General features: G+C 40.5%; 2 protein-coding genes across 2 annotated transcripts; one reads left to right on the forward strand and one right to left on the reverse strand.

The window, feature by feature from the left end:
• The first annotated feature begins 38979 nt into the window (after nucleotides 1–38979).
• DAPP1 (dual adaptor of phosphotyrosine and 3-phosphoinositides 1) lies at nucleotides 38980–96941 on the forward strand. The gene is made up of 9 exons (XM_065878116.1): nucleotides 38980–39080; nucleotides 58914–59036; nucleotides 61676–61809; nucleotides 74710–74840; nucleotides 89991–90038; nucleotides 91430–91492; nucleotides 92919–93004; nucleotides 95453–95540; nucleotides 96873–96941. Exons 1-9 carry the CDS (start codon nucleotides 38980–38982, stop codon nucleotides 96939–96941), a joined length of 843 nt encoding a protein of 280 aa, XP_065734188.1.
• Nucleotides 96942–102608: 5667 nt separating this feature from the next.
• Nucleotides 102609–113898, reverse strand: LAMTOR3 (late endosomal/lysosomal adaptor, MAPK and MTOR activator 3). Its single transcript, XM_065877764.1, has 7 exons — nucleotides 113759–113898; nucleotides 113395–113440; nucleotides 110768–110802; nucleotides 108193–108251; nucleotides 106531–106664; nucleotides 105329–105392; nucleotides 102609–103629 (listed from the first exon to the last, which is right to left on the reverse strand). The coding sequence occupies exons 2-7, from the start codon at nucleotides 113401–113403 to the stop codon at nucleotides 103556–103558; spliced, it is 375 nt and encodes a 124-aa protein (XP_065733836.1). The 5' UTR covers nucleotides 113404–113440; nucleotides 113759–113898; the 3' UTR covers nucleotides 102609–103555.
• Nucleotides 113899–118968: the final 5070 nt, after the last annotated feature.

The raw sequence follows: 118968 nt of genomic DNA on the forward strand, positions 1-118968 counted from the left end.
TCCTGATTTCCACTCTGAAAATGACCTGGTCTTGAGTCTAGTTACATCTAAAAACAGAGGTGGGAAGGTATCAGGAAACAATAAACTTGTTCTTGAGTCTCCAGGAAGATACTTCCTCCCGAAGAATCAGGGAAGAAATCTTGAGATGTAGGAAGGCAAGATGCCAGAAGAGGGAAAGGACAACAAAGCATAATTAAAGTGTCGTGACCTTAGCCTGTGGCTCGACATCAGGCTTATCAGTGAGTGCCTGGGTGGAATATTAATTTGGATTTCTATTCCTGCATTTACCTCCTTTAAAAAAGAAAAAAAAAAAATGTAGGACTTAGTGACTGACTGGGGAGTGAGAGGGAAAAGGAGATCAGGAGGATATTGGGTTCCTGACGTGGATGACCAATGGGTGATGGGCTCTTCACTGTGCTCAGGGTGGACACTTCTATAAGTTCAATGCTAGGATAAATGCAGAACATGTCTGTCCGCAAGGGTAAAAGCGTTATAAAGAACAGCAGTACTATGGCTTTATATATATATAACGCCTTGTAGTTCTCCAAGTATTTTCAAAAACACTATCTCTTCTGATACTCATAGCAACCCAATAAAATATGTAGGTTAGTTATCAATAGCCTTGTTTTAGAGATAAGAAAACTGAGGCCGCAACAGCTTAAATGATTTTCCAAAGGTCAAGGGGGAAATAGGGGGCAGGGTGGGGCTTGAACTTTAGTTGGCTGACTCTAAATCTTTAGGCCACTGAATTTAGTATTTAATTATTTTTCATAACTTTATGACTGTTAGGTTGCTGGTTTGAAATTAAAGTATAAAGTCTCTGAAGCAGAGGAATCATAGCATATGTTTAGTTCTGGAGTTTCTTGATCTTAGCACTACTGATCTTTTGAGCTGGAAGTTGTCCTATGCATTGTAGGGTGTTTAGTAGCATCCCTGGCCTCTATCCGCTAGACCACTGAAGGCCAATAGCCTTCTCCAAGTTGTGACAGGTAAACAGGCAATCAGTCATTGCCAAATATTCCCTGAAGGGCAAATCACCTCTGGTCAAAAATCAGTGATTTAGTCATTTCACAATCCTGGGCACTAAAGAGAAGCCCAGTAAATTCCTGGTGATTGATTGAAAGCTAATATGCATTCTGAAATGTTTTTAATAGAAAGCAATCGAACAGGGAAGTTAAAATGGAGTGTAGTCAAGGCCATTGCCTTTTCAGAGATTGGAATGGTGTCTAACAAATTAGGAAGGCTGTGATGGTGACTGTCCTTGTGCTGACTAGCAGACTTAGTTTAATAGGGATCAGTTTGGGAACAGAAGAGGGACATTGTTTCTCTCAAAGGTAGGTATGTGCACAGCCCTGCATCTCCCTGCACACAGAAAGAGTGACTCTTGAGTAGAGGACGCACTCATGTATATTTCATTTGTTTAGAAATCCCAGCCACCATGCAAGAGCTCATTAACGGGCTGTGAGTAGAAGGAACCTAGGACTTGAGCACCTTGGGAGTGGAGTCTATTTCTAACCCTGCTACTAATCGAGGAGTAAGACCTTTGGCAGGTCACTGCCCGGCTCTGAACTCAGAGTCCTCATTCATAAAACGGGGAGGTTGGAATGTATTATCTTGCAGGTACCTTCCAACTTGAACATTTATTTATGATTCTATGATGCAGGTCCTCAATCCTCTATTTGCAAACGTAGATATTGCATGTGTTCCTGAATTCAAATTCTTCCCATTCTTTTAAAAATAGTAAAGTGCATAAGCTAGTTTTTATAACGCTTCCAGTGAGGGCTGAGGCAACACTACCAAATTAAACACATTAGTATTTCTCCAGGAAAATGTATGACTGTTCACACTCAGTGAAATAAATTAAGGTAATTAACAGCCCTTCATCTGTTCAGGGAAGATTTTGTTGCCAAATGGGTTTGCCACAAACACAAACAAACAAAAACCCTTTTGGTATTCAGACCACTTTAAACTTCAGAATTGTGGATATGCTATCATGTATGTGTACTCAATTCTGATTATTGATATTTCATTAATAAGTCATGCTATAGGTAAGTAAAGTCTGCTAAATAAGTCTAGGTATACTTTTTTTTAACCCGTTGAGAGGTATAGTTTCATTAAAAAAATAGAAGTTCTTTTCTTAATATTTATTTTCTTGGTTCCCCAGTTTCAAAGTTAACACAATAGGCATTTTTTTCAGGCCTCGACTTTTATTCTACTATTTCAGTATGACGCAAAAAATTATTATCCCAGGTAATGTGTATGGGAAAAGTACGAATGAAAATGAAAATGAAATGAATTCCTTCTTTAGCTTAATGTAAAAGCATATAATAAATTTCATGAAAATAGTAACTGAATGAAAACTTATCAAAATAAATGTAACAAAATTAACAAATAAAATATTATTGTTTGTTTGTCTCATGTTATGTTAATTAGGGTCACGTTAACCTGCAGTTTGGCAAAATGAAAAGGGAACAAGATTCAGTAAATATCGTTCCCGGGGCAGTAATACCAGAAAGCTCGGGTCATTTCCGGCTGGGACGGACGTCAGGCTCTCAGGTCGGACATGAGTCTCACTCCTACGGGGTCTCCGTTTTCCAAATGACTATTAATAGTACTGCCAACCATGGCACCTTCCTTCACTCACGCAGCCCTTTCTGTCACATATTAATAACACTCCACAACAGAAAAAAACCTCTGAACTAAATATGTTTAAAAGTATTTACCAAATAGAGCATGCGTGCTCATGGTACTGAAGGGGAAAGTAAGGGAGGTCGTGAGTCAACAGTAAACGAATGTCATGCGATCTTTCCATCAGGAGCCAGGAGCAGAATACAATTGTCTCGCACTTTCTGTGAGCAGCCAAGTGTGAAGCTGAAGCTTTACATATTTCAAGCCGTAGAGAAATGAGAGAGAGAAAGTGTTAGGGAAGGGACAGAGGGAGGAAGGGAAGGAGGGAAGGAAGAGTTTATGAAATGGTGTCGGTTACAGAAAATTTCCGTGCAACGTCCACCGGTTCAGTTGCCCATTTCGTCTCATTCATGACTCTGCCGCTGATAAATGTCAGTCACGGTGCTAGGGGTGGGGACTGCAGTGATGAACGAGACGCTTGAAACTTAAAGCTTAGTGATATAAACAGACAGTAAACACGTTAAGAAAAATATAATTTCAGATAAATGCTGCACAGGAAAACAATCGTGTCATCAAATGACACGCCACTTGTACGGGATGCTTCCGATGGGATTGTCGGAGAAGGCCTTTCTAGGAGGTGAGAGTTAGACTGAATCCTGAAGGAGGAGAATACGTCGGCCCCAGGAGGCACTCCCAGGGCCAAAGCCAGAGACAGGAAAGGGCTCGGAAGAGAAAGGAGGCCCGAGGATGAAGCGGGAGAAGAGGCAGGCTCCAGGGCTGCAGGGCCAGTAAGTCAGGTTGAGGAGGCCGAGATTTAGGCAGGGACAATGAGAAGGTCCTGAAGGGCTTCATTTAGCAAAGGAGAGATGGGCTGGTTTAGAGTTTAAAATGAACATGTCAGCTGCTTTGTGGAAAAATGGATCGCAGAGGGGCAAAAGTCAGAGCACTGGTCTGAAGGCTGATGCAGACGAGGCTATTGCAATTTAAGAACATTTTATAGGGCTTCCCTGGTGGTGCAGTGGTTGAGAGTCCGCCTGCCGATACAGGGTACACGGGGTCGTGCCCCGGTCCGGGAGGATCCCCCATGTCACGGAGCGGCTGGGCCCGTGAGCCATGGTCGCTGAGCCTGCATGTCCGGAGCCTGTGCTCCGCAACGGGAGAGGCCACAACAGTAAGAGGCCCGCGTACCGCAAAAAAGAAAAAAAGAACGTTCTAATACACTAAGACTAAGGGCTAGTTAACGAGAGAATGAGATATTACCTTTTCATATCATTGTCCTCCAAGCCTATAATTTTTATAAGCTTTACGTGTATCTTTTTATATTGTCAAATTGCAACCTCTTTATGATTAAAATACAGATGCATTTCTTGGTGTGGATGCTTTTTTATAATCCAAATATAGACAAGACTTTCACAAAGACCATATTGTTAAAGACCTAAGCATTCACACTGTCATCAGATGAACAATTCCTCTTTAACTTGTTCACCTCCTGGAGGATATTAAAGACTTAAATTTTATTTCCTTTCAACCTTTATCTTCCTAGATTGAAAAATATCTGTCTCATATATATGCCCCTTTATTATTGTATCTATTTTCAGTCCTCCTGCCTCTCTTTTTTCTCCAAGTTGACTAGTGGATTTTCTTGAGGTGTGCAATTAGCACGGCATCTGAAAAGCCGAGCGTGAATCCTATGGTTTATTTTGTTTCTTTTAGAGCAAATTTTTACCTTGTTTTGGAATTTGTATTATACTTCAGTGGGTCAGCTCAGAACCATGAAAGGTGAGGAGGACATCTGGTGTGTGTGTGTGTGTGTGTGTGTGTGTGTGTGTGTGTGTGTGTGTGTGCTGGCTTTAATGATCCTATTGTTAAACTTCTTAATCAGGATTTCATACGTTGATGTCAACTTTAGTCATCCTGCTAAGACTCAGCTTTGGGTTCATACCCATAATGACTTGCTGTTGAGTTGTTTTTAGTGACAGCTTTGGTTTGCTACACACCTCATTGGCTTGCTTACCAGCACCAGTTAGATGTGGTTCCTTCCCTCTTTCATATCCAAACCAGAACACATTTGGGTATTCCTGAGACTGTATAGAGCGTGTCTTGTTTGTTATATGGACCTAACCTGCCTTGTTGTTTTCTCATATTAAGAAATGTAAATCTACTTTGCTTTCGTGGAGCTATTTTGGTAATGTTCAAGCAATTTTGGTTCTGTTTAGGGTGTGAATTCAAGGTTTACATCACTTGATTTGGGCTTTGCTAATTTTGTACCGGTATTACAACCATTTTGATTTATCTAAATAAAACATTGCTTCCCCTCCCCTCAACCAGAAGACTCTGCGTTCATGGTTGTCTGAGTAGCCTCAGTGTTCTCACTGGTGAAATGAGGTTAAAGGAGGGGTTTAATTAGCTATATGTTGGTGTGTAACCAATTTCCAAACCTAGCACCTTATACCAACAAGAACTATTTACTATCTCACAGTGTCTATAGGTCAGGGATTCAGGAGTTGCTTAGCTGGTTGGCTCTGGCTCGGGGTGTCTCACGCAGTTGCAATGTCTGCCAGGGCTGCCGTCACCTGAAAGCCTGAAGCTAAAAGATCTGCTTCCGAATGTTCACAAACTGAATCTGGCTCTTGGCAGGAGGCCTCAGTTCTTTCACAGGGCTGCTTGAGTGTCCTCCTGACATGGCAGTTGGCTTCCCCCGGAGGTAGGAATCCAAAAGTGAATGAGGCTGAAACCAAAATATCTTTTATGACTCAGCCTTGGAAGTCACATTCCATCATTTCTGCAACATCCTGTTGGTTACCGAGGTCAGCTCTCTTCAGTGTACACCCAGGCATGGTGTGTACAACCAGGAGGTGAGAGTCATCGTGGGCCATCTTGGAGACCCCTACCATAGGACGTAAGCTAGAACAGGGAGAGGCATACAGGGGAGGAAGAGGCCATGGAACCAGACACACGCCATGACAAGGAGACCAGCTGTTGTTCTTTTGGGGAAGTCCCCCTGGCTAGATGCAGAATCTGGAAGGTGTAGCAGCAGATGCCACTTCTAGAATGTAGAGAGCTGTGCAGTGTTACCACGTGTGGATCGGGCATCAAAACATGGCTTCGGTTTATGTCAGAGCAGGAGGTATTCTGATTCAGATGGGCACTAAGCAGCATCTGGAAAAATATTTATTATTCACTTATATCCTTAAATATTTACTGAAGAACTATGGGCACTGGGCACTAAGGATACAATGGAAAAATTGACTCCCTGACATCATGAAGCTTTGAATTCAGGAAGGACTGCGTGTAAGTGAAGAGGTCACTATAACGCAATGAGGTCTGTGATAGGAGAAGCACAGGATGGTGGGGATTTCATAAGAGGAACATTTGAAAAGGTCAAGAGAGATGAAAAGAAGAAGTGACATTGGAACCAAAGCTTGAAAAGGAGTTGGAGGTGAAAGACAGGAAAACAGAGAGTATTCTAGACTATGAGAATAGCACAGGGAGCAGAGGTGACCCTGGAGCAAGAAAGAACAAGTCCCCTAAAGCAGATAAAATGTGTCCGGAGCTACACATGTAACCCTGAGAAGCAAGAGTGAGGAGGGAGTGGCGATCCAGTGCAGGGTTTCAGGTGGGGTGACGGGGCAGAACCACAACCTTGGGATGGGGGGAAGCTCAAGGGGAGGGAAAGGAATGTCCAGCCCTGGAGGCACAGGGATTCTCTGAAGTCTTCCAGACAGGAGCTGTGAGACTGGAACCGACATGGGCGGGAGGTCATAACAACACAGGCAGCATCTAAGGTAGGAGGTCTCTAAACATCTAACCATCTAAGATGGGAGGTCTGATTGCTCATATCAGAAGCCATCACCTTCATGAAAGTGCTGGGATAGGGGGGACCAGGAGAGGCGGGGAGTGACCCTGAGAGGATGAGGCAGTAGATGTGCACAGGAGTCCTCAGACAATAGTGTCCAGAGGATAAAACAGAAGTGAAGATGATGCAAATAAGGGTCAGGAGCTAAACCCACAAACTCTGGACAAACATCCCTTCATGCAGAGCCCTAAACTTCTTGCCAGGAGAAGAGTAGCTTCTCAGAAACCCTCCCCAGACTAGACAAGATGAATAAGGGGAAACTAGTCTGCTTGAAATTAATGTCACAAGAACAAAGCAGAAATGTAGCTATCCCTGGAGCCTAACATTAGAGCAGACCTGCGGTAGTCAGACTGGGTCCTGTTGCCTCCATTAAATCAGAGATCTTCAGGATTAGATTGGGAGATTGCATGGGCTGAGCTTCCAAAAAGGGCTCATCAGTGGTCCTGATGGTGGAGAAAATAAGTAGGACCCAATATCCAACGGTTCTTGACCCATGGAAAATGTGAGGCTCTGCATTATTTCATACTGTGGTTCTTAAACTTTAGTCTGCATTAGAATAATGTGAAATCCTTGTGAAAGGCAGATTTCTAGGGCCCACCTCCAGGCACTCCAATTCAGCTGATCAGCAGTGGAGTGCAGAAATCTGTGTTTTAAGAAAACTTGCTGGGCAACATTGATGGACCTAGAGATTGTCACACTGAGTGAAGCAAGTCAGTCATTGAAAGACAAATATCACATGATATCGCTTACATGTGGAATCTAAAAAAAGGGTACAAATGAACTTATTAACAAAACAGAAATAGAGTCACGGATGTAGAAAAAAAACTTATGGTTGCCAGGTGATAAGGGGGGGAGAGATAAACTGGGAAATTGGGATTGATGTTATACACACTACTATATATAAAATAGACAACTAATAAGAACCTGCTGTATAGCACAGGGAACTCTACTCAATATTCTGTAATGGCCTATGTGGGAAAAGAATCTAAAAAAGAGTAGATATATGTATAACTGATTCACTTTTCTGTACACCTGAAAGTAACACAACATTGTAAATCAACTATATTCCAATAAAAATTAAAAAATGAAAAAAGACTTGCGGGTAATTCTGAGGCCAAGAAGGTGGCAGATCACACTTTGAAAACAATTATTTGGAGCTTAAAATTTAACCTAGTGGGTAAGAGTGTGGGCTCTGTGTAGATATCAATGCCCAGCTCTGTCACGTCCCACAGTCTCCCAGAAGGTCAATCTATGCCTCGGTTTTCTCAGCTGTAAAAGGAGGTGATGATACACACCTGACTGTGAGGTAGCAGAGGTTGGACAAGTTAGGAAATGTAAAGTACAGAGCCTGGCACACTTTGAATACTTAATGTTAGCAATTAACTGCAAACTCACGGAAATAGCTCTTGAAAAAACGTTACATGTGAAATTCCAAGCCTCATGGATTTTTTCAGGGCTAAAGATTTACGGTAGAAGAAAAAAGACTAAAATTTACATCAAAATCCATTTCTGTCTCAGCTGATCTGTCAAATACTTTATTTCTTTCTGCCTATCCTGAAACTCTTAAACTCAGTATAATTATTGGAAAATGTTAAAAATGGGAGGAAGTTAGAAACAATATTGGAAACACTGATTAAATGGTATAAAGATGATGATTGTCATTTGTGTGATGTGCTTCTTGCCTGTCCGCATTCAAAGGGTGGTGTGCGTGATGAGCTCTGATTGGGCCCCCTCTGTCCACCCTACCACCCATCGTGCTGGTCAGTGGGTGATACCACACACTCGCCAAACTCGCTCGGCACTGATACTTAGATACCAGATAAGATAACTCGGCCCTGACCTCTGATTTGCTACAAGGAAGACAAGATTGATGGCAACTTCCACCTCTGTAATTCTCAGCCATTCCCTCTGTAGGGATATAAGGCAAGTCATATTGTGCCCATTTTTATGAATGAGGAAGCTGGAGCCCAAAAAGTATATGTGGCTAATAAAAAAGAAAATCAGTATTCAAACCCAGGCCTTCAGATGCAGTCTAGTCTTTAAAATATATATATATATATATATATATATATATATATATATTTAATAAAATGTTCTTTATATATATAAGATATATACGTATCTTACTATGCTGTTCTTTTATATAATAAAAAGAATGAACATTAAAAATAACATTCTACCTACCATTAAAAATAACATTCTACCTAGGACTCAAAAGAGAGAGAGAGAGAGAAGGAAAGCGATACACTAACCGTGCCCATGAGGAACAGTAAGCTAGTGATATCACAGTCTAAATGTTTAGGTACCCTCACTTGAGCGGCCTCAAGTATGACACCTTTGTGTGACACATGTAAGAACTCTACATATAAAACCTGTACATATAAAATGATTTTGAGCTAGACAGATATGCAGAAATAAACGTCTTGGCAGTTGTTGAAATAAAAGTAATATGATACAAGGGATGTTATTTGATGGTTGTATGGAGATTCTGATAAAGGGTGTTTTCACACCTGCTTTTGAGAATATGTAGGAGAACCATACTCAGTACTAGTTATTGCGCACCTACTCTGTACTAGGAATTTTAAAGAGGTGATCTCAGGTAGTCTGAACACAGCCAGAAGAGCTGGGAGTTGGCGTCCACATTTAGCAGAAGAGTAGCTGAGACTCAGAGTAGTTTGTCCAGTGGGCCGGGGCTTGTAATGATGGAGAGAGTTGCTATTTGAAGTCTGGTCTGTCTGACTCCAGTCCACGGGGTCTTGCTCCTACACCAGCTGCTGCAAATTAACGGAACCTAAAGAATTCTCATTTCTTTCTCTTCCGATTCCTTGATGCTGAGTCTGCTAAAAACCCGTTCTCGTTAATTGACATTTCTCCCAAATCTGCTTCTCTTCCTGTGTTTTCTCTCTGTGACTCCCCCGGCATTCATCCCAATTAGTCAGGCTTGAAGCCTTTCTTTCATTCATCCCCCATCCAATCTGTGGACCAGTTCTGGCAGTTCTAATCCTGTCTTCATTTTCACACCACTCCCTTATCTCTGCCCGACAGAAACCACCTACAGTAATGCCTCACTACCTCTAGCCTACTAGATGGAAATAACCTCTAAAATGGTCCCTGATGACCCCTGCTTGTTGATATTTACACTTTTGAGTAAACTCCTCTCCTTGCGTGTGGCCTGGGCTTGGCAACCCGCTTTGTATGAATAGAATAAGGCACCATAAGTAGAATATGGCACATGTGGTGGGAAATCACTTCTGAGACGAGACTACAAAAAGACTGGTTTCCACCTTGCTTGCCCTTTTTTGCTCTCTGCCACACTGACTTTGGTGGACGCTGGCTGCCGTGCTATGAGCTGCCCCTTGGAAAGGCTCACGGTGGCAAGGAAGTGAGGGAGACCTCTGACCTATGGCATCGAGGAACTGAGGTTCCCAGTCCAAAAGCCTATGAAGAGTTGAATCCTGCCTATAACTACACCCAGATTTCTGACTTACAGAAACTATAAGAAAATGAATGTTTGCTGTTTGAAGCTGCTGAATTTTGGGGTAAGTTATCATGCAGCAATAGATAACTAGTATATTTCCTAATGGGTATGCCCAAACCCAGGAACAGCACTGTTCATTTTTCTGCTGCCAAATTAAACTTTTAGAAATACAATTCTGATTCCATCATTCCCGTGTTCAAAACTTTTCAATGAGTCCTCATTTGCCTGCAGAAAATATCTAAGCCTCTCAGCTTGGCAATGATGATGCTTTATCACCAAGTCCCAGAACACCAGTTAATAATTAATTAGGGATTAGTTGAGTGCAATAGTGTATAATTCAGATATCAGCTGAGGCTGCTCTGTCCCTTAAAGGCTAAATAAGATTGACTCAAACCACTGCTACACATTTTTGTGGAAGATCCAACATCCTTCCCAAGATTCCTACCAATTCCTGGTGGGTTTATGTTCTCACAGTCACCTCTGTCTTCATTTTGCTTCTGCTGAATTAACTCAGGGTATGGATTACCTCTCCATCCCACACCTGTTACGGTTCCACATCATGTCAACCCAGATATGGAACTCTGTCCCTTCCCTTGACACACACACACACACACACACACACACATACAACACACATAAATACTTCATACAACACTGTTGTGTGAAACAGACTTTACCAAATTTCAAGAATTTGTCTCACAGCTCAAATAACTTAAGTTGAATACTAGACATCACTATTAAAATATTTTTGGAAGGAAGGCAGAAAATAAAATATAAATTACTTTTGGTTTGTATTTGCACAAATACTGGAAAGAAGCACTAGAAAGTAAAAAGGCAATTACCTGGTGGGGATGGTAGGGGTGAGGGAGAGGGTGTCATGGAGTGAATGGGACAGGAGTTGAACCACAACATTTCACTGTGTCCTCAATGTTGTTTGGATTTATGAATTATGTAAATGGTTTTATTTTTCAGGCAATTAAAATTTAAAAATTAAATTAAATTAAGAAATCATTTAGATGCTCTCCACTGGGAATTTCTCAGCGGCTGGACTCTGAATGGCCCTCTCTCCTCCCATTTCTTCTCCTTTTACACTCCCTGCAGGGTTGAGTCCTTTATGGCTCTAACCTAGATTTTTCTTACTCTTAATTCAACCAAACACTCTTTTGTTCCTACTCTCCAGTTTAGCTCCAGGCCCGCTTTTCCACATTAAAAAACTCATAAAAGTGCTCATATGAGCAAAGTACAAAGGGAGACCTAGGGGTGGTACTTTTAAATGCAATTCCTGTCCCACCCTTCCATTAGGATACAGAGTAAGTGAGGGGAGTGGGAAGGAGTTATCATTGGGACTCTTGATATCACAGAGAAATTGGAAGAGAGGAAACCCTAATAGATGAGGCTTTTGAAAGGATATCAAGGGCAAATTGTGCTTAGTAAACAACTTTGCTTGGGACCAAGCTGACTGTATTCTCTAGCCTTCTCATGGCGTCTTTGTGGGGCATGTGTGTCCTGGATAAGTGAATAAAACTTAAATTGTCTCTGATGAAATAAGTTGTCTAAGTGACTTCCAGTTCTATAGTGTAACTTTAAAACATCAGGATTTTAAAAAATTGAGCAAAAAATTGAACTGGCACTTCATGAAAGAGGATATGTAAAGGGCCAATAAACATAGGAAAAGGTGCTAAATTTCATTGGTCATCAGGGAAATGCTGATTAAAACCATAACGAGACACTCTACACACTTATCAGAATGGCTAAAATGTAGTGTTGATAACATAAAGTGTTGACAAGGTTGTAGAGACTAGAGACTAGTGGAAGTGTAGATTGTAGAACCACTTTGGAAAACTGGCAGCATCTACTGAAGCTGAACTTCTGCATCACATGACTACCTTTGACCCAGCTATTTCATTCTTAGCTATATTCCAAACAGCTATGTGTACATATGTCCCCAAACCTGAAACTTCTCAAAATGTCCATCAGTAGTAGAATAGATACATTGTAGATAATTCACACAATAGAATATTATATGACAACAGGAATGAATAAACATAAATTAAGCACAAGAAGCCATACACAAAGGAGCACACACCCCACGATTCCATTTCCATGAAGTTGAAGAGCAGCAAAGCTAATCTAAGATTTGTGAAATCAAGATAGTGGTTGCTTTATGGTAGTAGATTGTGACTGGGAAGAGGAGTGAAAAGAGACTTCTGGAATCTTTGCTGTGGTAAGTTTCTTGATCTGGGTGCAGTTTTCACGCTGTGAAGATTTTATCAAACTATACCCTTACGATTTATGTATTTTATCCATACGTGTGTTACATAAACAGTAAGTTCTACCCCAATAAAGAGTTTTTTAAAGACCTTATGGGCAAGCTTACTTTTTGTATTATTTATCCATAGTTTTAGAACTACTCATTCCAACTGAAAATTCCACGGAGACAGAGATTTTTGTTTGTTTTGTGCATAAATATCTGTTGAATAAGTTAATGAAGGAATTAAGCTCAGGTATTGATACCAAGAGATAATCAATGACTGTCTTTAGGTATTAAGAATACATTCCATCTAAAAAATACAACAAACTAGTGAATATAACAACAACAAAAAAAAGAAGCAGACTCACAGATATAGAGGACAAACTAATAGTTACCAGTGGAAGGGGAGGGTCAGGAGAGGGGTGTGGGAGTTGGAGGCACACACTATTGGGTGAAAGATAGGCTACAAGGATGTATTGTACAACAGGGGGAATATAGTCAATATTTTGTAACAACTGTAAATGGAGTGTAACCTTTAAAAATTGTATAAAAATTTTTTAAAAATTAAGAACTTAAAAAACAGTACATAAATAAAAACAGAACAACTGGTTGTAAATAAAGGCTTTATCGTCCTGAAAAAAAAAAAAGGATTCTAGTCTAGATATTTGAAATTTTAGGTATTAAGAAATCACCTGGACACAGTGACGAACTTTTCATAATATGTGGAATATCTGGGGAGACAGAATAGCTTAACATTAAAAAGCATGTGGTTAGGGAACTAATTCAAATCCCAGCCCTGCCACTCACTAGCTGTGTGACTTGTGAACCTCTCCCAGCCTCAGTGTCTTCCTTAGATAAATGGAAACAATAACACTAACTACTCCATAGAGTTAACGGGAAGAGTAAGTCAGAGTATGTTTCTGAAACCAGCACATTGCCTGACTTATATTGGAAGTGTTCCGTAAATGTTTTGGTATTGCTTCCAGTCATAGATAATTTATGTACAATTTCTATGCCATGGTGAAGATATTTAAAAACTTTACCTTATGTTAAATTCAACTACACTTTTGTAAACAATTGAAACATTTAAGCCCTCAATTCCACTGATTATTTTTATTCTGCTCCTTAGCCAGCTGTGTGACCTCAGGAGGTCACTCCACCTTTCTGAACCTCATTTTCCTCAGACATCAAATAAGCAAACAGAAACGAGCAATCCCAGATTAAAGGCTCTGGCAGTGTTGACATTCTATGTATACATGTTTGGCTTCTATACCTTCCTAACTGTATCCCACCACATCCCCACACTTCTTCACACATTCCATGTGTTAATCAAAAACACAGCCCACAGTTCCAAGGTTCGCTCATTCCCTGCCACCTGCATGCCTTTGCTTTTATCTCAACAGGCCCATGCACATTCAGAATGCCTCTTCCTTCGGCAAGCTCTCCTCTATTTCATCCTGTTGGATACCATCACCCTCTCCTCTGACATCCTGGGATACTTAAAGTATATGTCTCCTGTGACAACACCATTCTCTACCTTATATTTTAATTATTTGTTTACAGTTTGTCTATTTCAGACTCTGAGTTCATTTGAGAGAAAGATATTTGCATTGCTTAAATGTACTCTGCCCATCAGAGAGGTTTATCAAGAATTTGTTGAACTACTTAATTCATTTAAGACTGTTAATACCATCAAGGCACAACTTACCTCACAAAAGAAATCTTTTAATATTAGAAATTTAATATTAGAATCTAATATTAAAACATCTGAATCAAGTGATCAAGAAGTCATCATTATTTTAGAGCACAATATGTTTCTGCATCAACGTTTGTCATGAGACATCTAAATCAGTTGCGTCTGGTAATTGCTATCCCATAGGCCTTTAATCTGGAGAGAAGGACTATAAATGTCTGTCTGAGAAAGCGTGTGTTCATCTCTGAGACTGAATGGCACTACCTTCCTAAGTAGGACAGCAGGGAGACAGCAGAAGAGCTGACTCTGTTTGTCTCACGTTGGTCTTTCTCTCTTCGGCCTCCTGGGTGTAACAGATGCAAAAGAAAGGCTTTGCACAGTTATAGCTAAGCCAGGAGAACCAACCCCAGGGAGGGTTCAGTTAAGCTTCATTAGTTGCTAAATATCTTTTGCAGGTTGTTGCTAAATTAAGTTCCGTAGATGAGTGACTTTCAGTCTTTTCATGCACAAAGCCGACTGTTCTTGCTCCTATGAGTACTCCCTAAGGAAGTCACAGCCGTGATGATCAATGTGGGCTTGAGAGCTAAACTCAAGACCAGAGGGCTTATCAGGGTAATAGGTTTTTTTTTTTTAAGTCAGAATATAACATAATGATGTAGAATGCTAGCAGGTATTAAAACACAGGTATCTTTCAAACAAGAACCTTTACAAAATGATTTACAGAGAAAAGACAGGTGTGTCTGTTGGTGACATCTGGCAATCAAAGACCAGGGGTAACTGAGAACCTCCTTCCCTGCTTCTCTCAGATTTCACTCTACCTGGAAAGATGTGTCACACTTCTTGTTCCAGGGAGAGTTTCTAAGATTCACAGCAGAACTGTATCTTGCCTTGAATCATAGTTACATTGTCAAGGAAGAAGAATGATACATACTCAGACATGTTTTGCTGAATTTGTTAAAAAGCATCTCAATTTTGAGTTCAGCACTTACTGGAAAGCAATATGAAAATATGTATTCAAAGTTTTAAAATGTGCCTGTACTTTTTTTTTTTTTTTTTTTTTGCGGTACGCGGGTCTCTCACTGTTGTGGCCTCTCCCGTTGCGGAGCACAGGCTCCGGAGCGCAGGCTCAGCGGCCATGGCTCACGGGCCCAGCCGCTCCGCGGCATGTGGGATCCTCCCGGACCGGGGCACGAACCCGTGTCCCCTGCATCGGCAGGCAGACTCTCAACCACTGCACCACCAGGGAAGCCCAATGTGCCTGTACTTTAACCAAGAAATTGCACTTCTGGAAATTTAACCTAAAGAAACCGTTCAAGATTTGCTCCAAATATGTACTTCTAAGAATATTTGCATGAGAACTGTTTGTAAGAGTGAAGAGTCAGAAATAACCTCAATGCCCAACAATAGAGGATTGGTTGCATCAATTATAGCCCAGCCATATGCTTGAGTATTATGCAACTCTTTAGAGGGATGTTATAGAAAAAGTATCATTGCAATTAAAAGATATTCACTATACATTCTTAACTTGAAAAATAATATGTAAGTTACACACTGTTAAAAAAAACTCAACAGCTAAAATGTATTCAATATTTACTATGTACTAGCATTTCGGTACATCTTCATATTTAACTCTAAAACAGTTCTATGAAGTAGATATCACTATTATCTTCATTTTACAAATGATGAGTGTTCTCAAGGTCTTATGACAGTGAACAGCAGAGCCACAGGAAAAAAGAGTGAGAGAGAAAACTCAGAAGGGAGAGATAGATGAGGATACGACATTGAAAATGATCTACTGCAAGATGTTAAAAGTTGATCTCTCTGGTTGTATGGGATTGTGTGAATTTTGTTGTTTTCTTCTTTTTGTGCATATATTCTGTGATTTTTTTCCTCTAAGGGGCCTGAGTTGATTTCATAATTAGAATTGCTTCGTCTCTCAAGTGTCTTTTCTTCTCCTTGGTCCTTTTCAGGATGGCCTCACGTTTACAGGAAGGAGCTCTGGCTCACGTGACCTCATGGTTGGGGGAATGGTGGGTAAGACAAGAATCCACACAGAGTCCTCTAGATCTTGCCACGCTCTGCTACGGAGTGGCTGGTCTCAGGTGCTCCTTGGACCAGTGAACACTGAGGTGCAATGAGTCTTGGCTGACTTTTTGGATAAAGTCTTCCATTGCCACATGGTCTTTGGCCACTGGCATCCTCATTCTCAGTGACCGCTTCTTCCCAACCCCAGGCTCTACAGATCAATGATGTTCTAAGAACAACTGTGCTCCTATAAGTCAGCACCTGGGCACATCTGCACCCCATGAATAATCTGTGTAAACTGAAGTATTACCTCTTTTTTAATTGTGTTGAGAACAGATAACATGAGATCTACCCTCTTAGCAAAATTCTGAGTGCACTTAAACACAATGTTGTACGGCAGATCCCTAAAATTTAACTCATCTTGCATTACTGAAACTTTATATCCATTTCCCCCGCTCCCTAAGCCCTGGCAACGATCACTCTATTTTCTGCTTCTATAAGTTTGACCATTTTAGATAAAAGGTTTTATCTCTTAAGCTCACTCCTGCTGGTACCCTTCTACCATCTCTCCAAATCTTGTTGGAAGTGGTCCCAAGGTTGGCTTCTCTTAGAGCCTTGTAGCTTTTCTCCAGCACACTCAAGGATGTAGGACTCCTCTGGGTTGTTCTTTCTCCGTCACCCTCTGAAAGCTCCTTTCTTCCCCCTCAGTCCATCCCCCTTAGAAGGAGGAAGGCTTTCCTCCCTTCTTCATTCTATCAGATCGGGACTTTCCTTAAAGCCATCTTTATGAACAAGTGCAGCAAGCCTGGTTCTTGATATGCTAAAGGTGAGTATAAAGGAATTTTATAATTTTCTTTCTCCAAAATGCCTAGCTTTCAAAATTATCATTACAAAATCATATTTTGGATGCGAGAAGAGGAATATTAATTCTTTCTTTCTCTTGATATTCTGATGCTACAATTCGAAACCTTCCTAAGTGAATCAGTCAGAGGTAGCAAATGGATTCCTTTGGAGGATATAGGGGAGCTCGGTTCAGGAAAATTCAAACACATAATATTTGTATTTCCCTAGTACATTGCTATAGAAAAGATTGAAACTTGACATAAAGATTGTGTAATTAGGGAACAGGTCAAATTATGAGGACTTTCAAAGTTATAGAAAAAAAATCTAAATTAGTGGAGGCTTAAGAAAAATGATCAGATATTTTGTCTTCCTATAAAGCTCTGGGAAAAATATTCTGAGAACATCCTCTGAGAGTGCTAGGTAGTGGTGTACTCTGAATGTGAGCTAGAACAGAAAGGCAAATTTGGAAATGGCCACACAAAAGTACTAGTGAAATAAGTAGGATACTTTGAAACAAAAGTCCGTGAAGCCAACTCAGAAGTAAGAGGAACTAAAAGAGATGACAGTGGAGAACCACATGTAACCACCTGTCACGAAAGCTGTCAAGAAGGAGGAGCCTGAGCTTTGAGGTCACACAGAACACAAATTAAATGCAGCTTTGCTAGTTACTGATGATTTGACAACTGGAAGTGACCAAACTTCTCCCTCACCCTCAGTTACCTCATCTGAAAGATGGAGAGGGTAATACCTAATTCAATGAGATATACAGAGAATAAAAATTAGATAATGAGTAAATAAGAGTAAATAGTGTATGTAAATTTCTCACAGCAGTGCGTGGCATAGAATAGATGTTCAGTAAACAGTGGCTAAACAAAACGCACCGTCACCATCACCACCACCATCATTAGAAAAGGTACCGTATGAAAAACTAGAAAAAGGCTCCCGGTCCAGGCCTAGAGGAAGCTGTTAGAGGTCATGACACAGATGATGAGTGAGAGCCACAAAAGAAAATGGGAGATAAACCAGACACTTAAGGAACTCTGAGGGAAGGTAAAAGGAGAATGGGGGTGCATGTGGGATCCTTATGGATATGCAAACAGGCGTGGTAGTAACATCAGACTCCATGCAGTTGAATTCAGAAAGGTCATTTTGCTTCCTCTGCTTTGAGCCACACAACTCTGAAGGAAGAGGGAAGAAGCCGGGAGGAAGAAGAGGAGAAAAAAATAGCGCCCGCTGTATTTAGATTTTCCCAGTTGCGGTAAGAGCCATGAATCCTATAAGCATCCTCCAGGCATAAAGCCCCTTCCGAGCACAGGATATGCTGCAGCCTGGGTGTTCTCATGCTGCTTCTGCACAGGGCCTGCTTTTCCCCTTCTTCTCTTCATTTCCCCATCTTCCTGCACAAGGCAGTTTTAACTATTGAAAAATCTTTACTAATTGCTATGGCTGGTGCTGTGCTAGGGACAAGGCTTCTGACACACGTGGGTGGGCACAATGGCTTACCACTCGGGATGGGTGTTTCAAGGAAAGGAGAGATGCCACAGTGAGGCTTCCTCTGGGAAAGCCTTCCGTCTGGCACAGGATCTAGGGGAGGTGTTTCAATACTTGCCCCCTGTTTAAGCCTGCGATTTGTTGTTGTTTCACTGTGGTTCTTCGAGTCTGTGGAGCCTGTTTCTAGCCTACAGCGTGGCAGGCCCGGCCCCCGTGATGAGTGTGTGGGTGGATGGCTGCCTCCCTCTTTGTCTCTCTGTGCTCTCCTCTCCAGGAGCCCCACACAACTACGCGACCGAAGAGCAGACGTGTCTGCAGGCTGCTTTGTGGTCTACTTCTCTGCCGGGCAGGACAACTCTGTGTGGGAACATTCTATCCTGGCGTGAGTAAAAGCTTGCTTACCTCTCCCAGCAGACCAGTGTATATGTCTGTTCCCACATCACATACAGTTTCACAGCTGGGTGGCTCTAATGATAACAGAGAATTATTTTTGATCTACATTAATATTATTCTTTGCCTACAATCTCTTCTTAGAAGGATATTGTTAGGAAAGGGGGGCTGAATTATCTCATCTTCATCTACGCATTTCTGTATGTACAGAGGTTCAGGAAAAAGCAATTTTGCACATTCAGAGAACTTGGAAATGAATGTTTGCATTATTTATACTATAAAAATGCTTTTCTCCCGTAATACAACTCCAGAAATCCTTTACTCAAATCATTTACTATGATATAAATATTGTGGCTAAAAGTACTAGCCTTTGGCTTATTCTGTCCTCCAAGTCTCAAAAGTATCTCTTCATTTAATTAATGCCTCAGTCTCAAATCACATTTATTAGCATACGAAAATACTGGCCAGGTTGAGATCCCCAAAGTCTTCTGAAACTCAAACACAGCATTAAAATCCAAAGTCAGCTTAATTGATTAGCGATCCTTATTTGTTAAGGGCCTGCTAGTTTTGTTCCATTCCACTCAGTTCAACAAATGGAATGTGCCTTGCCAGGCAGAGGGGAGACAAAGATGCCCTCAGACACCTGATGGTCTCCTGGGGACAGCTGGAGCACAAACACATCATTTCAACCCGATGCCTGAGTGCTCTGGCTAGTCCTCCCACTGGTTGCTATGGGAACACAGAGAGGGAACAATTTGGCAGTCTGCAGTTTGGAGAGATCTGGAGGAATTCTCCACCAGACCTAAGATGCGAAAGATGTGTAGAAATTGATCAGGCCAGGGGAGAGGATGGACACCTGCATTCCAGCAAAGGAATTTACCCCCTCATGTGACGTATGAGTGGGGAAATGACAGTAGATGAGGCCAGAGAATTTTTAGGTTACCCATAAAACATTGTTAGAGTCAAGCATTTTGACCTACAGAAATGACAATTTCATATGGTTCCACCACCTATCAGAGGGAGGCAGTCACAGACAACTTTGTATTAATTCCAGGTTGAAGAATTTGCACTTTATCTTGCTTGGGGTGGGAAAGTAATGAAGAATTGTAACTAGATGAGTTTCAAACTTTACTCTTTTTTGTTTCTACAGTGCCCCTTCTCTCCTGAGCAAGCACCTTGTTGCTTCACTTAGAATATTTCTGTGAGAAAAAGAGTCCCATGCCTAACGGCTGCTCAGCTGGCAAGGGCACCTCATCTCCCTAAGGAGCGCTCACATTAATGATAGGTCTTTCTTGCTGCTCGAAATTAAAAGAAAAAAATTGCTGACATCTCTATAATGCTTTATAGGTTATTTTATGTGCATCATTACACAGCTTTAAATATGTAACATGTATTTAAATTTACATTGTATTCAAATTTACATTGTATTCAAATTTACATTAAATTACATTGTAATTACATATTTAAATATGTAAATTATAATACAAAAAATTATTTAATTACAATATCTGTACATTTCCCAATTACCAAGAACTTTCCATAGGTGTATAATAACCACCTCCTATAACTGCAGTATCAAGTTTTCACTATTTTCCTTTCCTTCTTATTTCATCTGGAATGTGTCCTGTCCTTCCAGTTGGCTCTTCTGAACCTTTAAAAATCTCTGACTTAGGCACTTCCACTAGATCAATAACCCCATTCATGCAAATGTGATTCTGTGTGTTTCTTTTCCTCCTTCAATTTGCTCACACCTGACCAATTTGTATTCAAAGAATTCAGAGACCCTGCATTGTTCTTTCCTCCAGCCTTCTCCATCTTTTGGTCAGAGTATGCTGTAGGCCCTGAATGCTTCACTGCCTGTAGCTAGCAGAGGGCTATGTGAGTTTTCCATGTATTTCTGCCGTCTAAGCCCCTCTATTTCCTGAGCTCATGCCTCATCCTCAAGTCCACTCCTTCCTAAGGCTCTTCTTTATATAGTATAAAGCAGTTGTTTGGAGCTCCTTTTATCCATTCATCTGACAAATACTGTTTATTGAGCTTATATTATGTGCCAGGCACAGGTGCGTTATCTCTATGTATCCAATGATGAACAAAATAGACATCATCCCAGGTCTCAAGGAGCAATAAGGAAATAAATGTTGTTTCAATTGGGTTAAGTGCCAGGAAGGAAATAACCAAGGATCACTGAGGAGAATAAAAGGGGAGACCTACTTAGAATGGTCAAGAAAGACTTCTTAATGAAATGTCATTATAGCTGGGATCCGAACAATTTTTCTATGATACATTTCCCTGATTTTCTCTTTGGAGACTTTTACCCTTGTCCTTCATTCTTCTCCTAGGATTCTTTCATAGAGGTGCCTATCTCTGTTAGCAGATCTCCTAGATTAACACACCCTTGCCCACACCTTTTTGCAGAACTGGAAAAACTTGCTTTCCTTGTTGTCATCTCTTGCCTTAGAAATAAAAGAGTGCTATCCTCTGGTGGCCTACACATGGGTACACGAGCCACCAACCGTGCTCTACTATGTTGTCAAAATAAGATCCCCTCTATAGATCGCCCTACCACCCAGACAAACTTGGCCATTGGGAGAGAGATTTGGCACCAGGCACCACGTGACCAATTTTATCCTGTTTTCTGAAAACTTTTCTGATCCAGTCCTAAGATCTTTTTTCCACATTTTGATTTTGATTTCCGAATTTCTTCTGCTGCCTCATCCCCTCTGAATGGCACAGGAAGATTCCCTTTAACCATCCTCCACTTGTATAATACATCTTTAATGGCTTGAAGCTCCTTTATTCCCTGGACTCTTAGCTTTGGGCAGCAGAAGAGCACGGTGGTTAAGCACACAGCCATGCACTTGAACCCACACTTTACCACTTCTTCCTAAATGACATCTTTGGTGATATTATTAACTTCATCCTCCCCTTTCCACAGTTTACAGCACACTGTAATGTAAAACTTTTCCTGATAGTTTTACTGGTGCTCTTGGGTTAGCCAAAAAGTTCATTTGGGGTTTTCCAGAAGATGTTACAGAAAAACCCGAATGAACTTTTTGGCCAGCCCAATATTAACTTATCACACCAGATTTAACCAGAGCATAATACCATTTAAAACCCCTAATCAGTTCTGAAAGAGGATGAGAAGTTTTTTTTTTTTCCCCTAACTGTCAATGGCTCTTTTTATCATCCCCTTTCCTTGATAAAATAAAGTTAATAAATGTAAAACAAATCTAATTTCTTTGCTGTTCCAATGGGTGTGAGTTCCCCTCACACCCATTCACAAGATTTGTTCCAGCAATAAAATTCTATTCTTCCACACATCTCTTCTTCCTTCACAGAATTTGAAGTGCTACAACCATTCCTTTGGTTTTATCTCAATGGAATTAATAATCAAAGTACTCAGTGCCTTGCTGTGGCCAATGTATGTTGTCTGCTTTCCTAGTAAATCCAGAGAGTCATGCTTTCTACATAAAAATGAAATTCCAAACAATACTAAAACCGTTATACTTTAGTAGGATGCTAAGGATAAATAGTAATAGATTTCTTAATCTCCAAAGGTTGAACCATATTCTAAACTTGATGAGAGACAGTTAGAAATTCTGTATTTTAAAACATATGTCCTGGAAACGTTTCAGAAATGATTTTAAGCATCCAGCCTCTTCTGGTTCAAGATGTCCCCAAAAGCCCCTGAGCTCACCCTGCGCCTTTTGAAGGACTTCTCTGGCGGCTACTTTCCGCTCCATCATGTGACTCGCAACAGTAAAAACTGTGCCTTCCTTAAAGTCTCTCCCATTGAGATTCTATGAATGTTACTCATGCTGGGTAAGGAACCATCCACAAATTATTTAAGCTGTCATTGGTGTGAGAGTTGTTGTTGGAATATTTTTGGTCTTTAAGCAAATATATTTTTAAGCAACAATTCAGTTCTATTTTTGGTTTCTAAAGGATTTTTAGGAATCAAGGTGATCAAGAGACTGTTCTAGCAGTTGAAGCTTCCGACTTGATTTCAATGACTTCCGAGATGTATTTGCCAAGTGAGACCATGGTGGGAGACAAAAGAGATACATAACCTCAGTCCTAAAAATGCCTGCCTTCTGGCAGCAAAGATCAAACTAACTAGCATCTTTAAAACAGTGAGAGGCCAAGAAATGCAAATTGGGTGGTACTGATGAGAAGTGTAAGAGCAGTTCAGAGAAAAGACAGAAGTGTGGTTTGCAAAATCAGGGAAGGCCTCAGGGAAAGAAACAGTATTTTAGACTGAACTTTAGGAGTGCTTGGGATTAGGGTTGATAGGGTAGGCAGGAAGGCACTGTAGTCAAGAGAAATAGCATAGGCAAAAGCATGGACATCTTTCCTGGAATTCTCAATGGAGGAGAAAAATCTTCAGCCTCCAGCCTTTTCCTCCAAGATGCGTGGGTGCCTGGCCCTCACAGGACTCTGAAAGCACCCCAACACTGAAGCCCATGTGTGTCAAGTGAGAGAAGACGTTGACATCTATCTCCAGAATAGTTGTGAGCAGTCTCTTGATTTTTTTCCATTAGATTTTGAAAAAAATAAATGAGAAAATGTCAGATTCAAATAGATCCCCCAAGAAGGATAATTTTAATTGACTGTTTGGGACTGGAAGCCTGTCTGGGCACGTATAAGCACACAGATATCAGTTACCTTTGCTTACTGAGGAGGGGAACGTGTCTAAACAAAGCTTCTGCTAGCCAAACTGATTTAAAATGACACGGTCTTCCTCCGCAGCCTCAGGGATTAGCGAGTGCGGCAGGCCCAAGATCACCTTCTCTACAGATGGCTTCTGAGGACACCTGTACTTAATTTACTGTCACAGTCGATGGCTACATCTGAACCTGATATTCTGTCCCAAAAGAAACACGAAGTTATAATAGTACAACGCCATTGAGCTCAGGACCTGGAGAAAGTGACTCCAGGCTATCTGTCCCGGGTTCAATGACTTTTGGAACGATGCTGGGTCTCTCTGAGCTCCTGTGTAACTCTAAGTAAGTCAGGCAAGGGTACAACTTATTATACTTTCTTATTGCTGTGTTATTCCCTTTTCAATTTGTCAAGCATGTTTACTGAGCATTTATTTAGTCTGTGCAAGGCTCTCTGCAAATGTTTGAGGGAAAAAGGGAAACACAAAGGTGAACGAGGCAACTGATGTCTTCAAACAGTGTAAAATCTTCTCTGGTATCTCAGTAGGGCAGAGTAAGTCTGAGGCCATGAGACAGGTACAGAATATGCCAAGGGAAGCAGGGAGCCGAGTGATTAATTCTGAGGGAAAGTATCAGGGATGACTCCTCATAAGTATCTTTTGACTTGTATTTGGCAGAACAGACACTATTCTGACTGGGAAGAGAAACATTCTACCATACTGGAAGTGTGTTAACAGAAGTACCAGAATATGCAAATGCAAGGTGTGTTTGGAAAGGATCGGGAGCCCGGTGTGGTTGGAGGGGATATAATGTAAAATATGTTTTCCAAGGTAGGTTGAAGTTAGACGACGGGGAAGTCGAATGCCTGGCTAAAGAGATGTAACTTTTTTATATATACAAATAATAAAGAGTGACTCAAAGTTTTGAGGAGGATATAGCATGTAAACATAGTATGTAAATATTAGTATGTGAAGGATGGCAGAATACGCCACCCCAAAATAGGCCACTTGGGCATGTGGATTATTTTGAGCTGAAGGCAATTGAGAAAAAGCAGACACAAGAAAAGCTCCCCACTCTCCTCTTATTTGTCAGTCTAACTTACCGGGCCCCATTCAATAAACCTAAGATGGGTGGAAAGAAAATAACTTTTCCCTCCCCTACATATGCTATCAGGAATGGGAATGCTGGACGGGAGATTTAAAAAAAAGGCCAGTTAGGACTAGCATTCACCTTATTCCTAGAGTGAGATGATGGAGGCCTGATCTGGTCCAGAGAGGTTGAGAAGGGCTCAAAAAGAGGCTGATTCAGTACAAGGTACAGAGAAGAAGAGAGCATGGTCCCGAATCTAGCTGGAGTTGATGTTTGAATGCCATCTTCCACCACACTTTTCACAAACATCCCATCTCATGGGTGGGACCTCAACCCTATTCACAAGTAAAGAAACTTAAATTTACAGACCTTCTAGAACTTTCCAGACCACAACTAGCTATGAGTAGACTAAGGCTGGCCAAGGATCTGACTTCAAATCCAGTAACTGGGAAAATAAAAATAGCTGCAAATGAGGAGGAGGGAAATAACAAGAACCAGGTCATGAAGGGAGATACTGAGAGACACACTTGATCTTCAGCTGCCTGGTGACCATCAGGGTAGCGGTCACGCAGGGGTGATGAGAGATCCTCCCTCGTTCTCTCACAGCATTTGACAGAGGCGCTGGCTGCTAGAGCAGATATTTGGGAACATTTAGGGTGACGTTTTGTTTGTTTTCTGTTCCTCTGTTTGGAAAGTTAACAATTGGGGAAATATAAGTTTCAGTTCTGGTGAACCTTCCAAACTAAAGACAAGAAGAAGGAAAATATTCTGAGATCAAATTTCTTCTAGAAAACTTCAGCAGAGTGTAGAGGCAAACGTTATGGGAAATCTCGTAACAGAGCTACATAGGCCACGAGCATTTGTCTTTTAAGCAGGGAGACCAGGCCTTTGGCCTGATGGCATGGGGTGAGGTTCATTTATTTTAATTCCGTCTACTAAGACCCTTATCTACATAAGCAATTGCTTTTGGCCAATTAGAAAGGGTTATGCCTTCCTTGAATGCCATCTTGAAATATGCTCTTTCCCAAAGATTCTGAGGAGGGGGACTTGTGATCTTGGGGAGCTCCAAAGAGGTGGTCCCCCAAGAACACACCTCTGCTCTGAGAAGCCTGTAGGTCTTGCCTCAGGAACAAGACAGGCAGCAGCCCTTTGGCCAAAGAGCTCATGCAGGAATGGCGGAAGTAAAGCAGTTCAGTGGAATTCGTGCTGAAGAGTTTCAGATTCCTCTGAGAGTAGAGCTAATGCGCTCCTGTATTTCCAGAGCAATTAGTAAAGTTTTTATTGGTTGAAAACTTTTAAAAGATTCAGATTACTGGAATTAATACCTTTGAGTGATCTTGCCCAGCATCTAGATAATCAACTTGAACAACTTCGGTGATAACATTTGCTTTTACTCCTTCGAAAACGCTTGTAAAACACGATTTGGAAAATACATTCTTGAAGGACAAACACAGAAATATAAAGCAAATTTGGTACCCAGATGTGGGCATTTTGATATGTTTATTCATGGTTATAATTGAGCAGTGTGTTGATCCAATTGACAATTATGATCATTGTTACCTGCAAAGGAGTATTTACAGCGTAGGATTTCAGAGTAATTGTGTGTGTGTATACGTGAGTTTGTGCGTGTCTGAGGTTTGCCTCAACTTACAGAAGAAGACTTGCGTAAATTTGCCTCGTAGGAAACTGTCTTTGTCCAAAAAGAGTTCTTGATTCCTGTACTATATCATTACCTTACAGTTTGAGGACGATGAAAACGTCATCTGAAAGGAAACACGTGCTTAGGAAATTCGCTACGCCTCTTTTTGATTTTTTAGGTAGTTTCCACAAAGCTGACATGAGGTTTTTTTCTTTGTGACTGTTTCTCTTACAAAAGAAATGAAAATATATGACTGAGAAGATGTTTTTAACAAGAGTGAGTTTTACCGCTGTATATGATCCTAAAACCAAACATTCTCAAGACACGAACTTCACAAACAAGGGGAAACAAACAATAACATTCTTTGTAAAAATGCCATCTTGCCACTAATAAGAATGAGTTTTGGTGATTACAGCTAGCCGTGATGCAAATGCCCGTGACACAGGGGCAGTGTGACATTAGGCATGGAAAGTACAGACCCTTTCTCAGAGCCTTGGACACCCTCTCCGGTCAAGTCCTCTCTGCCCCAGGCCTCTTTCTGGCTCATTCCCAGCCCATGGCCTCTCATGTGGAACCTTGTTTAAGTCTGCCAGCTCCACCGGGTCCTACACTCGGTGGAAACTTATCATCTGCACATGCTACTTCCCATCCTCCATGCTGGACGATGCTGCTGACATGTAATACTCCAGACTTCCAGAGTCACTGCCAGGAATTCACTATGTTTCATGGCAGGCGTCCATGAACCACTCTACTCTATAGATGGTCAGGCTGAGTCCCAAGGAGTGAATGACTTGCCCTTTGAAAACAGAGCAGTGGCAGAGCCAGGTTCAGAAGGTAGGAGGGCCCCCCCCAAAAATGGGTCACCCCACATGCAAACTCAGGAAGTGAAAATGTGGCCTCAAGCTCTACGGCAGGGGAGAACTTTTAGTCCGGCTAAATATAGTGACCCGAACTGGAGGACAGCCAGTGCGCAGGGTGCCAGCCTCACGGGAGCATTCTAGGATCCTTAATTGCCACAGGTGGGCTGCATAGTTCTTTTAAAGCTTGCCTAAAAATAAACCTTCAGTGAGTCTAACTCCAAGGGTTGATTGTATTATCATTATAAAAATCAGGATGAAAAGAGGTAGTGGTGAGGAAGAGAAAGAAGTAGGTTGTTTGGAAATTGGAGGAGGTACCTTCCACGAGTTGCTGGGGAATGATGTTGAAAATTGATATTTTTTTTCGTCTTCTTTTTAAAAATGTCTTACAGACAACTATTGTATTTGCTGTTTACAGTATTCTCTCTGTTGTGTAGAAGCCTGAGAAATGTACCTGTCAATCTGTGATTCCTCACTGCCGGAGGTCTGAGGATGACCTCCGGAGATGTCTATTTGCAGCCTGGGGCACCAGCCCCAAGCAGGGAAAAGTGAGCCCACCGATAGGCCGGCAAGGTGCCTTCTCCACTCCCTGGGGAGCCCTAACCTCCTTGGGTGCAACAGGAGAACAGGGTGGGAATGAACAAGAGCTTTGGAGCCAGATAGACCCAGAGTTTGAAGCAGGGTTTCACTCTCACTGCCGTTTCTAGATGCAAGCCTTGGGTTTTTGTTTCTACCTCAGAAATAATAAAATACCCAACCTTCAAACAGAGGTCACGAGATCAGATGAGGGAATGGTACAGGGTGGCTTTCAAAGGGCCTGACACGTGATACCGTCAGCCCACTTTTAGGGGTCCTTGCTTAGCATCTAAATAATCATCTTGAACAATTTAGGTAATCGCAATTACTTTTAGTGCGACTAAAACACTTTCGTTAAACAAGGTTTGGTGCTGGGAATAGAGTACTGGGGACAGCATTAGTTTTACAGTGGCAGCGCTTGCATGGGATAACTTGCAGAGAATAACTTATTTTATGACTATCATAAATACAGAGGGAAGACCTCTTCTCTTTTTAAAACTTTAAATTTTTTTTATTTCTCTTTTTTTTTTTTTTTTTTCTGTACGCGGGCCTCTCACCGCTGTGGCCTCTCCTGTTGCGGAGCACAGGCTCCAGACACGCAGGCTCAGCGGCCATGGCTCACGGGCCCAGCCGCTCTGCGGCATGTGGGATCTTCCCGGACCGGGGCACGAACCCGTGTCCCCTGCATCGGCAGGCAGACTCTCAACCACTGCGCCACCAGGGAAGCCTCTAATGTATACTTATTTATTTGGGGTTTGCATGTTGGAAAGACAATGTACCATTTATGGATGTTGAAAGAGGATATGAGGACACAGGAAAGTGGACCTCATTCTATTCCCTGGTAGATTTACTTGAATGTCTCCAAGGCCCATCAGCTCGGCTGTCCTAGGTAAAGCCCCTTTACCAGTTTGTCCCCGTGCTGACTCAACCCACACCCTCCACCCGCCAGTGGCTCGGTCCAAGTCACTCCCCATTCTTGTGTCTGTCTCGAGGGTCCTGGAAGGGGAAGGGAGTCTCTCACAGACACTCGGGCCTCTACCTACTGCTCCAGCTGCCGCTCAATTCTTGGGCAGTCTCTGCTTCCAGTCTCTGAAGTTTAATGCTGCTGCAGACACGGGTCTCCAACCGCGCATGGAAAAAGTGGACACGTTCCAGACCTCCAAGCCCAGAGCAGCTGTTCTCTCTTCTACTGTCACCTGGAGCGCATTGCCATCCGCTTCATGGTCTCTGATACTCACCTCTTTTTCAGGTAAGAACATCTCCATCCACGTGGCCACCTCTTTTCTGGAGAGGAGGCCAGGGACAGAGAAGTTTGGGAGAAGAAAGGAGCCTCATGCAAGATGGTGGAGAACGTGATCAGACGGCAAAACTGATCCCCAAGTAATGCTCTGGGGAGGTGCTGAAGAAGACATTCAGCAGAGAGAGACTAGTATTCAACGTGAAGATTTTCTCTGAGCTGTGCTACAGTATGAGTCTCCATCTCTCCAAGCAAACCTTCAGTAAAGCTTGCTGTCTCCAGCTCTTTGGCAGGAGAACTGAAGTTCGAAGGACCACGTGTGGCCAGAGGTTGGGGGTGCAGTGAGGGGAAGCATCACCTGACCTAAGAAGGCAGCCGGCTGGCAAAGTGACCTAGATTTCAGTGGAAGCCAGAGCGGAGGAGAGCAGTAACTACGAAAGTGTAATCTTGGGGAGATCATCAGATTGGCCACAGGATACGGGATGGGGAAGGCTGGAACAAGTACTTTTTAAATTAAAGGAGTGGAAAAGAATAGATACATGTACATGTGTAACTGAATCACTTTTCTGTCCACCTGAAACTAGCACAACATTGTTAATCAATTGTACTCCAATATAAAATAAAAAGTTAAATAAGTAAATTAATTAATGAAAGGAATGAATGCTCCCAAAACGGATGTGGATCACCTAGGAAACAGTTACACTACTGAGTGTCATCGGGCCCTTCCCTTCCAGGACACGCAGTGCAAGAGGGTGAGAGAGATTAGGTTGAGCTGAGGTCAGGAAAAGCCACTGCTACCTGCCTGCATCGAGCCCTGAGGACCCCCTTCGTCACTCCCCGAAATCCAGCTTCTGCCCCTGTCTGTCAGGCATGTGTGTGTCTGAACACTAAGTCTGGATAAAGTTCAAATTCCCTTTCATGGGACTCCAGGGCACAAAAATTACCAGTGATATTGAATAATCCCTGACCCCTAAGAAGGCTTGGAACACACAGGGAGGATCCTCACGGGGAGCCACGACATCCTGACACCTGCAGAGAGCTGTCTCAGCTGAGCTGCAGCCGAGAGACACGGGCCCAAGAGAACTTGGGATCACTTAGCTGCCGCCGTGCAAGCAGGAAGAGATCCTGGCCTTTCCTGTTTTTAGAAGTTCTCCTTTCTCCCCAGCCCCAGCCCACTGCCAGCCAGCACACACAGATGTTTCAAGGGAATGACTGAGCCTACCTTGGTGAAGAATGTTGACAGGTGCAAACATGGACAGCGGGTTAGGTCACGCCGTGCCCAGCTCAGGCTTACAGCACTCATCCTTCACCCGCAAGCCCCCAAATCTGTCACCATACCACTCTTGGTCTGCAGGCTCTTCCCTAGTCTCCAAGAGTCCTCAGCCTTTGGAGGGTATAAGAATTACCTGGGGCGATGGTCAAGGATGCAGATTCCGGGCCCTGGGCACGGCTAGGGTTTTGAGGCTGTGGACACCCTGGGAGAAGCCAAGCTCCAGGGCTTGGTCTTGGTTATCCAGTGCGCTAACTCCAAGCTCCCTGCCCTCCAGGGTCTTCTGGAGCCACTTATTTTTCCTTCTACATGGCCTTTGGATCCTTAAATTCCCTTCAGCTTCATCCTTTCTACTTCTGGTACATTATTGTTTTAATAGTCACCTATTTCATCAATTTAGCCAAGGCCCCTCATTTTTAGTTTCCCTGATCCCTTCATTTTTCTTTTCTAAAACCCTCTTCTAGTTCCTCATAATTCTGCCCTTCCTCCTGCTTCCTTACTCCACTTAACCTTCTAGAAAAATTAATCACCTTTGTAATAGTCCCCTTAATATAGACCAAAAAGACCAAAATAAAACACAATTACATTTTAAGGGAAACTTCTCTTTATTATCATTAGAATGTTTAAAATACCAAAGACCTCACATTTATATAGTTAACCAGAGACCTATAGGCCAGAAAGGAGCAGTGACAAACAATCTACTTCAGAATTCTTGCTGTGGCCAAATCATATTCTCTGTCAATGAGCGCCACTCTCAATTTCTTGCTGCGTGCGAGCTTCCTCTAGTTGTGGCGGCAAGCAGGGGTTACCCTTCATTGCAGTGCGCGGGCTTCTCATTGCGGTGGCCTCTCTTTGTTGCAGAGCATGGGCTCCAGGCGCGCAGGCTTCAGTAGTTGCGGCACGTGGGCTCAGTAGTTGTGGCTCGCCGGCTCTAGGGCGCAGGTTCAGTAGTTGTGGCACATGGGCTTTAGTTGCTCCGCGGCATGTGGGATCTTCCCGGACCAGGGCTCGAACCCGTGTCCCCTGCATTGGCAGGCGGATTCGTAACCACTGTGCCACGAGGGAAGTCCCTGAAATGAAACTTCATTCAGTGGAAGGATTCTGCCCTAGCCGTTCAATAGTTAACAGTTAATAATAAAAGGCTTCTACTTTAGCAGTTTGATAGTCAACCACATGCTTTATTTCACATGAAAAATGAGATGCTTTGAAGATTTATATTTACTCACTGGGTGTGTGGGGGGGAAGTAAGTGCTTAAAATATATTGTAATTGCAGGAACAAAAATCATTTCTAGGTATACAGTTGAAGTTTTAGGTTCAAATCTCTTTTTACTCATTCAAATCCTTTTGGTAAGTGTCGGAAAGCTTTAAAGGCAAGGAGAGCAGAATAATGAACGGAACCATTTAAAGCCCGATGAGACAGGTAATGAATGATACTTGAATCATTTAATGGTTTGGTTTTTAGTATATCTTCTACAAATGAGGTGTTGGGTAGTAGTGCTTAAATTCAGCGTCTTTAATAAAGAGCTATGCATACTCTTATAGATAAGAGGAAAAAGCAGTGGATCTAATCTCCACTCTGGATAAAGGAGCCGCCGCAGAACCCCCTAACCGGTGCGGTATGACTGCCACCTAGTGGCGACATATCCTCACCACAGGAGTCCGGCCCAGTGGAGGTGAAGGAGAGGGGGGGCCCCGAAAGCTCCCCGATGGCAGGGCTGATCTGCAAGTTAAAGCACCCGGTAACTAGAATAAAGTTATATTTTCTAACATGTCAACTCTTACAGCTTCTATCTTAAGGTCTATTTTAAGAAATATACTTTTATTGATTCAGTTTCAAAAAGAGTTATATAAGGACATGAAACCTTGGTTTTCACTTGAGAGTTTATCTTTATTCCATGCAGGCTCCAAATGGACAAATAATATATATCATATATGTGTGTGTGTGTGTTTGCATATCATATATAAAATATAAATTTGTATGAATTTAATTCTAGCCCAGAAAGCATTTTGTGACTTAAAAACACTGAAGTTTGCTGGCTTTTGAATCACTGGAATCAGTAAGGAAAGAACCGTGAGCTAAGTCAGATTCACTCAGCTCCACCACTGACCAGCTGCCGGACCTCAGACAACCCATTTGCCCAACGTGTTAAACAGGGGAGTTGAAATAGAGATTCTCTCTAAGATGCTCTCCATGAAAAGTTCTAAGACCTCTCCTGTTGATTAATTTCCACCCTAAGGGGGACCAAACATTTTGAAATTATAGCTGAGCTACTCCATTCCCTCTGCACTCCCCATTGCCACTCCCACAGTATTATGGGTGATTTCAAGGCTGACCCATTTTCATAACCTGGTTCTGCCCTGGAGCCTCCAGAGAAGCTAGAATATCTCAGAAATATCTCAGCTGGCCAGCTGGTCAAATAATTTTTGCTCTTTGCTATTTGCCCCTATTAGTACAGCAATCTTTTCAAATGAACTCAGACCAAGACAAAAAGTATTAAAATAAGGCCCACAAGATCTAAAGGTGTGTAACCTGACATAGTTTCACTTTGTTGAGGTAGCAGCTAATTTTTGCAAGCTGGAAAACAAAAGCTGGTGTGTTTGAGGTTTCACTTCAGTGCGTGCTTTCACTATTCAGCAATCAGTGCAAAGACAGTTAAGCATGACCTTTCCATACAGACGGTGCCACCCTTCACCAGCTCAAAGAGCACCTGTCCCGTTAACCCTCGAAGGCAGATGTTTGCTTATTTTTGAGACCTAGTCTGTTAAAATGGCAGAGAGCGCTGAAGTCAGGACTTTGCAGAAGGGAACATAATATCACTTAATCTGCTTGCACTACTTGAGAACAAAGTCATACTGCCGTTCTAGGAAATTAGTAGGAGACACATAAAACAAAGCACTCTTCTTAAACCACATGTACACGTGCTTTCTTAAAATTATTACAAACACCGCTCTATTTGAAGGCATACTGATCACAGCGATAAGAGGTGTTCTGTTGAATGCAATGGTCCCCAGCTTCAACACAAAGCATAATGCGTACTGCTTGTGGGCAGGAGAGCTTCAGCAACCCTGCAGGATTGTTCCAGAAAGTCCGAATATCTCAAAGTTTAAAGGAATCTTAAAAGCGATTTCTTCCAAATACAAGAATCCTTGTATCAGTAGCTACAAAGGCAGGGTAAATGAGGGGGTGAGAGCAATCCAACCCCAAGGATAGCCAGTAAGAAATGAGAAACAATGATAAACCCCATGAGAAGTCAGCCTGCTTTTGTTATCACAAGACACCAGCAATTCCGAACGACCTCAGTGATAAGATGCTCCTTTGGGCAGGGGTAGGCCATCCCCACTCCCCAGACCCACCCTACCCCATCCCCTGCTTTCTACCCTATCTGGCCTCTGATTTAATGTTAGGTGACTAAGAGCACGCTCCTTTCTAATTTTAAAAAAAGAGGTTTTCTACTTCATATCTCCTAATTATCAAAGTGATATTTTATATCTTAGAAGATACACCAACAATATTAAGAAGGACTTAAGAAATTGTCGGGCTTCCCTGGTGGCGCAGTGGTTGAGAGTCTGCCTGCCGATGCAGGGGATACGGGTTCGTGCCCCGGTCTGGGAAGATCCCACATGCCGCGGAACGGCTGGGCCCGTGAGCCATGGCCGCTGAGCCTGCGCGTCCAGAGCCTGTGCTCTGCAACGGGAGAGGCCACAACAGTGAGAGGCCCGCGTACCGCAAAAAAAAAAGAAAAAAAAAATTAACCATGACAGATACATAGCTGTGAAGACGCTTAAAGTCACTGCCTCCGGAAGCTCACATTCTAGGCAGTGACCCAGACAGTAAACAAGTGTTTTAGTTATCTGTCACTGGGTAACAAATCACCCCAAACTCTGTGGCATAAAACAACAGCCATTTTATTATGTGCGTGTATTCCTTAGATCCCAAATTCCAACAGGGCATAGACGGGATGGCTTGTCTCTGCTCTTCAATGCCTGGGACTTAGTGGGACTCAGTCACTGGGAGTGACTCCACTGGCTGGAGGCTGGAATTATCTGGAGCCTTCTTCAGTCGTGTGTCTGGAACCTGGACTGAGAAGACTGGAGCTGGGTCTCCGGGGACTGTCAACAGAGCACACACAGGAAGCACTCCATGTGGCTTGGGCTTCTCCCGGCATGACAGCTGGGCTCCACAAGGGAACACTCTGGAACGAAGGCCTGGAGAATGGGTGTCCAAAGAGACCAGGCTGAAGCTCAAGGCTTCTTACAACGACCTCCCCTCAAAAATCATGCAGTGTGGGGCTTCCCTGGTGGCGCAGTGGTTGGGGGTGCGCCTGACGATGCAGGGGACACGGGTTCATGTTCCGGTCCGGGAAGATCCCACATGCCGCGGAGCGGCTGGGCCCGTGAGCCATGGCCGCTGAGCCTGCGCGTCCGGAGCCTGTGTGCCGCAGCGGGAGAGGCCACAGCAGTGAGAGGTCCCAGTACCAGAAAAAAAAAAAAAAAGTCATGCAGGTGTCAGCTACCCCAGGCCTAGCTGACACCACCACTTGGCTGCTCTGTATTTTTCAATGACTAAAATTTACCTTTATGAACTATTCCCTGAGCGTCTGAGAGCCCACACCTTGGGTCTGCTGATGCTATTTTTTCAGAATTTTAAATCACTGAGGAAACCATATTATCTGTAGGAATGCTTAGGAAAGTAAAATCCAACGTGTTTATATCCTTCCTTTCCCCTTCAGAGAAAATCCTTTCATTTGTTTCTGCTTTTCTGCTCTCCTGGGGGAGGAAGGGGTTAGAGTGAAGTTTATACCTGGAAGTTGGCGAGTTATAGCCGCATACAGACAGCTTTATCCAATAAAGAAGCTAGGACTGGTTATCTAGACGAGAGAAGAAAACGAAATAGGGTCCCAGTTAATTCAAGACAACCAATTGCCTTGGCCCTTGATACTGTAGTAAGCGATCACATAATTGTGGCAGAGAACACAGAAGTGGCAGCTTGAAATAAAACTCCAGCTGACATACTTTTAAAAGCAATATGGCAGCTGTGAGCTTGCCACAGAATTAGGAGGAGAGCTGGAAGACTTCCCTTTGGAAAGCCGGCCTGCAGCTGAAAAACAATGGTTAGTTCTTTCTTCCTCTGCTGTTCCTCTGTTCCAATTTAATATGAAATGATAATTTCTTCTTTTTCATGGGTGGGGAGAACAGCCAGTGGGAAACAGAGTAAGGGTCCCTCAACCCCAAGCTATGGTAACCTCAGTCCATGGTAATCCCAAGCCATGGTTTCCCTTTCCAGAATGTATCCTTTCTTTCCCACCAATATCAATGACGGAGAAGAGATCATGCTTATGTAACAGTTAACAGTTAACCAACCAAAGGAGCTAAAGGACCATTCCTTCTGTGCTGTGAAGAGCGTGAGTAGAGTTGCCATTGCCAGGTAAGCAGGTGGAAGCAATGCTGTGATATTTGAGCTTTCTGTAGAGACGAATAAATTAGGAAAAGATTTAAAAGGGTCTTCAACCCGGAGGAATGGATAAGGAAGATGAGGTACGTATATACAATGGAGTATTAGCCATAAAAAAGAACAAAATAATGCCATTTGCAGTGACATAGGTGGACCTAGAGTTTGTCATACTGAGTAAAGTAAGTCAGACAGAGAAAGACAAATAACATGTAATATCGTTTATATGTAGAATCTAAAAAAAGGATACAAATGAACCTATTTACAAAACAGAAATAGAGTCACAGATGTAGAAAACAAACTTATGGTTACCAAGGGGGAAAGAAGGAAAGGGATAAACTGGGAGATTGGGATTGACATATATACATTACTATACATAAAATAGATAACTAATAAGGACCTACTGTATAGCACAGGGAACTCTACTCAATACTCTGTAATGGCCTATATGGGAAAAGAATCTTAAAAAGAGTGGATATATGTATATATATAACTGATTCACTTTGCTGTACACCTGAAACTAGCACAACATTGTAAATCAACTATACTCCAATAAAAATTAATTTAAAAAAATTTTAAGAAGAAAAACTTTCTTGAACAATTATAAGAAAAAAAACCACATGGAACTATTTCTTTTGAAAAAGTTCTTCTTAGAGTAGTCGCAAATGTTAGAAATTCAAATCTGGGGAATTCCCTGGCAGTCCAGTGCTTAGGACTTGGTGCTTTCACTGCTGGGGCCCAGGTTCAATCCCTGGTCAGGGAACTAAGATCCTGAAAGCTGCGTGGTATGGCCAAAAAAAAAAAAAAGAAAAAGAAAAAGAAAAGAAAATTCAAATCTGGACAAAATAGCTCTCCCTGAATCCTCTTTATGAGAAAATTGATGATTTGAGTGTGATAGTCATCACGACGATGACTATCTTGATAACATTTATAACATTTCTTGAAAAAAAAAATTTTTCCAACAAAAACTAAGATGTTCCAAAATTGTTAAAACGCTCGATTGTCTGTGCCCATTTCTATGTGCAATACAGTGTGGAAAGAATTCAGTTCCATGAAGAAGGATCATTGAAAAGAGAATAATGAAATAAGTAAGAAGTGAACTATGTGCTTTAAGAAATATTCTTTGTGCTTGTTTGCAAAGTGTTTGAAAGCAAAAGTAGCAGTTTCTTTAATTAAAAGAAATTATGTAGCATGTGACCAATCTAATATAAAAAAATATTACCAAATATTTTATGACTGTCCAGCATTTTATCGAAACCATCTAGTAATTCTGCGGCAACTGGTTCCCCTATGATGCTGAAAGCATGCAGACTTAGTGGAGCAGAGGGATGGGAGGGGCCCTGGGGAACACAGAATAAGTGACAAAAAGAAAGAATGACATCAAAGGAAAGGACAACAGATGGAATAGCAAAATGTGAAAGGGAGGGGACAGGAAGATTGAAAAGGGGATGAGGGTCATACAGAGTGAAGTAAGTCAGAAAGAGAAAAACAAATACCGTATGCTGACACATATATATGGAATCTAAAAAAAAAAAAAAAGGTTCTGAAGAACCTAGGGGCAAGACAGGAATAAAGATGCAGATGTAGAGAATGGACTTGAGGACAGGGGGAGGGGGAAGGGTAAGCTGGGACGAAGTGAGATAGTGGCATGGACATATATACACTACCAAATGTCAAATAGATAGCTAGTGGGAAGCAGCCACATAGAACAGAGAGGTCAGCTCGGTGCTTTGTGACCGCCTAGAGGGGTGGGATAGGGAGGGTGGGAGGGAGACGCAAAGAGGGAGGAGATATGGAGATATATGTATGCATATGGCTGATTCACTTTGTTAAACAGCAGGAACTAACACAACATTGTAAAGCAGTTATAAAGATGTTTTAAAAAGTAAAAAATAAAAATATGTTTTAAAAAGAAAGAAAAGGGGATGAGGGTTGTCTTAGTAAATTCTGCTACTTTCCTAAAAAAAAAAGTTAAGCAAAAGAACAGCCCGAATTTGCTTAAAGAGGAACGGAATAGATACTAAAACCCTGAACAAAGAGTTGTAGAAAGGGAACAAGAACTCTGCCCGGTTCTCCCCCTATCTCTGCTGTGTTCACATTCAGCACCTCCCTGGCCAGGACTGGCCTCTGCTGCAAGTGGACTCTGTGCTTCTCTCCGAACAAACTGTAGCCAAGAGAATTTTAAATGTTGATTACCATAATCAGAGCTCAGTCTCCACTCAGGAATCTCTCCCTGGCAGTCAGAGTAAGCCAGGGTCTCACACATCACTGACAAACAGATCATAGGGAAGGACTGTAAGAAAAGCTGGAATAATGCCAGGTGCCGACCAGCCTCTCCTCTTGGAACAGCTCTGCTATCTTGGTTTCCTATAAAGCAGTCTCCTCAAACTTTAACTCACACAGGAGTCAACTTGGGGATCTTGTTTAAATGCAGATACTGGTTCAGAGGCGCTGGGATGAACCCAAATTCTGCATTCTAACAAGCTCCTGGGGACCCTGCTGGTCCTCAAGACGCACTGGGAGAAGTGAGTTATAGAGCACCCAGGTGAACCCTGAGTAAGTCAGGTGTGACAAGAGGGAGAGACAGAGAGAGAACAGGCGAGAGGGAGAAGCACACTCTCCTGCAGGTTACATACCCAGAGAACACAGGAAGCAACATATGTTCTTTGTTCATTCATTACGGTATTTTGTCCAATTCCCCAGCATTCAGAGTGATGACAGTTTCCCTTCTGGACTTTTCGGCAGCTCGCATTCTCTACACATGAGTCTGGACCCACAGCAATACCAGCTGTGAATAAGCCCAGGGAAGGAAGTGGAACTCGAAGACTCCAGGAGTTCTAACCTGCCCTGTTAGCTGGGCACCCGGCTGGGCCCCCTGCAGCTTTTCCTACCTTCTTCTCACCCAGTCTTTCTTCCACGGAGGAACGATAATTGTCTCTGAATCGTGCTCAACCTGAACGTCAAGGGTATGCTGGAAAGCTTAGGTGATTGAAGCAGAACTATTGAGAAAGTGCTAAAAACCAGACTTCCTGATGGAAGCTAGTGGCTTGAGTCTGATTTCTTTACCCCTTTGAAAGATGTTCCAGATCCAGAAGCTTCCTCGACGTTCCTCATGTTTGTGTGTGAGACGGAAGGTGTAGGTGATGGAGTGCATCCTGGACAAACCGGAGGCAAATAGCACTAAGGAAAAACTATGCTTTGGCCTCACGAAGAGAGTTGGAATTAAGAGTCACTCTCAGTTGGGGCAGTTTGATCTTTATTTCCTTTGCCAGAAACTGCGTGGGGCATGATGCAGTGTGGGTGTCCTCAGAGGTGCTACCTAGCTTTGCATGTTTCTTGACGGAGGCAGCACTCCTGCCAGCACCTAAGTGGGGAGTGTCGGTGGGAGGAGTAAGCGGGTTTCACTTCCTTGATGGTTGGAGACTCAGCTACAGCTGGCTTCTCTCTCAGCAGGGAGGAGAGGGCGTGAGGGGCAGCAGAACGTGTCTCTCTCTGCCTCTCACCCAGAGCACCTCGCAGGGGCTTAGCGGACGCGAGGGGTGCGAATGGGCAGAGCAGAATCTCCAGAAGGGAAAATGAGCATCCAGGATCCTTCAGATCTGTGGAGCAGGTCGGACGGAGAAGCTGAGCTGCTCCAGGACTTGGGGTAAGTGGGCAGGTCCCCTTTTCCAGGTGCTTATTGGGTGAACCTTAACTCCTCACCCCTACGCAAATGCTCATCTTGATGAATGATTCTCTTTAGCACTCTCTCTCTCTGACACCCCAATCTTCTATCCTTTCCACTTTACTCATCTGTGTCTGTGGGGGCCCAATTCCATTGTGAAAGTATGGATTACCTTTCCACATGTGAAAACAAGTAGGTGGAGAAAATGGGACAAAAAAATCAAATGCTGGACGTTCTTTGAGATTTTAGGGACAGAATTGGGCTGTCGTCGCGGTTGTTGCTGGGTTTCCTTGTTATTGATCTGGTCTATGAATAAATGTGCTATAAAAAGTTCTGAGCTCCAAGCTACTGACAGTAAGAGGGCTGCACTGCTGGTGAGATAAACAGAAAGCCTAGACCCTACAGTAAGGCAGAGGGACTTTTTCAAAAGAGAACGAACGAGGAAGTGTCTGCAGCAGTGTCCCATGTGTGTTTCTTTCTCCTGACACTGCATTTGTGAGCTCTTGTATGCATGTATGTCTTTTAGGGCAACTTTGAGCCTTTTAAGTACTAACAAGTCAGGAAGAATATAAACACTCTGCCCCAGACAGGTTACACATTTAGGTAGCAAGAGGCACTTCTTTAAGAAGGGACCAGATGAGACAACTCATCAGGATACTTAATAAAAGAAGCAAATGTTACACAAGAGAGGCGTAGGGGATTTCCTACAGAAACTGCTCCTTTCCCCTGAGGCACTGGGAATAGCCTGGTGAGGCTGATTTTGACACCTGTGATTCCTAAGAGGCAGACCTGCACCTGCTGTCTCACTAAATAGCTCTAATCTTCACAAACACTCAAGAGCTGTGATCATCTCCATCTCACAAAGGAAGAAAACAAGCACCAAAGGGATTGAATAACTTGCCTGCGGTCACACATCAGTTACAAATCAGGATTCCAATCTGCCAAGTCTATGTCCTTATCCAGAGAAAAGCTAAAGTTAGGGATGAAATCTCTCTGTGTCAAGATTGCAGAGATTGTATTTTGGAGTGTTGTAAGCGTTCTCAATAAGTCCTGTCTTTAGATTTTAAACTTGAGGTCTCAGAATTGAACTTTACCTTCGTAAGGTAAATCAAACGTAACAGCTAGACTTTTCATTAAAGTAAACTCCCCTTATGGGGAGTCAGAGCTCCAGGACACCTCTAGCCTTCTAGACCAAATCCCCAAACTGCAGAGGTAAAATGTTCCCTGAGCATCCAAAACGGGTGTCACAGAGTCCAGGCACTAAAGCTGGACCCTGGGCTCTCACTTAGATCCGTATGAAGTTATTAAACTATCATTCTTTATGTGTTTGGTTATGTGGATTCCCAGCCCACGATTGGTAGGAAGCCACAGAGGAGAAGAGAGACAAAGGAGATATTCAGCTCTGGTCCTTTCATTCAACAATCTTTGAGCCTAGGCTCTGTGCTTGAGTACCCTTGGCACTCGCTTGGATGACAAAGATGAGCTAAACACTGTCTCTTCTCCCCACCTTAGTGCCCGTAGCAGGAAGCAACCTTAGATAAAACCCACTAGGAAACAGAACTGTATCTTCCCTGCATGTGCAGAGATGGACATTCAATTCAACCCAGAAACACCCCAAAAAGGTGCTTTTATGTCCATACTTCACTATTTCAGAAAGTCTGGAAATGTCTTAAACATTGGAAGATGGTTTCTGTAACAGGCAAGTTACAGTGGTCTAGGGAAATTGCTCTATGGTTGCAGTTCTTAACCTTGGCTGTGCACTAGAATTACCCAAGGAGTTTTTTAAAATTCCTGCCCAGGGCACACACCAGACAAATGACATCAGTATCTTGGGGGTGAGCGTTTTCTTTTTAAACTTTCCAAGTGATTTCAGAGCAAGACCAAGGTTGAGAATCACTGCATAGAATAGAAATCCAACAGAAGCACTGAGTAAATGTGCCCTTATTTGTTGGAAATGTACCTGAATCTTAAAACCATTAATAACCGTTGACATTTCGTCTGTGGGTTTGGGAGCACTTTGTTTAACAATTTTATTGAGGTATATTTTATAGACCATAGAGCTCACTCATTTCCAGTGTACAATTCAGTAACCCGTAGTGCCTTTAAAGAGTGGTACAACCATCACCATAAATCAATTTTAGAACATTTTCATCTCCCCAATAAGAAACCTCAGAAGCATTTTTTAAAATATACTCAGTGGTGTGTTAGTTAATAAACCACCTGGGTGAGGGATAGCCCTGATTCAGGAGTCTGCCTGTTTCCCCGGTATAAATACTCCAATCACAGGCATTTTCAAGCTGCCAAGGGTTTAACAACAAGATTACAAAATTCCTGAGAATTTAATAATGGACTTGAGTTAGTATTTGTGCCTCTAGGACAATCCTGATATACCTCTCATAGGTCATAAGATCTGAGCAAACTTGAAAATGACCCGTTGCCTCTGGCAGAATTCTGAATAAAATGAAACTTCTTCTTTGAACATCTAGGCTACTGGTTAGGTATAATCTACCCCCAAACTTCTAATTAATTCAGTTTTTAAAACGCTCCTTAAAAACAAAATGATTTAAAGCAGTTGATAGATTAAAAGTGGCTGGTTTTAATGCCTTCATTTTGAAATCGTTTTTAATAGGTTATCTGAGTAGTTAGGTAGGTTCTTACCTTTGTATTTTTGATAGATACAGACAGACAAGGTGGTGGTTAAATTAAAGAGATGGCATCTTTGTTCTTCGGTCCCATTTTTCTTCAGGTTCTGGCGTCTGTAAGCTCTGCAAATTAAACCCTGCATTGCAGCAAATCCATCCCCTGCCTTTCTAGGACACACACGACTTGCTCAGAAGACATTCTTTCTAAAGTACCTAAATCAAGCAACTCAAATGCATTTCTGTGTCTCACATGCAGAGTATCAGTCTAAAGACACTTAGTTTCCTTCATCCTAAACATATTAAAGCTTCCAGAAGCAAAGGGGAAATAACACAATTTGCAATGGTTGCTCAGCTTCACGTACACGTTGGCCGAATGGGATGGGGGAGGGAGGGGCAAAGGCTGTGGAGAACGGTCGGTGAGAAGCAGGAGGTGTACTGGGAACAGAAGGCAGGCTGTGTGTGGCCTCCAAAATGAAGCGACGGGGCTGTGAAACAAATAGTGAATATTTGAGGCACCACCTAAGGAACAAACTAGGATAGAATTGCTAATCAGTTAATAATTGATGATTCCAGCAATTCTCTGATTATAACAAAGTTTCCTACAAAACCATGTAGTTTTGTATGTGACTACAAACTATATAACTACAGACACAAAAGGGATGCTGTGAAATAAAAATATTTTAGCATATCTTTAAATATTCAAATTATCTACTCAGACATATTCCTTCAAGCAAGAAATATAATAAATGTTCCCTTTTTTATATATTTTCCCGTCTCAAATTTTATAAGGAAGTGTCTGTGTTTGGCTGTGCTGTCAGAGTCAAGAAAGTAGATTTGAAGCTGTGGATAGTTAAGTAAATTAATTAAAAACTAATTTCTCTGCTGCTTCCCATGTAAGAGAAGGTTGGAGCAGATCAGGGATCAGCAAACTTTTTTTGTCAGAAGCCAGGTAATAAATATTTTAGGCTTTGCAGGCTTTATGATTTCTGCTTCAGCTACTCACATCTGTCATTGTCATGCAAAAACAGCCATAGATAACACAGAAACAGATGACCGTGACGGTCGGTGTTCAAACAAAATATTATTTAGGGACGCTGAAATTTGAATTTCATACAATTGTCATGAGTCATAAAATATTCTTCTTCTTTTTTTCCCCTAACCACTTAAAAACGTAAAACCATGCTCGGCTCACAGTCTACACCAAAACGTGTACCCTGGTAGGAACTGGCCCTCACATGGTGGTTTGCTGACGACCCAGGGAATAAGTAACAATCACCAAAGCGAGGTCTTATGAAGAGGCAGACATTTTGCGTACAGGAGCTCTGGCCTTCAAAATGTATCTACGTTCCAGCTTTACACGTGAGGAGACTCATTAGCAGAGAAATCAAGCTGCCTGGAGTCCCAGAGAATCTGGGTCCCAAGGCCATGCTTATTCCACCAAACCAGGTTGACCTCCTGTTGTGAGGGTCACTGGCCGGCACCAGGTCGTTCACAGAGTCTGGCCTTCACAATAACACCATCAATACAGTATGATTATACTCATCTTATAGATGCAGAAGGCGACTTCAGATCAGTCAAGTGAACTGTCCAGGTCACAGACCTCATAGGTGGTGCCCTGAGAGTGCCTAGGCGTGTACTCCAGAGCTGACTCTCTCTCCACCGATGGAAGAAGGTACACCTTCTAAGAACGGCAATTTAGTAAGGGTTGGATGCTCACCATGTGCCAGGCACTATTTTAAGCCTTTTGCTTGTATGACTTATTAAATTCACACATCACTGCCAGGGAGTTACTACCACTAGTGACATTTCTGCTCACAAATGAGAAAAATGAAGGACAGAGCTTTTATCACATGCTCAAGATGACACTTTCATAAACCTTCAAATCCAGGAGTTTGGCCCCAGAGCCCACATGCTTCTCCACTAACACAACTTCCTGCTTATTATACCAGCACTGTTAGTGCTAGTGAGAACTGAGAGAAAAAGTAGTTCTGTGATTGCTACCACCAACACATTTTTTTACTAAAAGACATTATTCTTTCACATTCTTAACAGACATGCATATACAAAGCCAGATCAATATCCTAATTCATCAGAACTTTTTTGAATTGTGTGTAGATTCCTTTCTTCGGGGCTAGGCAAATCGAATAGGCTAAGAAGAGCATAGTAAATTCAAGGCTTTAAAGGAAGCTGTTTACAGAGCTGATACCAAGTAGAGCAAAAAAGCTTGTTCCTCTTCTGGGCACAATTCCGTAATCTTGGACTCTAAAAATGGAAGGTGATTCTCTTGTGGCCGAGCGAGAGTATGTAACTAGTGTACAGTTTGATCTTGCTTGGACTCAAACGAATTTCCTCTTCAGTTGTTGTGTTTCTGTTCCTCTATGGGTAACGGTGACTTCCTTCTACTTACATGTGGAAATCTGGCCACACACCTTCTCCACATCGAGTGGGGTCACTTTGTTTCATTCATTCTCTTTTCCATTTATTCATAGACCTATCTGTTGAATGATGACATTATGCAAGGCAGTGTGGGAGTTACAGTAAGAAGAAGTGGTTGTCCCCTCAAGGAGTTTACAGTGCAGAGGACAGAGAATGCACGAGTGGGTGGAGTTAGAACGCAGGATAGAGGGACTGAGGGTCATTGCAGTGTCTACATAAAGAACACAGCAGATGGCAAGAAAGGAGGAGATCACTGGATGTGGAGAAGATGGCCTTGGAACCCGTAGGATTTTTGTCAGTTGAAGGCAGAGAAGAAGACATTTTCTAAAGAGAAAATGGCATGAATAAAGCAGTAAAAGTGGCAAAACATATGAATATTCAGAAAATAAAAAGTGTCCACATGGACTCAGACCCTCCCAGTCCCTGGGACCCAGCAGTAACTCATCGTTCAGTCTTGCTCTGGTCTTTACCTCTCAGAGTGCCCACCTTCAGCTACATTCTATGAGAAAGCTTCCACCTGGCTTTCCTCTTCTAGTTTCTAGTGTCATAACCATACACTTAGCCTGTTTTTTTGGTTTTTTTTTTTAAGCCTGGGTTAATTTCTTGCTCCCACCAACTCCTCTCAATGATCCCGTCAACTAGGATAAATTCCTAGTCTGAGCCCCCATGCTCTGGCTACTCCTCCCTGAGGTGGACCTGTCTGAACCCAACCACAGCTCACATAGCCAAGTCTTGGCTGTCACTCGGTCACCTACAGATTCCCTGTGGTCTTGCTTCCCCAACTACTAGTGCCTGCTCCTGTTATCTGTTGTTAGACTTTCTTTGCTCAAAAATATTTAAGTTTTGGGCTTCCCTGGTGGCGCAGTGGTTGAGAGTCCACCTGCCGATGCAGGGGACACGGGTTTGTGCCCCGGTCCGGGAAGATCCCACATGCCGCGGAGCGGCTGGGCCCGTGAGCCACGGTCGCTGAGCCTGCGCGTCCGGAGCCTGTGCTCGGCAACGGGAGAGGCCACAACAGTGAGAGGCCCGCGTACCGCAAAAAAAAACGTAAAATAAAAAAATAAAAAGCCTAAAGGCAACAACTTAATTTGTTTTGATAAAAGTATAGCTATGTAAGAGAATGTTGCTTTTTAGAGACACATGCTGAATTACTTAAGATTAAAGTGCTATGATACCTGTAACTTACTTTTAAAACATTCATCCCAAAATATATGAAGGAAATCTGGCAAAAAGTTAAAAATTATTCCACCTAAAATATGGGTATTATTTAAATGTGGGTATTATTTATACTCAGTTTTCTACTTTCTTGTATATTTGGAATTATTTATAATAAACACTTTAATAATAAAACGTATTAATTATTGAAAATTTGGTGAATAAAGAAAAGCACCAAAAATGTCAGCCCTGTACCACCACCCAAAATGACATATTGCTCAACTTCTCTCCAGTCTTTAAAAAATATTTTTCTGTAAACACATACACACACACACACACACACACACACACACACACGTGCACATAGATTGAATTGCGCTCGTACCATGCATATAATTTTGCTCTCACTTTCTGGTAGCATATATTTTCATCATCTGCTTCTTGTTCATTCTCAAAGCAGGTTCTGGGTCTGGTCTTTCCCAGGCTATCCTGTTTCCCTCTATTAAAATTTGAATATTTAGATTGATCCAAATTCCGGAAGGCCTTAAATAGATTGAGTTTGGACTTTGGTCAAACATCATTTGACAATATGTAATCATTGAATGTTTATAGGAACGTGGAACTACATGGTCATCGTGGGTTTTTTTTAAGGTAGAGTAATCTGGTAGTTGAGCATGATCAATAGTAATGAGTCCAGAGACAATAAAACTAATGAGTGAGAGAGTTTACAGATTGGTGTATAAGAAACTAGAGTGAGGACCTAGGAATAGTAAGGAAGGAACAGGGGTGGAAGCCAGTAATTCTACTGAGCTAAAGACATAAGTGATTCACAATCAAATAAGAATGAGTTCTGCTTTTGTAGAGTTTTTCAAAATGGCATCAAAGAAGTTTTGAAAATCTTAATGGCACAAAATTCTTCTAATTCATCCATGGTTTGCTTTCTCATTGTAAATATCTAAAGTTGCTCGTACGATTCTGACTCCCCACCAGTTGAGTCTGTACTTTGGGTTAATTCTCTACATAATCTTAGAATCATTTTCTAGATGTCAGTCCTAAAGCCCTAAGAGGTTTGGCCACCTGATCTAGGCTGAGCACAGTACACTCTTTTTAACAGCGATCTCCTTAGGGGCAGGGCAGTAGGTTACGCGTATTTGTCTATTCCATCCAAGCTCAGCACTTGACAAAGAGCAGATGTCTAAATATCTGAATTGTCCCAAGTTGGGTCAAAGCCAAGACCAGAACTCAAGGTCGTTGACTTCAGCCCACCACACCAACACTGGTGATGTACTTGTATTTATTACCCTCAGACTCACTCAGTCCTCTTAACAAAAGTTTTTACTGCTGGGACAAATTGACATTGGTTAGAGGCAGCATCTGAGCAATGGAATAGACAGGAGATAACTAATGAAACAAAGATCTTTTTTTTACATCCCCCAAAGTTTGGGACTTTTTCCTAGAGTTATAGCTTCCTGAAAGTGACTTTCTCTGTCTCCTGTCCCAACCCACAATGGTAGGTTGTCAATGGCAACTACAGTCCAAAGACAATTACCCTGAAGCAGCATTTTATGATGTATATAGGATGCAAGAGTAACCACAGTAAGTGCAGAGTCGAGCTTGATTCCACTCCGAGATGAGCCCTCCTGAGAGAGCCTCTGGTTTGGAATCTCTGCCCAGGCGTTCAAGTCCCCCTCAAGCTCTTATCCATGAAATAGTTTTTCTAGTCAGTCTCTGAGCTTTGGTTCCCAGTCCAAATCAAACATTCCCTGAGCCCCAACCACTGGAGGAGCAATGATGCTTTTTCGGTTTTACAGCCATTTGTGTACTGTGCAGGCTGACCTGGGGACTGGACAGGACCTCTGCTGGAATGAGACGCAATTTGCCTCCCAGCCCCCATCTCCCCATCCGTGACTCTGCCCTCTGGTCTCTCACGTCTCTGACAGCCCTGGGTGCATTGACCCATGTCATGCTCTGTGGGTCTGTATCTTTCTCCCACTTTGGTTTCTCTGCCTCTGTCTCTGGACCACTCTGATTGGGTCTCTATTTGTGTTCCCTAGGTCACTGTCCCTAGGTGCCTCTGGCTATCTACATGAGCCGCTGTGCCTTTCTCTTGTCTCTAGGTCTGTATATCTCTCTTTCTACAGATTTTGACTTATGTATCTCTCACTCTTTGTGCCCATCTGTGTCTCTGGATCTCTGAGTCTCTCTCTTTCTGTGTTTCCATCTCTCAGAACTTGCCTCATTCATCAGGCTCCTTCAAGAACAAGTTTATCCTGGTTTCCAACTCCCACAGAATTATCATACCCCTTCAGTCTTGTTTCCCTGTAGCTGAACCTTGTCTCATGCAGAAAAACACTTGGGGCCCCACCTTTAGTTCATTGTTTGACCAAATACATACTCTGCCTCTGTCATCACTCAGGTATGCTTCCTAAAGTCTGGGGCAGCTGGCCTCACCATTTAGCTCTGCTATTAGCATTTGTAAATGTGGACATTTAGAATGGTAATGTGGAAAGCCTCAGACAAGCTGGTTCCATCACAGAAACCTCCTGATTGGAAAGACTATGGTCTTTCTTCAGCCTCCCCTATGTATCACACTACGATACATAGAACTTTCAAACTTTTTGCAAAGCCTCTCCTTGGTTCTCTCCTTGGTCAGGGTCCATTTGCTATGATCAATGGAAAGGTAAGCCCACATCTGTGAACGGGGGACTTAACATGTTTATGTGGTCAACACCACGTTGTCACATAATACACGCCACGGCCTGACTATAATACAAATTGCCGCACTGATAGTTTTTGAGCTAAATAAGACATTTCCTTTTCCTTAATCCATGATTTCTGATGGTGTAAAGAGTCAAGGGCTTCATGTTTTCATGAAGTCAAAGTGTCTAGCACCAACACTGTGAACAAATGTACACAAAGGCGAGCAGCAGTCAGGCAAATCCCATGGGGTGACTCAAGTGCTGAGGACACACGAGCCCAAGTTAAAATTGCTTAGATTGACATTGCCTAATAGATTCATTTTTTATTCTATCATCATTGTGTTAGTAGGATTCTGAGGCCAAGCACAGACCTAGCAAGCAAGAAGACAGATCAATGAGCTATGTTACCCATGGCCTTAAGAAAAGCTCTGTTATCCATGGCATCATAGGTTATACATTTGCCATCTTTGGTCTAGAGAGTTCAGAAAGTGTGTCAGCATCATTCAAAAGTGAGAATAAGTTAAATGAAAAAAAAAGGGAAAATTCTCCAAAGAAGAGCACTTTCGTTGGCTGTTCAACTCCAACGCCTGTTAGCTCTTTTTACACAATTAGGAATTTCTATTATTGTTTTGGGTTGAAATGTATGTCCTCTTTATAAGCCTGAAGGGACAGAATCTAGGTTCTATGTCACTTCTCTTTGCCAGGAAGGGGGAAAATATGTCATTAAATATATGAATAATCTGTAAACATGGGTTACTAAGAAATTTTCTCCCCAAGATGTATGTAATGTAAACGGATGTATGGCTCATGTTTTAACATGCAAGACTGATTTCTGTGCCCACTTGTTCTTCCAGTCTTGTTTTGCATTACTCCTCAACATAGACCCTCTGTTCCAGGTAGGCATTGTGTTTCCTGTATACACCATGCATATGTCAACCTCAGTGCCTTTGCTTATGCTACTGCTCTGGTTGGGATGCTTTTTTCTCTCACACTTGATGAATTCTATATCTGTGCTTCAAGTTCCAACTCATGGTATTCCTCCTCCATGAAGTTTTCCCTGATCATTTCATCCCCTCACGGGCTCCTCCTTCTATACCATTTACTGCCCCCATCACTAAGATGGCAGCTATTGGGGGATTTTTTGATGAAATCTGCCACAGATCCTTCTCTTTTCCCCTAAGTACTTATTTCCTAAGTACTGTAAAGCTCCTTAGTACACTCTTTGCTCTCTCTGTCCCACTTTTAGATACCAAACCATCAAGGTTATTGAAGTTAGTTAAAGCTTTTAGGACCAGGAGTTCTTCAGCTCCATGTTTCTCAAATGCATAGCAATCATGTGGGGCTCTCGATAAAAACAGAGTATAATTCAACAGGTCTAGGAAGCCTGCAAATGTGAATTCCTAACAAAATCTCAGGGTATTGAGTGGAAAGGCTTCGCATTGTTTTTCAAACACCAGGTACAACCCAAGAGTGTTCTTAAAGTTAATTTAGTGGGTCACAATCAATATTTGTTAAAAAAAAAATAGAAAAGAATATAGTGTTTAGAAGAATAGTGTTGTTTCCTATAACACTTTTTGGGTTTTTTTGTACGTTTATAACGTAAGTGTGTGTGTGTGTGTGTGTGTGTGTGTGTGTGTGTGTGTGTGTGTGTGTAGAGAGAGAGGCAAAAGAGAGGGAGGCAAAATGCATTTTATACTGTGGGCTAATTCGAAAAGTTTGAGAGCCTCTCCTTTAAAGGACAGAGCAGAATGAGATATAAACTTGTATCAGCAAATTAAGACAACGAAACCAATTGGGATAAGAAACTGTGAAGGCTCCAATAGGCAGGGGCAATTTCCCAGAAGGTTCTAACACAAAGGGCACAGGAATGAGAGAAGAGGCAGAACTGAGGACCAGCTTTCTGGATCAAGCCCGACTGCCTTCGCTGTGGTTGATCTTATTTCCTGTATCTTACTGAGAGGCAGCTATGAAAATTCTTTAGTGAGTGGGTGTTTCCTGATTTGTTACTGTATCATGGGAGGGATAAGGCCACTGTTTCCTTCAAGGCCAGCTGTGGGTTTGATAATCTCATAAACCCAGTACAAATATTCTTTGGAAGCTTGAGGAGCCTCTGCTCACTATCAGCCTTGAGACTTATTTATGACGATGTGTGGACCTTGGGGGAAAAGGAAAACACAACATTGCTTCGAAAGTGCTGTTATAAAGAGTACTCTCTTGCTGTTTTTTACTTCTTCAGAGAAAATGAGACAAAAAGGCTTTTTTTTTTTTTTTAAGTTTCAGGAGAATGAACCCTATCCCAAATAGCAGAGAAGTCGTATTCCCAGCAGCTGCACAGTGCCCAGCATATTCATAATATGTGGTATAAATAGCAAAGTGTTTACCTTGTTCTCTGCTGCAAAAGTTAAAGACTCATATAAGAAGTTTATTAAAGAAGTCAGTGTTCCAACATGAAAATAAGAGAGCTTTCCTACCAGGTGTTATTATTAGTCACCTTGGCAGATGAGAAAGACAGAGGTTGCTACTCGTGTGGTGTCCCATAACGAACGCGTCAGAAGTCATTGGAGCAGAAGGACTCATTGCTAAGGAAAAGAGTGGAGACAAAGGCCAGCTCTCATCTCACAAAATTTTCACTGATACTACATGGGTGTTTGTGACCCAGGTTAGCTGCTTATTAGCATTCCTTTTTGCTTGGCAGTTCCCAGGAGCAAAACGGTTTCTTATTGCACTTAATTCTAAAAACATCATCTTTCTAATGCAGCTGTGGGAGAAGTGGCAGAGCCACAGAGGAAGATGACTTGCTTGGGGGTTTTAATCAACAGCAGGTCTAGCGTGAATCAGCAGCATGATGCAACTGTCAAGAAACGAATGCAGTCTTGGGTTGCCTTACAGTGTACCTGGCAGCCAGAATGGGGAGATCCTGTGGGGCTTTGCTTTGCACGTCAGGTCTTACCTTGAAGATAGATTTTGAAAATCTAGAAGGTATTCAGAGGAGATAAGTTCTCTGGGTGATCAAGGGACTGAAAATCTATTGTGAGATGAGAAGTTGAAGACGATGGAAGCAAAAGAGAGAACATTCTAAATGCTTCTAACTATTTGCATAAGTATCGTCTATATAACTCCAAGAAGTAGCTCTGAGACCACCTGTTGAAAGCCGTACAGCAAGAAACGGTAATTTGATATATAGGCAAGAGTTTTCTGGCCATCAATCATGGAAGTATGGAATGGGCTTGCCTATACAAGTAGTGAGTTCTGCATCATTAGTAATATGTAAACAAAGATTGAATAAGGGTCTTCTTAGGGTTTAGACTTTGTACAAAATTTAGAAATATAAACCAGGCTGCTGGTTGTGATTTTCTCTGCGATGAGGGATTATATATGTGGCTTTCATTTACTAAGTTAAACATTTTAAATTATTTAATTTTTAAAAAAATAAAAAGCAGACATGGCTTTTATAATCTCCAGAAGTGAGAGAGTGAAACCAATGAAGCTTCAGCTTCAGATCCTCTGCCTTGCACAGACCCTAGTGATGTAGTTAAAATAAATGGAGTCAACTCAAAGTCCCTGAACATTACAATTTTAAACACCCTGAAATCTTACAGCTCATTTATGAAAGAAATCTGATAGAGGTTCTCAAATTTTCCAACGGTCCTAAAAACTTCATTAGCAATATCACATCGTGAAGTTGAAAATAACTTTTCTATGCTATCAATAATTTTAAAAAGCATTATAGGTAAAAGACTGGCTTCTTATTCTATCCTCTATATAGAAAATTGTAGTATACAATTGTTTTTAGATGAAGAAATAACCAGAGATGACATGGCCAAAAGTATAGAGAAAAAAAGGTATAGGGGTATGTAAACACTTAATTAATGAATATAAGTTGTTTTCTCAGTTTTGAAATGTTTGTGGTATTTGTCAGTTTTTTATTTTTATTTTTTTAATTTGTGATATAATTGACATATAACATTATATTCATTTCAGAAGTAAAATAAATATAATGATTTGATAATGTATATATGGCAAAATGATCACTGCAATCAGTCCAGTTAACATCCATCACCACACATGGTTAACAAAACTTTTTTTTCCTGTGATGAGAGCTTTCAAGACCCACTTTTCTAGGAACTTTCAAATAAGCAATACAGTATTATTAACTGTAGTCACCAAGCTGTACATTACATCCCCATGACTTAGTCATTTTATAACTTGAAATTTGTACATTTTGGTACCCTTTACCCATCTCACTATCCCTTCCTCCCCCACCTCTGGCAACCAGCAATCTGTTCTCTATATACATGAACTTGGTTTTTCATTTGTTTTTTGTTGATTTATTTTTACTTATTTATTATCTTTTCATACTTAAAGCTTGGTGAATTTTTATTCTTTTTTTAATCAAAATATAGTTGACATACAATATTATGTTAGTTTCAGGTGTACTACCTAGTGACTTGACATTTGTGTACATTAGGAAATGATTGCCATGCTAAGTCTAGTAAATATCTGTGCCCTACAAAGCTATTACAATATTATTGACCATATTCCTTATGCTGTATATTGCATCCCTGTGGCTTATTTATTTTATATCTGGCCATTAGTACCCCTTAATCTCCTATACATAGTTCACACACAACCCCCTCCCTTACGGCAACTATACATTTGTTTTCTGTATCTCTGAGTCTGTTTTAGTTTAGTTTCGTTTGGTTGGTTGTTTTGTTTTCTGGATTTCTCATATAAGTGAGATCATACGGTATCTATCTTTTTCTGTCTGACACTTCATTTAACATAATGCACTCAAGGTCCACCCATGTTGTCAAAAATGGCCAGATTTCACTCTTTTTAAAGCTGAATATATATATATATATAAAACATTTTCCTTATCCATTCATCCATCAATGGACATTTAGTTGTTTCCATGTCTTAGCTATCGTAAACAATGCTGCAATGAATATCAGGGTGCATATATTTTTTCTAATTAGTGTTTTAATTTTCCTCAGATAAATATCCGGGAGTGGTATTGCTGGGTCAATATAGTAGCTCTATTTTTAATTTTTTGAGAAACCCCCCTACTGTTTTCTATAGTGGTTGTACCAATTTACATGCCCACCAACATTTTCTCCACATCCACACCAACACTTGCTAGTTCTTGTCTGTTTGACGATGGCCATTCTGACAGGTGCGAGGTGGTAGCTCACTGTGGTTTTCATTTGCATGTCCCCAATGATTAGTGATGTTGAGCACCTTTTCATATATCTGTTGGCCATCTGTGTGTCTGCTTTAGAAAATGTCCATTCAGATCTGCCCATTTTTAAATCGGATTGCTTTGGATTATTTGTTTTTTTGCTATTGAGCTGTATGAGTTCTTTATCTATTTAGAATATTAACCCATTATCAGATATATGATTTGCAAATATTTATTCCCATTCAGTAGGTTGCCTTTTCATTTTGTTGATGTCAGCTTTTAAAATTTGTAATCTATTGTGATTTCTCATTCTAAATAATTATTCTTTTCTTTTTTTGGTAATTTTATATTAATTTTCATAAAGAGACTTCCAAATTTTATAAGTTTCAAGCCCCTTAAAATTGGACTCTTCCATCTAATAATCAGAAGAACAAAATAAAAAAATGTTAAACACAGTCCCAGTTACAGGAACTTGAGGCCCGTGCAATTAGGACTCTATGTAATGAGCTATTGTATATGCATATTAATCCATAAAAAGCTCTGTAGACATCAACCAAGGAACTGTCAGCATCCAGGGCCCAGTATAAGACAGCATCAGTCTCCCCCCAGCTTTGTCTCACCATGCCTGACTGCTGCCCTTTGGCACTCACCCGAATTACTCACCCCACCCCACCATGCAGGGCTCTGACCCCGTACATACCTGGCATTCTCTTGCCTCTTGGCCTTTGTTCCTGTTATTCCCTTTGCACAGAATAGCTCCCTGAACGATTGTCACTCCGTATCCCACCAGACTTTAAATAGAGAAAAAGTCTCTCTCTCCCTCCCCGCAAATGCTAGGTCATTTCCGGTGTTCAATAAACAATAGTTGAATAAGTAAATTAAGTAAAATAATTAAATAAAGCCAACATTAACAGGGCCCTGGAGGTTGGATCAAGGTAGACATACAATTTTCTCTTTTTCAAATTTTAGTTACCCAATTAATATATACATGTATTTTATTTTATTTTTCATTAGAACAAGCTAAATTAGGAAAATTTGATTGAGCTAAAGTTCCCTTTAACAACACCCTCAATCCTGGTTCCTTCTTTTAAGGACCAAACTTATGAGTTTGGTGTGTATTTTATCAGACTTCTATTTTGTGCTTTTATATATTATTGTATGCGTTGTATCGTGTGGAGGGAAGGAGAGAGATTTTTCAAAATGAAGTGGTTTCAGACTATACCTGCCACCAGTTCCTCTAACTTAACAGTATGTTTTGGGATCTGTCAACTTTGATGTGCGCGGACACAAATATTCACTCCATGTTTCTCCGTGGGGGAGTGATTAGCATTCTGAGCGGGACAATTCTCAGTTGTTCAAGACTGCATCGGCCATCAGAGGGTGGTAATCATTCCTGGTGTCCCCTCACAATGTGTTGGTAGCACCCAAGCCCCTGCCTTTAGCATTTGGCAACCAACGACGCTCTTAGCTTTTCAAACTCTTTCGGTTAACTTTTAACGTAATCTCATCCTATGAGTACTCACTGCACTGCACTTATCTGTCATCTCACTGTTGGTAGATATTTAGGATGGCTCCTAAATTTTATTCTCACAAACGCTCTGCAGTAGACACCTTAATTCACACTTCCTTCTGTGTATGTGTGAGTGTTTCACTAATAAGCCACCAGAAGTGGAGCCGCTGGTCATGTGTGCATGTCCAGTTACACTAGATGTGCTAAGTTCCCCTCCAACTTAAACACCTGCCAACAGTAGATGATAATATCCAGGGCCCCCAAATTCTCCAGTACTTAATGCTAATCCTTCAATTTTAGCAGATCTGGTGGATTAAAAAAGTACTGCATTGTTGTTTTAATTTGCATTTTTCTGATTAATAGTGAGACTTTTTATTTGAAATACATATTTCCTCTTCTGTGAAAGACTTTCATTTTCTCTTATGTGTACATATTTTAACTTTTACTACATATGCTTTATGATCAGAAAAAAATAATGCACACTTTAAAAAATAACTTACATATTCTTCAAGGCCTACTTAGATGTTGGGTCATTCAAAAAATGGCCTTGATCTTTCTTCCTATAACCCCCGCTGGATACTTTACTCTCTCTTGGATGTAGTTTGCAAAGTACTTGTCTTACCCTCCTGAATAGATTAATGGTTTCTTGAGGCTCGGCCTGGGTTTGTGTTTCCTTTGACCTGCCTAATACAATGCCTTGCACAGATTTGAGCTTAATAGATAAAGATTTATAAAGTTAAATGATAGAAGGTAGAGAAGGTTAACTGTGGGAAAACTACCAGCTGAATAAGACTGTATTTTCAACCTTTCACTCTTTATGTACACAGTCTTGAACCATCCTTACCAAAGATGGACATATTCCTGCAAAGGGTATGTAATGTTATTTGGCTTTATAGTCACATCCCTGGAAGATATGCTAATCGGAAGTTCCTAGGAAAGGATGCTTAACTCAATTAAGACAGGGAGTTTAGGTGTTTGTGGAAGAGTCGTTTGGGGAATGAGGGTCCTCATTGCCCTGCAGACATCATGAAGCATAGGTGGCTGCCTGGCAGCCTCTGTCTTAGGTTTGCCCAGGCCCAGGACTCCACGAAAACTGTGACAGTGATGTTGACTCAACCAAGTGATGTTTCTCACCCAGAAATTAACACTCCCTGAGATGTTCCAAATCAGAACACAGTGTGATCCGTCTTGCTTTATATTCAAGGATTTCTTATGTGTTTATGATATATAGCTACTGTTTAAAAGATTACCATAATAAAGTTCTCAGTAAAAACTGCCACCAAGCTGGAATGATCAGAATTCCGTAAATGGTTTAGACAGACATCAGATCTTGTTGAAAAGAATCCCAAGGAATGTTCAAATCCTTTACATTTTAGAATTTTGTTGATCAAATTTTGTTGCTTCAAGGGACTTCCCTGGTGGTCCAGTGGTTAAGACTCTGTGCTTCCAATGCAGGGGGCGCGGGTTTGATCCCTGGTTGGGGAACTAAGATCCCACACACTGTGCGACCAAAATAAATAAACAAATAAAAAATTTTTGTTGCTTCAAATAAGTAATCTATTGGCTCAAACTAAATGGTTTGCTGAAATGTTCATTCAAAAAATAATTACAGGCAAAATGTATTTAAGAACTTGTGACCTCATAGAGATTTCACTTATCAAAAGGAATTAGAATTTTGTCTGTAAACAAACCTGACGTTTTTGATAGCCTCACTTTTAGCTCCTCCAATTGTCCTTTTTAAAAAAAAAAAGAAAAAGAGGTATAATCGACATACAACATACTAGTTTTAGTTTCCAATTGTCTTTTATAGTAATTTCATTCCATGAAGATTTGAGCATGTCTGGGAATTAGTCGAATGAATGGGTAAATAAGTCAATGGGATTTCTTATAAAATGCTTCACCTTGCCATTGCTTTCAGCTAGCAAGCACATTTCTAACACAGGATGGAGGCATCTCTGCCCCAAAGAGGAAATGTGCTAAAGAAGCAGATATTAGCAAATGCAGATTTAGAAAACAGATAGCTCGGAGACCTATGTAGAAACTTCCTTCTACATTTAGTCTTACGTTTAATTTTTATTATCAGGTGAAAATATCGTGCCACAGGGACATCCCAGTAGGATCCCTTACCCCCAGAGCAGGGGTCTTCCTTGAACACCATGCACATCTCTTTAACAGTACTTAGTTCACTGACATTACCAATATTTGTGTAATTGCTTGTGTCCCCTTCCCCTCCACTGCCCTGGACTGTGGGTCCCTAGCAGCAGCTACTGTCCCCAGGACCTAGCTTTCTGTTATCTGCAGTAAGTTGAAAGTAATAAACAATTATATTTGAGCAACAAGAAAATCACGTCCCAGAAGATACATTGCAAGTTATGGCTTTGTGGATCTCAATGGCTTCATGACAACTCCTAATGTGTTTTGAGCCCTGCTGTTTGCCAAGCCTGTTTTGACCATTTCATATGTGAACAGAACTTACAACTGGCCCACAAGGTCCAATGTTACTAATTCTATTTTAGAGGTGAGAAAACGGAGACTTGGATTGGTTAGGTAACTTGCCCACAGTGGTACAGCTAATAAGAGGTGCCACCCAGATCGGGACTCAGGCAGATTGACTGCATAGCCCACAATCCTCATCACCCCACTGAACTCTCTCTACCAGCTCATTAAAAAGAGCGGGAAAAAACTGTCATTAGGAAAAAGGAGTGAGGTGCACAACAGTGCGCCTGGAATGCTCTTATTTCCATAGAACTGCGGTAGCGGACAGGCCTGAATGCGTCTAAATGCATGGGATACCTCTCAGGAGGAAGCACAAAAAATGGTTAACGTTGGGGTCCTCTGGGGAAAGGAATAGGGGGACTGAGGATTAAGGGAGAGAAAAAAGCTTTATGTTCATTATGTTTTCTTTTGAACTACGTAGATTTTTTTTTTCTACTGTGGATATATGTTGCCTTTTCTGATGTGTTTCTGTTTTCTGGTTTTTAGTTTTATTTAAAAATTTTTTGGGGGCTACATTGGGTCTTCATTGCTGCACATGGGCTTTCTCTAGTTGTGGCAAGTGGGGGCTTCTCTTGCTGCAGAGCATGGGTTCTAGGCGTGTGGGCTTCAGTAGTTGTGGCACATTGGCTCAGTAGTTGTGGCTCGCGGTCTCTAGAGCGCAGGCTCCGTAGTTGTGGCTCATGGGCTTAGTTGCTCCGTGGCATGTGGGATCTTCCCAGACCAGGGCTCGAACCCGTGTCCCTTGTATTAGCAGGCGGATTTTTAACCACTGCACCACCAGGGAAGCCCTGTATTTTGTTTTTTAAAACACATACATCAGTTTGAATGTCCTTGGGACTTCCCCAGCAGTGCAGCTATTTGTGAGTTTGAAACAATATTGGATGGGGCTTGCATCTCAGTATAAAACATTTGAATTCCTTGTGCTCAACTTCATTTCCCTCATGACAACGGACTCTGGTATAACAGCTCAGTGGTTTTCTACACTGCAAAAAGTAGTACCACACTTTCGAAAGAGAGTGTGAGAGAGAGACCAAAAGAAAGAGAGAAAATTGGCCAAAATCTATTCTTATGGTTATTTTTGACTTGGATTTTTAAAAAACTTTCTGTCTACAAAGTAAAGTGTGTGTTTGTTTGCTAGGACTGCAATGATGAAGTACCACAAAACGGGTGGCTTAAACAGCGGAAACTGATTATCTCACAGTTCTGGAGGCTAGATGCCCGAAATCAAGGTGTCAGTAGGGTGGGTTCCTTTGGAGGGCTGTGAAGGAGGATCTGCTCCAGCCCCCCCTCCTTGACTTGCAGATGGCCTTCTTCATGTTCACATGGCATTCTCCCTGTTGCAAGTGTGTCTCCAGAAGTCCCCTTTTCACAAGAGGACACCAGTCCTATTGAATTAGGGCCCACCTTAATAACCTCATTATAACTCACTGAAGACCCTATCTCCAAATAAGGCCACATTCTGAGGTACTGCGGCTTAGCACCTCAACAGGATACAATTCAACCCATGACACTCTGCGATTGGCCAACTCTCTCCTTTCCCCTTCAGCCTCATCCAGCAATTTCCTTTTCTTGATGTTTTGGCTCAGGGTTTGGTCTCGGGCCTCCCAGAGTGGAGAATATTGATGAGAGGAAAACCCAGTGCAGGAAGAGTCCCCCTGGGGTTCACCCTGAGTGAAAGTGCTGCTCTCTCCTCCGCAGGTGGTACCATGGTAACCTCACCCGACATGCAGCCGAGGCTCTTCTCCTCTCCAACGGATGCGACGGGAGCTACCTTCTGCGGAACAGCAATGAAAGGACAGGGCTGTACTCTCTCTCTGTGAGGTAGGATGCCTAAGAACTCTATAAATTCAGTGGGGTCCCACCTCTTATTTATAGGGGCACTGACTCCATGGTCACACTCAGATTGCCAGAGAACCAAATTCTCTTGATTCCTGCTAGACCCACAGGTCCGAGGATGCCAAGCTCTGAGTGGTGAGCCTGCAAAAAACATTCTTGGCCCTTCCATTGGTGGAGAAAAAATGTCAGAGCTGAAGGAGATTTTATGAATTGTTTAACCCAGAACTCTTGCTTGACTGATGAAGAAACTGAAACCTGAAGTGGTAAAGTGTCTTCCACCCAATAAATCAGTGATAGAAACAGCACCAGAATCACATCCCTGAAACCTGGCCCAGTGCCCCTTTCACTATGCCTTGCTTCCTCTGGAAAATCAGAATGACTTGTGGCTGTGCAGTTTTCATAATCACAAACTCAAGCAGGCAGTATGCAACTTTTAGTTTTTTTCTATAAATGGACTGACCTTCTTTCTTGAATTTCCATTTCACCTATTAAGAAAGTTAATCTAGGGCTTCCCTGGTGGTACAGCGGTTGAGAGTCCGCCTGCCCATGCAGGGGACACGGGTTCGTGCCCCAGTCCAGGAAGATCCTGCATGCCGTGGAGCGGCTGGGCACGTGAGCCATGGCAGCTGAGCCTGGGCGTCCAGAGCCTGTGCTCCACAACGGGAAAGGCCACAAGAGTGAGAGGCCCGCATACTGCAAAAAAAAAAAAAAAAAAAAAAAAGAAAGTTAATCTAGTCCCCACCAGGTACGCCCTGCTCAAAACAGTGATTGTCCAGTCCTTCCAGGGTTTCTCTCCCATCCCCTTCCTCCTGGTTGGCCTCCCTTTCAGAGAAGGTGACCTAGTCACGTGATAATCAGCTGGAGTCATCGGTTATCTGTCAGCATCTGTCACCTTGGCGTCCACTGACATGTAGCAAGTCTTTCTGGGTTCACAGGGAGTTGCCCCTGGGTCAGAATGGTGATGTGAGGACTCCATGTAATTGCCCTCGGCCACCCAGCCAATAACCTCAAACCATTATTGTTTTATTTTATTTACAAATTTTCTAAAAAACATTTTTGGGAAAAATAGTCATCAAAAATAGAATTCTGCTTTGTGGGAAACAGGAATTGTGCTTTCTCAAATCAACAGCAAATGTTAAAATTACATTAAAGTGGTTAGATTGTTGATCCTTTATTGCATGGATCTCCCCTAGATCTCAAACAAATCTGTGGAATTGTTGGCTAAAAGAATGTTAACTTTTCACTTTTGTATGTCTCTCCTGAACAATTATAAGCTCCTTACAAAGAGATGATATATATATTACATCTATATACAAAGTTAAAATATAAAATATTAATTTCCATTACAAGCACTTGGAAATGCTTTAAAAAATAATAACCACCAGCAAAAGTAAGAGGAATCACAGACCAGATCAGGAGAATGACTGTTTTTATTCATTTGGTCATTCGCTTCCTTAATAATAAATATTTCAAAGCATCCGCTCTGTGCCTACCGCTTTGATAAGTGCTATAGAAGATTCAAAGACCTTGACATCAGGAAGTATAGCCTCACAGGGGCAATAAGACCATATCCAAATACCTTACTACAAAGTAGAGTGCTGTAAATGCCATGAAAGAAAACAAGGTAAGTGCTTGGGTTGTTGAGAAGAGAAAAAGCAAGTAACTCAAGCCGGAAGTAGCAAGCAATATTTGATAGAGTAAGTGGCATTTGAACTGAAACTTGATCAGGAACAAAGTGGAAGAAGTCACAGGCGAAGGGAGCTGTACGAGCTAAGGGACAAAGGCAGAAACTCCTAGGAGAACAGTAGGCATGGCGGCACTGCAGCAGTTCCCAAGGTGTGGTCCCCAGACCGGTAGCATCACCAGAGAGCAGGTTAGGAATACAGGTCTCAGGCCCCACCCCAGACCTACTGAATCAGGAACTCGGGGGGTACGGTCCAGAAACCTGGGCGCTGCAGGTGATTCTGATTTCTGATGCTTGCTAAAGTTGCAGCATGCCCAGCAAGAGAGGAATAGTGGAAGTGGGGCTTGAAAGATAGGATTGGGTCAAATCAAGTATATATATATAAATTTTTAAAAATTTAATTCTCTGCCTTATTCCAAAAATGAAGTGGAGAATGACAATGTAGGAAATCTGATATTTTATTCAGCAGGCAGTGGACTAGGCATGGGAGGCAAAGGGCTGGGCTCACGTAACTGATTAAGTGACAGAAGCAGAATTTGGATTGACTCCCAAACAAGTAAGGGAGGAGGGCCAGGCACAGAGAAGAATACGGGGAGGGAGTGACTTGCCATTTCTATCATCTCTCTTCCTGCCCTTCTTAAACTCATGCCCCTTAAGAGGTTAATGTTCAAAGACTCATTCGGCAAGTCAGGGAATTCACAGGGAGCACCGAATACACAAGGGAGCACAGGCTCTTGTCTTTCATTAGAATGAAAAATTGAGAGCATGCTCTGCCTGCAGAAACCAGCGCTGCTCTTTAAGTGCCAGTGGTTTCAGTGATGGTATCAGAACTCTCAGCTTTTAGAAGGGTTTAATGGTAATGCTAATGCCTAAGGTTACATTCCCCTTCAAAAAAGATACTCGTTTCTTAAATAATGTTAAACATTTTTTTCCCTTTTAGAGCCAAAGACTCCGTCAAACACTTTCACGTTGAATATACTGGATATTCATTTAAATTTGGCTTTAATGAATTCTCATCTTTGAAAGATTTTGTCAAGCATTTTGCAAATCAGCCTTTGATTGGAAGTGAGACAGGTAAGCTATGAACAGATACTTGACCTGTGAGATATCGTTTCAGGATGGAGGCGAGACAAAGTGGATTTCAATTAAATACTTGTCACTTCTATTGAATTATGTGCATACTATATGCAACTGGATATGTTTAGAAACATTTTTTCCAATTACAGTGCCATATGCTACATTAAAATATATATATATTTCAGTATATAATATATTTCAGTATATTATGTATTTCAGTATATTATATTTCAGTATATATATACTTCAGTATATATATATATATATATGTCAGTATGTTAGTATTATTTTTAGGAGAAAACAATGTGCCTTGTGCAAAATAGGTATTTTTCTCAGAATGTGTTATTTAATGGATTGATTAAAAGCACACATTTCTTTAAAATGACCTATTTGTTTTATAATGATATATACAGTAAACAAAGAAAGGACAAAGGAAAGAACAACTTTTTGATTCCTCAGAAGTTTAGGTATGAGAAGTTTGCATACTGGGGAGACCCAAAAATGATCATTTTGAGCAGTTTTTGAGCATTTTAAAATGAAATGCAATTTCTCAAAGATCATTGAATATTAAAAATACTGACTAGAAATTACTCTCCTGAACAATTTCTTAATTTCATCATAAAATTCTGTTTCTCTTGTCTTGGTTTCTGATAAGTTTTTACATGGCACTTAAGTATGGCTGGAAATAGTTTAAAATTTCCTTTCTGGGTGGTTAGAGTCAAACCAGAAAATTCAAGTTAAAAAACAAACACACTCGCTTGGTATTTAAATTATCTAACTCATTTGTCTATACTATTTAAATAAAGTAAAAGATTTCCTCTGTATTTGTGATATAGAATCACAATTTTATATGTCCTAAATGTTGATGATTCTCAGTTAATCAAAAGTTGGACAGTTCCAAGAACCAAGCACAAGAGGAATTCAAGCCTTAATAACAGAGTCAGTTGCTGCGAATTTGTACACACTCATTTCCATGGTAAACTTGGTTAGTGGGCTTTTTGTTGATCACACTGGGAGAGATGCCACCAGTGCCTTTTCCTTTTCTGCTATTTCTGTGGCCTGAATAGACCCTGATATGACTCACACAGAGTCAAGGAAAGACAAAAAGCACAGTGGAAACCACAAAATAGTTGACTTACTTTATACTGACCACACAAGGTCTTTGATAGATTATTTCAAACCATAAAATTGAAGCAATCATCTTTTTTTTTCTGGTGGAAATTCTCCTAATCAACCCTGAAAATTACTTTATCATTTAACCAGCAATAATTCTCATAAACAAAGGGCAAGTGGTAATGATTTTATTTCCTTTGCTACTTTGGTCTTGGCAAGCATTTCAATTTCAAATCCCTTCCCTTCAGACTTATTTCTTACTTGCGTCCCAATCTACACTCATTTTCATTCAATTCTTGGTCACTGGCAATGGAGAGGAGATGTTGAAGCCAAGGACTGTGTTTTGTCTACTTCAATTTTTGTCCTCTGTGTCTCCCAGGTCCTGGTACAGTGCGTGGTGCTTTGGGTGAGTGAATGAATAAATGAATGAATGATGACTGTAAGTTGCAACCCTTTGTATCCTTCAAAGCCATTACCATTGTTACTTTCCAGCCTCCTCTTCTCTCACCAAACAAAATCAGCTCCCTTCTTTTAAACTCTCCCTCTAGACTCTAGTTTCAGTACCTTTGGTCATTCTCCATACTTCTTTCCAGACTTTCTCCAAGTTAGGAAAAAGTACATATTCTGCCTACTAGCAGGTTTCAAACCCCCCCCCCTTTTTTTAAGTTTTTTTGTTTTATTTTAAATTCTTTTTAATTGAAGCATAGTTGAAGTACAATACTATATGTTACAGGTGTACAATCTAGTGATTCACAATTTAAAAAATTTTTACTCCATTTATAGTCATTATAAAATATTGGCTATATTCCCTGTGTTATAGAATATATCCATGTAGCTTCTTTTAAGCACAATAGTTTGTACCTCTTAACCCCCTACCCCTATACTGTCCCTCCCCTCTTCCCTCACCCCACTGGTAACTGTTAGTTTGTTCTCTATGTCTGTGAGTCTGCTTCTTTTTTATTATATTCACTAGTTTGTTGTATTTTTTAGATTCCACATATAAGTGATATACAGTATTTGTCTTTCTCTGTCTGACTTATTTCACTTAGTATAATGCCCTCCAAATCCATCCATGTTGCTGCAAATGGCAAAATTTCATTTTTTTATGGCTGAGTAGTATTTCATTGTGTGTGTATATGTATATGCCACATGTTTGAGATCAAAGTGAATGCAGTACTTTCCGGTTGAGCTTTTCTGGCACTGATCCAATCACTAGGTGAAAGGATCACCTAAGACTGCACCAAAGTAAAGGCTCCTCAGATTACATTTGGGTCAATATTAAGCTTCCCAGCAAATAGGTTAATCTGACTAAAGAAGGTTTGTGATTAATGCAATAGGAATTATAAAGATTTGTAATCCAGACACCTATGGGAGTTTTCTTCAAAGTGACGGAGGGCAGGTGTTGGTGGTGTGATGAACTGGGAGATTGGGATTCACATATATACACTAATATGTATAAAATGGATGACTAATAAGAACCTGCTGTACAGAAGAATGAATACAATAAAATTCAAAACTTAAAAAAAAAAGCTGAAACTTGCTGTAGCCTTATCATCACTATAATTGTTATTTTATTTATTGCAAACTTAGGAAACCGAGATTTTTGCTCTCCATTGCCTCTCCTCTGTTCTATTCATTACCCAGTTGGGAATTTGTTGCTCTTTAAACCCCTGCTACAGACCCTGGGTGCCGATAGATATGTACTTGACAAACTGGCTTCCGGCTCTTGAGTTAGATCCCAGTAACTCTGAAATATTCCTCTTATCTGTCCCTGCCAGCTGAAGGCAAAATCACCAAAGCTGGGAACAAGGGGCAAAACCCATGACATAGGAGCTTCCGTTATGCCCCCTGAGAGTAATAGGCCTCAGGAAACAAGATAACCTGCTGAAGCTATGATGGCTTTTAAGCCCAGATGGTCCTTGGAAGTCACGGAGTCAGCAGTGTGACCTATGAATAACAGTGAATGGAAACTGGAATTCCATCTTCTAGAAACAGATCTCTTCTTGTTCATTTAAGAATTGGTTCCTGGGGACTTCCCTGGTGGCACAGTGGTTAAGAATCCACTTGCCAATGCAGGGGACACGGGTTGGATCCTTGGTCCGGGAAGATCCCACGTGCCATGGAGCAACTAAGCCCTTGCACCACAACTGCTGAGCCTGCGCTCTAGAGCCCACGAGCCACAACTACTGAAGCCTGTGTGCCTAGAGCCCGTGCTCCGCAACAAGAAAAGCCACCACAATGAGAAGCTGGTGCACAGCAATGAAGACCCAACGCAGCAAGAAAGAAAGAAAGGAAGGAAGGAAGGAAGGAGAAAGAAAGAGAGAAAGAAAGAGAAAGAAAGAGAAAGAAAGAAAGAAAAGAAAGAAAGAAAGAATGAAAGAAAGAATTGGCTCCTGAAGAAAAGGGGAACCCTCCCACACTGTTGGTGGGAATATAAACTGGTACGGCCACTATGGAAAACAGTATGGAGATTCCTTAAAAAACTAACATAGAACTACCAAATGATCCAGCAGTCCTACTCCTAGGCATATAGCCAGAAAAAACTATAATTCAAAAAGATACGTGCACTTCTACATTCATAGCAGCACTAGTCACAACAGCCAAGACATGGAAACAGCCTAAATATCCATCAACAGACGAATGGATAAAGAAGATGTGGTCCATATATACAATGGAATACTACTCAGACGTAAAAAAGAATGAAATAATGCCATTTTGCAGCAACATGGTTGGACCTAGAGATTATCATACTAAGTGAAGTAAGTCAGAAAGAGAAAGACCAATACCATATGATACCACTTATGTGTGGAATTGAAAATATGGCATAAATGAACCTATCTATGAAATAGAAACAGACTCATAGACATAGAGAAATGACTTGTGGTTGCCAAGAGGAAGGGAGAGGGATGGACTGGGAGTTTGGGTTTGGTAGATACAAACTATTACATTTAGAGTGGATAAACAACAAGGCCCTACAGTATAGCACGGGGAACTATATCCAATCTCCTGGGATAAACCATAATGGAAAAGAATATTTTAAAAAGGAGTGTGTATATAGACGTATGGCTGAATCACTTTGCTGTGCAACAAAAATTAACACAACTTTGTAAGTCAACTGTACTTCAATTAAAAATTTAAAAAGAATTGGCTTCCAGTGATCAGGAGACCTCCAGGCTGAGGATTCCTTCTTCACCATCAGATGAAGTGTAAATTCTTATTAAAAATTTTGGTCGGTTAAGGATCACCAGGGGAAGCATTTTTCTGCACGATGGATGAGGCCCTGCCAGGGTTCTGACCTCCAGATCCCCAGAATGGGAAGGACTAGAAATGGGTATTTCAGGCCACTCTGCAGACCAGCCCAGACCCACTCAGGCCAGCCTCACCCTCCAGGGCCTGGGGAGTGAGTTTATTTAAGAGAGACTTTCTCACACTCATTCACTGGCAGGAATGGCATCACCTTTGAGGGCAACAGGGAAGATGTCCAAATAAACAACAACCATACACTTTTGCCTTACAATTTCATATCTATTTAATGTCTTCAGTAGAGTGAAACCAGAATTCTTGGTCCTGGGTCATAAGAAAATATTTGCTCTCAGGATAGGTAAAAGTGTTAACCTAAAGGGATGAATACTCTTTTAAGATTTCTTTTTCCTATTTTATTCCTATTATTTAAACTCCCAGGATTTCTGCCTCCTAAGCTAAAGAATGAAGATTCTGTAAGCAAGGTCTAACCCTCCTGCCAACTGTAAGATTCTATTATTATAATTTTCCCTTTCCCTTGTTGTAATCTACATTTCATCTCTAATCTGCATTAAAGTTTCCGTTCACTCTAATTTCTCCTTATGAATACCCACAAACACTCTTAAGATATTTCTCATTCTCAAAACCCAACCATCTCCCAAGTATATCATAGAGATATATACAATGTACCCACTTGCTTTACTCTCTTCAATGGCCCACTTACCTTCTAACATATTTTTAATTCACTTATTTTTTTAAAACCTTCACACTCATATGTAAGCTCTATGTGAAGAGGGATTTTTGTCAGTTCTTTTTCCCTGTTATGTCCCAGCACCTAAAAGAATAAACGCTAATCATTATCCACAACATTCTGTGGTGGGTATCCCATTACCAAAGCCCGCGTTGCAGCTTTCATGGCAGCATCGCAACTAGCAAGCTACTGACGATTAATGCTTATTTCCAAAGTGTATACAAAGCGTAATTTGAAAATGATGATTTGCATTGTATGTACGCTCAGTAATGATAAAATTCAGACTCTGCCTTTCATTTGTAATAGTAAGATGTTATGTAAAACTTCTATTCATATTTGTACAAGGCTTCTAAATTCAACTCAGATAGACTTGGAAATTTGAGACTTTTTTAGTATGAATATGTTTGTTCCATTATTAATTTTTACTGTTTCCTCTTATAACTGACTGAGTGTCATCTTGGAAAATGTAGACACCATTTATCTTTACACTTAAATGTCCAAATAGTATTAAAACAAAAATTGCCTTTCCCATTACCTTTTATTTATATTGCAATACTTTTGTACATGAAATTGTCTTGTACAATTTATTATAGGAATTACTGTGTTGTTACTCTAATCACCTAACTAGCATGAAAAAATATGGTATAAGTCAAGTGTGCTGTGCTTGTGCTTTACCCTTTATAGTAATTGGTTCTCAATTTTGAAGATCCTATCTGGTTCTTTCTTAAATGTCAAATTTCCACTTCTCTTTTTGTATTGATGTGGGGATTCCCAACCTTTTAATAACTGCTACAGTTATTATTTTATTTTGCGACACCAGCCATTTTACCCAGCCAGCATTTTAAAATAATTAATTGAAAATTAATTTGAATTTGAGAGTTATGTGACACTTCTGAAAATAATTGGTGACAACTTGGAACGTTGCCAAACCACAACCAAGAGTCACTTCTTTAGTTTATGTTTGCCAAAAATATAAATCTCCTTAGTTTGTAGAGGAGATGTGTTTGAAAAAGGAAAAAACAGACAAGGAAGAGAATGAAACAAATCTTTGTGGAGTTTTACTAAGTTTGAGGTATTTAATCTTCTGCACTACCCACTATAATGTGTAAAGTGGTCCCATTTTCAGATGAGGAAATAAAAACTCAGAGATTTTCATTTATTTGCCCAAGTTGCACACATAGAAAGCATCAGAGCTGAGACTGGAATCTGGGCTAACTGGTTCTAAAGTGTGTGTGCTTTCCACTCATTTTGCTGTCTCCTGAAACGGGTGTCACAGTGACACCGAAATACAGTATCGTCACATCACAGCATGGCCTTGAACGGATTTGAATGGGAAGAATCCCTGCCACATGATGTAACAGAATGCTTGTAGGATACCGCAGGCCTACAAGACATGCTTTAGTCCTCAGTCTCTTTAAAACCTTTAATATTTTTGGTATGTGATATAAAGCCACTGTTCTAAAGAATGTGACTCAATTTGAACTTCTGTCTTCGCGTTTATTGCTCTTCATAATTTATTTACATAAATTGCCATTGGAGAAACTATACTAGGAAATCATAAAACAAAAGAAGGCTGACTAGGAAACATCCCCCAAATACTTAGCCCCATCTCATTCATGCCTCTCCAGAAAGGATATAAAATAGCCTACATAATTACAGTAAAGTAAAATAAAATTTAAAGTTTGAAAAGAAGGTGGAGGAAAAGAAAAATGAGAGGCAAAAATAAAATGACATCAGGACTAAAGTATATCAAGTGAATATTGTACATTTGCCGAAACAGGATAAACATTTTGTTACTAAGCATCCTAATATTTCTTGCCCTTCAGTTGGGCCTGTGCTTTTAGCTAGATTTACAGAATGTTGGATTTGGAAGGGAGCTCAGAGACCATTTCATTTCTCCTTTACAAATGAAGAAACTGAGGACTGGTGAGAAATGTTGAAGCAAAAACTCTCCTCTTCTTTCCTCAAGCTGCCTCTTAAAGAATCCACTTCTTCGAATTTTGATTTGTACATGTGATCTCTGGCCCACAATAGCCAAGAACAACATTTCACATGCCGTAGAGAGTTTCCATGGTGGTCATTATCACCAAGGCTGAGAAAAATGTATGGTATAATGAGTAAATATGTGAACTCCCAGTTCTAACTCCAGCCTTTGCCATGTATCAGCTAACTGTGTGTCCTCGGGCAAGTTATGTGACCTCTCTGAGCTTCAGTTTCATCATCTTATAAAACTGAGCTGATGGTAATAGTTGATATCTTAATGACTTTCTGTGAAGATTGAATGAGATTAGGCATGTAAGATATTTAGAATCATTCTTAGCATGGCATAAATACTTACTCATTATTACTGTTATTTAATGAAGCCCTTTTATGGTAATTCATTCCAATAATTATATGCGAGAGCTGTATATTCTTTGGCATATCATGAAGAGTTGCTTTAGGGGCAATTGGATTAGTGTTTATCAAATCTTGGTAATGTCCTCTTCAGATTTTAAGCCAGTTCCATAGTGCATTCATCTGAAAGGTAGAATCAAGTACTCCAAAAAAAGTGACCTGATTTGACTTGCATGTTTAACAGACTCTTCTTTTTCTCTGGCTAACTGGTCTGCTTTTCCTACTTCAGTATATTTCTCTTCTCTTAATATTTTTAATATTAAAACCAATATTAAAACCCTTTCATCTATAAATGAATGTGGTTTTACTAGCCCCCTTTTTTGATGAGTTCAAGTTTATTTGCAGAAAAGGTAGCAAAGAGAAAGATCTTAAATATTCTTATAAACCCCCTTAGAAAGTCACTTCCCATTGGTGGGAGGAGATAGATGAACCCACCATGCATACGACAGTTGGAAACTTTGCTTTCTGAACCTGAGGGCAATAATAAAACATGGATGGATATAATCTTACTTTAGTTTAATTCATAATTAACAAATACGTATTGAGTGCCAGCTATGAGCTGGACATTGCTGGCCACTGACTGCACAGTGATGAAACAAGTATCATCCTTGCCCTCAAACATCTTACAGTCTAGGTGGGCAACCTGGCTGAGTTTTATATATATGTGCTCTGCCCTACTCTCTATTTTAGATATCAAACCAACGCCGAAGGCTTGAGACTGCCCTTACTCTTTTTCTGAATTCCTGCTGGGATACAAGATAAGGAGTCCTTCAATGCAATCTCATAGTATTACACACTGAGTAGGTGTCCTATAAGTTACAGTTCAGCCAAAGCAAATTTAAATACGTGCCTCGATCCTGCTGTGATCACTTCAAAAATATACCTCCGCCAAGCATTTCTGATACCAGGTTTCATGTCAAAGGCAGGAAACAGCAGTCTCCTCTTTCATGTAGTTTAGAAACTGAAGTGAAACTTACAGCGAGCATTCCAACCTGTGGTTGCAGATCTGTGTCTCTTCTCCCTCTACCAACCCTTGTCTCCTGTTGCCTTTTATCTGAATCTTCAAACCAAGTCCTGGGGTTAATTTTGTCTGAGTATCACTAACCCAGAGTTCTCTCTTATGGAGCCAACATGCTGTCTTGAACCTTGGGTGGAACTTATATAATGAGTCTGTGGTGGCAACATTAGATAAGTTTCATTTGACTGCAAATGACAGAAAGTAACCCTGGCTAGCTGAATTTAAAAAAAAAAAAAGGAAAAGAAGGATACAGGGAGAAAAGTGGAATTTTTTGGAAGGATATTCATATATCCGCTCAGAATTTAAGGGCAAGCTAAACCACGAGAGACAGTAAGTAATCAGCCCAGCGATCATGGCAACTCTGTAGCTTTCAGCAAATTGAAATGCCTGTCTTCCTCCAGCTCTGATCATCTCAAACACGTGCCTCCACTGAGAGTTTCCGAAACCAGCTTTCATGTCAAAGCAGGAAACAAGTCTTCTTCGTGAGCTCAGAAGCTGAAGTTAGTGGACCTTTTTCCCAGAGAAGTACTAAGCAGATCCCTGGGTTGGTCCGATGAGTGTGTCCAGGTTAGGTGTTTGTGGAGGAGGGCCAGGGCCTTTGGGGTCTACTTCTGTGTGAGGGGATGGAGCGATTTCTACAAAAGGGGAAATCATCGTGAGGCTAGCAGCCATGCCAAGAAGTCCATATATTGGCCCTTCCTTGGGCAGAATAGTTGGCTAAGGAGACCTGTTTCTCAAGAGGCCATCTTTTTATCAGTGAAGTTATTTTATTCATTTATTTATCTATTTTTGGCTGCACCATGTGGCATGCAAAACTTCCCCGCCCTGGGATCGAGCCCATGTCCCCTGCATTGGAAGCGCAGAGTCTTAACCACTGGACCACCAGGGAAGTCCTGGAGTTATCATTTTATAAGTAGTTTGTCATTTTCTTCATTCCACCATTCAATCTAGCCTCATTCATGGTCTTAGTAGTTAATATATATCTATGGTCAATTCTGCTTTCCTGGTTGACTCATAGCATTTACCTTAGCTTAGCTCTTCATTGGTTAAACTTCAGAGGAAGTTTCAAAATGGAATTTGGGTCCCCACAATGGAGATTTGGAGAGCCGAATGTGGAGTTGTTGTCCTGTCCTGTCCTTGCCCCAGACCAGGGTAATCATGGACCTGGAAGAGCCTGGTTCATCTCAGACTCTTCCCTGCCTTAAATGTGAATTACTGTGGCATTCATTCATCCATTCACTCATCAAACCTTCCCTACGTCAGAAACTCTATCAGGAGGTAGGGCTACAAAGATAAATTTGGCACCATACCTGCTCTGAAGGGACTCACAGGGCTTGGAAATGCACGTGTTGGAAAGGCAATGGCTTTACAGTACCAAGTGATTACAGCACTGCAGGCTCAGGCAGCAGCCCTGGCCCAGAGATCCTTACACTGCAGCACAATGGGCCCCTATGGCTATGCTTACCTCCCAGAAACTGATACCGTGGTAAGCAGGGTAATGACCCCCCCAAAAGCATTCACATCCGTCCCCGGAAATGTGAATGTTACATTACATGGCAAGAGGGAATTAAGTTTGCTGATAGAATTAAGGCTACTAATTAGCTGACTTTGAGATGGGGAGATTATCCTGAATAATCAGGAGCAACCACTGTAATCACAAGGGTCCTTATAAGATGGAGGTAGAAGAGGGAGAACTGGAGAGATAGCAGCATCAGAAGGACTTGACCCACTGTTGCTGGCTTTAAAGATGGAGGAATGGGGCCACCAGTCAAGGAATGCAGGCAGCCTCCAGATGCTAGAAAAAGCAAGGGAATGGACTGTCCCTTAGAGCCTCCAAGAGGAAAGTGGCCCTGCTGATACTTTCACTTTAGTGAGACCCATTTCCGACTTTTGACCTCCAGAACTGTAGGATAATAAATTTGAGTTATTTTAAGTCACTACGCTTGTGACGATTTGTTACAGCTGCAGTAGGAAACCTGTATAGGTAGGCATATACCTGGGGTATGCTTGGTTCTATGCAAAAGGACAGAGGATTGACCAGGTGCATCTTTCTTGGGTATCATTTAAAATATTATTTTCATATTAAGCATATGGAAAATGATGATAATTTAGCATCAACTTTGAAAATGAAGCACAAGATTTCGCATTTTTTTCTTATTTGTGAACTGCTTTGAGCCCTGAGCTCCCGTCCCCCTCTCCTCCACTGTCAGATGAAATGTTTAAGAGGCACCTGTTTGTCTTAGTGCTATGTCGTCAGTGCCTACTAAACTGCCATTTTTATTCTTAGCACATCGTTACACTTAGATCTTTCTTATTTTAAAATCCACATTCCCAGAGATGGCACTCATTGGAATTTCACTCAAGGATTTAAAAATACTCTGTATCAAAGCATAACAACATCGAACATTGTTATAATCCTTTCACAAACACTTCTTTATTTGGCGCTTAAAGCAGCTTCATGAAGAAAGCGTAATTATGCTCACTTGTCAGAGGAAGAAACAGAAGCTTGTGATAGAATGTCCAAAGTCAACAGGTGCTGAGTGGCCATGGTTGCTCCTTCCATGGTGCCTAGGTGGCTGCCAGGAGGTGTTTCTCTGGGGTAGGTCACTTAGAAGCCAGCCCCCAATTCACCAAGCATCTGCCGTGTCACAGGTGCATCCACAATGCCCCTGAGCCTGCATAACGGCTGCTCTTGATTTAGGTGTTGCTGCTTTCATTATGACTGTAAACCTGTAACTGGCCCCTTGTCCTGATATGACTGGATCTGTTCTCATGAAAGAATCACATTGACAAAAGGGAGTACAGACAATGTGCATGAACAGTACTGGAGCTTCTCATAACTGCAAGAGCCATTTTTCACTGTGTTCCCAGGGTTCCTGAGGTGAATGGGGTACAGAGAGATATCAGAAGGCATGGCTCTGGTTTTGCAGTCAGTACATTGTATGTACTCAAGCCTCATAGAAAGGTTTTGCTTTGTTTGTAGGTTTATCGTTATTATTAAGGGCTTTTTAACTGCAGAGGAGGTATTTTCCTTTCCTCCTTGTCTCTTTCTTACTGCAATTCAAGGTCTATACTTTCTATGAGCTTTCTGTCACTCTGTCAAAGAAGGCTTCCCTGACCTGATATAAATACCACCCTCCCCAAACCCTCTCTTTTCGCTCTCTGTTCCTTTACATTGATCTGTTAGGGTTTTCATAACGATTCTCTCACTTGACATATTCTTTTGTTCAAATATTTTTCTGTCTCCCCTGCCATGAGAGCAGATGCTACATCTCCTTTATCTGTTGCTGTATCTCCAGGGCCTAGACAAGTGCCTGGCACTTAGTAGAGCTCAGTAAATATCTGTTGAATGAATTACTGAACTCTTTGCATCTCCCCCAGTGTCTGGGTCTGCCCTATAAAAGACCTGAGTGAAATTTAAAAAGCAAGAATCCATAGCAAAGGGGAGAAAACCCTTAACTTAGTCTTTTTGTAGTCAGTTTCTAATTTCTGACTGACTGATTGACTGGGGAAAGGGAAGGATGCAGAAGGGGGAAATGTCAATGTTGAGCTGAAAGCGCTCAGCCCTCTGAATGACTCGCCCAAGCCCCCAGTGCCTGGCGCCTGGGGGGACCCTTTTTCTGCCGGGACCCCCCTCCTCCAGATGGAAGTGAAGGTAATCACACAGGAGCCCCAGCCTATTTACTTCATGTTCACTAAAGAAAAGCAAAGATTTCATTTCCTCCAGCTGTGTATTGGGTGGTAGGAGATACTACGGAAAATGCTACGAGTTCATATTTTTCAGGTCCACTGATTTGTTGCAAGTTGTTCTGAAACCAGTGAGAAGTAGGGCAATGGAATAAATCCTCCTATACCCAGAGTATTTGATTAGTTTTGTTTGCATGGCTTTTGTAAAGCCCACCTGGAAAACCTCCAGTTACAGCTTTAAGGTCTAGAACGGTGTTGCCTCCCCTAGGAAAGAGTTTCTGAAGCATTCCATAGAAAGGCTCTTCTTACGCATGATCTTTTTGTCTCTGTGGTACTTTTTCTACCCTGCCACCAGTGACATCCCACCTAAAAAGCACAGTTACCACATAGGCTCCCAGCATGCTTGGTTCACGTGGCCAATGTTGGTCTCATCACCCCGTTCAGTTAAATGACTATGTTCATTGCTAGCTCTGTCCCAGCACGAGGAGGCCAGATATCGTCTCATCCCACTTTGTATCTCCAGCGACTGGCTTAAGTGCCTGGCATGTAGTTCGTACTCGATGCATGTTGAGAAAATGAGTAAGTGAATCCATGAAAAAACAAGAGACTTTACAATTCAGCCACAGTTATCCGGTTGTTAGCATTTGGACCTTATTTCTGGGGATTCTACTTATGGTTTTTTGTCTTCATTCAGGCACTTTGATTGTTCTGAAACATCCCTATCCAAGAAAAGTGGAAGAACCATCCATTTATGAATCCGTCCGGGTTCACACAGCAATGCAGACGGGAAGAACGGAAAATGACCTCGTGCCCACTGCCCCTTCTGTAAGTGGCCGTCAATCTACCCACAGGGTTCACTGTCTAAAAGCGGTAACAGTTACACACTTTTAAAAATACATTTGTTCACATAAGAGTTCTAACTTGGGATATAAAAGCTGGAAAGGGACATAAGGTTCGAAGCCTATGACTCAGTTCATCCGGTCCGGGGTAAATTGTAAAAAATTACAATGCGATAGTGATAGGACTTTTTTTTTTAACATCTTTATTGGAGTATAATTGCTTTACAATGGTGTGTTAGTTTCTGCTTTATAACAAAGTGAATCAGCTATACGTATACATATATCCCCATATCCCCTCCCTCTTGCGTCTCCCTCCCACCCTATCCCACCGTCTCCCACCTTCCCTATCCCACCCCTTTAGGTGGTCACAAAGCACCGAACTGATCTCCCTGTGCTAATGCAGCTGCTTCCCACTAGCTAACTATTTTACATTTGGTAGTGTATATATGTCCATGCCACTCTCTCACTTCGTCCCAGCTTACCCTTTGCCCTCCCTGTGCCCTCAAGACCATTCTCTACGTCTGTGTCTTTATTCCTGTCCTGACCCTAGGTTTTCATAACCACATTTTTTTTTAGACTCCATATATATGTGTTAGCATACATTATTTGTTTTTCTCTTTCTGACTTACTTCACTCTGTATGACAGACTCTAAGTCCATCCACCTCACTACAAATAACTCAGTTTTGTTTCTTTTATGGCTGAGTAATATTCCATTGTATATATGTGCCACATCTTCTTTATCCATTCATCTGTCAATGGACACTTAGGTTGCTTCCATGTCCTGGCTAATAGTAAATAGAGCTGCAATGAACACTGTGGTACATGACTCTTTTTGAATTACGGTTTTCTCAGGGTATATGCCCAGTAGTGGGATTGCTGGGTCGTATGGTAGTTCTATTTTTAGTTTTCTAAGGAACCTCCATACTGTTCTCCATAGTGGCTGTATCAATTTACATTCCCACCAACAATGCAAGAGGGTTCCCTTTTCTCCACACCCTCTCCAGAATTTACTGTTTGTAGATTTTTTGATGATGGCCATTCTGACCGGTGTGAGGTGATACCTCATTGTAGGTTGTTTTTTTGTTTTTTTTCTTTTTGCGGTACGCGGGCCTCTCACTGCTGTGGCCTCTCCCGTTGCGGAGCACAGGCCCCGGACGCGCAGGCTCAGCGGCCATGGCTCACGGGCCCAGCTGCTCCGTGGCATGTGGGATCTTCCCGGACCGGGGCACGAACCCGTGTCCCCCGCGTCGGCAGGCGGACTCTCAACCACTGCGCCACAAGGGAAGCCAATGGGTCTTTAATCCATTTTTGGCTTTATTTTTGTGCATGGTGTTAGGGAGGGTTCTAATTTCATTCTTTTACATGTAGCTATCCAGTTTTCCCAGCACCACTTATTGAAGAGGCTGTCTTTTCTCCATTGTATATTCTTGCCTCCTTTATCAAAGATAAGGTGACCATATGTGCGTGGGTTTATCTCTGGGCTTTCTATCCTGTTCCATTGATCTATCTTTCTGTTTTTGTGCCACTACCATACTGTCTTGATTACTGTAGCTTGTAGTAGACTCTGAAGTCAGGGAGCCTGATTCCTGCAGCTCCGTTTTTCTTTCTCAGGGTTGCTTTGGCTATTCAGGGTCTCTTGTGTTTCCATACAAATTGTGAAATTTTTTGTTTTAATTCTGTGAAAAATGCCATTGGTAGTTTGATAGGGATTGCATTGAATCTGTAGATTGCTTTGGGTAGTAGAGTCATTTCCACAATGTTGATTCTTCCAATCCAAGAATATGGTATATCTCTCCATCTGTTTGTATCATCTTTAATTTCTTTCAACAGTGTCTTATAATTTTCTGCATACAGGTCTTTTGTCTCCTTAGCTAGGTTTATTCCTAGGTATTTTATTCTTTTTGTTGCAATGGTAAAAGGGACTGTTTCCTTAATTTCTCTTTCAGGTTTTTCATCAGTAGTATATAGGAGTGCCAGAGATTTCTGTGCATTAATTTTGTAACCTGCTACTTTACTGAATTCATTGATTAGCTCTGGTAGTTTTGTGGTAGCATCTTTATGATTCTCTATGTATAGTATCATGTCATCTGCAAACAGTGACAGCTTTACTTCTTTTCTGATTTGGATTCCTTTTATTTCTTTTTCTTCTCTGCTGTGGCTAAAACGTCCAAGACTATGTTGAATAAGAGTGGTGAGAGTGGGAAACCTTGTCTTGTTCCTGATGTTAGTGGAAATGCTTTCAGTTTTTCACCATTGAGGATGATGTTGGCTGTGGGCTTGTCATATATGGCCTTTATTATGTTGAGGAAAGTTCCCTCTATGCCTACTTTCAGGAGGGTTTTTATCATAAAATGGTGTTGAATTTTGTCAAAAGCTTTCTCTGCATCTATTGAGATGATCATATGGTTTTGTCCTTCAATTTGTTAATAAGGTATATCACATTGATTGATTTGTGTATATTGAAGAATCCTTGCATTCCTGGGATAAACCCCACTTGATCATGGTGTATGATCCTTTTAATGTGCTGTTGGATTCTGTTTGCTAGTATTTTGTTGAGGATTTTTGCATCTATGTTCATCAATGATATTGGCCTGAAGTTTTCTTTCTTTCGACATCTTTGTCTGGTTTTGGTATCAGGGTGATGGTGGCCTCGTAGAATGAGTTTGGGAGTGTTCCTCCCTCTGTTATATTTTGTAAGAGTTTGAGAAGGATAGGTGTTAGCTCTTCTCTAAATGTTTCATAGAATTCACCTGAGAAGCCATCTGGTCCTAGGCTTTTGTTTGTAGGAAGATTTTAAATCACAGTTTCAACTTCAGTACTTGTGATTGGTTTGTTCGTATTTCCTATTTCTTCCTGGTTCAGTCTTGGCAGGTTGTGCTTTTCTAAGAATTTGTCCATTTCTTCCAGGTTGTCCATTTTATTGGCATACAGTAGTAATCTCTCATGATCCTTCGTGTTTCTGCAGTGTCAGTTGTTACTTCTCCTTTTTCATTTCTAATTCTATTGATTTGAGTCTTCTCCCTTTTTTTCTTCATGAGTCTGGCTAGTGGTTTATCAATTTTGTTTATCTTCTAAAAGAACCAGCTTTTAGTTTTATTGATCTTTGCTGTTGTTTCCTTCATTTCTTTTTCATTAGTTCTGATCTGATCTTTATGATTTCTTTCTTTCTGCTAACTGTGGGGTTTTTTTGTTCTTGCTTCTCTAATTGCTTTAGGTGTAAGGTTACATTGTTTGTTTGAGATGTTTCCTGTTTCTTGAGGTAGGACTGTATTGCTATAAACTTCCCTCTTAGAACTGCTCTTGCGGCATCCCATAGGTTTTGGGTTGTTGCATTTTCGCGTTTTCATTGTCATTTGTTTCTAGGTATTTTTTGATTTCCTCTTTGATTTCTTCAGTGATCTCTTGGTTATTAAGCAGTGTACTGTTTAGCCTCCATGTGGTTGTATTTTTACATATTTTTTTCCTGTAACTGATATCTAGTCTCATAGCATTGTGGTTGGAAAAGATACTTGATATGATTTCAATTTTCTTAAATTTACAAAGGTTTGATTTGTAACCCAAAATCTGATGTATCCTGGAGAATGTTCCATGTGCACTTGAGAAGAAAGTGTATTCTGTTGTTTTTGGATGGAATGTCCTATAAATATCAATTAAGTCCATCTTGTTTAATGTATCATATAAAGATTGTGTTTCCTTATTTATTTTCATTTTGGATGATCTGTCCATTGGTGAAAGTGGGGTGTTAAAGTCCCTACTATGATTGTGTTATTGTTGATTTCCCCTCTTATGGCTGTTAACATTAGCCTTAAGTACTGAGGTACTCCTATGTTGGGTGCATAAATATTTACAATGGTTATATCTTCTTCTTGGATTGATCCCTTGATCATTATGTAGTGTCTTTCTTTGTCTCTTTTAATAGTCTTTATTTTAAAGTCTATTTTGTGTGACTTTATGAGAATAGCTACTCCAGCTTTCTTTTGATTTCCATTTGCATGTAATATCTTTTTCCATGCCCTCACTTTCAGTCTATATGTGTCCCTTGGTCTGAAGTGGGTCTCTTGTAGGTAGCATATATACGGGTCTTGTTTTTGTATCCATTCAGCCAGTGTATGTCTTTTGGTTGGAGCATTTAATCCATTTACATTTAAGGTAATTATTGATATGTATGTTCCTATTACCATTTTCTTAATTGTTTTGGGTTTGTTTTCGTGGGTCTTTTTTCTTCTCTTGTGTTTCCTGCCTGGAGAAGTTCCTTTAGCATTTGTTGTAAAGCTAGTATGGTGGTGCTGAATTCTCTTAGCTTTTGCTTGTCTGTAAAGGTTTTAATTTCTCTGTCGAATTTGAATGAAATCCTTGCTGGGTATAGTAATATTGGTTTTAGGTTTTTCCCTTCCATCCCTTTAAATATGTCCTGCCACTCTGTTCTGGTCTGCAGAGTTTCTGCTGAAAGATCAAGCTGTTAACCTTATGGGGATTCCCTTGTGTGTTATTTGTTGTTTTTCCGTTGCTGCTTTTAATATTTTTTCTTTGTATTTAATTTGTGATAGTTTGACTAATATGTATCTTGGCGTGTTTCTCCTCAGATTTATCCTGTATGGGACTCTGTGCTTCCTAGACTTGATTGACTATTTCCTTCCCCATATTAGGGAAGTTTTCAACTATAATCTCTTCAAATATTTTCTCAGTCCCTTTCTTTTTCTCTTCTTCTTGTGGGACCCCTATAATTCGAATGTTGGTGCATTTAATGTTGCCCCAGAGGTCTCTGAGACTGTCCTCAATTCTTTTCATTCTTTTTCTTTATTCTTCTCTGCAGTAGTTATTTCCACTATTTTATCTTCCAGGTCACTTATCGTTCCTCTGCCTCAGTTATTCTGCTATTGAGTCCTTCTTGAGAATTTTTAATCTCATTTATTGTGTTGTTCATCATTGTTTGTTTGCTCTTTAGTTGTTCTAGTTCCGTGTTAAACATTTCTTATATTTTCTCCATTCTATTTCCAAGATTTTGGATCATCTTTACTATCATTACTCTGAATTCTTTTTCAGGTAGACTGCCTATTTCCTCTTCATTTGTTTGGTTTGGTGGGTTTTTATCTTTCTCCTTCATCTGCTGTGTGTTCCTCTGTCTTCTCATTTTGCTTCAGTTACTGTGTTTGGCGTGTACTTTTTGCAGGCTGCAGGTTCGTAGCTCCTGTTGTTTTTGGTGTCTGCCCCCAGCGGCTAAGGTTGGTTCAGTTGGTTGTGTAGGCTTCCTGGTAGAGGGGATTGGTGCCTGTGTTCTGGTGGATGAGGCTGGATCTTGTCTTTCTGGTTGGCAGGTCCATGTCCGGTGCTGTGTTTTGGGGTGTCTGTGATGTTTTTATGATTTTAGGCAGCCTCTCTGCTAATGGGTGGGGTTGTGTTCCTGTCTTGCTAGTTGTTTGGCATAGGATGTCCAGCACTGTAGCTTGCTGGTTGTTGAGTGGAGCTGGGTCTTGGCATTGAGATGGAGATCTCTGGGAGAGCTTTCATCGTTTGATATTATGTGGACCTGGGAGGTCTATGGTGGACCAATGTCCTGAACTCCACTCTCCCACCTCAGAGGCACAGGTCTGACAACTGGCTGGAGCCCCAAGACCCTGTCAGCCACATGGCTCAGAAGAAAAGGGGTGAGAAAAAGAGAGAGAGAAAGAAAAAACAATAAAATATAAAATAATTTTAAAATATAAAATAATTATTAAAAAGAAAGAAAAAGAAAGAGAGAAGAGAGCAACCAAACAAAAAAATGGTAACAATGATAACACCAATGATAACAAGTGCTAAGAACTATACCAAAAAAAAAAAAAAACTAAGAAAAAAACAGACAGAACTCTAGGACAAATGGTGAAAGCAAATCTGTACAGACAAAATCACACACAGAAGCATACACATACACACTCACAAAAAGAGGAAAAGGGGAAAAATATATATATCCTTGCTCCCCAAATCCCCAGCCTCAATTTGGGATGATTCATTGTCTATTCAGGTATTCCACTGATGCAGGGTACATCAAGTTGATGGTGGAGATTTAATCTTCTGCTCCTGAGGCTGCTGGGAGAGAGTTCCCTTTCTCTTCTTTGTTCTCACAGCTCCCAGGGGCTCAGCTTTGGATTTGGCCCCGCCTCTGCGTGTAGGTCGCTGGAGGGCGTCTGTTTTTCCGCTCAGACAGGATGGGGTTAAAGGAGCCGCTGATTCGGGGGCTCTGGCTCACTCAGGCTGGGGGCAGGGAGGGGCACGGCGTGCGGGGCGGGCCTGCGGCGGCAGAGGCCGGCGTGACGTTGCACCAGCCTGAGGCGTGCCTTGCGTTCTCCCGGGTGAGTTGTCCCTGGATCCCGGGACCCTGGCAGTATGGGCTGCACAGGCTCCCCGGAACGGGGGTGTGGGTAGTGACCTGTGATCGCACACAGGCTTCTTGGTGGCGGCAGCAGCAGCAGCCTTAGCGTCTCATGCCCGTCTCTGGGGTCCATGCTTTTAGCCGCGTCTCGCGCCCGCTTCTGGAGCTTGTTTAGGCGGCGCTCTTAATCCCCTCTCCTCGCGCACCTGAAACAATGGTCTCTTGCCTCTTCGGCAGCTCCAAACCTTTCCCCGGACTCCCTCCCGGCTAGCCGTGGCGCACTAACCCCTGCAGGCTGTGTTCACGCCGCCAACCCCAGTCCTCTCCCTGCGCTCCGACCAAAGCCCGAGCCTCAGCTCCCAGCCCTGCCTGCCCCAGCGGGTGAGCAGACAAACCTCTCGGGTTGGTGAGTGCTGGTCGGCACCGATCCTCTGTGCGGGAATCTCTCTGCTTTGCCCTCCGCACCCCTGTGGCTGCCCTCTCCTCCGTGGCTTTGAAGCTTCCCCCCCGCCCACCACCCGCAGTCTCCGCTCACGAAGAGGCTTCCTAGTGTGTGGAAACCTTTCCTCCTTCACAGCTCCCTCCCACTGGTGCAGGTCCCGTCCCTATCCTTTTGTCTCTGTTTATTCTTTTTTCTTTTGCCCTACCCAGGTACGTGGGGAGTTTCTTGCCTTTTGGGAGGTATGAGGTCTTCTGCCAGCGTTCATAGGAGTTGTTCCACGTGTAGATGTATTTCTGATGTATTTGTGGGGAGGAAGGTGATCTCCACATCTTACCTTTTCACCATCTTGAAGGTCTCCCTTCAGGGATAGGATTTTAAAGACTTCGGAAATGGCACTTAAATCCTGGCCTTACTTCACCAAAGAAGTTCGTGGTAGAATGGGCCAGAGATGTTTATGGTCACACAGTTGGCTAAACTGTTATTCTACAAATTTCTTAAATTAAGAATAGAAAAATCTTCTTTTACATTTCAACCTTCTATGGAAGAAAAAGATTCTCCACCTTGGCCGCAATCTCTCAGGATGTTATTTTTTCCTGGCCTTTTCTTCCTTCACTGAATGAAAGGTATGGACAGAAGACACTTGCATTTCTTTGCAGCGTGTGAGCCACTGTTCAGTTTCAGTGTAACTGGGGCTTTCATTGTTCTCCTCAGTCCGTTTACGTTTGTTCTGGGAGCTGTGACCCTGCAAAGATTCTTCTCCAGCACCCTTTTCCCTTCATCATGCACAGTGCTCCCCTATTCTTTCCCTCTTCCTCGTTGGCTACATGCTCTGGTATAAGACATCTGGATGTGTGCCGATGATAAGGAGGACAACACCCAAATGAAATCTCAAGAACTAGTTCTAGACAGCAACCATTATGCTTGAAGATGTTCAGTTACAAATTATGTTAAAACACACGTGACCTTTTTGTCTTTGCGGTACTTTCTCTACCCTGCCAGCAGAGACATCTCTCCTAAGAAGTAGATTTACCATGTGACCTCCCTGCTTAACATCCTTCGGCGGTGCCCACTGTCTTCATCCGCCTGGAACCTGCTCACCCCTCTGGCCTGACCTCATGCTCCTCCTACACTCACGCTATGGACCCCACCTCTCTCCACAACTGTTCTCCTCTTCCCCTCCCTGCATCAGAAATGCTGCCAACACTGCTACTGTCCCCTCATCCTTACAGACTTGCATCCGGGATCAGTCTGTTCCAGGAAGCCTTCTTGGACCCCTCTTAGCTTCCTCTAAAATGCCCCTCCGCTGTGCACCCTTGGCTCACCTTTATCCTGGAATCATCATACCGGGGGCTGACTACCTGCACGCTGTCTGCCCTCTCCAGGAGCCTGACACTTCCCGGGGCAGGAATCATCGCCTGTCTTCATAGCTTTATAGCCTAGCCAGGTTCACGACATATTACATTGTTACTATGCTACATCTACTCAAAAATAAAAATTCTGGAAATTGGTTGAGAAAGATGTTTTAGCTTTGTTAGAGTTAGAAGGGCAAGTATAAGACCTCAGAACTAGAGAAATTTAGGAAAGCAAGACAATAAATAGTCCCAAGTCAAAACAGACCAAAGAACACATTAAGATCTACCCTCTAACCAATTCTTTGTTTTCCCGTCGACGGGACTCTTCCTAACCTTCCTCTTTACGATCCTTACCCCACCACCGATCAATTTAACAGCGTTTTCATTTGTACTCTTAGTTAAACTTTACGTTCCCCTAAAGATCTCCACTCAAGGTCAATCGAACCATACCCTACTATGTGCATCATTTTTCAACAGTGAAATGCAGATAAGACCTAATTTGTGGAGCTGGTGTAAGCATGAAACACAGCATACTTAGGTAGATACAGCCCTCTTGAGATCAAATTCTGCAAGCCTTATTGCTTACCTTCTTTGCTCGCTCCAGGTATCAGATGGCTTCACCTGCCCAAGTATTCAAATATGAATATACACAAAAGGTTCTGTATAATGGAGTTTTTAAAACAGTGATGAGTGGATAGTTGAAAATGTCTGCACTCACACTGTATAATGAGAGGGCCATGAACTTATTGTGTATTGATATAGACAGCAAACTATAAAGGTTTTCTAGTGGATTTTGCAGTCACACTATTCCTCACTAAGGAATGATTGATAACTGGACCAGCCTGCTGGGGAACCGGTTCTAGTCTGATTAGAAGCTCTTGTCCCTTGCTGAGCACAAGAGTTCACAGCCTTGATTGACTACTCCCATGCACATATGATACGGCCCCTCCACCCCAACCTGAGAGCTCTGAGGGCTTCTAGACATCTGCCTTCTCCTTTGGGGTTGGGGTTCTTGCACAAGCTCTGGCAGTGGAGGAAGAGGATTAAGTGCTATTTACAGGAAAAAGAACTTGCTTGAAGTGAAAATGAAACTAGGTGTCTTATTGCCCAGAAATGTAGATGTTTCTGCAAAACTGTTTACCATCCTTTGGCAACCACATTTGGGGAAATTACAATTTATATATTTTATACACAACATAGGATCGGGCTTCTGAGATAGGATGAAATTTAACTGATTCATTTACTTAACAAACTTTTTTAAAAGTGCCTACAGGGCACCCAGGACTGTTTTAAGCACTGGAGAGTTGGGAATAAATTAGGCAAAGGTTCTGCCCTCACTGAGCTCACACTGTAGTAGGGGGAACACAGACAATCGTCAACAGAATATTATAAACCCAGATACTAATAGGTCATAAAAAGAAAAAGTAGGATAAGGGTAGGAGAGGGAAGCAAGGGAGGCCTCTAGGAGGAGGTGACATTAGAGCAGAGGCTTCACAGAAGGGAAGGAATGACTCAGGTCAGGATGTAGAAGAGCGTTGCAGGCAGAGATCAGGACAAAAGCCTCGAGGTGGGAACTAAATTGAGGCCGTTTAAAGACTAGTAAGAAGATCTAGCAACTGGCATGGAGTGAGCTAGAGGGAAGGTGGTAGGAGATGAGATTATTGGGGTGATGAGGGGTCAGATCATGTAGCCAATGGAGTTCTCAAAGTGCAGTGCCACCCAGCTGAGTGTCTGGAAATTTATGAGCATTTCAGTTGTCACAATGCTCTGGAGCACTGCCAACATTAGTGGGTGTCTGGAGCTGTGAAGGGTCTGGGACATTACCCTTCTTGCCAGCTAACAAGTTCGCCTGCCACAGTTTCACAGGTGTTAAAAGACACAAAATGCTTCTGCATGTCTGTCTTTTCCTCTGAAGGGAGCACTATTTCTACCTTTTCAGGCTGTCTGCTATACAAATATGCTTTAAAAATTGGTGTGGGACAAAGAGCTATTGGTGTCTTGCTCATAAGACATGGAGAAACACAAGAGACCCCTGGAGAATTGTCCAACAATGGGCAGGGGTCATGAAGGCCAAATATCCCACAACACATGATGAAGAATTACCCAAAATGCTAATTGTCCTTTCCTTACACAACACGAAAGGCCTTGTAGGATAAAGTAGAGAATTAATTTTTTTCTAAGGGTTGATAAAATAAATCACGGGAGTTTGAGTTACAAAATTTGTTTAAGTTTTAAAATTTTTAAAAAGATAATTTTCACTACTAAGTTGAAAATGGAGTCAGGGAAAAGTTGGAGGCAAGGAGACCAGTTAGGAGGCTGTGAGAACCATCCCGGTGAGAGACCGTGGTAGCTGAAACCAGAGAGGGGAATAAGAATAGTAGTTAGAACATGAGGAAACCATAAGAACTGGTCAGCTTCACGGTGTGTTTCAAATGTAGAAGAAACAAGACTTACTGATGGATTGAATGTAGTGTGTGAAGGAAAGAGCAACGGAGTAAATACTGCTGTTTACTGAGATGGCTGAGATTGCGGAGGAATGGGGGATGGGAAAGAGGTGTAGTTTTGGACCTGGGGACTGCAAACCACCAGTTAGTTTTGTTAGTAGAGTTTACGGGAGATAATATACGTTGAGTGCTTGACATAGACCAGAGCCTATCTCAAACATTAGCTCATTAGCTTCCTTAGCTTTCCTTTTGTGGTATTTGACATTTTTAAGAACTCTCTTCCTCTAAAAATTCTGTTTCCTTTGCTCCTGCAACCTCTTTCTGTCTTTATTATGTTATCTTTTCAGCACATTTTACAGTTCCTCTTCTTAGACACCTCCCTTGCATGCTGGCCTTTCCAGTATTCTGTCTTTGAAGCTCTTCTCACAGTTTTGGTGTCTATCCAAGTCTTTTTCTTGAATAAATTTATATATTTTGTTAACTGCACAAAGTCATGTTTGGTTTTGTCCATTTAAACATTATCACACAATCCTATTCTAAAAGACAAATGCTCATTAAAAACAAACAAAAATAAAAACTCACAACCTTAATAACCTAGAAGATTTGTCATTTAAAGAAGGTTTAAAAGGAAAAAAAGGGGGTGGCAGAAGAGAGGTTTTCTTACAAGCTTTTCAGCAAGTGTCACATTTTCTCCTTAAATGGGAAGGATTTCAAAACAAAGGTGAAATGGCTTAAATAGAAGTATTCATAAAAAGGAACTTTACAGAATTGTCAACAATATTAAGACAACATTGACTAACCAGTTTCATTATGGCGTCTTCCCCCACTCTTCATTGTAGAGTTATAATATGCTTGTTTAATTAATTATATATTGTGAACATTTTCCATGTCACTACATAGTCTTCTAAAACATCATTAAGACAAATTCCTTAACATTTCATTATTTGGATATATCATAATTTATTTTGTTAATTCTCTATTATATTTTTACATGCTATTTTTTATTTTCAATAACTGCAAAGTTATAGAAAAATTGAAAGAACAATACAAAGAAAGTAAATTGCCTGCATGATGCCATCACCCCAGTACTTCAGTGTGTATTCCCTACACACGAAGACATTTGCCTCATGACCACACGGAGCCATTCAAATGAGGAAACTCACATTGATACAGCACCATGGTCCCATCCACAGATCTCATTTAGGCGTCACCAGTTTTCCCAGTAAGGCCCTTTAGAGCAAAAGGATCCAATCCAAGATCACAAGTTGCTTTTATTTGTCCTGCCTCTTGAGTATTCTTCACTCTGGAACACTTCCTCAGTTTTTCCTTGATATTGTGACTTTGACACTTCTGAATATTAAAGGCTAGTTATTTTGAGAACTGTTCCCCAACTTTAACTTATCAGCTGTAACCTTGTGATTAGATTCGGGTTTTGCATTTTTTGGTAGAAATACCACAAAAGTGATGCTCTGCACGTCTCACTGCATCCTGTCAAGTGGAACACGATCTCAATTTGTCTTATTCCAGTGTGTTTGATGACTTGATTAATCGGTGTCTGCCAGGTTTCTTCACTCTGAAGTCACCTTATTCCCTTTGTCATTAATAAATATTTTGGGGGGAGATTATTTGAGACTAAGTAGGTATCCTGTTCCTCATTAAACTTGCATCCACCAATTTTATCATCCATTGATGTTTCTTGGCTGCTTTAATTATTACTGTGATTGTTGCCAAGTGGTGATTCTGTGGTTGTCTTATTTCTTTTACATTTATTGATTGTCATTCTACTGAAAAGAAAAGCTTTTTATTCTTTGAATTTATCCAATTGTTTTTATATTATGGGTTCTAATCATGACTGTTATTATTTATTTTCATCCCTCAAATTTCCCCAGTTTTGGCCAGTAAGAACTATTTCCACATGACTTTTTGTATCCATACAACCTCATAATTCTTTGAGAATTTTCTTAATTTCTGGTACAGCTAAGTGTTCCAGGCTTATCTTGTACTTTTCTTGTATCCAGCTCTACAATTAGCTATTTCTGGAGAGTAGTACTTTAGAAATCCAGATCTGGTTGCTACAATTGCATTATTAGCAGAATGTCACTCTCCCAGCCCACTCTCAGAACAGAGCTAGGGAAAATATGTATGTCTATACATATGTACACTTACCTATATTGCTGTCTGTATTTCTTTCTAGTTCTATCTAAATTTCTATCTATCTATCTATCATCTAACCATGGGTTTGCACCCATACCTCCAATCCTACTCCAGTTCCACAAGGCTTTTTTTTTTTTTTTTTTTTTGCGGTACGCGGGCCTCTCACCACTGTGGCCTCCCCCGTTGCGGAGCACAGGCTCCGGACGCGCAGGCTCAGCGGCCATGGCTCACGGCCCCAGCCACTCCGCGGCATGTGGGATCTTCCCGGACCGGGGCACGAACCCGTGTCCCCTGCATCGGCAGGCGGACTCTCAACCACTGCGCCACCAGGGAAGCCCCACAAGGCTTATTTTAATTTCTTCACTTTCCATAGTTGCAAGTCTCTTTCCCCACAGTGAGGAACATGGATTCCATTATCTTCAATACATTCACTTATTTGTTGATCAGTCAAATGTAATCAATCTCCAATTGCAGCCAGGCAGGAACCCCACTGCCTGTCCACTTTCACTCCCTCCCCTACCGCAGATGCCCACATAGCCTGACTTGGCTCTGAAACTGTGCCCTGGCCGGCACCTCCACGCCTCTGGGGTGGAAGCCCTCCTCGCCCTGCCAGGCTTCAACGCCTGGCACCGAGCTGCCACCCCCGCCATTGTCCCCACAGATGCCCTCTGTTCCCTGATTTGACTCCACCCTGTGTTAAGGTGCACCAGTGCCCTGCACACACTCACACTCATGCCTGCCTTGCTTCATCCCACCTGATGGTTTTGGACTAAATTTAAGGCAGGTAGGGAGGCAGGTAGAAAGGAGGGTAGGCAGGCTAATGCTTTATTTTTAAAATATTTAGGTTGTTTCCAATTTGGGGCTATTATAAACATCTTTCTTATTACAGATCATATATTTTTAAAAACATAAATCTGCTGTATAGTTGTTTCCTTTCTTACCTCCTGAGGCCATGAATAAAGTTGGTATTCTCAGCTTCTTTCTCTGCAAACTTCTATTTATCTATCAAAACCTTAGAAAGATACTAGACTTATATTGTTTGGATGGAGGTAAGATGGAGTGAATAGCATATCCCTTAGTAAGATTTTAGTAAATAATTCTATCAGACTCTTCTATGAAACAATTTACCCTTAATTATTTTGCCTCTGCAGACTCAACAATCCCAAATGTTAACTTTTTTCTATTTCCATAATATAATACCCAAACTCAATTCAGTCAGTTCAATTTTGTTTAGTGTCAAAATAAATCAAGCTGATTATTTGATATCAAATTCACCAATATTATTTAGCATTATTTAAATGAATGCCTGGGAAGTTCATCCTTACTTAAATGCCATAGAACTGTAGAGGAAGTGGTCATATATTATTTCTAGTTTTCACTCTCTTTGTTGTTCCTCTTTTTATTTGGTAGGGAGAATTCACCTCAGGGAAACATACTCTAGAAACTCCCAGGAAAAAAACATTGACATCAACAAGTCATTTCCTAGTTTTTATTCCTTTTTTCTTACTAATATAAGATATATTATGACATTATATTAGAACATAACATCTTACCAGGAATTTAATTTCTTTGGAAATTTATGAACTTAGAATATTTTTCATCTGAGGGTCCTGGTTTTATGCAAATTTCTATTCACACAGTTCCCCACCATTCCTTACATTTTGTAGGTGCCAGCTAAGTGTGTAATGTTGTTACTCTGGAATTAATGATGAGTGAGTTAAAAGGAATGACTCATTCTCACTTCAAATCCCTTTTGGATGAATCCCGTGTAAATAAGTCTGCACTCATGAAAATCTGTTTCATGTACTATAGGTCTCAAGAGGCTGTCTGCAAAAAAATAAAAGGGGGGTTAAAGGAGAATTACATGATAAAATAAATGTTGAAAATGCTATTTCTAATGTTCTTTCTTTACAATTCATGAAGCACATTAGCATAAAACAGACTCCGGGAAGTACAGAAATCCTTCTTTGAAGGATTAAAATCCTTCTTAATCCAGAGTTTCCCAGATACTGACCCCATGTCAGTGTGTGTGGACATATTTATGTGCATAACACCCCACCAACAATGCAAGCAGCTGGGATGCACACACACACTTTGCCCAATGCCGACTTTTATGAGTGGTATGATGTGGCTGATTGTTTGCAAACTGCGAACTCGTGTTAGAGGAGAATCTGTCCATTGTTGCCTGTTGCTACAGAATCACACCAGATGATCTGGTCTGAAAACAGTCTCTCACAACACAGGGAGGATTTTCAAGTGCCTAGATGAAAACTGAGAGGCAATTACTTAAAGATCAAAGGCAAACTTGTGTTTCATTTTAAAAAGGACAGAAATAGAAAAACAAAAATAAAGTTGTGATAGCTCTGGGCTTCACTTGTTTCATTCTTTTTTCAGCTGGGCACCAAAGAAGGTTACCTCACCAAACAGGGGGGGCTCGTCAAGGTAAGGAAGCACGTTGCTGCCAGCCACAAAGAAAGAGAGCACATCATGGGGGCTCAACCCTCATTTTGACTTTTTAAAAAGCAGAACCTACTTATTTTGACCCAGTTATATTTACCTCTTTCCAGAGTTCATCTTTATGGCCAATATTAGTCAAAACTCTGGAAAATGACTTGACTATTCTTTGGCAAAGCCAAATGTATGAGAATAGCCTACATTTAATACCCAAGAAAACATATAATCCTTTTGATGCAATGATTGAGGATGAACGTAGCAAGTTAACTCTAGCACATATCTTGGCCTTTTAAGATTTTTTAACAAAAAAGAAGTCAAAATTGGATGAAATGTTTACCTAACAGTAGCCCCCAAAAGACCCGTCACCGACATGAATGTAACTATATTATAAAATCCCAAAGAAAACAAAATTTAGGACTTTACTAATTGGGGGGGTATCCTCTATTTATGTGATTATACCTTTAAAGTTACTCTATTCCATTTTCACGTGCCAAGAAGACCTTCATGGAATGTGTCTGTTCTTTCCCATTTTAAGAGTCAGGACACTTAACCTCTCTCAAGGATACTGGCCTGCTTGAATTTAACCTAAGTATTTAGTTATTTGTGTCCCTACTGGACTGGATGCTCCCTAAGGAGAGGAAGTATTCATGTTCATAGCATTATGTTTAAATCCAGTTACTTCTTTTAACCGGGACATTGCCACCCAACATCATTAGTGTTCTGTTAGTACATAAGAAAGAGGCAGTGGGTAACAGCTGTTTTTCCACCAATGTCATGGAGTTCTTAGGCAAGGTTTAGAATTGCATGTGGTTGAGCTTCCTAAACCTCAATCTGCTTATTTGTAAAACAAGAATAATAATATTGGGTTGGCCAAAAAGTTCGTTCGGGCTTTTCCATAGGATAGTAAAAACCCCGAATGAACTTTTTGGCCAACCCAATATTTGGCAATGTTTGGGGATTGGCTATAATGTATATAAACCTCCAAGGATAGTATGTAGCCCTCAGTAGGTGCTGAACAATGATATCTATTTTTATTATGGAGTTTTATTAAGATTATTAAGTCTTAATAAGATGGAAATTTCAGCAGTTTGTTATAAATCACCTTGAATGTTTATGATAGGTTATTTCTTTTTACTTGTTTAAAAATGTTGATATATTTGCCTTCGTTGTGAGCTTAATGCATGGAATCATTTTAATTTTTGAAACTTTAAAATTTTAAGTTTTATTTTGAAAGTTTTTCCCTCAGAAACAACACCGCAAGAATATCTTATTGTATCTAATCTTTTAGGTATTTTTACAACAAAAGGAAATTATCTAGTTCAAATATTGTGGTCCTGTATTCAAAACCTACATGTTTTAATTTTTTTTTTTTTTCTCAGACCTGGAAAACGAGGTGGTTCACTTTGCACAGAAATGAACTGAAATACTTCAAAGACCAGATGGTAAGAAACATGGTCATATATTTTCCCTTTAAAAATGAACCCTGTACCACTATGGAGAACACTATAGAGGTTCCTTAAAAAACTACAGATAGAACTACCATACGACCCAGCAATCCCACTGCTGGGCATATACCTTGAGAAAACCATAATTCAAAAAGAGTCATGTACCACAATGTTCACTGCAGCTCTATTTACAATAGCCAGGACATGGAAGCAACCTAAGTGTCCATCAACAGATGAATGGATAAAGAAGATGTGGCACATGTATACAATGGAATATTACTCAGCCATAAAAAGAAACGAATTGTTATTTGTAGTGAGGTGGATGGACCTAGAGTCTGTCATACAGAGTGAAGTAAGTCAGAGAGAGAAAAACAAATACCATATGCTAACACATGTATATGGAATGTAAAAAGAAAAAAGTGGTTCTGAAGAACCTAGGGGCAGGACAGGAATAAAGAGGCAGATGTCGAGAATGGACTTGAGGACACGGGGAGGGGGAAGGGTAAGCTGGGACGAAGTGAGAGAGTGGCATGGACTTATATATACACTACCAAACGTGAAATAGATAGCTAGTGGGAAGCAGCCGCATAGCACAGGGAGATCAGCAGCTCGGTGCTTTGTGTCCACCTAGAGGGCTGGGATAGGGAGGGTGGGAGGGAGACGCAAGAGCGAGGAGAAATGGGGATAAATGTATATGTATAGCTGATTCACTTTGTTATACAGCAGAAAATAACACAACACCGTAAAGCAATTATACTCCAAAAAAGATGTTAAAAAAAAAAAGAGCCCTGTAGATGAAATGTCTGCCTTCAAAATCCCTGAAATTTTATGAGCACCTGAAACATCCTATAAACGATTGGAGATGTGAATTCTTGATTCCTGATATGAGCAGTGTTCTTTTGCAAAGACGAGATGTGTATCCCAGACACGGCTCTCTCAGGCTGGCTAACCTCTAGCTCACTGAGGACATCATTCCCTCCATCTAAGGCAATGGAATTGTTCTCTTGCCATAGTATTAACTGTCTCTTGCAGCAGTGTCCTCCTTTATTAAAAATATGTCCATTTCTCATGCCGATTTCATTAAACAAATTAAAAATTATTTCATCTCTCCTACACAAAATTTCTGAGTAAGTGGATGTTTAAAAACATGGGAGACAAATATGACTCCCTTCCACGTGTTAAAAATCCATCTCCACCAAATTTAAATTGACAAAGAAAATCTCTTCCTAATGTCCAGTTTCATGAAAAGCCAATCCCCAGATGAGCATGTGACTTCCCTTAGGAAGGTTTTCTATAATCAGTCCCCATAGTGGAAGGAAAGTTGACAGTCGCTCATAGTGCAGACTTGTTAGGGGAACAAGTGATGTACAGATTTGTATGTGTGTTCTTATGATGACACAGTTTGCCCTTTTATTTTTTTAAGTCACCAGAACCAATTCGGAGCCTAGATTTAACAGAATGTTCGGCTGTACAATTTGATTATTCACAGGAAAGGGTGAACTGTTTTTGGTAAGTTGTTTTATAAAGTAAATGTTTTTAAAAGTCTTCTTGCCAGACAGTTTAGCAGAAGAATAAAAAATTGTATGTTTTAATGTGTACAAATGTTCTGATCTGAGGCAAGTGGGTTTAACCGTCATACAGGGCATGTATGTCAGAAGTGCTTTCAGCCGAGTGTGACATAATACCTCATTTAAAGTGACTTAAACAAGTAGGAAAATCTCCTGGGTATAATTGTTTAGGTTGTACACTGCACAAGTATGATGCACTGCACAAGTAGGATGCCATTCACATCGTAGACAGCTTTTATTCCTTTGAGGTGTTTTATTCAATTTCAATTACAACCTTGTTGACTCCAACAATGAGTGATTTGTATAATGATGACAATTCTGGCAGATGGCACAAAAGTGTTTTGTTCTGTCACAATCAGTATATCATGACAATTTTATAACTGGGAGAAGTAAAGTATCTTGAGAAAAGAGTGTCTTATTTCTCACCCTGAACTAGTTGAAGGTACGTTGCAGACATCATGGCACTTTATCCCTGAATACTTAAATTTGCATCTCCTAAGAAAAAAAAAATCACCTATAGAACTACAATACCATTGTCACACCTAAGAAAATTAACATTAACTACTATTAATTAATGATTGTATAGTATCAACCAATAATGGAAATCTTTTTAAAATTCACATAAAGGTACCATATGAATTAACAAGGGGTTATATTTCTCATATAACAAGCAATTGGGAGATAGGCAGCTACCTTGACAAGGTCAGGTCCAATGTCTCGATAATTCTCTTGGTCTTTTCCTCATGCTTACTACCTCAGGGTCCAAGAGAGCTACTCTAACTGTAGGCCTCACATTTTCATGTAAGGCATAAAGAAAGATGCTGGGATGGTATTAGCCAGGTCTGCCCTTTGTATCAGGAAAGCAGACATTTTCCCAGAAACTCTTCTATCGGATTGTTCCTCATCTCATTGGCCAAGACTGAGTCCCATGGCCATCACTAGCAGCAGAGGAAGCTAGAAAACAGTATAGTACGATCATAAGTGGCTCCGACTAATTATAATTTATCACCTGGGGTTCTGTTAGCAAGAAGAGAGGAAAAATTATCTGTATTAACAGGCAATTAATCATGTCTTTCCCAGGGAGGACCAAACAATGACAATTCCAGCAACTGGTTCTGTACACAATATCACACCTTCCCCCCAGCTCCCCCTCTCTCTACTCACTGCCCAACCGGACCTCACGTCAGGGTTTACCTTTTATACACAGGGACTTCCCTCTTGTCTATTCAACATTAATTACTGGTATAACCAGATGTGCTGCTTTGGTTTTAGGATATAGAAACCCTTCTGATTTCACTTTAAGGCTTTTTTTTAAATTAATTTTTTATTTTTGGCTGCATTGGGTCTTTGTTGCTGCGCGCGGGCTGTTCTCTAGTTGCGTCGAGCGGAGGCTGCTTTTCGTTGCGGTGCGCGGGCTTCTCACTGCGGTGGCTTCTCTTGCACGGCACAGGCTCTAGGTGCTCGGGCTTCAGTAGCTGTGGCACGTAGGCTCAGTAGTTGTGGCTCGCGGGCTCAGTAGTTATGGCTCACGGGCTCTAGAGCGCAGGTTCAGTAGTTGTGATGCATGGGCTTAGTTGCTCCGCGGCATGTGGGATCTTCCCCCATCAAGGATCAAACCGGTGTCTCCTGCATTGGCAGGCGGATTCTTAACCACTGCGCCACCAGGGAAGTCCAAGGCTTTATTTTTTTCATTTTTCACAAAAAGGACAAAAAGATTTTTAGTGTTTGGCATCTCAACTGTAAGGACAGGAGGTGTGGGCGAGATATAAGTCTGACGATTTTGACTCTATAGCCAAAGAGACAAAGAAGGAGTTAACTCTATTCCTAGAACAACAGTCTTTCATGCCAGTAGGCAAGTTTGTCTTCCCTTCAGCAAAGATTAACTCATGGCCAGAAGTGGGCAAAATAAATAGTTGAAGAGATTTATTGTCTCTTTTTCCTGCCCTGAAAAGTTAAAACTGTCTTCATCCACAGAGGGCAGTGTCATCCTCGCTGAAGTCAGCTAACACAAATGAGCTCCTTCAATAAACTCTCTTATCTGTCTTTGAATCATAGCACAAGTTCTGAGTCATTTAACAGATCAGCTGAATAAACACATATGTGTATTCAGTCTAAGACATGAACAATAAAGTGATCTGGGGGTGACCTGGACCTTTTTTTTCTTTGGGCTCTCATTAGAAAATACAAATCTGGTCTGTAATATGAATCTGCAGCCTCAACATTTCTGCGTTTGCTGGCAGGACTAGCTCCATATATACCGGCTCCTCAAGTTCTCACCCAGGTTCTTTGTCAATTCTTTTTCCCCTTGGAATACTCTAATTAGTGCTCAACTAATAGATGTTCAACCAACTATCTGGAGTGTCTTACATTCTTTCTTTTGTCTTATCAGCTTAGTATTTCCATTCAGGACATTTTATCTCTGTGCAAAGACAGGAGTAGAAGCTGACGAGTGGATCAAGATATTACGCTGGAAGTTGGTGAGTTATTCATGCCTCTGGATACCTAGTACTCAGAAATCACATGTTGATGATTTCAAACATATTTCTATTGAAAGAGTCAGACAACCCCCGAGAACAGACGGGAGGTCTACTTGCAGACTTATGGAAGAGTCTGTTCATTCTTCTGGGATGTGGAAGGGATGGAGAAAGGAGTAAAAGAAAAAGAACGAAAATGCACTGGGGTCTCAGCCCCAGAGCCTAGCCTCACACCCTGGTGTCTATCAGGCTTCCTTTAAGTGTGTGGGCTGGTCCAAGTTTGCCTGGAGGAGGACATGTGGGACCAGAGGCCAGACAGAGGAAAGCAGACATATTTCTATAGTAGAAAATCCTTTTATTTTGTCAGAGAAGGAGGCTTGCCAGAGAGACTTAGCTTCATGTTCAGTGTAAGCGTTACTTTGTGCCAGTCAAGGACCAAAGGTGTGTTAATTTATCTGCTTTCTATGTACCTCCCAGGAGGAAGACAAAGGGCTTATAAGAATTTACTAGTCTCATGCATTTTTTGTATGTTTCCAAGTTAGTGAGTTGTTAGGCAAGAACTTGTCCTTAAAGCTTTCTCAAATTTCCTATAAATACCATCTTGAAACCCGTCATGTTTTCAACTACAGACAATTATTCCTAATTTTTAAAATGAAATTAGCTGATATATACAATCTTATTGAATATTCCTTTCCAAATACTGGGATTTTTGCTTTTGGTTATCTTTTCAGTTTGAGATCCAAAGAAATATACTACTCATTCTGAGACAGTTCCAATGTATTTGATATTCAATGGGGAAATACTCTGCCATATGAAGCTTTTGCTCAAATACGAATCATTTTTTATTTCTTCTATTTTGTGACTATGCAAGTGACACAATCATTATAGAAAATTTAAAGTAAAAATATATCAAATGCACATCCTTTCAGACTTCTCCCTCTGCAAATAAATATTAGAAACAAAATTTCATCATTCTGCAGTGTTCTTTACTTGCTAACTCCACTTAACAATATATCATGAACATCTTTCCAAATCAATAAATTTAGATCTATATCTTCATTTTGATTCGTTGAATAGTATTGCATTTTATGGATTACTAAAAGTATTAGGCCAGTTCCCAATTTGTGCATGTTTTAGCAACCACTTTACAGTATAGTCTCCTGAGAAAAATACAAAAAACCAGAATAAAGCTTGGGGAGGAGGGAACATGATAATTAATTTGCAGTTGCACGGTTTTCTTACTAGTTAGCATTTCTTATTTAATATTTGTTAAAAGCCAGTTTGCTATCTTAAAGTTGCTCAATAATAAATACACGTGGGTGTGCTTTCTTGCAGTCTCAAATAAGAAAACAGCTTGATCAAGGGGAAGGCACAATCCGATCTCGCTCATTCATCTTTAAATAGACAGACCTTCCTCGATAAGGGATGCCCTGACCCAGGAGAAGGGTGGAATGTTCCTGATGTTGTGATCCACAGCAGGTTTCAGATGAAAGCTAAGGATTTTTCTGTAGAAACAAATCAAAAGCAGATGTGGATTTGGACCTCTCAGAAGACACCACATTTGCTGACTCACAGAATACTGCTGCCCTTCAAGATCCTGCCATGTCCCTGAGAATACCGAAGGCTCCTCGTTCTCATGGAGACGGATGAACCACTGCGACCAGGTGTGCTCGATCTTAGAACACGCGATGGGAGATGGTTTTTGTTTTCCCTCATTGTTGTCCCCAAGCTGGCTGACATTAGTTACCCAAAGTCCCACTCTGCACCAGGGTCAACTCATCTGACTTCCAAGTTGTGCTATTATCCAGGAAGGAAACAGCTATATATGTAGCCCGAGGTTTAGACTGCTTTTCAGAAAGTGTATTGGGATAGCAATTGTCCAAGATTGGGGCAGAGGAGCAGTGTTGTTTTTACTTTTTTTCCCCTTTATACAAAAAACAAAACAATTTCCAAAACTAAAATGGAAAATGTTTGTAGTATTTATTTTCTCTTTGTAAAAGGCTCAGATATCTACCGGGTCCTTTCTTCCCCTCTAATGATAAACCTGTGAGAACTAAATCTCCTGTGGGCTATTGGGTAAGATGATAAGGATAATGGAAGGTACAATCTTAAAAAAGCATCTCTTTTAGTCATTTTGGGGGAAATGCTTTAAAGAGTGAGAAAACATAAATTGAGGAAGAGTGATAAAGTAGTAACTTGTAGTTTAATAATAATGATCACGATAATTATTATAACAATAATAGAGCACTTGTAAGCACTAAGTTATCTTCATCCAACACTTCTCAAACAGAGTGAAAGAAACTTTCCAAGTAGAGTGTGTTATAACAATCCCTTCCCCAGAGTGAGAGGGAGGTATTTGCCCAAGAGAAGAAAGATGTACCTTGCACTGCACGGAGCACCCTACACCTTATTCAAAAGGAACTTCTTTTGTCTATTGAGGGAGTAACACTAAATCCACATGCAAAGGGTAATGCTGTGTTTGTTACACAGCATTTTCAAGCCAGAACAAGGGGATTGAAATAGGGGGATGAGATACTGGCATCCAGAGCTCCTAAATAGATTTTAACCCCTTCTATTATCTTTATTAATACTGCTTTTTTAGACTGAAGTTTGAAGGGAGACAAAAGTGGAGGAAGAGCCCAAACAAAAAGGTTGTGGAGCAAAGCTATGATATGACACTGCTCTTGCAGTCCAAAGGGCTACTTTGTTGAATACGTTTCTTCTGTTATTTAAACATCTAGGACTCAGAAATTATATTAAATTTTTGTATGTTTCAACAAGGTTTTTAATGTATTTTGTAATGTTTGTATCATACGGAATATAGCAAATGTCAAGTTAAAATGTATTGTGTTGGGCTTCCCTGGTGGTGCAGTGGTTGAGAGTCCGCCTGCCGATGCAGGGGACACGGGTTCGTGCCCCAGTCCGGGAAGATCCCACATGCCATGGAGCGGCTGGGCCCGTGAGCCATGGCCACTAGGCCTGCGCGTCCGGAGCCTGTGCTCCGCAGCGGGAGAGGCCACAGCAGTGAGAGCCCCGCGTAACGCAAAAAAAAAAAAAGTATTGTGTCAAGTTTGCAAAGTAAGGAGTTAGACATAAATCTTCACTGAGACGTACAGTTTTGTTTTGTTTTCTTAGATCCAAGTGTGTTGTGTAGGTAACATTGTTTTCATTTTTTGTAAAATATGTCATGTTTATTTACATTCTTTGGTTCTGTTTATTAAAAACAGCATGATTTTGCTGTGCCTGTAATATTTTGCTACTAAAGTATTTTTAATAACTGTAATTTAAAAGAAATATAACCAATTAATATCATAAATAGCAATGAAGAGTCCACTTTGGTTAGACTATGAGCTACAAAGGATTGAAAGATTCAGAGTTGAAGAAATAGTCCCCGTCCTCAAGGAGTTTTCAGTTGAATATGGAAAAGATAGGAAATACATCCATGACGACGTACAGAAGTAAATAGATAAATACTTCAAGTGAGGCACACAAAGCTATATGATGGAGTGGGCTTCAGCTGGGATAAAGCCATTGTTTGGAGGGTTTTGACATGAAAAGGGCGATCTAACATACACCATGCAATTAGTACTACCCCAGATGCTTTACCTGCTTTCTTTACCTGTCTCAGCCCTGAAAAGTGATCATGATTTTACCCCGAGGGATCTCAGGGAAGGGCCCTAGGACGAGGAAGGATGATTCGTGCCAAATCGGAGTGGGGCTGTTTGGGAGACTAGCTGTCTGTGTAAAGCTCTGTCGCTAACAGTATGTGCTCATCATAAAGTACCTCAAGACACAGCTGAAGGATTAGCAGTTATTCTCAGAATCCCCCCAACCCCGGGAAAATCTTGCCCCGCAGAAGCACTGCTGCCTCTGGACCAGGAGAGCGCCCCACTCAACGGTAAGATGGCTGTTACTGCCTCGGAGGGAAACCCGTCCCTATTCCTGGGCCACTGGACAGGAGGACACTCAGCAGGCCACAGGCCCCTCTCTCCAGCCCAGGGCACTCGGGAGACTGGGCTCTTTGGTCCTTCCCTCTCACTCACGCTCGGGGTGCAGGTCAGGGAGTTACACTGAGTCCGTTTCAGGCAGAGAGCAAGAGAATTATTACAGGATGAATATAAACTCTACTTCCCTCCTCTACTGCTACTTCAGGTCAACTGCAGCAAACTTGTAGTTTTGCCAAAGTCTTCCCAGCCACGTTGAGCCTACACTCTGCTCACCACGACTCAGGCTGTCTGGGCATGACGTCGAGCAGAGCTTCTTAAATTATCTGTGGAAAAGGGCCAGATTTATTTTCTTTTAAAATTTATTTTCTATCAGACTGGGAATTTGTAAAATCCAATAAGTTATTAGAACACTGAAGTAAAAATACAACTATCACAATCTCAGTTTTTAAATCAAATTCAATAGACATAGTATGTCTGCTGTTTTTTAAACCCTTAACCCTCAACTTCTGTAACTTATTTTGTACTAACAAACAGAACAGCCCAGTCTGTGGACATTTCAAGTAGGTCTGGCTAGTGGACAGCCAAGTAAAATAAAGCAAGAGCCTTCTTGAGAAAGAATTCATCTTGATGCTGCTATGAAGGTATTTCATAGATGTGCTTAATAACATCTACAATCCCCTGAATTTATATAAAAGAGGTTATGCTCCATAACATGGGTGGGGCTCATTCAAGCAGTTGAAAGGCCTCAAGAGCAAAACTGGGGTTTCCATGGGGAAGAAATTCTCCCTGTAGACTGCAGCCTCAGCTCCTGCCCGAGATTTTCCAGGCTTCTGGCCTGCCCTGCAGATTTTGGGGCTTGCCAATTTCCAAAATCAGGTAACCAGTCCCTTGAATTAAGTCTAATTCATGTATATATCCTACTGGTTGTTTTTTGGTGAACCCCAAGTGATACAACTTTCTTTCCCAAATACCTCATCACCATTTTATTATAAATTTTGTTGTTTGCTGAAATATTTTATTTAGTTAATTTTATCACTTTTGGATAGTTAACAATTCAATAAGTAAAGTTTACAGTGAAAAGGGTCACTCCTGGGAACCCTGTCCCCCAATTACCTAGTTCCACTCCACGGAGGCTACCCATGTTACCACATTCTGTGCATCTTCAGAGATACCTATCATACACAAGCAAATATGAATATACATCTATATTTTTTCTTCCTATACATAAGTTGTAACATAGCACACAGTTTCACACCATGCTTTTTCTTCTGAACATTATGTTTTGGAGATCATTCCATCTCAGTACCCAAAGTCTTCTTCGTTCTTTTTTCCATTGGGCAAATGTAGAAATTTCTTTAACCAACCCTCTATGATTAGGGTGAACATATAATCTATCTAAAGTGGGACCCTTCAGAGTTGAAAGGAGCACTAATAATTACACCGAGAACAGCAGATATAAAATGGCATTGTTACAAAAAAAAACAAAACAGGTCACCTCATCTATGATGGATACTTGTTTCCAATCCTTTAATGTTACTAAATTGCAATGACTATAAGTATATACTTTTCACACATCCATATGCATCGGTAACATGAATATCTAGAAGTGGAATTGTGGGCTTTTGTGTCAATTTGACTCAACATGGGGTGCCCAAATTATTTTGTCTCTGTGGGTTCTCTTTCTCTGGAGAATCCTAATACATTGGGTAAAAGGTTATGTGCACTTGAGTTTGGTAGAGATTGCCAAGTTGTCCTATTTAGAAGGATATAACAATTCACACGTCCATCAGTAGGGCATAAAGGATGTCTGTGCTAATTTTTTTTTTTTTTTTTTGCAGTACGTGGGCCTCTCACTGTTGTGGCCTCTCCCATTGTGGAGCACAGGCTCCGGACGCACAGGCTCAGCAGCCATGGCTCACGGGCCCAGCCGCTCCGCGGCATGTGGGATCTTCCTGGACCGGGGCGTGAACCCGTGTCCCCTGCATCGGCAGGTGGACTCTCAACCACTGCGCCACCAGGGAAGCCCTGTGCTGATTTTTCAATAAATCCTTCCCAATTGACTTATGATGTCATCGTCACAATGTTTTAACTCCTCATATGTATGTACTAAAGTCTGTTTCTGGGTTGTTCTGTTCTACTGATCTGTCTAGTTGTGCACCTGATGCAGTTTTACATTATCCTTTAAAAATAATCTAGTTTTATATTACCTTTTCAAAAATTCCTTAGAAAGTTTCAACTTATTTTTCTGGATGAACTAAAGAATAATTTAACTATTATACCCCTTAAAATAGAGATTTTAACAGTAGCAGTGTTCACCATGCAGAGGTTAAATATCTCCATTTATTAGTTCTCTTTCCTGTGGTGGGTATGAATGTGTGTAGGTACACATATAAAATTACCAGTAATTACAATTTTGGTCACCTCACTTATGAAAGACTTTCTTGCTTCATGCACCACTGCATTGGCAAAACTTCCTGGACACTATTAAATAATAATCTGGAGAATGGGAATTCTCGATTTTAATGGATGTGTCTAATGCTTCATTAGGTTGTAACAATTAACTGTTTATAGCATGCTGCAGGTAAAACATATCTCCTGCCTCTCTTTCTTTGTAAAGGCTGTTGTTCCTGCCCAATTTAAATGCCCCATTCTGTGTTTTCTATAGCATCCTGTGCACAGCTTCATCACAGCATTTCCTATACCTGCTCCGTTTACTAAGCTGTACATTCTTTAAAGATAGGTACCACAATTTAGTCTCATATTTGTAGAGGATGGGAGAAGAGAGGGAAGGAGGGAGGAAGAAAGGAAGGCAAGAAGGAGGAGGCAGGCACAGTGCCCGGCTGATCTTACTGCACAACTTGAGAGACTGCATTTGTACACATGTCATGTAAAATGCACTCCCGGAGCACAGAAATATGAGGTACACTGTGCTCCTTAGAATTCTGCAATGTGGTAGCACTAGTGAATGGCGCACAGTAGGTGCTCAATGCCAGGTACCAGTGACAAACTGATTGTCAAAGATCCTAGGAGGAAATTAACAACCTTGAATGATGGACTGCATTCCTGAAAATGAAAAGCACATGCTAGAACTGTAATACCAATTTCAGAGATTAAATTAGGCTCATGGATGAGGTTTATTTTCCAACTCACAGTTTATGTTAGGTAAAACGGTCTCCAAACCAGACGTGAAACAGTCACTTATTCGTGTGGTTGAAAGAGTGAATTAAGTTAATTATAGTCTTTAAACGTTTGAAAACCGTCTGGGGGAAAAAAAACCTACATAGTGCTCAAACTGTACTTCTAAAAATACTATTTTATTTATACTCATGTATGAAAAGAAAGGGCTATACTACCATGTTTACATACATACCAATATTGGAAACAATTCAATAATGAATCACATCTAAATTTTATAAAGAATACACAAACATTAAAAAACACTGATTGGTTACAGAAAGCAGAGTGGAAGAAAAAAACATTAGCTATCATTTTCATTTCCATTAAAGAGCAGCACCCTCTGAGAAGAATCAAATCAGTTAGTAATACTCACCTATACTGCAAAATAATATATACAAAGGAAAGTTAGTGATTGTACTGATTCTATTACTTTTACTAAGCCATTTTATCTTCCTCTCAATGCAAATAAAATAATATGAAGAAAAATATGTCCTCACTATTCACAATAAAAAGAGTCTGCTTCATTCTGCAGGCCTGGCATATTGTACAATAGGGAGCACTTCATGGCTCAAGTGGATCAAAGTATCATTTTGATTCTGAGCCACCGAATAGAATCTCATGCATTATTTGGTGACTGGACTAACTCCATAGGAGCTGTGATAGATTGAACCGTTTCTGTGGAATCCCCAGACCTCACAAATAAGAAAAGGCCCTACACAAGAAAAGAATCAATCTGTCCGTAAATTCTATCTATAGGCTCTTTCTCTAGTGTAAGGTGGAAAAAGGGGCCCTTTCTTGAGTACATGGATACAAGTGTTGTTGTGGTCTAAAGATTGCTGGATTGATACTGTCTGATATAATGAAGATAAGGTATACACAGAAACCACTGCCAGATTAAGAAACTTCCACAACTTGTCTCAATTCTTCAAATAATGGAGCAAGTTCCTTTTCTAGGCTGACAATTAGTCCTAAAACAAAGGGATTAAGAAAATTTGAACATTAGAAAAATGTTTATCAAAATGTATAATACTAAAAAAGTAAGTGAGACATAGTTCATTCTCCATTACTAAAACATACTTAAAACAAAATATTGTAATTCTAAATAAAGTAATCAAAAACCCATATTCATTATGGTTTATTTTTATCATCTATTAACATAAATAAATGAAAATATTTATATGTATTAGAAGATGTAAAATGAATTACATATGTGCTATAATTTTGTTAGTTTTGAAAGGAAAGCTTTAATTTATACCTTATTATTTCAAAATCTGCACTGATTCAGGAATAATACTCATGATTTTTACTAAAAAAAGGTATACTTTTTTCCTGAGCCAATTTTAATGAACTTTATCAAGATAGGTAGATAGCAAAGGAATAATCAAATATTTATTATATAAATTCAATAAAGCTAAGATATAAATGGGTATTTCAAATGAAAACAATAATTTTAAAGATGCTTGGTAGGAGTATAAAACATATACTGAAAGAAACAAACTAGTCTAGAAATTAGCTTCTCCTTAGTTTACCAGAGTAGAAGGCTATATATATCTTAAATACTGCTTGTTTTATGCTCAAATAAAGATCTTCCTCTGTCTCACAGAGCATTAAAAGCATCTGGGATTCTCAAGGAAATGTTCTAAGTATCAATACTAAAATACAGTTCTGCACATTATCATAATTTATAACAACTGATGATTTTATCACATGACTGATTTATCAGAACTGAGGTTTAATATACTTAAAATATTGACACCACTACCATCCTATACAATTTATAAAGTGTTTTCACATATGATATTTTATAGCTTCAAAACATTTAGAAATGGAAGAGACCCAATAGATCATCAGATCTAAACCCCTCATTTTAAAGATGAGGAATCTAAATACAGGCTTCAGTGACATAGCTGGAAACAAAGTGGGCTCAAAGAGCTTGGAAAGAGAAAAAACAGAAAAGGAATGCGTAACAGTTCTAACAGCGGTGAAAGCTGAAGGAGACAGACCTTAAAAAAATTCCACTTTAACCAAAAGAGGAAAAAAATTACAATTCAACTGAATACTGTCATTATTTTACATGAAAATAGACAGTGAAGGCTACTGGATACAATGAGATCTTACTATCCTCTTTAGAAAGTACAGCTTCCCAGTGTTCGTCCTCAAATTCTTCCACCCTAAAGAAGAATGAGTATATTCATCCTAGTCACACTCTTTAAATTCTCAATCACATTCATCTTGCCCACTATTGTTCAACATTTTATAGATTGGTCTATATGGAACTGAACTCATCCTTGATCGTTTTTACGTGTTCTGTTTGGTTATCTTCTCTACTCTTCTTTGTTTTCTTAAACTGTTGTAACGTGAGCAAGATATAGCATTCAAGAGGTGGAGATAACATTTAATTTTCCTTTCTATCTTAAACGATCACTTACCTATACACTGTCTCATTTGAACTAAAAAATAAGCGCACAAGATCGAGAAAGCAGACATTAGCTCCATTACACAGATATGAAAAACACAGTTCAGAGAAGTTACACTTCCAGAGATCAAGGAACAGATGGTAGACTGGGCCATGAATTTAGGTTTTCTTACTCTAAATCTGCTATTCCTATCATATTAGACTGCTCAGATATGGTATTATAAAGAATTAAAAGCCGTATTAAAACACACCTGTATTAGCATTGCTGCTGGCTATGAAACTCACCACCAAAGGTAAACGATTGAATTGAACCACCTAAAAAGAGAACAAGATCTAAATAATATGTTACATAGTGAAAAGCTAGTGTAATTCAGATGAAATATCTTAACCTTCCAAAAAACTTTAAATGGTCAATGTGTAAGATACTAGCCTAACATCATGGTATTACATCATGAAAACATGCAACAGTGAAAATAAGTATTTCCATAAAACAGGCTTACTGATTATCTCTTAGAGACATTAATACCACTTAGCCTGGAAAGTTTTAAGGTGGGGCTGTGTCTTCTTCATCTTTTTTTATCTTCTAAAGCCCTGCAGAGTGTCAATTACATAATAGGGGCTCAATAAATATTTGATAAGCAAATAGGTCAAGGCAGTATTTCTCAGTCATTCAAGTGGTTATAACTTAATGATCTTCTGCCTCCTCTGAACCACTATAATTTAAATTAATTTAAATTTAAATTAACTTTGAATCAACTATCTTTTTAAAAAATTTAGCTTCAACCTAACCCTTATTGGCTAAATTAAAGGTCAGATGGGCTGGTTATCTCTTGCCTAAAAGACATTAAAACATATAACTTTTAAAATAAAAAATGTCACTTATGTAGCATCAGTAGTACATGACATACTCTGGGAAACATTGTTCTAAAGTAGAAGTGATTAATTTATTCTAAAGAAGAAAATCCAGCTGGAGGTCAAGAGATATGTAGCAACTAATTTCTTTCCCACAAATAATAACCTCACTTATTTTATATATTTCAAACCAAATGAAGGAATTAGTAGTGATAACAAATTTAAATAACTTATCATTTGATTTTCAAGGAAATTTCTGTATCTGTCACCACCACAATTAAAAAAGTGTGTCATTTGAGAAATCACAGTTGTTAAATAAGCTAAGGGCACCATCTACTGGAGGTAATAGTGACCTGATTTACCCTTTTTAGGATTAACATATACTTTACTACTAAATCTTTTAATCTAATTTTCTATATTAATTAATTCCTGAAATGTGAAAAAAATTACTACAGTTTAACATAACCAATTTGAAGGTTAAGATTTTATAATTCCATCCCCTTCGAAACTAAAATTTAGAATTATAAAACAAACTATTTTATACAGAAGACATAATAATAGTTGAAATCATCAGCAAACCATTTGATAATTATGAACTTACCTGGTAGGTGTTATAGTAACAGATGATACTTTTATTTTTTGAAAGTCCAAGTTTGCTCCCTTGGTCTGTTGCAAGGGCAAAAGTAGACAAGAAACCAGGTCTCAAAGCATGCTCTGGAGCATTATCATTGGCCACTGGAAATATAAATGATTTAAGTAAAAATTATGCAGGAAATATGGTAGGGAAAAGATCTAGAGCACTTTTTTTTTAACATAAACCTGTAAAAAATGGATCACAATGGTTATGCTTCACAATACTGAAAATCATATTACTAACTGGGTCTCATCAATTTAGGTGGGAAAAACCACTCAGCCAGAAGTTAAGTGATCATAACTAAGGGAAGAAATGCTGGTTCTCACAATTTTTTAAAATTTTCAAATGAATACTAATTGTTTCCATTTTCTTAATATCTAACTTAAAACACAGATTATGATTATCAGTACAATTAATAAATTGAATGTTTTGGTTAACTGAGAGCAACGCTAGAATAGTAAAAAAAAAAAGCTTCAAAAACCTTTGCTCTTATAAAACCCACAGAAGTATCTTTTGTAGATAATAATAATTCTACAACTGGCCATGTGTTTTAAGTTTCTTTCACTCATTAAAAGGTCTAAGTGGAGTTAGTTGTACCAGTAAATGCTGAGCTTAAGGCTTTTAACACAGCGATCCTCAGAAAGAACATGAGAACTGGAAAATCTCTGAGATTACTTTCTTCAAAGCCCTCATTACAGAACTGAGAAAAGGTAAGTGACTTGCCCATGGCTACCTATGTTCTATGCTGGGTTAGAAAGCACACTGGATCACACATCAGGAGATGATGGGTTCTTTGCCTATCTTGTCACTGACTCATGTGCAACTTTGGACTGACAATGTATTCTTTGTGCTTGGCCATTTTCATTTATAAAATGAAAGAACTAAATTAGCTAATTTCTAAACTTTCTTTGAATTCTAAAGTCTGAAATTATCTGACATATATGATAACCCCAGGTGGAAAATAAATTGTAAACAAAATATGCAGGACATTATTTACTCTTTCTGTGACATATATACTTTAAAAAAAAAGGTAAAACTCAGGCAAAAAGAATTTTTTTTCTTTTTCTTTCTTTTATTTTTTTCCTTAGGTTAACCAGTTCTTCTTTAGGCAAAAATTATTGTTAGATTCTGGTAAACTAAAGTAATTGTGAAGTTAAAAGCTTTTCAAAATCTTACTTCCAGTAAGGAAGCAGAACAAGAAAGAGTAAACAAAACAATAAATTTATGTTAATTCAAATGTATGGATGTTTATCCTAAAACTACTAGCAATACTGATAAAAAACATATATTGGGGGAGTCTGTGTGTATAATATATCTACACATATGCCCACTCTCATCACTTAGATTTACTAATCGTTTACATAAAATGTCTTTAATGGGAAACTGGGTTTGTGATAAATCCAAGCTTAAACTCTGGATGATATCGTGATACATCTGATATATAATAAGTTACTTAAGATTCCAACCCAGCCTTCAACACACAAAAGCAAACATTTCCTCCCAAACTAAGACCATCTCCTGAATGTATTGAAATGGGTTATTTTATGCTTGCCTTCTATATTACTCAGATATAAATACATTTTTATTCAAAAGCAAACAGGACACTGGCATGTAATTGCTCCATTTTACCTTTAATGACAGGCACTCCATCTCTATCTGACACAACAATAGCATGGAGCCCCTCAACACTAGAAAGAAAACAAAAAGTTAAAATATTATAAAACATTTTCTCGAAATATGTACCTTCAAAGTCATAATGGTAATTTTCATGTATTATTTCTGAAAAACCATGGGAACTCAATTATTGATATAAGGTCCTATAACATGTTTGCCAAAACTCTTCCACCATAACAAGCAAAAACAGACACAGTTGCCTTCACACACGTATAATCTAAAAGGAGAGCAGCTATCATTCAGATCACCTCATGCAAATATAAAACTACAACTTGGGAAGTGCCATTAAGAGATATGTGGGGATACGTGAGCCTATAAAAGGGGGGTTGATTCAGACAGGTGGGTCAGGGAAGGCTTCCTTGAGGAAGTGGTATCTCAGCCGAGATGCTATGGTACTAAGAAAAGAGGGGCAGAAAGATCATTGTAAGCTGAGGGAACAGGACAGAAAGAATGGAGGTCATACAGCAATCCTTTCAGCCACGCCTACACAAAAAGTAAGCAGAATGGTTAAGTCTACAGCTGTGAAGTTAGAAAGACCTGGTTTCCAGTTCAGAGTCTGGTGCTTACTGTTTAAGCTACCTTGTGTCAGTTACAAAACCTCTATCTAAGTCTCAGTTAATCTGAAACTGGGGATAAGTGTACTTATTTGGCTACTGTGAAATTTAAAAAATAATGCATGTAAAGCAGAGGGTGGTTGGTACATAATTAACATTCAAAAATATTAACATCAATGTTGTCACCTGTGCACACTGAGAATGACATAATTTATCCATGCAGTTTAAATACTAAATTATTAGTGAGACTCCCTAGAGCACAAAAATGTTAAAAATTATAATGGGGAAACATCCTCAAACTTTCATCATTTACAAAGGACCTATAGCCCCTTAACTATAACACAAAGCCTACAGTCCTGTAACTCCAGGCACACCTCGTTTTACTGGGCTGCACTTTACTGAGCTTTGATAACCCTGCACCGAGCAGGTCTATGGGCACCATTTTCCCAACAGTATGTGCTCACTTTGTGCTTCTGTGTCACATTTTGATAATTCTCACAGTATTTCAAACTTTTTCATTATTACCATATTTGCTACGGTTATCTGTGATAAATGATCTTGGATGTTACTATTGTAATTATTTTGGGGTGCCACAAACCATGTTCATACAAGATGGTGAACTAATCTGATGAATGTTGTGTATTGTGACTGCTCCACTGACTGGCGGCTTCCCCACCTCTCTCCCTATTCCCTGTGACATAACAATATCGAAATTAGGCCAGTTAGTAACCCTACAATAGCCTCTAAGTGTTATAGTGAAAGGAAGAGTCACACATCTCTCATTTAAGTCAAAATCTAGAAATTTGATAATTAAAATTGCTTTGGACAGTTCCAGCTTGGATGGTCATTTTTATGGCCCTGCCCTACTGTGCAAAGCTGAGGCTACTGGTACTGCTGATCATTAGGTTGAGAACAGAATCGGCAGCTTGTCTTTACAGTTGCCAGCACTAGGAGGGAGACAGTAAAAATGAATCTAAGTATCATATTAACATAAAGTCAATGGTAACAAATAACACTTCAGTAGTGATTTCTTTCTGAGTAGAGAAGAATATAGATAAATCAAAACTAGAAGATAATACTAATTTCAACTGCTCTGTAATCAGAGTAAAGGCACAAGCCTAGGCAAACCACACAAACCAATTTAGGCAAAAATCCAAACAAGTGTTTTTCTTTTTCTTTCCCCACCTATGTAAATTGACATCTAAAACCTTTTTAACATCAAACAGATTCGGAGAATAAGAAATAAAAATTAAAAAAAAAAAGGATCTCACTACATATTCTGCTATACTAATTCAAAGGTTATTCAATTCTTCTGGAATGTGAGAATGGATGTCTCAATATATTCCTCTCTTTCATGCCCTTAACTCTAAGGTATCATTTTACATTAAACTAAATGTGAATTTTAATTCAACTAAAGTGACAAAGTCCTCTGAATCAGTAAAATACCTAAAAGGAAGTCACTGTCCTCAACACAAGAGCCTAATTTATAAAATGGTGCATCAAATGGACTGTGGGCAGGTAGAAGAAAGCCTTGTGATTTTTCCAAGTATGAGCTGCTAAGTCTAGCATTTTCCGGTTATGTAGACTCAGCAATTAGGTCTTGCAAGCAATGTGAAAAATAAAGGCAAATTCTTAGGTTTTTTCCCCTTGAAATTACTCCAACTACGTCAAAGTATAATCCAGTAAATCGCTATGAAAGAACTCTAAAGTGGCAAGAAATCTGGGTTCTAGCCCTCTCGCATTCACTAGCTGTTTAACCTCAGACAAGTCATGTAACTTCTCTAAGAGCTCATGTTGTTTACCTGCAAACTCGAAGCACATCACTTGTGCTACATAAGATTATGTTAGGTATTTGAAAGTGCTGAATAATAGCATAATACACATATATTAGTCTAAGATAAACAGAAAAAAAATACTACATAAAATTAACATATGTTAAGCAGAATTTATTTACTAACAAATTAGTAATTTTTTACCTTGGTAATTTTTTGTACAGGAATCGTTTTAGGTCCTGAAAGAGAATATAAAAAATCGTATTATAATAATAATGCCTTGTACTGGTTCTCTAGACACCGTCCTATCCACATCTCAGGTAACTTAAGTATTCATTCATAACCATTCTTGCTTGTGTTCTTTCTCTTTCTGATTTTGATGCTTTAACTAGCTGTGTGATTTCCAACAAGTTAACTAACCTTTTTCTCTAAGCCCCAGTTTCATTATTTGTTGAGTAGGGATAATTATAGAACCTACATCATAAGATTGTTATTGAACTTTATTGATACGATGCATGTAAAGTGATTAGCATATCCAGAAGTGGAAACACAAATACATATTAGCAGTAATATTAGATCATACTTTTCATACTATTGTACACCTTCTTGTTGCTAACTTTGTGTTCACTTGAGAATATATTATGAACATCTTTCCATATCCACAGACTTTCTAACATTACTTTCACAGTCTTGGGTAAGTTGACGAGCTTCTCTGAAACTCAGTTTCCTCGCATGGCTAAAGACAAACCACAATGTGTGTCAAGTGTTTAGCATGGAACACAATTACGACTAAAGAAACAGAAGACTACATTGTCTCATTACACTCTCTCATCTGGGGAGTTTCATTGACAATCCCGGCATCAATCATGAGCTCTACATAGGTAAATCAGACTGTTTTGGCCCTTTAATCCCTACTATTCTCCAAACCTGGACGTTCACTTTATTTCATGTTATCACCATCAGCTTATCTTTGCACACACTATCACAAAGCTCAACTCATCACTTTTCATCCGAAATCCAGATTTCCCCAATCTCTTCTTGTTTCCACTAATGGCACTACCAATCCCTGTCACTTACTCAGCTTTGAAACCTAAAGTAATATTTAACCCAAAACTCGCATGTATCACTTTAAAAATCACTTGTGAAGCCAAATGTTTTTAAACTGATGTTCTTCTCTCCTTTCCAAATGATGTTACGGTTTAGGTTCAGTTTACTGTTTATGACTTACACTGGCCTCCCAATTGGTATGACGGTCTACCATTTCTACCCCACACATTTCTACACAATGCCAATAATCGTATTATTCTCCTTCTCTAAATCTATAGTTGCAGTGATTCTCAACCCTGGCTATGGAAAACACCTGGAGAGCATAAAAATAACTCTGATGCCTGGTTTGGAGGGGCTCCCCACATGATTCCCTGTCCAGCCAAGATCAAGAATCAATGTTTGAATGGCTCTCCACTGTTTACCAAATTATGTACAAATTCTGTAGACATGTGAGGCTCCCTACAATATGGTCTACAACTAATTTTACAGTCCTGCTTCCTACCACTCCCTCATACACTTCCTCAGCCGCAGCTGAAATGGACTATTCACAGCTCCTCCACATACATCTTTTCCTTTCCTATCTCTAACTTTGCTTATGCTATTCGTTCTACTAGTAATACCTTCTCGGCCTTTAAAAAAAAAAATTGCTACTCATCATTTAGAGCTAATCTCAACCACCAAATACTCCAAACCAGCTTTCCTGATAAAGACAAACCGAGGCAATCCCTCTCTCCTTTGAATTTTTACACAATAATGTATGCACATGTGTGATCACTTGCTTACTATACTTTTTTTTTTTAACTTTAGAAACCCTTAAGGAAAGAAATCATACCTTAGTCATCTTTATTTCTCTCACAGTCCTTACTACAGCAATCTTTTCAAGGGAGATGCTGAAAAGAATTTAGTGACCTGATTATGCCTGGAGAATAAGGCCTCAAAAATATAATGGAAGACACCCAAAAATGGAGTGATAAAGGCATAAAAAGTTGCTAACTGTTGAAAAACATAATCTTGCAACCTAAACAGAAAAATCCGATTCATATTGATGTTGAATGACCATTTAGTGTGCTGGTTAAGAGCACGGGCTCTGGAGCCAGTCTGCCTGGGTTGCTATCTTGACTCCACAACTTCCTAGTTGTGTAACCTGAGGAAGTCACTTGATCTTTCTGTGCCTTAGCACCCTCATCTATAACACAGGGATAATAATAATAGTGCCTACCTCAAAAAAGTTACTGTAAGAATTAAATGAGTGTATGTTCAAGGTTCCAAAGAATGTTTAGCATGTATGTCAGCAAAATAACAGTATGTAAACTATAAACAAACACAGACGTTAACAGTATTAATTACCTGCTGTTTCTAGGAGTGAAGTTCTCTAAATTTAGAATTTTGCTTGTATTTGCTTGTATTGCTGTGCTAAAGAGGTGTTGGTTATAAATCATCTGCAATTGCTACAATAAGCTCAGAGAGACGTAACACTTACTGGAAAAAGATTCAGAGCAACAAACCATCATTTAGAAATCGAAATGGGAGATATGCAGAGCTTCTCTCAAGCCCGCAGAACTGGGGCGTGGGAAAAAAAATCTTCTCAACCTCAGGCACCTTAGAGTCCTCCAAGCCCATTCCAGGCAGAAACTCGGGACCCCGCAAACTACTCAAATTAATCTCTCACTTCGGACCCTAGAGAAAATAATGAAGTGGAGGGAAGCGCTAGAACGAAACAAATTTGTACTTGGGAAGCGCTACCTCTCCCCGCCCACTCTCTCCTTCCTCTTGTGTAAACTCACATCCGCCATGATGAACCCCTTCCTCTCGCAGGATCAGTCTCCACGCCTGAAAAAGAAACTCCTGATGACTCTCCTCTCACCACTTCCTCGCCCTCCCCACCTCCAACCCCATACGCGGGGTCAGCTTTCCTCAGGGTCAGACAAGGATCCGCGACTCCAGGGCTCGTGACAGGGAGGCTGAAGGCACTCGGAGTTTCCACATACCCAGACGGGTAACCGAGATGCCTGACCTCAGCCCATTTCACCCTCTCACACCCAAAACTCAGGCCTAAAGGGGAGGCGAAAGGGGCGTTCTCTCTTCCGTCTCACCGCCCGCGCCACCTGCGGGCCCAAGCCTAACACCGGGCAAACTGGCTCCAGTTACCTGGGTTTCTGGGCTGCCCGGTTCCCTAAGCTGTCACTTCAGACGACAGCTTCTGACACAGGTTCCTCCAAAAGCCGCCGTCACGTGATTTGTAACCGCCTTCGTGCTCCAGGAAGCACTTCCCAGACCTCCGACCCCGGTGACGCCGGATTTCCGGGGAGGTGCTTCGGCGAAAGGGAGCGCGCGTACGCGCGACGCGCCCAGCCCTGCCCCGCAACCCGGGGGCTGCTTCCTGCACCTGCACAGAGACCCGGACGTCGCGACCTCGGCTGTCGGATCGAGATTCCCAAGAAATCGCTGAGCCGTGAAGACCCCCGGAAAACGCAAGCAAGAAGACGTTTTTGTTTGCAGAAGGTGGAAAAATCTCATTAGTTTTTTTAGGGCCCGTTATCTTAAAACCTCTTCTTGTAGATGGAGAAATTTGAAGGGGTGGTGTTACACGCTTGAACAGCAAACACCAGATTGCCCTTGATTAGAAGTCCCAGGTCCATAAGTTTCTGACCCCAATTTAAAGCTCTTTTGGCTTTCCCATGGGTGCTACCCACGTACTGTGACTCAGGCCCTGTCTAGATTGAATCGAGGATCCATGAGCTTTCTGGAGATGAGTTATGTGTGTACCTGAAGCCTCTACATATGCAGACATTGAACAACTTTCTTTCACTGGCCCTTGACTTAGAAGGCTATACCTTTAAGGACTGCCTACATTACTTTTTGTTTCGTGCATTGCTTGTGTGCACATTTAAGGAAAACCTACAGCAGGTGGTAGGAAAATGAGGTCTATGGGAACTTGTTTTCGACTGATTGTCAACTCCAATCCCAAAAAGTAGAAGTGCAAAAGGAACCATAGTCCAAGACGTGGTGAAAAGATACTTATTTCCTAGTTATCCTTAGGAGGATGAAATGGTAAACTACAAAGCTCCCAGCTGTTACAAATGACCTCCTTGTCATTACAAGTGAACTTGACAGTTCCATAGCAACTGACGTCATTGAAGATCACTTCCTTTTCCTTCCTTTCATTTCTTAGCTTCTAGGACACTGCACTTATTTTAGCTCCTCACCCACTCTAGCCTCCTCTTAAATGAAGGCATTTAAAGTTTGTCTTTGATTCCTCTGCTGTTTTTCCCTTTCCACAGTGTCCTGAGAATGTGAGTCCTAAATCTGCACTTTTCATCTGAGTTCTAGGTTCACATTTTCAGCTGCTTGTTGGCTGTTCAATATTTCTACACGTGTCTGTCAGTTCTAAGTCAAAGGCTCTAAAAACGCCAGTAAACCTGTTTCCTGATCTACGTCCATGATGGTTCCAAGATTCCATCAGGTATCATGTTTGCTCTCTTTCCTTCCTCATGTTCTTTTCTTCCTTAACAATGCTTTTTTACATCTAGATTTTTTCAGTTCTTCAAACCATTATTCCATTCAGCAAGACTGTATCAATAGCCACTCAACAATGGCCAATTAAACCTTTCTAAAATAACGTACATTATTGCTGATCAAAAAATCTTTAGTGATATACCATTGCAGACAATAGTTGATGTAGTCTTTAATCTGGCACTAACGTGTCATTTTATTTTACTTCTAAATGCACTCTATTGTGAATCCTATACTTCCAGCCGAATTGATTACCTCACCCTTCCATCCAAATGACTCTTATTTTCCCATGCTAGTTATGGAGGTTCCCGAATCTGAAATGCTCATTTCTCTCGTAGGAGAGGCAAAACTTCCTTTTACCTTCTTTAATTTTGTGGCTGGGTCTAACAATGAAATTAACAGATTAACAGGAGGAAAATCATACAAATCCATTGAATATTTTTACATGTACATGGGAGTCTTCAGAAGGAAAATGAAGACCCAAAGCCATTAGGCCCAAAGTTTATATACCTTTTTACACAAAAAAACAAATTGTGGGGTTGAGACAGACAAGGGGGCTTGGGCTAGGGGCAGTAGATTGTACAACAGTGACTATTAAACGTATGGGATAAACTAATGGGAGATAAGGATTATTTTAGTAGGTTTGTTTGCACAGGTCCATTTCAGTGTCAGTTCCATCTCTGGTGATAAGAATGTTCTTCTCTTCCTGGTAGAGGGAGGGCACCTTTCTCATGGGAAGTTTTATGACAAGCCTTTAAGTAGAAAGTAGGAGGTCAGAGAGCCCTTCCTGCATTTGCTGTTTCCTAGTGCCTTCAGATCAAAATAATCAATATGCTGAAGTGGCATATTTCAGGGTGGCATGTTCTAAACCCCTTCATTTTCTGCCTTAGTTATTTAAATCTTATTTCCTTATAACACCTTCTCATCCATCACATTCTCTTGAATGCTCCTATATACTACCAAGAATGGTTGATATTTATCTGTGCATAATTATGTGTCATAGATTTAGTTTGTTTACCCAGTGAGACCATAAGGTCTAGAAAGAAGGGTCACGGTTTAGATTTTTTCCAGTTTCCTACAATGCCTCTGTTTCTTGCATTCTGTAGGTACTCATTTCAACATTTGTAGAATGAAAGTGATTACAAGAAACCATTAGTCCTGGCCCTGACTAAAACTAAAACTCCTTATTTCCCCCGTACCTCCCCACCATTTGCCCCCAAGTTTGGAGGCAAATAAAAATATGAACTCTAGCAAGAACTTCTAATTTCTGGAAGCACTACTTTTCATTTTAACATAATTATCCATTTTAATGACATTATTATATGGTAGTTGATCTGGAAAATATTGCTGATTTTTTTCTTCCTCTTCAGTGGCAAGAAAGGAGAGCACAGCTTTCCAAGATCTCCAAATACTACGATGTCTACAAATTGAAAAATCTAGTAAGATTTTTAATTTCCAAGTGTGGTGGTTTCCAAATTATGGCATGTCAATAGGAGAGTTCCTTATGTACTCAGATTGATCTGTTTGCATTTACCCATCAATAACACTGCTGTTGGTACAGGACTAAGGGAAATATTTACTGACCTAAAAGATTATCAGGACCGTGTGCCAGTTCCCCAAAGTGGGATTTAACAGATGATCTCTGAGGTTCAGAAAGAAACAGATAGTATACACATACATGCATATGCACACAAAATTTTTATCTCATTATACAAATTTGCTATTTTGTTCTACTATGTACACAGCATACTAGTACATTATATAGTCAACAAACATACACATGTTAAAGTTCTGAGTTTATTATATCAGAGCCTTTGTTTCTGCTTCTCTTTAGCTTAAATTTCTCTTAGCTGTTGTATACAGCAGAGCCCTCAATTTTTTCGTGTTTTTTTTTTTAGATTCTGGTTTCCTATCAAAAAATCAACAATCAATCATCTGGATTTATGCTGGCTCTGCTGTCTGTGTGAAAATCCTATTGGTATTCAAACTCGTATGGGGAGGAGAGTCTTGCTGATTCTCCAACATACAAAAATGAAAATTTTATCACTTACACTGGCCAAGTTGGAAAATGTCTTACAAATTTTGATTTTGGCTCTGGTTTGGGATTTGGCCCACTGAAAATACAATTATAAGGTCTATACAATAACTTTCTCTAGTCAGTTATAAGTTCTATACAATAACTTTCTCTAGACTTAGGCGGTCACCTCAGGAATCACTAATTCCCTCGATCTCTGGCTTACATCTAATAGTCAGTGAAACCACTCACTTGTCAACATCTTAAATGCCCCTACCATCTTTCCTGCCTAACAGAACCTCAAATTTGGAAGAGTTAAATGAGTTGTATTCTACATGTCTATGCCAAGGCTGCTGGACTAAGTTGGAAAAAATACACAAAATTTAACAGATTGTAAATTCTGTCACCACTGTGGGACCCAAAGAAATCCTACTTTTCACTAGTCAGATGACTCAGTGAAAATGATTCCTTCAAATTGTCTTCATTCTTTTTGACGTGTCTGCTTATCATCCTCTCCACCCCCTAATTTTCCATAAACTGCTTACGTTATTAAGAAAATACAAGCCATAACCCATATATTCCTTTCTGAAAGAATGCTGGTGGTGTCTCTTAGCTAAAGTAATTATTCCATCTTTGCAGTGGCTCCAACATCCTCTAGAATATCAGGTACTTAATGCTATTATCCTTCTTTTTCTCTATTCTTTCACTTTCTACTTGCCCCTTTCCACCAGAATAAAAAGAATTAGTAAGGTCTCTCATGTAATAAGTAGTAGGGTTTCATGTAATAAATAATAATTGAAAAAACAAAAGCCTTCTTAGAAACCACATCTTCCAGCTACCACCCCTTTTCTCTACTTCTTTTCATAGCCAAATTTTTGGAAAGTTTTTAATTGCTGCCTCCATTTATCCCAAATCCAATCAATCAAATAATTCTCTTGATTCTACATCCTGACTGTATCTCAAAATCAATCACTATATTCCTACTCTGGTCCAAGCCATGATCATCTCTCCTTTGACAATACTTCCTATCATTTCCTACATTCACTTTTGCCCTCCAGTCTTCTTTGCACAACAACTAAAATGTTATTTTAAAAACTCAAGTCTCATCATGTTAACTCCTTCATTAAAAATCTCAAAGTTTTTCTTTGAACATAAATCATCATGGTTTATATATAGCCTCATGGGATCTGGCCCTTATCTTATTTTAATTCTCTAACTTAGCCTGGCTTCCTATGTCATAATCATACAAGTTTGTTTTCACTTCTGTAAAGTTTCTATGACTTTATCAACTTAGCACACTCTGCCTGAAATATTTATCTAGCATTCACCTCACTCCTACTTATCTCATCTTTTGGGTTTCAGCTTAAGCTCACTTCCTCAGAGAAACCTTCCCTAATCCTCCCAGAGTAGGTTAAGCCTTCCGGATATATGCTTTTGTTGTACCTTGTAATTTTCTTTGTAGCATTCATCATAATTATAATTAGTTATTTACTTGACATTTATTTCCCTTGCTAGATGTAAACTTCATAAGGATTTTTGCCTTGTTCAGTGATTAATTTCCATATTACCGCCTGGGTTATAGCAAACATACATTTGTTGAATGGTTGAATGAATGAAGGAAAGGCCATATTAAGAATATAAAACATGATAAAAACAAATCCTTTACAGTGAGAACAGACCTTCTTTTTATTCATATATTGAGATAAACTGCAGAGACTGAAAGACAAAAAGTCATCATAAATCATTCAGCAGAACATTCATTAAAAATCAAATGCATTTTCTTTAACAAAGTTCTCACACAGAAAATTTTATTTTATATTAAGTCTGATAT

The sequence above is a fragment of the Phocoena phocoena genome, chromosome 5, assembly GCF_963924675.1.
Source record: "Phocoena phocoena chromosome 5, mPhoPho1.1, whole genome shotgun sequence".
Lineage (NCBI taxonomy): Eukaryota > Metazoa > Chordata > Mammalia > Artiodactyla > Phocoenidae > Phocoena > Phocoena phocoena.

Bases quoted from the DNA above. Each gene is read 5' to 3' on its own strand.
- LAMTOR3 (XM_065877764.1), bottom strand. The intron at 108,252-110,767 runs GTAAAAAATTAC...TTTTCTTTCTAG, and splicing joins CTGTACAAAAAATTACCAAG to TGTTGAGGGGCTCCATGCTA. The intron at 106,665-108,192 runs GTAAAATGGAGC...TTATATTTCCAG, and splicing joins TGGAGTGCCTGTCATTAAAG to TGGCCAATGATAATGCTCCA.
- DAPP1 (XM_065878116.1), top strand. From the start codon at position 38,980: ATGGGCAGAGCAGAATCTCCAGAAGGGAAAATGAGCATCCAGGATCCT. The intron at 61,810-74,709 runs GTAAGCTATGAA...GTCTTCATTCAG, and splicing joins TTTGATTGGAAGTGAGACAG to GCACTTTGATTGTTCTGAAA. The intron at 93,005-95,452 runs GTAAGTTGTTTT...TTGTCTTATCAG, and splicing joins GAAAGGGTGAACTGTTTTTG to CTTAGTATTTCCATTCAGGA.